At 43.5% G+C, this 118,967-nt stretch overlaps 2 protein-coding genes and 1 pseudogene across 2 annotated transcripts; 1 reads left to right on the plus strand and 2 right to left on the minus strand.

The window, feature by feature from the left end:
* The first annotated feature begins 48,951 nt into the window (after positions 1–48,951).
* LOC123487367 (B-cell receptor CD22-like) lies at positions 48,952–84,124 on the plus strand. The gene is made up of 6 exons (XM_045218591.1): positions 48,952–49,093; positions 81,668–81,913; positions 82,116–82,379; positions 83,547–83,637; positions 83,762–83,816; positions 83,927–84,124. The coding sequence occupies exons 1-6, from the start codon at positions 48,952–48,954 to the stop codon at positions 84,122–84,124; spliced, it is 996 nt and encodes a 331-aa protein (XP_045074526.1).
* Positions 84,125–101,302: 17,178 nt separating this feature from the next.
* On the minus strand, positions 101,303–110,705 carry LOC123487368 (annotated as a pseudogene).
* Positions 110,706–110,709: 4 nt separating this feature from the next.
* On the minus strand, positions 110,710–114,581 carry LOC123487369 (the record flags this gene model as incomplete). The annotated part of the gene is made up of 3 exons (XM_045218592.1): positions 114,500–114,581; positions 111,019–111,589; positions 110,710–110,773 (listed from the first exon to the last, which is right to left on the minus strand). Coding segments are annotated over exons 2-3 (615 nt in total), but the record flags the coding sequence as incomplete, so codon positions are not given.
* Positions 114,582–118,967: the final 4,386 nt, after the last annotated feature.

Here is a 118,967-nt window from a genome sequence, read left to right on the forward strand (position 1 = left end):
ATGGTGAAGAGATGGCAGGAGCAGTGGAATAGAGATCATAAGGGCAGGCATTTATTTCAAGTACAGAGGAAAGTCGGGAGGGGGAGGACGGCAGGGAAGGAAACAGAAGAGAGGAGGCTATTTTTAAAAGATTAAGGGTGGGACACAGCCAGTTGAATAAGACCTTAAATGTGATAGGAAAGCATCCAACAGGGAAAGTGTGATTATTGCCAGGATACAGAGACCATGGAGCATGTATTTCTACAGTGTGGGCAGTATCAGAGGGAAAGAGAGGATCGCGATCTTTTATGAGGGAGAAGGGGATACAGGAAATTAGTTTAAAGAGTATATTGAGTAGAACGTCATTAGATATAGTCTCAAATATTGTTATATTTTTAAGAGCAACGGGGCTGGCAGGTAGGATTTAGTTTCTCCCGGTCTCTGGCCCACACTCCAGTACTATAGGTGGCGGTAATGCACCACAACGTTGGATGACAACCGCCGATAAACCCCACCGAAGATAGAGACAACCGCACAGCACCCTAACTGTACTGTTGTAGCCGACAACATTTCATATCATACAAAGAAACAATAGCTTCCACAATGAATCGGGTAAGTCTGGTTTCAACATTGTAGGCCTGCAGTGCTGTATAAAATGTCTAGGCATAGTTTTCAATCATCTTTGACGGTAAAACTTGCTGGGATTTGTTTTCCTTCAGCAAAAGTAGCCTACTACTATTAATGTTTAGGAATCTGTGACTATGACCTAAACATCTTTCCCTTCCTCCCAAAGTGTGCACATGTTCACATCCCTTCACGGATTTCGAACACATTATCCATTATTTGACCAGATACTCAAGTGGCCTCTCTAACAAAGAATAGAAATGTATTCTAAAATGGAAGGCAATCAGAACGAGGCAAGATCAGGTGGGACCATTATAACCAATGAGAGGGCAGATAATCGAGTTTCCACTAGTTACCCCAGCCACAAAGTCAAACGTCTATATCGCATTTTTATTTATTTATGGTTAGGTATAAAGTTAGAAGTGTGGTTAAGGTTAGGGTTAAAGTCACATTTTAATAAGATCAATGGCATTAAATGGGCGTGGTTTATAACTTTGTTTGTGGTAACTAGTGACGACCAGGCACTACTCCCATATAAGTGTTTATTTTCTCAAAGTTGCCGGATGTCACGTGTCCTACATTTACCAATACACTCTAACAACCTAATCGTTACGAAATGTATATTCGATCAAATAGCCAGATTTTGGGCCCAGTTATCCCTCTCGTTTCTCCTCTTTCTCGCTGTTTGAAAGGAAATGACTGGTATAATAAATATAATATGCCATTTAGCAGACGCTTTTATCCAAGGCGACTTACAGTCATGCGTGCACACATTTTTTTGTGTATGGGTGTTCCCGGAATATGGTGGAAACTAGCCCATGCCTCCACCAATCCAATGCTTTTAGATTTGTGGGTTGTAGTGAACGATTGAACATTTCAGGTAAAAGGAGATATTCGAGGGATGCGCCCAAATCAATCAGAGGTTTAGACTGAATTAATAAAATCATTAGTTTAATATTAATCTATGTGAATACTTCTTGCCGCCAACAGGACAAAGCTAGCCTGTCCCCCTCCACCCTCCAGGGAGTCCCCAGGTCGAGTCGCCTCCCGCTACTTTTTACTGCTCGACTGCAGGAAAACACCCGGGGCAGAGTGGAAACTGAGAGAGGAGAAGTGGAACATGGAGATTTGATTTCATTAAGTAAGAACCATGGTGTGTGGATTAGACTACAGTCTTCTTCTGTAACAATAGTGGAGGTGCATAAAGATGGCGGCCCGCATGTACTTACCACAAATTCCTCGTTTTGCTAAAATTCACTGTATTGTACATTGCTCTCCTTTACTGTTTTTTGGTATGGTCATTAGCAGAGTAAACATGATCCCAATTTTCAATGACATCATATCAGAAGTCTGCCATCTTTATGCACTTTAGTCATTAATTGATGAATTATACATTGATGAGAAAATCTGGGTAGTTCGACCCCATTTTTAAAAGTGTAACATAGTAAAAAAATAAAATAATTTTCCACCTAATTATCATTTGGTCATAAAGAGCACATGTTCAACTTCATAAACATGTTTTCCAATCTCAAGACATTGAATAAAACTATTACTATACTAAGTGCTATGTGCCAAATAAAGTGACATGGTTGAACGTAACAGGGGACTGCTGAAAACAACAAAGCCGGTGCATTACATGGGTGAAATAGTCCTTTAAATCAGCCATAAAACTGCTTGTGACAGAGGGAATGGAAGGTTGGTTTTGAATGCAATCTTCACAAAAAATGTACTTGTTAAAACATTTCTAGATTGTCTATGTATGGGTGAAGGGGTTTACTTGCACAGTTTTCCACCACAAAACAGAATAACATTTACAAAGATTAGGACTAGCTCACCTGCTTTTACTCTATGATTTGACTGTTTCTTTTGCAAACATATTTTTTAAGGAATAGTTTCAACATATTAATACGAGAGTTCAGTTCATGTAACAGGGTTGACTTTAAAATGAGGGACGGACGTAAATGAATTACTAATCACATTCATAATAATCTTCAGAAATGACTTTGTCAAAGTAACAAAATAACTAGTGCTTTACAATGAGTATGTTTACATGCACACTCATAATTTTACATTAAACTAGTTATGGCAGTAGGCTGAGTATGGCATTAGTCATGTAAACACCTTACTCTGCTTATCTTAATTGGCTTAAGGTGACAATACAAGCAACGCTGTTAAAAACACCTGGTTTTCTGAGCAATCTTTTGAATGATTAGGACACGTAAACGCCTTAATTAGATTCATGTAGGCATATTCAATCTGTTCATGTGCTAGCACGAGCAGCGCAAAACGTCCCTTCTTTTGCACGAGTGCAGTGAGTTTGGAAAAAGTGAAAGTATGCATCTTATAAATAGTTTACTTGTCCGAATTCGGAAACAAATATGCTTCTAAAAAAAATAACGTTGTACGCTGTGGTATTATGTTTATTTTGATTGGCAATTTTCAGCATTTATCAAAGTCCCATCAAGTAGATTTCAGATGTCCATGCTATTCAATATCTTTGATTCACAGGGGACAGCCCTAACCATTGCTCTCAGTGGGAAGGGCTTATCATCTGGGGAGGCTCAACAACAACATGATTCTGACAAGACGTCTCTCCAGAAGAGTCACTCCAGATCAGAACCTCTCACTAAACACAAGCAGAGACGTATAGGAAGAAACCTCCCCACCGCTGCTCTGGCTGTGGGAAGAGTTTTTCTAAACAGACGGAGTTGATGATTCACGAGCGGATTCACACTGCAGAGAAGCCTTATAGCTGTGATCAGTGTGGGAAGAGCTTCAATCATTCAGGATCCCTGACTACACACCAACGCATACACACAGGAGAGAAGCCTTATAGCTGTGATGAGTGTGGGAAGAGCTTCAATCAATCAGGACACCTGACTACACACCAACGCATACACACAGGAGAGAAGCCGTACAGCTGTGATCAGTGTGGGAAGAGCTTCAATCATTCAGGATCCCTGATTACACACCAACGCATACACACAGGAGAGAAGCCTTATAGCTGTGATCAGTGTGGGAAGAGCTTCAATCATTCAGGACTTCTGACTACACACCAACGCATACACACAGGAGAGAAGAGTTATAGCTGTGATCAGTGTGGGAAGAGCTTCAATCATTCAGCACTCCTGACTAGACACCAGCGCATACACACAGGAGAGAAGCCTTATAGCTGTGATCAATGTGGGAAGAGCTTTGCTCGAGATTCCACCCTGACTGCACACCAACGCATACACCCAGGGGAGAGAAGCCTTATAGCTGTGATCAGTGTGGAAAGAGCTTCAGTCATTCAGGACACCTGACTACACACCGACGCAACACACAGGAGAAAAGCCTTATAGCTGTGATCAGTGTGGGAAGCGCTCAATCAATCAGGAGCCCTGACTACACACCAACGCATACATACAGGAGATAAGCCTTATAGCTGTGATCAGTGTGGGAAGAGCTTCAATCATTCAGGATCCCTAATTACACACCAACGCATACACACAGGAGAGAAGCCTTATAGCTGTGATCAGTGTGGGAAGAGCTTCAATCAATCAGTATACCTGACTACACACCAACGCATACACACGGGAGAGAAACCTTACTCCTGTCTATGTGGAAAGAGCTTTGCTCATTCAGGGTCACTGAAAAAACACCAGAAAGAACAAACATGTCATTTTTTATCTCCCTCCTCTCCTGCACCGGTTCCAGATCCCTAAATAAAGTTTCAATAGAAAACATATTGTGAAGAGTCATCCATCTCCCATTCTCTAACATTATACTAAGTCTGAATACCATGATAACCTATGTAGCATAATGTCAAGCTCTGGATCCATATCTATCATTCGTCTAGGAGTGCTGTGTGTGGTGGGGTGGGGGATGTTGAAGTGGGTGGGGGTTTTCATAGCTGTATCTTATTTCATTAACTCCTATTAGCCATTAAATACTTGTATCATGTATAATAATGTTTCAACAATACGAGATGTGTATTCTTGTTTTTAATAGATCAATAAATTCAATCCATTATCTGCTTAACAACATCTGCTTATCACATTACAGTGGCTTGCGAAAGTTTTCACCCCCCTTGGCATGCTTCCTATTTTGTTGCCTTACAACCTGGAATTAAAATGGATTTTTGGGGGGTTTGTATAATTTTATTTACACAAGATGCCTACCACTTTGAAGATGCAAAATATTTTTTGGGGTGAAACAAACAAGAAAAGTATTTAAAAAACGGAACTTGAGCGTGCATAACTTTTCTCTCCCCCAAAGTCAATACTTTATAGAGCCACCCTTGCAGCAATTACAGCTGCAAGTCTCTTGGGGTATGTCTCTATAAGCTTGGCACATCTAGCCACTGGGATTTTTGCCCATTCTTCAAGACAAAACTGCTCCAGCTCCTTCAAGTTGGATGGGTTCCGCTGGTGTACAGAAATCTTTAAGTCATACCACAGATTCTCAATTGGATTGAGGTCTGGGCTTTGACTAGGCCATTCCAAGACATTTAAATGTTTCCCCCTTAAACCACTCGAGTGTTGTTTTAGCTGTATGCTTAGGGACATTGTCCTGCTGGAAGGTGAACCTCCGTCCCAGTCTCAAATCTCTGGAAGACTGAAACAGGTTTCCCTCAAGAATTTCCCTGTATTTAGCGCCATCCATCATTCCTTCAATTCTGACCAGTTTCCCAGTCCCTGCCGATGGAAAAACATCCCCACAGCATGATGCTGCCACCATGCTTCACTGTGGGGATGGTGTTCTCAGGGTGATGATTTGTTGGGTTTGCGCCAGACACAGCGTCTTCCTTGATTGCCAAAAAGCTAAATTTTAGTCTCATCTGACCAGAGTACCTTCTTCCATATGTTTGGGGAGTCTCCCACATGCCTTTTGGCGAACACCAAACGTGTTTGCTTATTTTTTTCTTTAAGCAATGGCTATTTTCTGGCCACTCTTCTGTAAAGCCCAGCTCTGTGGCGTGTACGGCTTAAAGTGGTCCTATGGACAGATACTCCAATCTCCGCTATGGAGCTTTGCAGCTCCTTCAGGGTTATCTTTGGTCTCTTTGTTGCCCCTCTAATTATGTGACTTCTGAAGGTAATTGGTTGCACCAGATCTTATTTAGGGGCTTCATAGCAAAGTGGGTGAATACATATGCACGCACCACTTTTCCGTTATTTTTTTAAATATATATATTTTACTTCACCAATTTGGACTATTTTGTGTATGTCCATTACATTGAAATCCAAATAAAAATCCATTTAGATTACAGGTTGTAATGCAACAAAATAGGGAAAAACACTAAGGGGGATGAATACTTTTGCAAGTCACTGTAATTGTTTTTAAATCTTTAATAATAATCTATTTTCATAAGAAGTATAGGCCTCTTGTATAATTAGTTCGCTCCTAAAATATGTTCACATATTTATTGTAAAACCCAGGTTTTAGTGTAGCTGAATGGACATACAGAAGCCATAGGGCTATTAGTGTGGTCAAATTATGTTGTTGTATTTATTTTAAAGGATTTTAATTGGGATATCTTTCAACTTTCCTTATTGTATATTCAGTGTGCTCCAAAAAGATGTTCACACATTTTTATTGTGAAGCGAATTATGTGTTGGTTGTTAGGAAGAGGCATCATGGGGACAGGAAGCTAGCTCTGCCCATCAGTACTTATAGGTCATGTCAACCACAGACCTCACACTCTTCTGTTTTCTCATGGCCAGTAAGGTCTCCTACCAAACTTCTCTCTCTTCACTCTGGAAATACACTTGATAATATCTTATACCTTACCATTCTACTTTTTATTGGTGAATTGTTACTCAGAACGAATGCTTGCATGTAAATGTCATTGTAAAAGATACATCTGGAATGTGGTTTCATGTTTTCTTGTTTTGTTTTACATTGCCGATTGCATATTCATTTATTAAAATGTATTTTTTAAACGTTTAGTTGTATTATGTAGAAGAGACCAGGATATGTTGTTGCCCTGTGTCCCAACACTCAATATTATAGTCAATGTCCTGACAATAAAACGGGTTTAAAACAATCAACAGAGAAACACGTGTCTTACTGGACTCAAATAGAACTGTTCCAAGTTGCTGTCAGGTAAAAATAGAGACAGCAGACAACAGGATTCTTAGTGAAAGGGGTGTTGTTGTCACAATTCCAGTGGGTCAGAAGTTTACATACACTAAGTTGACTGTGCCTTTAATCAGCTTGGAAAATTCCAGAAAATGATGTCATGGCTTTAGAAGCTTCTGATAGGCTAATTGACATAATTTGAGTCAATTGGAGGTGTACCTGTGGATGTATTTCAAGGCCTACCTTCAAACTCGGTGCCTCTTTGCTTAACATCATGGGGTAATCAAAATAAATCAGCCAAGACTTAATTGTAGACCTCCACAAGTCTGGTTCATCCTTGGGAGCAATTTGCAAACGCCTGAAGGTACCACGTTCATCTGTACAAACAATAGTACGCAAGTATTAACATCATGGGACCACGCAGCCATCATACCGCTCAGGAAGGAGACGCGTTCTGTTTTCTAGAGATTAACGTACTTTGGTGCAAAAAGTGCAAATCAATCCCAGAACAACAGCAAAGGACCTTGTGAAGATGCTGGAGGAAACAGGTAAAAGTATCTATATCCACAGTAAAACGAGTCCTATATCGACATAACCTAAAAGGCCGCTCAGCAAGGAAGAAGCCACTGCTCTTCTTCTCTGTGTCACGGAGGCTCTCCGCACTGCTAAAGCTAACTCTCTCTCCTCTGCTCTTATCCTTCTAGACCTATCCGCTGCCTTTGATACTGTGAACCATCAGATCCTCCTCTCCACCCTCTCCGAGTTGGGCATCTCCGGCGCTGCTCACTCTTGGATTAGCGTCCTACCTGACAGGTCGCTCCTACCAGGTGGCGTGGCGAGAATCTGTCTCCGCACCACGTGCTCTCACCACTGGTGTCCCCAGGGCTCAGTTCTAGGCCCTCTCCTATTCTCTCTATACACCAAGTCCCTTGGCTCTGTCATATCCTCACATGGTCTCTCCTATCATTGCTACGCAGACGACACACCATTTTCTGATAACCAGGTTGCGAATCGCATCTCTGCATGTCTGGCAGACATATCAGTGTGGATGTCGGATCACCACCTCAAGCTGAACCTCGGCAAGACGGAGCTGCTCTTCCTCCCGTGGAAGGACTGCCCGCTCCATGATCTCGCCATCACGGTTGACAACTCCATTGTGTTCTCCTCCCAGAGTGCAAAGAACCTTGGCGTGACCCTGGACAACACCCTGTCGTTCTCCGCTAACATCAAAGCGGTGACCCGATCCTGCAGGTTCATGCTCTACAACATTCGCAGAGTACGACCCTACCTTACACAGAAAGCGGCACAGGTCCTAATCCAGGCACTTGTCATCTCCTGTCTGGATTACTGCAACTCTTTGTTGGCTAGGCTCCCTGCCTGTGCCATTAAACCCCTACAACTTATCCAGAACGCTGCAGCCCGTCTGGTGTTCAACCTTCCCAAGTTCTCTCATGTCACCCCGCTCCTCCGCACACTCCACTGGCTTCCAGTTGAGGCTCGCATTTACTACAAGACCATAGTGCTTGCCTCACGGAGCTGTGAGGGGAATGGCACCTCCTTACCTTCAGGCTCTGATCAGACCCTACACCCAAACGAGGGCACTACGCTCATCCACCTCTGGCCTGCTAGCCCCTACCTCTACGGAAGCACAGTTCCCGCTCAGCCCAGTCAAAGCTATTCGCTGCTCTGGCACCCCAATGGTGGAACAAGCTCCCCCACGACAGCGGAGTCACTGACCACCTTCCGGAGACACTTGAAACCCTACCTCTTTAAGGAATACCTGGAAGAGTATAAAAGTAATCCTTCTGTAACAAGATTTGTTCAAGCCTAAAATGTTAGTCCGTAATCGTAACATGGTGTTTGTATGTTCACAGATGAAATTTCACGGTTACGTTTCACGCATGGCTTTTCTTACGATCCTAACAATTTACGTATGGATTTTCGAACGATCCTAACAATATGTATGCGTTAAATCTTTTGGCAGCTATCTGGCTCCATAGTTTTGGATCAATCGAGATACCAAGGAGATCCGTTTGAAGTCTCGATGAAAGTCATAGATGTGTTAGATGAGGTGGCGTCAGTGAAAATATCAAGATGTATTATTTTTGTTTGTTTGTATGTCCAAGGAGCAGAAGGAGCGTGCTTTGCACCTGAAAAATATATATCGCATCGGAATGTGTCGTGTGGATCTGTGAAGCAGGGCACCTATCAAGGGGGTTATCTCTGGAGTGGCTCTAGACGTGAGTGTAAAGGATGTAACTGAAGAAGTAGATGTAGTGGTTGCTGCACGCTGACTGACCCGTATGGTGATGGAGTGAGGAAGCCCATTCCATCCATTATTTTGTTATTTGAAGAAGAGTCTCTCCCTTCGTACGTATATTTGGGTTATGTGAGATATCCTGTAAGAGCCTTCATGCCCAAACCCTTGCAGTGGGATGAATGTAAACTATTTGGACGTGTCAAGTGTATGTAGACGGGAGGCATATTGTATGCCAGTTGAGGCGAAATGCTGCAGTTGTGGTGGCGAGCATGAACCAGAATTCACGAAGTGCCCTGTTAGGGTGAAGGAGACCCAGGTGGCAAGAATAAGGGCTGTCCAGCATGTCTCCTATCCGGAGGAGGTGAGAAGAATGGAAGAAGGGAGTAAAGTTGAAGAAACCATGGTAGTTGGATTAGAGACATCAGTAAATGCAACTCTCCAACAGGATCCTGACAGGTTGCATGTTAAAAAGTTGGACTTTTGTTTAGTCTGCCATAAACCTTAAAGAAGAAGAAGACAACAGCAAAGCATTCTAACTGTACTGTTGTAGCCGACAACATTTCATGTCATACAAAGAAACAGTAGCTTCCACGATGGATCCGGTAAGTCTGGTTTCCTTTTAACAGTATAGGTCTACTGTGCTGTATAAAATGTCTAGGCCTAGTTTTCATCATCTTTGATCCTCCACATTCCTGTGTTCGGTTTAAACGGCTGGACAAAAAAACATGTTTTTTTTACTTCAAAGTAGCCTACTACTATTCATGTTTAGGAATCTGTGACTATGACCTAATTATCTCTCATTCCTTCACTGATTTCGAACACATTATCCATTATTTGACCAGCTACTCAAGTGGCCGCTCTAACAAATAACATAATTGTCTTCAAAAATGGAAGGCTATCAGGAAGAGGCAAGATCAGGTGGGACCATTATAGCCAATGAGAGGGCAGATATGCGTGTTTCCACTAGTTGCCACAAAGTCAAACGTCTATATCGCAGTGCTTAATTTGTATTTCGGGAGGTCCCGTAACACATAGTGAGCGCTAGAGTGGTGGTTATCCGAGGGGCTCTGAGGTACCGGAACACATTGAGAAAAAAAGTGTCAAACACAACGTAGCAGCAGACCGAGTAAACTGCTAAGTAGCCTACTATCTATGGTGGTGAAACGGACTGCACTCTCCAAGGTGCTGATTAATTCAAGGCATTTTAGATGTCACTGCAGTATGCCCACATAGTTGAGTATAGCTGCGCGGCTTACACAAGTCCGAATTTCTTATAGGCTAATTTTCTAGACATCAATGTACAGCAACATTTGTAGACTACACTGCAGAACACCTGCCATATGCATATGCACACGTACTCAGCTGTGGGGCTTACATACCCAAATTGCATATAATTTTCAAGACATCAATGTAGCAGTAGAACAAATATCACAATATAACTTCAAATACAATAAATCAATGTAGGCTACATTAGAACACACATCAGAATATATAGGCCTCCTGCCTATGTGATAATATGAAGCACATATTGTGGGGATCTATTTTCTCATAACTGGATGGGATGACTAGCTTAGAAGGAATGCATTAATGATAAGCATAGGTTTGTACTATACTGATATAAATTGTTTCACATAACAGGCTGTGATTCATGTGTGGAACGTTAGGGGAAGGGATGAGATAAGAACTTGTGTCTCAAAATACTAGACTACACTGCTTCTTTGTGATCTGTGAACCGTCCAAGGACATGGGTATTGCAAAAAAGTGCTGACTCCACAGGTTGTTATGATAAAAACTTATGCCTGGCAACAGTGTGCAACAAGTGGAGCGCCAAGAGGCTGGGACTAGCCTGTGCGCCAACGGATTGGCTGAGTAAGTCTAAACCACGCTCAGTCTCTACTCTGATTGGCCAGCAGGGAGTGGGAAATATCTCTGTCAGAGTATTTGAAGAAGAACCTGTAACAATGGATTAGTTCTCTGAGTGCCCTGCGTGGTATTTCCAGTGGACCCGTATATACGAACCTTCATACTTATCATACATACATTTTGCATATAATACATTTAGCTTGGATTGAAGATCTCTTGATTCTTATTCCAATACCAGATTTGAATTACGTATTTCCTTTGTTCCTATTTGCACCAATAGGGTGCAAATAGGAACATAAGTGAGATACTGCAAATTAGTAGAGAGTATAAACTATTGTCTTTGCACCAATAGGGTGCAAATAGGAACATAAGAGAACAGGGTAGACTAAGTGAAAGGGGTAAACGTGGCAACGTACCTATTGTTGGTACTATAAATAGTTAGACAGTGCGAGTGTTGTCGTATGCATGAGAGTGTGAATGATAAACCTGTATACCTTGATAGAAAACTAATTGGGAATTAAAGCTGTCCAAACTGTATAATTTGGGGATAACTGTTGGGTTTGTGGTTGCTTAAACCGTATAACCCGGTAATAACAATTGAGAACATAAAGCTAAAGTGATGAATGACTAGTGTGACTGAACTGAAACGTTTGAGCTGATATGATTGAACTGTGGCGTTTGGTGTTAGACATAGCATAATACTGGTTTTAGGGGCTTGGGTTGAGGCTTTTTGGTTGATTATTTTATGTAACGTTTGACGTTTGACCCTGCAAAATACTGGTTAAACAATTAGACTGAAATAATTCGGTTTATCGTTGAAATATAAACATGCACCAACTTTAACTAATTAGGTGGGAATGATTTGATTTAAATAAATAGACTAAAGTACCTTAATTAACGGCAGAATATTGAAAACACTAAAACAAAAAACAGCTCCTCAAAAGAGCCTACTCCCGCTGGAGAGGGAAGAGAGAGTTGCGAGGGGAGGGGCTGGAGACAGCGAAAGTGTGGCTTTTGGAGCCATGATAGACTGGGAGTTGGCTGGGAACACCACGGGGTGATTGTTTGAGAGGTACCTATACATTTGTAACGATATATACGTATGGGCTTGCTCACCCGAACGTAGACGTACATCATGGGTGAGAAAGTAGAGAATATTTACATTTGCGGTAATTTGGCAGACGCTCTTGTCCAGAGCGACTTGCAGGAGCGATTGGGGTTGAGTGCCTTGCTTGAGGGCACATCGGCAGATTTTTCGCCTGGTCGGCTCGGGGATTGGAACCGGCGACCTCTCGGTTGTTAAGAAAATACCATTAACTGAGGGAACATTTGATGTAACCGTGATTGTATTGGCTAAAAACTCAAATATGAAATTTACAGGGGGGACAGGAACAATAGAAGGGGAGACAGATTTTCCTAGGGGGTTCAACAAAGAATTGATAATGGATCATTTGAGTTGAGATCACATGTAGCAGAGTTAGGGTAATCAATTAAATAATCATTGTATACTCGAGGAATTTTGAGTGGTTTTATGGATTAGTTATGAGGAATTAGATTGATACAAACAATTATTGATGGGTTAAGACTGGGGATATCTGTATCATGTTTTGTGTGTACTACCATCTTTAGATTATATCCAGGAGAAAGAGATTAGCTCATCTCAGTTAAGCAGTATTTAGGTCATAAAAGTGAGCTACCAAATTAAGTGAGGCCTGGCTATTTGTGGTTGTTGTTTTTCAAATTGGGTTTTTCAAACAAAAAACAACACACTTAGTATGATGTTTATAAAGCCTTGTTTCAATTTTGGGGGGTTTTCAGCAGGTCAAGGGTGATAGGTCTTAGAGGAGCACATAGAGTGAATTTTATGGAGTGTTTTAGGTTTTGGCTGAGTTTGGGGTATATATGATTTCTTATGAGAATGAATGTCATGAGGACTTAATGAACACTTGGGATAACTAACATTTATGAAAAATTGTGAAGAAGATTATAATTTGGTAATAATATATATGATTTGAACCATTAAATAACAGAAGAGAGAGTGGAGGGATGGCAATTGGATAATGAATTACCAATATTACCTAAGTGATTGTTTAGGTAGGTGGTAATATTGACACATGGGCAAATCATGTGTCAAATGGGGGATGGATGGTATGGTAGGAGATGGTAGGATTAAATAATAAATATATACGAAGGAGAGGACAAAATACTTTTAAAAAAACAAACAAAAAAAAAGATTAGAAATTGAGAGCTGAACATGTATGTGTGAAGATAGTTTATTAACCACACCCGTATGTCAGAGGTTTTGTGCCCCACAGGTGAACTAAAGGAGAAGGTGACCCACTCTATCTAACCAGGAGACTGGGTGTGGATCCAGTCCCTAAAAGAAGAAAAACTGGAAGCAGGCCTGTTGGGAAGGGCCCTACCAAGTCCTATTAGATCCACCTGGGTGCATGTCACACACTGCAAAAAGGTAAACCCAGTTACACCTAACGAACAAACACAGAGTTAGGAGAAAGAACCGATCACCACTAGGGCTCGGGGTTGGCTCCTTAACGAAGATTCCCTTACCCTGTCTGATCATCCCTGTGTGAGTTCGATAGAAGGTAAAGCAATGGGTTGGCCTCTGGCGTCTGACATGTTCTCAGGGCGAGGGTGGGGATTCACAGGTCTCCCGACGGTAGGTAGCTGTCTGATTGTGGGGGCCATATTCCTAACACACTCAAACCCTCCTGATCAGCCAGAAGTAGTAGTTAACCTAACACAAGTTGATAAAATAATACCTGAGCACAGTCTACGAAGGCATAGGGAGACAGCTAGACGTAGGGAAAGGGGAAGTACTAGGGACTTTAGGGAAGGACATCACCATATGTATGTCACCATGTACATCCTGGGACCATGTAGTTGCTCATACCAAGCGGGGGGGGATATGTCAATCTCCATACACAGTTTAGGGACAGGTGTAGTATTGTGAAAGTAGGGAATTACCAGAAATGGCAGTGCGACCCATATAAGAGTAGGTACTGTCTGAAAGTCTGAATTATGCTAAAACAGGTTACAGACCTGACAAGTGAGAGATCCTCTTCAACTGGGGCACCCTATAGAGTAAACTCTCTGAGGGAGGTAGTGAGACCGGGGCTGTGGTGAAGATAGTGCAAACTATAGACCTGAAGAAAGTAGGACAGGTGGAGACGGGGTGTAGAAATCTTAACCTGTGGTTGGAATGGGTTCAGTATACGGCAAGAACTATGTCTAAAGAGGACTGTTATGCCTGTGGGACAGCCAAACCAGGGTTAACAACTACTCCGTTCCCCTTGACAGGCTTTAACTCTCTTTCAGGTTTATCCTCCATGATTAAATTGTTCAAGCCACCTGGGAATGTGGTGAAAGAGTCTTGTAGTAACTTGCACTATCTGTATCCCCCGATAACAAAGTCACCCCGACCTAGGTTGCCTCCGTTTGAAGTCTCAGGGGATTCTAATTGTTTTTCTAGGACTAGTAAGGGATAGGATACAGGGTAGGGCATCTTAGCTCCTGCTCCCACACAGAGAATGTCACAACTAAAGAGACCATGACTAATCTCTCCTCTTGTTGCAGCCAGAGGATTTTAGGAACCAAAACCAGGCCCGTGCTGACATCTGATGGTTGTGTGGTGATAACAGATTGTGAACTCACCTACATACGCAAACAATCAAACGTGTCAGAGACTGGTGAGTTGTCACGTAGAAAGTAGGAACTCCTCCCGGGATCCTTTGATGAAAGGATATATATATTGATGGGATAGGAGTACCTCGAGGGGTTCCAGAACAATTTAAAGCTAGGAATCAGATCGCAGCTGGGTTTGAATCAAGTCTTTTCTGGTGGTCAACAATTAATAAAAACGTAGATTGGATAAATTATATTTACTATAACCAGCAAAGATTTATAAACCACACTCGTGATGCAATAAAGGGATTAGCTGAGCAGACAGCGGCAACTAGCTTAATGACATGGCAGAATAGAATAGCTTTAGATATGCTTTTGGCTGAGCGGGGCGGAGTTTGTGTTCTGTTTGGATGTATGTGCTGTACTTTCATCCTCAAACAACACAGCACCGGACGGGTCCGTGACCAAAGCGCTTCAGGGACTCACCACGCTGACGAACGAACTGGCTGAGAACTCTGGTATTGATAGTTCCCTAAACGGTTGGTTTGATAACATATTTGGTAAATGGAAAACTATTGTTGTAACTATTCTGGGTGAAGTTATAGCTATGGGTATACTTGTTCTTTGTGGATGTTGTCTTATTTCCTGTGTCTGAGGGTTGGTGAGAAAAGGAGATGGAGAAGGTGGTTTCCCAACAGATGGTGAGATACGGCCCAATCCGGACTAAGACCTAAGGAATGAAGGATATGACCTACCAGGCTTGGTGGAGTGACACCCTAGAGCAGGGGTGTCAAACGTCCGGCTGCGGGCTGGATCAGGCCCGCAAACGGGTTTAATCCGGCCCGCGAGATGATACAAAATATATATATATATATATATATATATATTCATAATAATTTTGTAAAGTATAAAAATGCGCTGCATTTTTTCAATAAAATAAACTGCTGTTCCAATTGCGTCCACTGGATGGCGCAATAGCGATTGTGTTAAGCAAGCAAACTGTTTATACCGGGCAGAGCAAGTAGGTCAAGCACGTGCAGCCAATGAGCTACTTTGTTTTGCCCGCAATATTTATTACGGCTTCTACTTTTAACATTATGTGCTTTGGCACCCTCATTGCCCCAATATGTCTCTGTCAAAAAGAGAAAAGTGGACGAGAGTGCAGAGTGTTCCAAGAAAAATGGTCATCCTATTTCTTCACGGAATTGAATGGGAAAGCTGTATGTTTGGTGTGTTCAGAGCATGTTGCAGTGCTGAAAGAATATAACCTTCGCCGCCACTATGTGAGTCTTCATGCCGACAAATATGACAACTTTCAAGGACAGCGGAGATGAGAGAAGGTGAATGAACTGTTGGCGGGTCTGAAGAAACAGCAGTCTGTGTTTACTCACAGCCGAGACATCAGTGACGCTGCAGTGAAAGCTAGCTACCTCATTGCTAATGAAATCGCAGTGGCTTCAAAACCATTTAGTGAGGGTGAATTTGTAAAAACATGCATGATGAAGGCAGCGGAGATTGTGTGCCCTGAAAAGCGGCAGGCTTTTGCAAATATCAGCCTGACAAGAAACACAGTTGCAGACAGGATTTCCGATCTTTCAGTGGATTTGGACAGCCAGTTGAAGCAAAAAGTAAAGTCATTTATTGCGTTTTCGGTTGCAATTGATGAAAGCACGGACATTACAGATGTTGCACAACTGGCCATTTTCATCCGCGGAGTTGATGACACATTGACCGTCACCGAGGAGTTCGTGGAGTTGGTGCCGGTGACAGATACAACGACAGCAGCTGATATTTTTACCGCACTCGTCGGGCGCGCTGGACAGGGTCGGAGTGGACTGGTCCAGCTTTATGTTTATATGTTTTTATGTTGATGTGCTATTGTTTTTAATTGATTTTATTTTATTTGTATATTTTAACCTATTCTTGACTCTGTGGTTCTTGCACTTGTTTGGGGAACAGGATTTCATTATTTTTATCTACATTTCTGCCTGAGAAATGACACCCTGATATAGTTCTGTGATCTGTGAAAAAGTTCTGTTAATCACTGAGGCATTGTGTGTTTGTGTGTCCTTTTTCTTTAGAATTTTCAAATAAACTTGACGTGTTTTATGATTAATAGTGATGTTGTTGCTTGTACTATTTTGGACACACTGTCCTCAGGCTCCAGCTTTATGTTGTATGTTGATCGTATTAAAACAAAGAAAACAATCTGAAGTTGTTGTTTTTAAGTTATATATACCATGATTTTTCCGGTCCGGCCCACTTGGGAATAGATTTTCCTCCATGTGGCCCCTGAGCTAAAATGAGTTTGACACCCCTGCCCTAGAGGGGTGTCAAACTAAAGGGGGGCCAAAAATGTACTTCCCTGTTTGTGTTTTATGTTTTAATAATCTTGTGTTTTGTGTTCTATTAATCCTGTGTTTTATGCTTTATTAATCAAGTTAACCATTGTGATTGTTTATTCCTCCTGATGTGAAGGTAAAGGATTCCTGGGTGGCTGGTAGCCAACTCAGTACATGTTAGGTGTAGGGGAGGATGGAAGGTTTTTAACATTTATTTTATTTTATAATAAAATGTTAGTGTGAATCAATTGTTGTTATGCTGTTATCCTCATGCTTACTTATGTGTTGTTAAACTATGTTATTTGGAGTGACACCATAAATGGTGTCAAAAGAGGGAATCCTACATTTTCCCTTTAAAATTATTTTGTGTTCACACCCAGTGGGTGTGAAAAGGGGGATTGTGGGGGTCTATTTTCTCATAACTGGATGGGATGACTAGCTTAGAAGGAATGCATTAATGATAAGCATAGGTTTGTACTATACTGATATAAATTGTTTCACATAACAGGCTGTGATTCATGTGTGGAACGTTAGAGGAAAGGATGAGATAAGAACTTGTGTCTCAAAATACTAGACTACACTGCTTCTTTGTGATCTGTGAACCGTCCAAGGACATGGGTACTGCAAAAAAGTGCTGACTCCACAGGTTGTTATGATAAAAACTTATGCCTGGCAACAGTGTGCAACAAGTGGAGCGCCAAGAGGCTGGGACTAGCCTGTGCGCCAACGGATTGGCTGAGTAAGTCTAAACCACGCTCAGTCTCTACTCTGATTGGCCAGCAGGGAGTGGGAAATATCTCTGTCAGAGTATTTGAAGAAGAACCTGTAACAATGGATTAGTTCTCTGAGTGCCCTGCGTGGTATTTCAGTGGACCCGTATATACGAACCTTCATACTTATCATACATACATTTTGCATATAATAAATTTAGCTTGGATTGAAGATCTCTTGATTCTTATTCCAATACCAGATTTGAATTTCGCAATTTCTAACAATATTCAGATGACCTTCACAGCACAGAACAAGTTTGTAAAGAAAAAATAAACTCATACCTTAGTTTTCAAAACCTCCCACAATGACTCTCCCCATGTCAAGTCCATTTAACTCCTGAGAGTACATTTCTTGCTCAAAGCCATGAGCGGGCCTGTGGCTGTGACGTTTAGCCTCCTTCTAAGGCTGTTCTGAAGACTCTGGCTGTAGTGTCTATTTTTCATTTTGAGTGTTAACTATAACCTGGGTGTCCTCTTTAGCCTTGTCTACAAGGCTTTCTGCCACCAAATGTGCCTTGGTTGGGGCATGTTAAAAAAAAACTTTTTTCTGTGGTCTCTTTGTTGTTTTGTTGTTTTTACATCTGAGGCAGAGGATGTTACTGTACATTCCACCCACTATTTTGCTAGTTTAATCCCTCCAGTCGTTTCTAGACCCAAGCTCCCTGTCACGGTTTCAGCCGAGGCTGCTCCTCCTCCTTGTTCGGGCAGGCTTCGGCGGTCGTCGTCCCCGGAGTACTAGCTGCCACCGTTGTATGTTTTGATGTTTATTTGGTTTTGTCTGATTGGTTACACCTGTTTCTGTTTTGTGCTTATTATGTGTCCTATAAGTTCTCGTCGTTTGTGTCTTGTGTTGTGTGTAATTGTTTCACCGGTCAGCAGGAGCTGTGAGTTCTATTTCTCTCCATTCATTTTTTTTTTTTGAGAGAGTGTCCGCACTGTTGTGCGCATTTGCTTGTACTTTGTGGTTTACGCAGTGTGCGTAAAGTTCACTTGCCTCCGGCTCATTTGTAGCCGTTTGTTTGTTTTTTCGTGTCTTACTAAAGACTTTTGGACGAAGCCTCTGTTGTCCTGCGCTTGATTCCCACACCACATCCACGCTCGCACCTGACAGAATTACACACCACCTACATGGAATCAGCAGGAGCAGCAGCAGCCGCCGAGTTAATCGAGGAGCGCGTCTCGCGGACAGGAGGACAGGATCAACCGAATCGGGACCGCTCTAGATGGAGTAATAAATACCCTGCATAGATGGGAGACCAGCGGGGCACCCACGCCTCCACCTACCTCACCACCACCATCGGTCAGTCCGCCCCGTCCAAGCTCCGGAACCCAGTGGGATTCGGCTCTCGCTCCCGAGGGCGTATGATGGCACCGCTGCCGGGTGTCATGGTTTCCTCTTACAAGTAGAACTCTACCTAGCCACCGTACACCCGGCGCCCTCGGGACACGAGAGCGTTTCCGCCTCATCTCCTGTCTCACCCGGCAAGGCGTTGGAGTGGGCCAACGCCGAATGGAGGAGGATAGACGCCGCAACGATCACCTATGCGGAGTTCTCCCGCCGCTTCAGGGCTGTGTTCGACCATCCACCTGAGGGGAAAGCGGCGGGGGAGCGTCTATTCTACCTCCGGCAGGGGAGGAGGAGCGCCCAGGAGTTTGCACTGGAGTTCCGGACTCTAGCGGCAGATGCAGGGGTGGAATGAGCGTGCACTCATAGACCACTTCCGATGCAGCCTACGGGAGGACGTCCGTCGTGAGTTGGCTTGCAGGGACACCACCCTCACGTTCGACCAGTTGGTTGACATGGCCATTCGTCTCGACACCCTGCTGGCCACCCGCGGACGTTCTGAGTGGGGGGTTGTCCATTCCACCCTCCAGCACTCTCCGAGCCGAGTCCTATGGAGCTCGGGGTGCTGGCGCTAGAGAACGGAGGAGAAGGAGTCCCGAGGGGGCCGTTCCCTGCACCAGCTGTGGCCGTGGAGGACACACTGCGGCTAGGTGCTGGGGAGGGTCTCCAGGGGGGACGAGACTGCAGGCCACGCACTGGGGGAGTCCTTCCAGGTGAGTAGGCGCCCACTTACCCAGAGCTCTCTGTTGTGCACCTAACCATACCTGTTTGTTTTCCACAGGTTGCACCTCGTTCCCGGCATAAGGCGCTAGTAGATTCAGGCGCAGCTGGGAATTTTGTAGATCGGACATTTTGTATAGAGTTAGGGATTCCTCTCCTTCCTGTTAAAAATCCCTTTCCTGTACATGCCCTAGATAGCCGTCCGTTGGGATCGGGGTTGATTAGGGAGGTCACAGCGCCACTTAGGATGGGGACGGGGGTCATGAGGAGACTATTCAGCTATATCTGATCGACTCTCCTTCGTATCCGGTGGTGCTGGGGCTTCCCTGGTTGATTACCCATAATCCCACTATTTCGTGGCCACAGAGGGCTCTTAAGGAGTGGTCTGACCATGTGTGTGGGGCGATGTCTGGGTGTTTCCGTGGGGCGACCTCGGTGGAGAGTCCAAACCAAGTGCCCGCAATGCACGTTCCCCAGTATGAGGATTTAGCACTCGTGTTTAGCAAGGCGAGGGGCGGCGCGATTGCCACCTCATAGACAGGGGGATTGTGCGATAGACCTCCAGGCAGGAGCTGCGCTTCCGCGGAGCCATGTGTATCCTTTGTCTCAAGAGGAGAAGAGGGCTATGGAGACATACATAGCCGAGTCTCTGAGACAGGGATACATATGGCCCTCCACTTCCCCTGCGTCCTCGAGCTTCTTTTTTGTGAAGAAAAAGGATGGAGGTTTGCGCCCGTGTATTGATTACCGCGGTCTCAATCAGATTACTGTGAAATACAGTTATCCACTCCCTCTGATTGCGACTATGACGGAGTCATTACACGGAGCACGGTTCTTCACAAAATTGGACCTCAGGAGCGCCTACAACTTGGTGCGCATTAGGGAGGGCGATGAATGGAAGACAGCATTTAGTACCACCTCGGGTCATTACGAGTATCTCGTCATGCCATACGGGTTAATGAATGCTCCTTCAGTCTTCCAATCCTTTGTGGATGAGATTTTCCGGGACATGCAGGGGGCAAGGAGTGGTCGTGTACATAGACGATATTCTGGTGTACACTTCTACCCGAGCCGGGCATGTAGCCCTGGTGCGCCGAGTGTTGAGGAGGCTGTTGGAGCACGACCTGTATGTCAAGGCAGAGAAATGTATGTTCTTCCAGGAGTCTGTCTCCTTTTGGGTTATCAGTTGTCCGCGTCAGGGGTGAAGATGGAGGTTGACCGGTGTCAGCCGTGCGTAATTGGCAAACCCCAACCACGGTTAAAGAGGTGCAGCAGTTCTTGGGCTTTGCGAATTACTACCGGAGGTTTATCCGGGGTTTTGGACAGGTGGCAGCTCCAATAACGTCCCCTTTTGAAGGGGGTCCGGTGCGCTTGCAGTGGTCAGCTGAGGCGGACAGGGCTTTTGGGAAACTGAAGGACCTGTTTACTTCGGCCCGGTGCTGGCGCATCCGGATCCCGCTTTACCATTCCAGGTGGAGGTGGACGCGTCAGAAGCCGGTATAGGGGCCGTTTCTCGCAACGGTCCAGCACGCCACCAAACTCCGCCCCTGTGCTTTTTACTCTAAGAAGCTCAGCCCGGCAGAGCGAAATTATGACGTGGGGGACAGGGAGCTGTTAGCCGTGGTACATGCCCTAAAGGTGTGGAGGCATTGGCTTGAGGGGGCTCAACACCCTTTCCTCATTTTGACTGACCACCGTAACCTGGAATACATTCGGGGCAGCTAGGAGACTGAATCCTCGCCAGGCTCGGTGGACCATGTTTCTAGCCCAGTTCGTATTGAAGATCACGTACATCCCTGGGTCCCAGAACGGGAAAGGCAGACGCCCTGTCTCGGCGGTATGACACAGAGGAGAGGTCCGTTGAGCCCACTCCCATACTACCGAGGTCTTGTCTGGTGGCACCGGTGGTGTGGGAGGTCGATGCTGAAATCGAGCGGGCGTTACGTACCGACTCCTAGCCCTCCACAGTGTCCTGTGGGTCGGACGTACGTTCCGCCGAGGTTCGGGATCGACTTATTTATTGGGCTCACACGTCACCCTCCTCTGGGCATCCAGGTATTGGCCGGAAAGTGCTCTGCCTTAGCACGAAGTACTGGTGGCCAACGTTAGCCAGGGATGTGAGGGTTTATGTCTCCTCCTGCTCGGTGTGTGCCCAGTGTAAGGCGCCCAGACACTTGCCCAGGGGAAAGTTACAACCCCTGCCCGTTCCACAACGACCCTGGTCTCACCTCTCGGTGGACTTTGTTACAGACCTTCCCCCCTCACAGGGGAATACCACCATCCTGGTCGTTGTGGATCGGTTCTCAAAGGCCTGTCGTCTCCTTCCCATGCCGGGTCTCCCTACTGCCCTACAGACCGCTGAGGCACTATTCACCCACGTCTTCCGGCATTACGGGGTACCCGAGGATATAGTGTCTGATCGAGGTCCCCAGTTTACCTCCCGAGTCTGGAGAGCGTTCATGGTGCGTTTGGCGGTCTCGGTGAGCCTTACCTCGGGGTACCACCCGAGAGCAATGGGCAGGTCGAACGGTCAACCAGGATGTGGGTAGGTTTCTGAGGTCGATTGCCAGGGCCGGCCGGAGGAGTGGGCGAGGTATGTCCCTGGGCAGAGATGGCACAGAACTCTCTCCGCCACTCCTCCACCAACCCTAACCCCTTTCCAATGTGTGTTAGGTTACCAGCCGGCTCTGGCACCATGGCATCAGAGCCAGATCGAGGGCCCCTGCGGTGGATGGAGTGGGTGCGGGCGCTCTGAGGAGACGTGGGACACTGCACACGTCCATCTGCAGCGGGCCATCCGTCGCACACAAGGCGAGCGCCGATCTCCACCGCAGTGAGGGGCCGGTGTACGCACCTGGAGATCGAGTCTGGCTCTCGACCAGAAACCTACCCCTCCGCCTGCCCTGCCGGAAGCTGGGTCGGCGGTTTGTGGGGCCTTTTAAAGTCCTGAGAAGATTGAACGAGGTGTGTTACAGGTTACAACTGCCTATTGATTATAAGAATATTAACCCCCTCGTTCCATGTGTCTCTTCTCAGGCCGGTGGTAGCTGGTCCACTCCAGGACTGTGAGATAGGAGAGACTCCTCCGCCCCCACTGGACATCGAGGGGGCCCGGCGACACAGTTCGGGTCCATCTTGGATTCGAGACGCCGGATGGGGGGTCTCCAATATCTCGTGGAGTGGGAGGGGTACGGCCCGGAGGAACGGTGCTGGGTGCCGAGGAGGGACGTTTTAGACCTGTCTCTTCTGACTGAGTTCCACCGTGGTCACCCCACGCGCCCTGCTCCGCGTCCTCCTGGTCGTCCCCGAGCGCGCGTCAAGGGGGTACTGTCACGGTTTCGCCGAGGCTGCTCCTCCTCCTTGTTCGGGCAGGCTTCAGCGGTCGTCGTCCCCCGGAGTACTAGCTGCCACCGTTGTATGTTTGATGTTTGTTTGGTTTTGTCTGATTGGTTACACCTGTTTCTGTTTTGTGCTTATTATGTGTCCTATAAGTTCTCGCTGCTTGTGTCTTGTGTTGTGTGTAATTGTTTCACCGGTCAGCAGGAGCTGTGAGTTCTATTTCTCTCCATTTGTTTTTTTTTGAGAGAGTGTCCGCACTGTTGTGCGCATTTGCTTGTACTTTGTGGTTTACGCAGTGTGCGTAAAGTTCACTTGCCTCCGGCTCGTTGTAGCCGTTTGTTTGTTTTTTCGTGTCTTACTAAAGACTTTTGGACGAAGCCTCTGTTGTCCTGCGCTTGATTCCCACACCACATCCACGCTCGCACCTGACACTCCCTACCTTTTTGCATGTTGTACAGGCCAACTTTGAATTATAAATGACAAGCCAGGGGTTATACGTTTGCTTGTTCTTGACCTGCAAATTGCACCTGCTCTTACCCCCAGCTCCCCGTCTCCCTCTCCCGCTGAGTCTGACTCGATACTCTGCCTACTATCTACTGGAGGTGCCGGTGGTGATGCTGAACTGGCGGGATTAGCAGCGCTGCTAGCTAAGGCATCGCCACCAGGAACAGTTTGCCCCTCACTCCTCTCCTCAGGCACGGACAGTTCTCTGGCTCGTTCTGGGTTCGATTCACAATCTTTCTCTAGATTTTTGGACATGAGAAATTTCATCAAACTCAAATTAAGCACTGCTATATCGTATTTTTATTCATTTAGGGTTAAGCATAAAGTTAGAAGTTTGGTTAAGGCTAGAGTTAAGATCACATTTTAATAAGATGAATTCTAGAAATGGGCGTGGTTTATGACTTTGTGGTAACTAGTGACGACCAGGCACTACTCCCATATAAGTGACATCCGCCAAAGTTGCCGGGATGTCACGTGTCCTACTTTTACATATACATTCCTAACAACCTAATTCGATCAAATAAGGCAGAAGCCAGATTTTGGGCCCAGTTATCCCTCTCGCTTCGCCTCTTCCTCACTGTTTGATAGGAAATGACTGGTATAAGAAATATGGTGGAAACTAGCCCATGCCTCCACCAATCCAATGCTCTTAGATTTGTGGGTTGTAGTGAACGATTGAACATTTCAGGTAAAATGAGATATTCGAGGGATGCACCCAAATCAATCCGAGGTTTAGACTAAATTAATAAAATATTTGGTTTAATGTTAATCATGTAGAATACTTCTTGCCGCCTTCAGGACAAATCTAGCCCGTCCCCTCCACCCTCCCGGAGTCCCCAGGTCGACCGCCTCCCGGTACTTTACTGCTGGGTCTGGTCGACTGCAGGAAAACACCGGGGCAGAGTGGAACTGAGAGAGGAGAAGATTGTTAGAAATAGCGTTAGTTCAAATCTGGTATTGGAATAAGAGAAAACATGATCAAGAGTTATTCAATTCAAGCTACATTTATTATATGCAAATGTATATATGATAATTGTGATGGTTCGTATACGGGCTCACTGAAAAACCACGCAGGGCCGTCAGAGAACTAAGTTCCTTATTACAGGCTCTTCTTTAAATACCCTGACAGTGATAGTTCCCTCTCCTTGCTGGGCCTATCAGGGTAGAGGCTGAGTGTGGTTTAGACTTACTCAGCCTATCGTTGGCGCACAGGCTGGTCCCAGCCCCCTTGGCGCTTCACTGTTGCCAGGCATTAATTGTTATCTCCACAACTTGTCCCGAGTCAGCACCCATAGACACAGTTTGTAGCAGAACACATGTCCTTGAGCGCGGTTTAACAAAGAGGCTGTGTTTGTGTCTGTGTGAGACACACAAGTCTTATCTCCCCCTACTCCCTAACAGCTCCTCACATGAATCACAGCTTGTTATGTTAAACAGTCTATATCAGTACAGCACAAACCTATTATGTTTCATCATTAATGTGTTATTTCTAAGCTAGGCATCACATCTAGTTATAAGAAAATAGATCCCCACAAGAGGAACATGGATATTTGATTTCATTAAGTATGAAGCATGGTGTGTGGATTAGACTAGAGTCTGCTTCTGTAACAATTAATTTATTCATTATATATTGATGAAAATATCTGGTCGTTCCACACAATTTTGAGAAGTATAACTTGGTCAAAAAAACGTTGGATTTCACCTAATGTTAACATTCTGTCATAAAGAGCTCGTGTACAACTTCATAAAAAAAATGTTTTCCCATCTTGAGGTTAAATAAAAAAGAAATTATATAGTAAGTGCCTATGTGCCAAATAAAGTAACAGGGTTGACCTTAACAGCAGACGACTGAAAACAACAAAACCAGTACTTTACATTGGAAAAATAGTCCTTTAAATCAGCCACAAATTTGCTTATGACCGGGGTAATGGAAGCTAGTTTTGTGCAACAAGGACTGGCAATTGAATGCAAGCTTCACAAAAAATTTTTATTGTTAAAAAATGTCTACCATATCAATTTAAGGGTAAAAGGGTTTACTGCTCAGTTTTCCACCACAAAACACCAGAAAATTGGCAAAAGATTAGAACCAGCTCACCTGCTTTTACTCTATGATTTAACTATTTGATGTTCAATGTTACTTTTGCAAAAGAATGTAAGGAACAGTTTCACCATATTTAAACAAGGGTTGACCTTAAAATGCCCTCCTGTAGCTCAGTTGGTAGAGCATGGCGCTTGCAATGCCAGGGTTGTGGGTTCGATTCCCACGGGGGCCAGTATGAAAAAATGTATGCACTCACTAACTGTAAGTCGCTCTGGATAAGAGCGTCTGCTAAATGACTAAAATGTAATGTAAATGTAAAATGAGGGACAGACGTAAATGAATCACATGAAATAAATAATCTTCAGAAATGACTGTCAAAGTAACCAAATAACTAGGGCTTTACATGCACACACATAATTTAATATTAAACTGATTATGGCAGTAGGCCGAGTATGGCATTAGTCATGTAAACACCTCACTCTGGTTATCTTAATTGGTGCAAGCTCATAACCAAAGTAAGCAGACGCCTTTTAAAAAACACCTGGTTTTCTGCGCAATCTTTAGAATTATTAGGACATGTAAACACTTTAATCAGAGTTATAGTGGTGTATTTAATCTGTACATGTGCTAGCACAAGCGGTGCAAGCTAACTTCTTTTGCGCAAGTGCAGTGAATTCGGACAAACTGAAAGTCTGCAGCTTAGAAATAGTTTTCACATACAAACTTTATTTGTCCGAACTCTGAATTAAATATGCTTCTCAAAAATAACATGGTCGCTGTGGTAGAACATTTATTTTGATAGCCAATTTTCGGCATTCATCAAAGTCCCATCAGGTAGCCTGATTTTAGATGTGTCCATGTAAACAGGATTATTAGGAAAATTGTTCTTCTTTCAAAGCATGTTAATGTTTAAATCAAACTCTTATACTAATTGACTATTAACAATAATCATATTATTCTGCACATGTAACCGTACTAAATGTTGTTAAAACTTGGAGAAATTATTGTATAGGTGGGTTAAAATATTTCTAAAAGTTACACAGGGTTGTCGGAGGGGACTTGTCAAAATGCAGAATTATTTTTCACTTTAGCAAGTCTTTATTCATATTAAAATCTGATTAATCGAATTGTCAATGTGTTCTGTTTTAATGGCCACTTTATTTAAAATACAGAGATTTAAAATGTTATATTGGTGCACAATTTCTACTGAACAAATATAAAAAGGGACGTAAAAGGCATTCATTTCGTGGAACGACCCATCTGTTTATGGGCCCATGTTTGCAAAATCTAACAATTCAATGTCTTTGTTTCACAGGGGACAGCCCTAATCGTTGCTCTCTCAGTGGGAGGAGCTTATCATCTGGGGAGCCTCAGCAACATCATGATGCTGACAAGACAGAGAAAAGTCTATCCGGATCAGAACACCTCAAGAAACACCAGCAGAGAGCCTTATAGCTGTGGTCAGTGTGGGAAAAGCTTCCATCAATCAGGACACCTGACTACACACCAACGCATACACACAGAAGAGAAGTCTTATAGCTGTGATCAATGTGGGAAGAGCTTCCATCAATCAGGACACCTGACTACACACCAACACATACACACAGGAGAGAAGCCTTATAGCTGTGATCAGTGTGGGAAGAGCTTCAATCATTCAGTATCCTTGATTACACACCAACGCATACAGTGGGGAAAGAAAGTATTTAGTCAGCCACCAATTGTGCAAGTTCTCCCACTTAAAAAGATGAGAGAGGTCTGTAATTTTCATCATAGGTACACGTCAACTATGACAGACAAATTGAGAATTTGTAGGATTTTTTAATTAATTTTTTCGAATTTTTTGTAACATTGTTTTTTTAAATTTCATTTCACCAATTTTGACTATTTTGTGTATGTCCATTACATGAAATCCAAATAAAATGAATTTAAATTGCATGTTGTAATGCAACAAAATAGGAAAAACGGCAAGGGGGATGAACACTTTTGCAAGTCACTGTACTTTGTGTACAGTCGTGGTCAAACGTTTTGAGAATGACACAAATATTAATTTTCACAAAGTCTGCTGCCTAAGTTTTTATGATGGAAATTTGCATATACTCCAGAATGTCATGAAGAGTGATCAGATGAATTGCAATTAATTGCAAAGTCCCTCTTTGCCATGAAAATGGACTTCATCTCCCAAAAACATTTCCACTGCATTTAAGCCCTGCCACAAAAGGACCAGCTGACATGTCACTGATTCTCTCGTTAACACAGGTGAGAGTGTTGACGAGGACAAGGATGGAGATCACTCTGTCATGCTGATTGAGTTAGAATAACAGACTGGAAGCTTTAAAAGGAGGGTGGTGCTTGAAATCATTGTTCTTCCTCTGTTAACCATGGTTACCTGCAAGGAAACACGTGCCGTCATCATTGCTTTGCAGAAAACGGGCTTCACAGGCAAGGATATTGCTGCTAGTAAAATTGCACATAAATCAACCATTTATCGGCTCATCAAGAACTTCAAGGAGAGAGGTTCAATTGTTATGAAGAATGCTTCAGGGCGCTCAAGAAAGTCCAGCAAGCGCCAGGACCGTCTCCTAACGTTGATTCAGCTGCGGGATTGGGTTACCACCAGTGCAGAGCTTGCTCAGGAATGGCAGCAGGCAGGTGTGAGTGCATCTGCACGCACAGTGAGGCGAATACTTTTGGAGGATGGCCTGGTGTCAAGAAGGGCAGCGAGGGAAGCCACTTCTCTCCAGGAAAAACATCAGGGGCAGACTGATATTCTGCAAAAGGTACAGGGGATTGGACTGCTGAGGACTGGGGTAAAGTCATTTTCTCTGATGAATCCCCTTTCCGATTGTTTGGGGGCATCCCGAGAAAACACCTTGTCCGGAGAAGACAAGGTGAGCGCTACCATCAGTCCTGTGTCATGCCAACAGTAAAGCATCCTGAGACCATTCATGTGTGGGGTTGCTTCTCAGCCAAGGGAGTGGGCTCACTCACAATTTTGCCTAAGAACACAGCCATGAATAAAGAATGGACCAACACATCCTCCGAGAGCAACTTCTCCCAACCATCCAAGAACAGCTTGGTGACGAACAATGCCTTTTCCAGCATGATGGAGCACCTTGCCATAAGGCAAAAGTGATAACTAAGTAGCTCGGGGAACAAAACATCGAAATTCTGGGTCCATGGCCAGGAAACTCCCCAGACCTTAATCCCATTGAGAACTTGTGGTCGATCCTCAAGAGGCGGGTGGACAAACAAAAACCCACAAATTCTGACAAACTCCAAGCATTGATTATGCAAGAATGGGCTGCCATCAGTCAGGATGTGGCCCAGAAGTTAATTGACAGCATACCAGGGCAGATTGCAGAGGTCTTGAAAAAGAAGGGTCAACACTGCAAATATTGACTCTTTGCATAAACTTAATATAATTGTCAATAAAAGCCTTTGACACTTATGGAATGCTTGTAATTATACTTCAGTATACCATAGTAACATCTGACAAAAATATCTTATAACACTGAAGCAGCGAACTTTGTGAAGACCAATATTTGTGTCATTCTCAAAACTTTTGACTACGACTGTACAAAAAAGGTGTAGCCTACAATCGGTGTATAACTAGCCATAACTTCAAGTACTGAGGCCTACTCATGTCACCTTATCAGTAGCACATTTAGCATTTGATCAATGCTGCTGATAGGTCAACAGACCAAGGGTTCCACCTGTGAGGGACATAACCAACAACCCATTTGACCTATAATCAATAACACAATCAATAGGCCTAGACTAACTACTGATCAGCTCACTCATGAGATGACCCAAAATCAATAACACAATAGACTGACAGATTGCTCATGTTAGATGACCCAGTTTCTCTCAGCTGGCAAGTTGAGATCGAAGAAGAAGATGATGATGATGGGTGTGTGTTGTTATCTACTGCATGAGGACTTTGTCTGATCCTGAGGCACAGAGCTGCTGAGTGTGTGACTTCCTCCTCGTACACTGGCTGTATCCCCAATTGGCATACTATGGTGCACTACTTTTGACTAGGGCCCATAGGGCTGTGGTCAAAAGTAGTGCACTATGTAGAGAATAGGGTGACATTTGGGATGCACACTTGGTCCGAAATGTTACTTGCTGCCTGTCAAATCCTTTCTTCCTCTGTCCTTGTTTCCTCAGTTCCTCTCCAAAGCTCATTGGAGGAGAGGATCCAAGGTCCTTCCTTCGGACCTCTTCCTCCAATGAGCTTTGAGTGGAATTGAGGAAACGAGGACAGAGGAAGAAATGATTTGCACAAGATGACGTTTGCAGACGCAGCCATAGGCCTCCTTTGTTTGCACAAGCTGATAAGCAAACATGGAGGTTGGGTTATAAATCAGAACATCTGTCAGCACCATTGTGTACCATACACACATACGCATGCATGCATGCACACTGTAGTGAACGGAGTGGACACATAACATATAGTAGTAGTCTGAATACAATTATGTAGATTTAATTGTAGCACTGGATTGGTATTGTACCCCTGGTTGTGATGCTCTATCCATTCTAAGTGTTCTAATTTACCTTGTTGTGATGCTCTAGCCATTCTAAGTGTTCTAATCTACCTTGTTGTGATGCTCTAGCCATTCTAAGTGTTCTAATCTACCTTGTTGTGATGCTCTAGCCATTCTAAGTGTTCTAATCTACCTTGTTGTGATGCTCTAGCCATTCTAAGTGTTCTAATCTACCTTGTTGTGATGCTCTAGCCATTCTAAGTGTTCTAATCTACCTTGTTGTGATGCTCTAGCCATTCTAAGTGTTCTAATCTACCTTGTTGTGATGCCTCAGCCATTCTAAGTGTTCTAATCTACCTTGTCGTGACGCTCTAGCCATTCTAAGTGTCCTAATCTACCTTGTTGTGATGCTCTAGCCATTCTAAGTGTTCTAATCTACCTTGTTGTGACGCTCTAGCCATTCTAAGTGTTCTAATCTACCTTGTTGTGATGCTCTAGCCATTCTAAGTGTTCTAATCTACCTTGTTGTGATGCTCTAGCCATTCTAAGTGTTCTAATCTACCTTGTCGTGATGCTCTAGCCATTCTAAGTGTTCTAATCTACCTTGTCGTGATGCTCTAGCCATTCTAAGTGTTCTAATCTACCTTGTTGTGACCCTCTAGCCATTCTAAGTGTTCTAACCTCTGTGGAGATAAGGTCTTATGTGGCTGTACTTTCCTCTCAAGTTGTCCCACACACACACACACATTGTGTTCATCTGCCTTTAAGTGTCTCTGCGGCTGGGGACTTTGACCTCTTGAGTATTCTCTATTGGCATGGAGACGACACAGGAAGAGGGAGCCTTTTTAAACTGTGGAGATTCACCCACCAGCACTAACCCTTTCCTTCTGTTTGTCCTTCTTTTTTCACCCATTCACTCTCTTCCTCCTCTCTCTTTCAGATACTGAGCCAGGCCACATCCTCGGCTCCATCAGCATGCTCTTCTCCTCCTTCCTCTCTCTGTCCGGTCACCTCCATCCCCGTGAAGTCCTCCAGACCATGTTCACCCAGGCTGGTGTCGACCTCTCCCGCCCGCTCTGCGTGTCCTGTGGGTCGGGTGTGACTGCCTGCCATGTGGGGTTCGGGAAACACTCCTGTGTTTGGATGAGAGGGAGGAAGGGAGAGGAACGTGTGATTGGATGAGGAGTGGGGGGAGGAAGAGGGAGAGGGAATGTTGATTGGATGAGAGAGAGGAAGCTCGTTGTGATTGGATTGTTATTGGACAATAGTTAGAAACTGCCTCACCCCCGTAGGCACAGATCTAGGATCAGCGTAATCTCTCCAAATCCTAAAGGGGGAAATGTAAAAAACTGGCCTTAGGTCAGTGTCTTCGGGTAACAGTATCCTACTGTTTGGACAAGAGTGGGGTTGGTGACGATCACAAGGGAATGTTTGGATGCTGATGTCATAGAAGGTCAGTTGGAATTTGAATTCACGTCAGTTAGTCCTTCTTTCATTAGCCTTATCATTCACACACCAGACAATGACAATAATTTCCTCAAAACATGAGGGGAAGTGGGTGGCCCCACTGGACAATCCAGTAGTCTCCCGAGTGGCGCAGTGGTCTAAGTCTGTGCCACTAGAGATCCTGGTTCGAATCCAGGCTCTGTCGTAGCCGGCCGCGACCGGGAGACCATGGGGCGGCGCACAATTGGCCCAGGGTAGGGGAGGGAATGGCCGGCAAGGATGTAGCTCAGTTGGTAGAGCGTGTTGTTTGCAACGCCAGCGTTGTGGGTTCGATTCCCACGGGGGGCCAGTATGAAAAAATTAAAAAAATTAAAAAATGTATGCACTCACTAACTGTAAGTCGCTCTGGATAAGAGCGTCTGCTAAATGACTTAAATGTAAGTGTAAAATGTATCTCTGCTAAACAGTGTGTGGGTCTGGTCCTCACATACAGACAGATGGGGCTAAACCCCACATGCGTACACAAACCTTAAACCTTAAGACATTCTGTAGTCATATGAATGTAGTAAATATGGATATAAATATCAGTCAATGTTGTAATGTCACTGTGATCTTTAATTTGTTAAGAACATGGTTGAATTTTTGTACTCATCTGATATTAAAAATAAGTTATATAATAACTATTAAACCTCTTTCTCTTTTAGCTATATAGATAAAGCACCTGGATAGGGTTGAAATTGATGTTCATTACATGTTAAATAGTCTATTTTCGTAGTTGCTTGTGGAGGAGAAAAGAGCCTGTGAAAATAAACTACGTGTTACTCCAAGGCCATACTCTATTCATACTTTATCCACTTGAGGGCAGCAAAACATCTTATGTGGTCTCACTCTCACTTCACACGTCACTCCACACATGTCACTTTTAAAACTTTTTGCACCTGTTATTTTCAGAAAGGAATAAAAAAAAATACATCTTAAAATTTCACAATAACAGAAGTAATATCTGACGCTTACGAAAAAAGGAACAAGAACAGACACCGAAAGAAGACAACTAAAACTCCACCCCCTCTTCTGACAGGGAATCAAGTACAAGTAGCAGTGTTGATGACGTGTGTGGTTTCAGTTGAAACCAACTGAAGCCACAGAAATCCCCTTTCAGTCAGCAATTCTCCTTTTCTGTTCACTCATTTACTTTTCAGAGAAAGCAGGCAGATGTTTTTCTTGTCAATAACGGGATGAGAGTGTGACAGTCTTGTATGCCTGACTGGTTTGAATCATCCTGTGGTGACCAATTAAGAAACTGATTCATCCTCAAGCACTTGTCTTGTCCTTCAGTTCAGACTGAAAAGTAACTCAACTGTAGAGCATTGAGAAGCCTGCGTTTTTGAGACTACAAGAAGGTCCACTATACAAGGTAAGGCTCTCTTTTGACTGATGCTCTCTTTGAATATTTATACACAGATGTAGGATCTTCATTTAATCACTCTTTTGTTGCTGAGAATTTTCCTGCACAGTAGGAAATGCAAACTTGTAGTGTATTCAAGGTTCAATAAGGTTTCTAAGGTTTGTCATTTCCACCTTAAAATGTCAGACTTGATTTGCCCTAACGAAAAAAAATGTATCTAAATATGTCAGTTAATTGTAATCCACATAATAATTCACATTGTTTGTGTTTGAGTGATAATTTGGAAGACACATTATTGCACAGTTGAGATCATGATCCTGGTAGTGATGATGATGATGATGACTATTATCACTGAAGAGACACACAGAGAGCAGAGCTGTTACTAAATTACATACACCTCTCCCATCCCAGGCTTTGGGGGTCATTGAGACGTTTAGGCTATGAGGACAATATTCTTCGATCCTGGTCCCAGAGAACCCCAGGCTTTGGGGGTCATTGAGACGTTTAGGCTATGAGGACAGTATTCTTCGATCCTGGTCCCAGAGAACCCCAGGCTTTGGGGGTCACTGAGACGTTTAGGCTATGAGCTAGGACAGTATTCTTCGATCCTGGTCCCAGAGAACCCCAGGCTTTGAATCACTTTTTCAAGCTTTGTGCATATCTTTTTCTAAATATATATTCAATATTTTATATACACATGTACTATATGCAGGCCTTTTTGTTCTGTGTTAGTGCTGGGCTGCACCAAAACCCTGCACACCCTTTAGGGGTTGATTAGGGCCTCATTACGGAGATTGCTAGGGGTTGATTAAGGCTTCATTATGGAGGGTTCTATGGGCTGATTAGGGCCTCATTACGGAGGGGGCTAGGGGTTGATTAGGGCTTCATTATGGAGGGGGCTAGGGGCTGATTAGGGCCTCATTACGGAGGGGGCTAGGGGTTGATTAGGGCTTCATTATGGAGGGGCTAGGGGTTGATTAGGGCTTCATTATGTAGGGGGCTTGGAGGTTGATTAGGGCTTCATTGTGTAGGGGGCTAGGGGTTGATTAAGGCCTCATTATGGAGGGGGGCTAGGGGCTGATTAGGGCTTCATTGTGTAGGGGGCTAGGGGTTGATTAGGGCCTCATTACGAAGGGGGCTAGGAGCTGATTTGGGCCTGGGTTTAGTAGGACAGGATGTTCATATAGGGCTGGACCAAAACCCTGCACACCTTGTGGGCCTCCAGTGGAGTTGAACTTGAGACCACTGTCCTCATTGTGGAGGGGGTTAGGTTGCGTTCCAAATGGCACCCTATTCCCTATATTGTGTACTACTTTTAACCAGGGCCTATAGGGTATATAGTGCACTATATAGACCCTATTCCCTATATTGTGTACTACTTTTAACCAGGGCCTATAGGGTATATAGTGCACTATATAGACCCTATTCCCTATATTGTGTACTACTTTTAACCAGGGCCTATAGGGTATATAGTGCACTATATAGGGAATAGAGTGCCATTTAGGATGTAACCTAGGGGTTGATTTGGTCCAATGTTTAAGTAGGACAGGATGTACACACACAGCCACAGGTACAGAGGAAGTCAAAGACAGGAGGGGGAGGTAAGGGGGGAGGAGGGGAGAGTCAGGGAGTGAGCGTTGGTAGAAAGGAAGTCAGAGAGAAGATAGGGAGGGGGGAGGGTGAGGGTGGATGACGAGATGTGAGTGAGTGAGTGAGTGAGTGAGTGAGTGAGTGAGTGAGTGAGTGAGTGGCCGTGTCCTAACACCCCTAGTTGCATTCTAAATAGTAGGCATTTGGGGTATGTGAAAAAGTTTTATAGTATGTGAAATGTCAAAACTGTAGTATTCTTTGAATGCCAGCATGTCATGCTAATATCGGCTGTTCATCTAGTAAAATTCGCTGCACACTATTGAGCAACAGAATCGTGTTTGGAAAACCATGTGTGTCTGTGAGGAGAGGTACATGATAAGAAGAAGAAGGGAGGGGGGTGTTAGTATGAGGTTTGGGGAGAGGATGAGAAGAGAGGTAGAGAAGAGAGGTAGAGAAGAGAGGAGGAGGGGACGGGGGTGTTAGTGGTTTGCGGTTTGTTTTTGAAACAGCTTGTAAACATTCTGGGTAACGAGGACGTTGTGGTTTTCTTACCTGCAGCCCCTGTGTGTGTGTATGTGTGTGTATGTGTTTGTGTGTGTATGCATGTGTGCGTGAGTACTGTGTATGTGCATGCATGCAGAATGCGCTTGTGTGTGTGTGCATGAAGAATGACCTTGCTTTTGTGTTTGCTTTCTCTGCGATACTGACCTTTAAACTGATCTCTCAGAGGTTGATATTGTCTACTGTGCTGTTTCACTTCACTGAAGGGAACTTCCTGATGTCTGACCCAGAGACCAATGAGAGGGGACAAAGACCATCCGGGCCAGTATTCATAAAGAATCTCAGAGTAGGAATGCTGTTCTAGGATCAGATCCCCCCTGTTTATGTCACTGTGACCTAAAAGGCATAACTGATCCTAGATCAGCACTCCTACTCTGAGAGGCTTTATGAATACAGGCCCAGGACAGTAGCCTGAGTGCCAGGCTGTTTGTAATGTCATGCCTACTCACAGATCTGGGACCAGGCTATCAGGTTAAGGCAGGAAAGCCCTGATCTGGGACCAGGCTATTAGGTTAAAGGAGGACAACCCTGATCTGGGACCAGGCTACCAGGTTAAGGCAGGAAAGCCCTGAATTGGGACACACAGGACTATTGGTACATTTGACAGCGAACACGACATCACAAGGCTTCACAGCTAATAATGTACATAAACCAGTGCTGGCTGGTGGCGCTTTAAATTGAAGGACAGACTCATAGTAATGGCAGGAACAGAATTAATGGAAGGGTATCAAACACATCAAACACATTGATTCCATGTGTTTGACACCATTCCATTAACTCCATTCAAGGCATTATTATGAGCCATCCTCCCTCACCAGCCTCCTCTGATAGAAATATTTTGCTCTTGCAGCAACCTTCAACCACCTATCAATTTGTTACAAACAGTTCAAAGGAATGACCAATTTTACGCAGTACTGGTATTCCTTGTAGAATCATTATAGCCACACAGGGTGTGCACGTCTTCATTCCAGCCCTGCACTAACATATCATCCAGTTCATTAATTATCATCATCACATTCTTCTTCTTCTTCTTCTTCTTCTTCTTCTTCTTCTTCTTCTTCTTTGCCCTCTCAACACATCTTGTACCTATTAGGTGGTTGTTTATATAAAAGAGGAGTGGAGTCTCTCTAACATTTTACTAAAAACCACCACATGAGAGAATGGTAGCAAACAGAACACTGCCCATGTACAGCTATGGAAGCTATATATATACTGAACAAAAATGTAACTGCAACATGTAAAGTACTGCTCCCATGTTTCATGATCTGAAATAAAAGATCCCAGAAATGTTCCATATGCACAAAAAGCTGATTTCTCTCATATTTTGTGCACAAATTTGTTTACATCCCTGTTAAGGAGCATTTCTCCTTTGCCAAGATAATCCATCCACCTGACAGGTGGGCATATCAAGAAGCTGATTAAACAACATGATCACTACACAGGTGCACCTTGTGCTGGGGACAATAAAAGGCCACTCTAAAATGAGCATTTTTGTCACACAACACAATGCCACAGATGTCTCAAGTTTTAAGAGAGCGTGCAATTGGCATGCTGACTGCAGGAATGTCCACCAGATCTGTTGCCAGAGATTTGAATGTTCATTTCTCTACCATAAGCTGCCTCCAACATCGTTTTAGATAATTTGGCAGATCGTCCAACCACCCTTACAACCACAGACCACGTGTAACCACGCCAGCCCAGGACCTCCACATCCAGCTTCTTCACCTGCAGGATCATCTAAGACCAGCCACCCGGACAGCTGATGAAACTGTGGGTTTGCACAACCAAAGAATTTCTGCACAAACTGTCAGAAACTGTCTCAGGGAAGCTCATCTGCGTGCTCGTCGTCCTCACCAGGGTCTTGACCTGACTGCAGTTCCGCGTCATAACCGACTTCAGTGGGCAAATGCTCACATTTGATTGCCACTGGCACGCTGGAGAAGTGTGATCTTCACGGATGAATCCTGGTTTCAACTGTACCTGGCAGATGGAAGACAGCGTGTATGGCGTTGTGTGGGCAAGCAGTTTGCTGATGTCAACGTTGTGAACAGAGTGCCCCATGGTGGCGGATAACATGAATATGAATAATATGTTTAAGTTTGTGCTTGGCTTGTTACTGGCACACCAGTGTGTAAGAAAGGTTGGTTAAAACAAATGCAACTTTGTTAATAACATGTATTAAGCAAATAACATTAATGTCTACTGATATGCGTTACAGTGGCTTTCACGTGTGTGCATGGGACGTGGCGAACTGTCATTCAGGGCAGTTGGGGCAGAGCCCACCTGTTTTGAGCCCCACCTGTTTAACCAAAAATATATATGTATATACTTTTTTTGTCCTTTTTTTGTTGTTACCTGTTTTGCATGTTATTTGTGCATTAATTTGTATCACATATCAGTTTGCAAACAATGTAAAAATACATGTTTTCCTTGGTCTCTTTCTTGAGTAAGGCAGCTCTAAAATGCAGGTGTTTCAGCCTAGCTTAGTGCTTTCTGTGGTGTAGGGGCAGCCAGCGAAAGCACAGAGCATAGGCGTTGGTAATTTTCTCTAGTTGTGCCTTGATTGGCTCAGTGTTCTGTCACTCATGGAGACACTATGTCACCGCTGAATCTACAGGGAGAGCTAGGCAGTTCAAGCCCTCTTGGGTGCTGCCATAGATTTAAATTACAAGTGCCCCTCAAAGAAGGCTCAAGGTCATTGGCCACAGAAAAAATGTCAAATCATGTTATATCTACTGTAGCTTTGATTGGACTGATCATGTCAACATCATACTTTCACAATCTTAGCTAGCAAGCTAGACAAACAGTCATCATCATGAATCACCTTGACAATCTACTGGCAAGTCCTTTACAATCCTTGTCATATGAAGAGAAAATATAGATACAACTTATTGGTGCTCATTGGCCATTGGACATAAACATTACACAACAAGTCGGAAATTGCAAATTCAACATTGAGTGGTTTGGAAAGAGTCATTGGCTAACTGTAAGTGTTACAAAGCAATTACAAAGTTTGATGACAAAGTTTGCCCGCAAGAAGGACCGTATATATATGCATTATTAAATCCAAAGATATGTCTTGTATACTGCTGCATAAATGATGGAATATGCCAGGGAGATATGTATGCAGTAGCTAAGTGTCACACCCTGGCTCGGGGACTCATTATGTTGAGCCAGGGTGTGTTCATTCTATGTTTTCTGTTTCTTTGGTGGGTGTTCTAGGTTGTCTATTTTCTATGTTTGCGGTGTGACTCCCAATCAGAGGCAACGAGTGTCAGCTGTCGGCTGGTTGTCTCTGATTGGGAGCCATATTTAATCTGTCTGTTTTTCTTTCGGGTTGTGGGATTTTGTTCGTGTGTGTTCGTGTTGTACCATAGACGTCACGAATTCGTTGTTTATTGTTTTGTTCAGTGTGAGCATTTAATAAATAGAATATGTTCACTAGCAACGCTGCGCCTTGGTCTCCCTCATTAGACGATCGTGACAGAAAATCCCACCAGTACCAGACCAAGCAGCGTGAGGAGGAGAGAGGAAGGACCTGGGATCAGTGGAGTAGGAGTTTCGGCTGGGCCCCGCTAAGTGAAGAGAAGAGAGGCTGGTCTATGGAGCAATGGATCAAGAGCTTCGACTGGGTCAAGCCCATTGAGGAGCTGAGGACGAGGGTTGGAGACAGAGGAGCGAGAGGTGGGCGAGAACGATGGAGGCCTGGCCCACGGGGCGGAGAGACCCCCAGAAAATTTTTAGGGGGGCTCACGACGTGGACGGCGGGGCAGCAGGAGGCCGCGAGGAGGCGGTCCAGCGGGTGTGAAGAGGAGGCCGCCAGGTTAAGGGGGCCACTGGTCACAGAGGAGAGGGAAAGTGTGGAGGCACGGCGAGAGGTACTGGGGGTGTGTTACCAGTCCGGTCCGGCCCGTTCCTGATCCCTCGTAGGGCCAGTGGTGTGTGTCCCCAGTACGGTCCGGCCTGTTCCTGTTCCTCGCATCGAGCCTGTGGTGCGTGTCGTCAGCCCGGCCCGGCCTGTTCCTGCTTTCCGCACCGAGCCTGTGGTGCGCGTCGCCAGCCCGGCCCGGCCTGTTCCTGCTCTCTGCACCAAACCTGTGGTGCTGGTCGCCAGCCCGGTCCGGCCCGTTCCTGCTCTCCGCACCAAGTCTGTGGTGCGCGTCCGCCACCGGTCCGGCCCGTTCCTGCTCTCCGCACCAAGTCTGTGGTGCGCGTCGCCAGCCCGGCCCGGCCTGTTCCTGCTCCCCGCACCAAACCGGTGGTGCGCTCGCCAGCCCGGCCCCGGCCTGTTCCTGCTCCCCGCACCAAGTCTGTGGTGCGTTTGCGTCCAGCCCTGTCCGGCTCGTTCCTGCTCTCCGCACCAAGTCTGTGGTGCGCGTCGCCAGCCCATTCCGGTCCATTCCTGCTCCACGCACCAAGCCAGCGGTGTGTATCGTCAGCCCGGTCCGGTCCGTTCCTGTTCCACGCACCAAGCCAGGGCGCGTGTCGTCAGTCCGGCTCCGGCCAGCAGGGCTAGAGCAGGACCAGGGGTACTTTGGGGGGTTGGAGAGGAAGTGGGGGATCAAGCCCGAGCCGGAGCCGCCGCCGAGGAGGAATGCCCACCCAGCCCTCCCCTGTTTTTGCTTCGTATTTAGAGCGCGGTCGCAGTCCGCACCTTTAGGGGGTACTGTCACACCCTGGCTCGGGGACTCATTATGTTGAGCCAGGGTGTGTTCATTCTATGTTTTCTGTTTCTTTGGTGGGTGTTCTAGGTTGTCTATTTTCTATGTTTGCGGTGTGACTCCCAATCAGAGGCAACAAGTGTCAGCTGTCGGCTGGTTGTCTCTGATTGGGGAGCCATATTTAATCTGTCTGTTTTTCTTTCGGGTTGTGGGATTTTGTTCGTGTGTGTTCGTGTTGTACCATAGACGTCACGCATTCGTTGTTTATTGTTTTGTTCATGTGAGCATTTAATAAATAGAATATGTTCACTCGCAACGCTGCGCCTTGGTCTCCCTCATTAGACGATCGTGACACTAAGAAAGTAAAACTAAGTGTATGTTGTGTAGTAAGCTATTAGTAGCCCATGTGTCTCATCCTAAGAATTTCGTCCATCTCCCCCTCTTAACTTAGTTTACTGTTCTGACTTGGTGGTGCACATGTAGCCTATAGCCTGTTTTAGAGAAATGTCTGCATCGAATATTGTAAGAGCTTTCATTGTCTGTGTCACGATCGTCTGAAGAAGCGGACCAATACGCAGCGCGTGGAGTGAACATGATGACTTTATTTATTAAAGCAACCACGAAAAACAACAAATGACGATAGTGAAGTCCTCTGTAACACTGACAGAAACATGGAACAAAAACCCACAATACCCACGAGAAAACACACAGTATAAATATGGCTCCCAATCAGAGATAACGAGCCGACAGCTGTCACTCGTTACCTCCGATTGGGAGTCACCTGAATAAACACGAACAATCACCACACATAGAAATGAAACAACCAGAATACCCAACATAGAAATACACCCAAACAAGGAAAATGAACAACCCTGGCTCAATAATAAAGTCCATGGAGCCAGAGTGTCACAGTACCCCCTAAAGGTGCGCACTCCGGGCGCACCAGCATACAGTCTAGGGGAGGGTCTGGGTGGGCGTCTGTCCACGGTGGCGGTTCTGGCCCCTGGTCGTGGTCCCCCACCCCACCTTAGTCACCACCCGCTTCCCTAGCCTCCTCCACATGACCACCCCCCAACTAAACCCACCTGGATTAAGGGGCGGCACCGGACTAAGGGCAGCACCGGACTTAGAGGCAGCACCGGACTAAGGGGCAGCACCGGACTAGGGGCAGCACCGGGCTAAGGGACAGTACCTGACTAGCTGGCGGATCCTGGCTGGCTGGCTCAGGCGGATCCTGGCTGGACGGCTCTGGCGGATCCTGGCTGGCGGAAGGCTCTGGCTGATCCTGTCTGGCAGAAGGCTCTGGCTGATCCTGTCTGGCGGAAGGCTCTGGCTGATCCTGTCTGGCGGAAGGCTCTGGCTGATCCTGTCTGGCGGAAGGCTCTGGCTGATCCTGTCTGGCCGGAAGGCTCCTGGCTGATCCTGTCTGGCGGAAGGCTCTGGCTGATCCTGTCTGGCGGAAGGCTCTGGCTGATCCTGTCTGGCGGAAGGCTCTGGCTGATCCTGTCTGGCGGAAGGCTCTGGCTGATCCTGTCTGGCGGAGAGCTCTAGCGGCTCCGGTCTGGCGGACGGCTCTGACGGCTCATGGCAGACGGGCGGCTTAGACGGCGTTGGGCAGACGGACAGTTCAGGCGCCGTTGGGCAGACGGGCAGTTCAGACGGCGTTGGGCAGACGGACAGTTCAGGCGCCGTTGGGCAGACGGCAGACTCTGGCCGTCTGAGGCGCACCGTAGGCCTGGTGCGTGGTGCCGGAACTGGAGGTACCGGGCTGAGGACACGCATCTCAGGGCTAGTGCGGGGAGAAGCAACAGGGCATGCTTGGCCCTGGGGGACGCACCATAGGCCTGATGCGTGGTGCCGGAACTGGAGGTACCGGGCTGAGGACACGCATCTCAGGGCTAGTGCGGGGAGAAGCAACAGGGCATGCTTGGACCTGGGGACGCACCGTAGGCCTGATGCGTGGTGCCGGAACTGGAGGTACCGGGCTGAGGACACGCATCTCAGGGCTAGTGCGGGAAGCAGCAACAGGGCATGCTTGGCCCTGGGGACGCACATAAGGCCTAGTGCGGAGAGCAGCAACAGGGCATGCTTGGCCCTGGGGACGCACCGTAGGCCTAGTGCGGAGAGCAGGAACAGGCCGGGCTGGGCTGGCGACGCGCACCGTATCTCTGGTGCGTGGAGTAGGAACAGGCCGGGCTGGGCTGGCGACGCGCACCGTATCCCTGGTGCGAGTGGCCGGAACAGGCCGGGCCGGGCTGGCGAAGCGCACCGTATCCCTGGTGCGTGGAGTAGGAACAGGCCGGGCTGAGCTGGCGACGCGCACCGTATCCCTGGTGCGAGTGGCCGGAACAGGCCGGGCCGGGCTGGCGAAGCGCACCGTATCCCTGGTGCGAGTGGCCGGAACAGGCCGGGCTGGGCTGGCGACGCGCACCGTGAGGCTTCGTGATGAGGCTCAGGAACAGGCCGGGCTGGGCTGGCGACGCGCACCCGTACACTTAGTGCGAGGGGCCGGAACAGGCCGTACCGTACTGGGGACACACACTACTGGCTGTACTCGGGATTAGGAACGGGCCGGACCGGACTGGATACACACCTCAGTCTCTCACGTCGTGCCTCTACATCTCCTTTCCCTACTTTGGCCAGTGACCCCCTTAACCTGGTAGCCTCCTGAATCCGTCCCTTCTCTGCCTCCGTCAGCCCCCTTAACCTGGTAGCCTTCTGAATCTGCCTTGTGGCAGCCTCCTGCTGCTCAGTCGCCCAAGCCATGTGCCCCCCCCCAAAAAACTTTTTGGGGTTGCCTCTCGTCCTTCCGACGATGGCCCTGCCGATGCCGTTGCTCCTCTCGCCGTCGCCTCTCCACCGTCTCGTTCCATGGTCGGCGATCCATACCATCCAGGATCTCCTCCCAAGTCCAGGACCCTTTACCGTCCAACAGTTCCTTCCATGTCCAGACCCTTTGTTCCTGGACGCGCTGCTTGGTCCCTTTATGGTGGGTTTTTCTGTCACGATCGTCTGAAGAAGCGGACCAATACGCAGCGCGTGGAGTGAACATGATGACTTTATTTATTAAAGCAACCACGAAAAACAACAAATGACGATAGTGAAGTCCTCTGTAACACTGACAGAAACATGGAACAAAAACCCACAATACCCACGAGAAAACACACAGTATAAATATGGCTCCCAATCAGAGATAACGAGCCGACAGCTGTCACTCGTTACCTCCGATTGGGAGTCACCTGAATAAACACGAACAATCACCACACATAGAAATGAAACAACCAGAATACCCAACATAGAAATACACCCAAACAAGGAAAAATGAACAACCCTGGCTCAATAATAAAGTCCATGGAGCCAGAGTGTCACAGTCTGCTTATATGCCCCCATTATTTATCCTACGGTTCTGACTTGGTGTACAGGGAGAATACTGTAAGAACGGCCCATGTTCTGAATTCTGTCCCTATACATTTCAAAAGTGCTGAACAAATAGTTAAATAGACTACTGGCGCATTCATATTTTAATCGAAATTACGGCTTGCCTCTTATCCGCTCATCGTTCCCATATGCCATAGTTTGTATATCCCAATTGTTATATTGCTTATATAGGTCTATCTCATTAGTACAGTATCTTATTCATCATTTTAGACAATGTTGGAATGATTTCATTGTTTTGCTTACTTTGTGTATTATAATTAGCTCATGTGCTTTTCTTCACGAGGAGGGGATACTATATAATGTTGTTGGGTCTGTAACCATGTTTGCCAGTGACAGTCTCTTCTCATTCAAATAGTTGTTTTTTTCCAACAAAAAGTTCAGTAATAGACCCATGTAATTCCAGTTGATATTGCGAGGGTTGTTTTGTGTGCGCAATGCGCTGTCTGTGCGTCGGTATATGGTATATAAAAGTGGATGCTCGTGATTCTATTTTTCTTACTTTTTAGAACACATAGGCCTAATAAAATAATAAAATGTTGTGCAGTGGCTTTACTGGCATGTGTAAAGAAAAAATGGTTGAGTTTGCCCCACCAAGATTTACATGCTAAAATCGCCACTGGCGTGCGTGTGTCGCTATTGTAAAACTGATAACACTTAATCTACTTTCATGGAAAAAACACACCACGCAAACAGACGTAGAATTTCATTTACACTTTTTCTTCTCACTTATGCTTCAGTCTGTTATATATCCCAAATGGCACCTTATTCCCTACATAGTGACTACTTTTGACCAGAGACCAATTAGCCCTGGTCAAAAGTAGTGCCCTATATAAGAAATAGGGTATCATTTGGAACATTGACTAAGCCACTGTCATCTGTTGCTAAGGTTATGTCTCCTACTGTGTTCTAGAATGAGAAAAAGGACAAGGAGGAAGTCATAATGGTGGTTCTATGGTGTCTCCGCCTCCCTCTGCTCTCACTGTTTGTCATCCAGCTCCTCCCCCTACTAACCTGCTCCAGCCAACCACAGCCCTGTAAGTCATCAATACCCTCTTCATAATGCATTACAAGCACATTTATAATGGTTTGTATCCATAGCTGCATGAAGTAGGGGTGCTGAGGGTGCTGCAGCATCCCCTGAAAAATCAGAAGAAAAAATATATATAAAAAAAAAACATGTATAGCCGTCTGTAGCTCTGGCATTTGTTGTATTATTATTATTATTATTCTCTCTCTTTCTCTTTCTCTCTCTCTCTCTCTCTCTCTCTCTCTCTCTCTCTCTCTCTCTCTCTCTCTCTCTCTCTCTCTCTCTCTCTCTCACTTCTCTCTCTCTCGCTCTCTCTCGCTCTCTCTCACTTTCTCTCTCTCTCTTTCTCTCTCTCTCTCACTTTCTCTTTCTCTCTCTCTCACTCTCTCACTTTCTCTCTCTCTCTCTTTCTCTATCTGTCTCTCTTTCTCTCTCTCTCTCTCTCACACTCTCTCTCTTTCTCTCTCGCTCTCTTTCTCTCTCTCTCTCTCACTTTCTCTCTTGCTCTCTCTCTCTCTCACTCTCTCTCTCTCTTTCTCTCTCTCTCTCTCTCTCTCTCTCTCTCTCTCTCTCTCTCTCACTCTCTCTCTCTCTCTCTCTCTCTCTCTCTCTCTCTCTCTCTCTCTCTCTCTCTCTCTCTCTCTCTCTCTCTGTCTGTTTCTCATAGGTCTGCAGTGTGTCAATGACTTTGTCAGTAACATCACATGCATGTTGAACATCACATGAAGACTAAGGATGCACCCTAACTGCCATTTGAGACGCTAACTGAAACAATGGTTCACTGTTTTAACTACAGTGAATGTGAGATGAAGTCCTTGGGCGGTTCCAACACAGCTTTGAGAGGCGGCAGTCTGGTCTTTGAGGGCAATCCAGTGAGTTTTATAAAACTACATGAAGTAAAAATCAATGATTGGTTATATATATGCATTATTATAGATGCTAAGTCTTTTAATAACAGATGATACAAGTAATAACATGAATGTAACACATTAATCTGGATGAATAAATTATCCAGGAATTTGTTTATTTTTAATGTTTTTTTATTAAGTTTTTCCTAATAATAATAATAATAATAAAACAATGACAGCATATATACAGTGGGGAAAAAAAGTATTTAGTCAGCCACCAATTGTGCAAGTTCTCCCACTTAAAAAGATGAGAGAGGCCTGTAATTTTCATCATAGGTACACGTCAACTATGACAGACAAAATGAGAAAAAAAAATCCAGAAAATCACATTGTAGGATTTTTTAATGAATTTATTTGCAAATTATGGTGGAAAATAAGTATTTGGTCAATAACAAAAGTTTCTCAATACTTTGTTATATACCCTTTGTTGGCAATGACACAGGTCAAACGTTTTCTGTAAGTCTTCACAAGGTTTTCACACACTGTTGCTGGTATTTTGGCCCATTCCTCCATGCAGATCTCCTCTAGAGCAGTGATGTTTTGGGGCTGTCGCTGAGCAACACAGACTTTCAACTCCCTCCAAAGATTTTCTATGGGGTTGAGATCAGGAGACTGGCTAGAGCCACTCCAGGACCTTGAAATGCTTCTTACGAAGCCACTCCTTCATTGCCCGGGCGGTGTGTTTGGGATCATTGTCATGCTGAAAGACCCAGCCACGTTTCATCTTCAATGCCCTTGCTGATGGAAGGAGGTTTTCACTCAAAATCTCACGATACATGGCCCCATTCATTCGTTCCTTTACACGGATCAGTCGTCCTGGTCCCTTTGCAGAAAAAACAGCCCCAAAGCATGATGTTTCCACCCCCATACTTCACAGTAGGTATGGTGTTCTTTGGATGCAACTCAGCATTCTTTGTCCTCCAAACACGACGAGTTGAGTTTTTACCAAAAAGGTCTATTTTGGTTTCATCTGACCATATGACATTCTCCCAATCCTCTTCTGGATCATCCAAATGCACTCTAGCAAACTTCAGACAGGCCTGGACATGTACTGGCTTAAGCAGGCGGACACGTCTTGCACTGCAGGATTTGAGTCCCTGGCGGCGTAGTGTGTTACTGATGGTAGGCTTTGTTACTTTGGTCCCAACTCTCTGCAGGTCATTCACTAGGTCCCCCCGTGTGGTTCTGGGATTTTTGCTCACCGTTCTTGTGATCATTTTGACCCTACGGGGGTGAGATCTTGCGTGGAGCCCCAGATCGAGGGAGATTATCAGTGGTCTTGTATGTCTTCCATTTCCTAATAATTGCTCCCACAGTTGATTTCTTCAAACCAAGCTGCTTACCTATTGCAGATTCAGTCTTCCCAGCCTGGTGCAGGTCTACAATTTTGTTTCTGGTGTCCTTTGTCAGCTCTTTGGTCTTGGCCATAGTGGAGTTTGGAGTGTGACTGTTTGAGGTTGTGGACAGGTGTCTTTTATACTGATAACAAGTTCAAACAGATGCCATTAATACAGGTAACGAGTGGAGGACAGAGGAGCCTCTTAAAGAAGAAGTTACAGGTCTGTGAGAGCCAGAAATCTTGCTTGTTTGTAGGTGACCAAATACTTATTTTCCACCATAATTTGCAAATAAATTCATTAAAAATCCTACAATGTGGTTTTCTGGATTTTTTATTCTCAATTTGTCTTTCATAGTTGACGTGTACCTATGATGAAAATTACAGGCCTCTCTCATCTTTTTAAGTGGGAGAACTTGCACAAATAGTGGCTGACTAAATACTTTTTTTCCCCCACTGTATAGACCAATAGACAACCAACCCTGGATAACTGAACTTCTGCAAATTCTCTTTCAGTACTTTTGGGAAAATGATAAAATACCCATTGGTGTACGATGTGGACAAGGAGAAGATTATGTGATTCAGATTAACTACACGTATCAACCATTTAACCACAGTAAGTGTACAGTATTTGGAGGCCAAAGGTGGAAGTACTATTGTGTACGAAATGTCAGCTATGACTAACCTACTACTACACTAATAATTGTACACCAACTACAACGATACGATACAAGAACTTTATGAGGTTTTGTTAGCATACAAAATACACAAACTCAATACACTATAATACAGCATAATGCAATACAAGAATGCTGGAAAGTATATTAATTGATTCAATTTAATACTAATTCATACTTGATACTAACACTTCTAATTCAACTTAGTACTAGTAGTTCTGTTATAGTGATATTAGTGCTATATTAGTAATATGTTAGTACTACTACGACTACCTAACATCAAGGCGGTGACCCGATCCTGCAGGTTCATGCTCTACAACATTCGGAGAGTACGACCCTGCCTTACACAGGAAGCGGCACAGGTCCTAATCCAGGCACTTGTCATCTCCCGTCTGGATTACTGCAACTCGCTGTTGGCTGGGCTCCCTGCCTGTGCCATTAAACCCCTACAACTCATCCAGAATGCCGCAGCCCATCTGGTGTTCAACCTTCCCAAGTTCTCTCACGTCACCCCGCTCCTCTGCACACTCCACTGGCTTCCAGTTGAAGCTCGCATCTGTTACAAGACCATGGTGCTTGCCTATGGAGCTGTGAGGGGAACGGCACCTCCGTACCTTCAGGCTCTGATCAGTCCCTACACCCAAACGAGGGCATTGCGTTCATCCACCTCTGGCCTGCTGGCTCCCCTTCCTCTGCGGAAGCATAGTTCCCGCTCAGCCCAGTCAAAACTGTTCGCTGCTCTGGCACCCCAATGGTGGAACAAGCTCCCTCACGACGCCAGGACAGCGGAGTCACTCACCACCTTCCGGAGACATTTGAAACCCCACCTCTTTAAGGAATACCTGGGATAGGATAAAGTAATCCTTCTACCCCCCCCTCTTAAAAAAAAATAATAAAAAATATATATATTGTAAAGTGGTTATCCCACTGGTTATAGGGTGAATGCACCAATTTGTAAGTCGCTCTGGATAAGAGCGTCTTCTAAATGACGTAAATGTAAATGTACATTAACTGTGTTGTTTTTTATTTTGGCAGTTAAGATGCACCCCCCTGGCAAGCCAAACATCACTAATTCCTCAATCGCATGGACACCAAGAGCTCCCATTTCAGATATGATCTTACATTTACATTTACATTTTAGTCATTTAGCAGACGCTCTTATCCAGAGCGACTTACATCAGCAATTAGGGTTAAGTGCCTTGCTTAAGGGCACATCGACAGATTTTTCACCTAGTCGGCTCGGGGATTAGAACCAGCGACCTTTCGGTTACTGGCACAACGCTCTTAACCACTAAGCTACCTGCCGCCCTATACTGTAACTTCCAGCTACAGTGGAAACAGGAACTACATCACTGGGAGGTGAGAGAGAGAAAGGGGGGAGGAAAGGGAGACAGAGGACAGATAATGACAAGAAGGAAAGGGGAGAGATTAGAGAGAATACAGTGAAAGAGAGAATACCGTGAAAGAGAGAATACAATGAAAGAGAGAATACAGTGAAAGTGAGAATACAGTGAAAGAGAGAATACAGTGAAAGAGAGAATACCGTGAAAGAGAGAATACAATGATAGAGAGAATACAGTGAAAGTGAGAATACAGTGAAAGAGAGAATACAGTGAAAGAGAGAATACAGTGAAAGAGAGAATACAGTGAAAGAGAGAATACCGTGAAAGAGAGAATACAATGAAAAAGAGAAAACAGTGAAAGAGAGAATACAGTGAAAGAGAGAATACAGTGAAAGAGAGAATACCGTGAAAGAGAGAATACAATGAAAGAGAGAATACAGTGAAAGAGAGAATACAGTGAAAGAGTGCACATCGCTTTGTACAATATCTAAAAGTACACCTACTGTATGTTGTACTACTGCAGGATGCTGTGGAGGTGAACAGAATAAACAAACAGACGGATTTGGACCTGGACCCTGAGATGCTGGAGAGAGGAAGGAGGTACCAGGTCAGAGTCAGGGTCCGAGCCGACCCAGACAAGTACCCTAACTCTCAGTGGAGCAACTGGAGCCCCAGTGCATCATGGGTCTCCGCTATGGGCCAGACAAAGCCACAGCCAACAGGTAAATACAGCATCAGTGATGTCATTCGTATACATTTCAATGAGGGAAAGGGGAAACTTAGTCAGTTGCACCACTAAATGTATTCAACCGAAATGTGTCTTCTGCATTTAACCCAACCCCTCTGAATCAGATGGTGTGGGGGACCAGCCAACTTTCGGTTACTGGCCCAACGCTCTTAACCGTTAGGTTACCTGCCGCCTATGTATACTTGGCCTATATATACTATATATACTTCAACTGCGTCCCAAATGGCCTCTTATCCCTACAAAGTGCACTAAAATTGCACCCTATTCCCTACGCTGTAACAAATTGCTGTAAATGTACAGCAAAACTTTCAGTTAGCTACTGTAATTCTATATTACAGTACTGTAAAAGCAATGCATTATGTGGTCTCAATGGCGTTCCGCTACACTGCAGAGCGTAACTATGATGTGGGGGACCGGGAGCTGTTAGCTGTTGTTAAGGCTCTGAAGGCGTGGAGACATTTGCTTGAGGGGGCAAAACACCCTTTCCTCATTTGGACTGACCACCGCAATCTGGAGTACATCCGGGCGGCGAGGAGACTGAACCCTCGTCAGGCAAGGTGGGCCATGTTTTTCACATGTTTTGTTTTCACCCTCTCGTACAGACCAGGTTCCCAGAATGCTAAGGCAGACGCTCTGTCCCAGCTGTATGACACAGAGGAGCGGTCCAGGGAGCCCACTCCCATACTTCCGGCTTCTTGTCTGGTGGCACCGGTGGTATGGGAGGTTGACACGGACATCAAGCTGGCGTTACGCACAGAGCCCACTCACCCCCAGTGGTCACACTTGAGAGAATGGTAGCAAACAGCACAATGCCTATGTATAGCAATGGAAACTATTCAGTGCCTTCAGACAGTATTTACACCCCTTGACTCTTTCTACATTTTGTGTTACAAAGTTGGATTAAAATGGATGTAATTGTCATTTTTGTCAACAATCTACACAAAGTACTCTGTAATGTCAAAGTGGAAGAACATTTTTAATATTTGTCAAACATTTCAGAAAGTAAAATACTAATATATCTTGATTAGATAAGTATTAATCCCCCTGAGTCAATACATGTTAGAATCACCTTTGGCAGCGATTACAGCTGTGAGTCTTTCTGGGTCTCTAAGAGCTTTACAGACAACATTTGCCCCTTATATTTTTTTCATGATCATGTTGTATTATCATGGCACCGACAGACATGGCAGCTCTGCTTCTAGCGCCTAAGCAACTTTGCAGTATTTTGTTTTTTTGTGTGTTATTTCTTACGTTTTTAGCCCAGAACGCTTTTTGTGTTATTACATACAGCCGGAAATAACTTTTGGATATCAGAGCGACGGTAACTCACCAGCATTACGGCCAGAAATTTGACTTTCCCGAATTGGATCCTTTGTTTGTACCCGCCAGGGCAATTGAACTTATCCCAGAGGCTGCTCTAAGACGGCGGAAAACATATTTCCACTTTGACATTTAAGAGTATGGTGTGTAGGCCAGTGACCAAAAAATCTCAATTTAATCAATTTTAAATTCAGGCTGTAACAGAACGGAATGTGGAAAAAGTGAAGGGGTGTGAATATTTTCAGACATAGGCCTATATCTAAACATTCTGTTTATTAGAAAAAAAAGTTCAGAAGATGTGGTCAGGTGACCTCCGCAATAAGGACCGACAAAAAGCATCTCAGAGTTTGAGTACTGATCTAGGATCAGGTCCCCCTTGTCCATGTAATCTAATTCATAATGATCTAAAAGGCAGAACTGATGCCAGATGAGCATTCCTACTCTGAGATTCTTTATGAATACTGGCCCTGATGGTCTTTGTCCCCTCTCATTGGTTTCTGGGTCAGACATCGGGAAGTTCCCTTCAGTGAAGTGAAACAGCACAGTCCTGGGGGCACACAGGATGTGCAGGCTTTTGTTCCAGCCCTGCACTAACACATCATCCTCATTAACAATCATCATCACAATGCATTATGGGGGCTCAATGGCGTTCTGCTACACTGCTGTAAAATTACAATTTTACAGTAAAGTACGGTATTACCTGTTTTGCTGTATAATTACAGCAGCAAACTGTGAATGATGGTGGATTGTGGGAAAATGTGTGGGCGGCCAAATAATCTCTGTCTCGTTAACATATTTTGAAACGTGCCTTGTAAGAGGCTATATTTGTTGCACTCCTTAGTGAAAATGCTGTACACCACAGAATACTGTACATACCGTTTTTTTGGAATCTAAAATCCTTTTCCTGTAAATCTAGACTAATTACAGGAAATATTTTACAGTGTACATAGTGCACTACTTTTGACCAGATCCCTATGGGCCAAAAGTAGTGCACTAAATAGGGATATGTTGCCATTTGGAATACAGGCAGTATTGTGTTTCCATATTTGTCTAGAAAAAAATATTCTTCTTCTTCTTGTTAGGTGTTTGTTTGTCTGAGAGAGGAGTGGAAACTTCACACCTTCACACCTCAGGCTGAATATACATCAGTCTCTCTAACCACAATGACCTTTTACTAAAAACCACCACATGAGAGAATGGTAGCAAACAGCACAATGCCTATGTATAGCAATGGAAACTATTCAGTGCCTTCAGAAAGTATTTACACCCCTTGACTCTTTCTACATTTTGTGTTACAAAGTTGGATTAAAATGGATGTAATTGTCATTTTTTGTCAACAATCTACACAAAGTACTCTGTAATGTCAAAGTGGAAGAACATTTTTAATATTTGTCAAACATTTCAGAAAGTAAAATACTAATATATCTTGATTAGATGAGTATTAATCCCCCTGAGTCAATACATGTTAGAATCACCTTTGGCAGCGATTACAGCTGTGAGTCTTTCTGGGTCTCTAAGAGCTTTACAGACAACATTTGCCCCTTATATTTTTTTCATGATCATGTTGTATTATCATGGCACCGACAGACATGGCAGCTCTGCTTCTAGCGCCTAAGCAACTTTGCAGTATTTTGTTTTTTTTGTGTGTTATTTCTTACGTTTTTAGCCCAGAACGCTTTTTGTGTTATTACATACAGCCGGAAATAACTTTTGGATATCAGAGCGACGGTAACTCACCAGCATTACGGCCAGAAATTTGACTTTCCCGAATTGGATCCTTTGTTTGTACCCGCCAGGGGCAATTGAACTTATCCCAGAGGCTGCTCTAAGACGGCGGAAAACATATTTCCACTTTGACATTTAAGAGTATGGTGTGTAGGCCAGTGACCAAAAATCTCAATTTAATCAATTTTAAATTCAGGCTGTAACAGAACGGAATGTGGAAAAAGTGAAGGGGGTGTGAATATTTTCAGACATAGGCCTATATCTAAACATTCTGTTTATTAGAAAAAAAAAGTTCAGAAGATGTGGTCAGGTGACCTCCGCAATAAGGACCGACATAAAACATCTCAGAGTTTGAGTACTGATCTAGTATCAGGTCCCCCTTGTCCATGTAATCTAATTCATAATGATCTAAAAGGCAGAACTGATGCCAGATGAGCATTCCTACTCTGAGATTCTTTATGAATACTGGCCCTGATGGTCTTTGTCCCCTCTCATTGGTTTCTGGGTCAGACATCAGGAAGTTCCCTTCAGTGAAGTGAAACAGCACAGTCCTGGGGGCACACAGGATGTGCAGGCTTTTGTTCCAGCCCTGCACTAACACATCATCCTCATTAACAATCATCATCACAATGCATTATGGGGGCTCAATGGCGTTCTGCTACACTGCTGTAAAATTACAATTTTACAGTAAAGTACGGTATTACCTGTTTTGCTGTATAATTACAGCAGCAAACTGTGAATGATGGTGCATTGTGGGAAAATGTGTGGGCGGCCAAATAATCTCTGTCTCGTTAACATATTTTGAAACGTGCCTTGTAAGAGGCTATATTTGTTGCACTCCTTAGTGAAAATGCTGTACCCCACAGAATACTGTACATACCGTTTTTTTGGAATCTAAAATCCTTTTCCTGTAAATCTAGACTAATTACAGGAAATATTTTACAGTGTACATAGTGCACTACTTTTGACCAGATCCCTATGGGCCAAAAGTAGTGCACTAAATAGGGATATGTTGCCATTTGGAATACAGGCAGTATTGTGTTTCCATATTTGTCTAGAAAAAAATATTCTTCTTCTTCTTGTTAGGTGTTTGTTTGTCTGAGAGAGGAGTGGAAACTTCACACCTTCACACCTCAGGCTGAATATACATCAGTCTCTCTAACCACAATGACCTTTTACTAAAAACCACCACATGAGAGAATGGTAGCAAACAGCACAATGCCTATGTATAGCAATGGAAACTATTCAGTGCCTTCAGAAAGTATTTACACCCCTTGACTCTTTCTACATTTTGTGTTACAGAGTTGGATTAAAATGGATGTAATTGTCATTTTTTGTCAACAATCTACACAAAGTACTCTGTAATGTCAAAGTGGAAGAACATTTTTAATATTTGTCAAACATTTCAGAAAGTAAAATACTAATATATCTTGATTAGATGAGTATTAATCCCCCTGAGTCAATACATGTTAGAATCACCTTTGGCAGCGATTACAGCTGTGAGTCTTTCTGGGTCTCTAAGAGCTTTACAGACAACATTTGCCCCTTATATTTTTTTCATGATCATGTTGTATTATCATGGCACCGACAGACATGGCAGCTCTGCTTCTAGCGCCTAAGCAACTTTGCAGTATTTTGTTTTTTTGTGTGTTATTTCTTACGTTTTTAGCCCAGAACGCTTTTTGTGTTATTACATACAGCCGGAAATAACTCTTGGATATCAGAGCGACGGTAACTCACCAGCATTACGGCCAGAAATTTGACTTTCCCGAATTGGATCCTTTGTTTGTACCCGCCAGGGCAATTGAACTTATCCCAGAGGCTGCTCTAAGACGAAGCGGAAAACATATTTCCACTTTGACATTTAAGAGTATGGTGTGTAGGCCAGTGACCAAACAATCTCAATTTAATCAATTTTAAATTCAGGCTGTAACAGAACGGAATGTGGAAAAAGTGAAGGGGTGTGAATATTTTCAGACATAGGCCTATATCTAAACATTCTGTTTATTAGAAAAAAAAAGTTCAGAAGATGTGGTCAGGTGACCTCCGCAATAAGGACCGACATAAAGCATCTCAGAGTTTGAGCACTGATCTAGGATAAGGTCCCCCTTGTCCATGTAATCTAATTCATAATGATCTAAAAAGGCAGAACTGATGCCAGATGAGCATTCCTACTCTGAGATTCTTTATGAATACTGGCCCTGATGGTCTTTGTCCCCTCTCATTGGTTTCTGGGTCAGACATCAGGAAGTTCCCTTCAGTGAAGTGAAACAGCACAGTCCTGGGGGGCACACAGGATGTGCAGGCTTTGTTCCAGCCCTGCACTAACACATCATCCTCATTAACAATCATCATCACAATGCATTATGGGGGCTCAATGGCGTTCTGCTACACTGCTGTAAAATTACAATTTTACAGTAAAGTACTGGTATTACCTGTTTTGCTGTATAATTACAGCAGCAAACTGTGAATGATGGTGCATTGTGGGAAAATGTGTGGGCGACCAAATAATCTCTGTCTCGTTAACATATTTTGAAACGTGCCTTGTAAGAGGCTATATTTGTTGCACTCCTTAGTGAAAATGCTGTACCCCACAGAATACTGTACATACCGTTTTTTGGAATCTAAAATCCTTTTCCTGTAAATCTAGACTAATTACAGGAAATATTTTACAGTGTACATAGTGCACTACTTTTGACCAGATCCCTATGGGCCAAAAGTAGTGCACTAAATAGGGATATGTTGCCATTTGGAATACAGGCAGTATTGTGTTTCCATATTTGTCTAGAAAAAAATCTTCTTCTTCTTCTTGTTAGGTGTTTGTTTGTCTGAGAGAGGAGTGGAAACTTCACACCTTCACACCTCAGGCTGAATATACATCAGTCTCTCTAACCACAATGACCTTTTACTAAAAACCACCACATGAGAGAATGGTAGCAAACAGCACAATGCCTATGTATAGCAATGGAAACTATTCAGTGCCTTCAGAAAGTATTTACACTCCTTGACTCTTTCTACATTTTGTGTTACAAAGTTGGATTAAAATGGATGTAATTGTCATTTTTGTCAACAATCTACACAAAGTACTCTGTAATGTCAAAGTGGAAGAACATTTTTAATATTTGTCAAACATTTCAGAAAGTAAAATACTAATATATCTTGATTAGATGAGTATTAATCCCCCTGAGTCAATACATGTTAGAATCACCTTTGGCAGCGATTACAGCTGTGAGTCTTTTTGGGTCTCTAAGAGCTTTACAGACAACATTTGCCCCTTATATTTTTTTTCATGATCATGTTGTATTATCATGGCACCGACAGACATGGCAGCTCTGCTTCTAGCGCCTAAGCAACTTTGCAGTATTTTGTTTTTTTTGTGTGTTATTTCTTAAGTTTTTAGCCCAGAACGCTTTTTGTGTTATTACATACAGCCGGAAATAACTCTTGGATATCAGAGCGACGGTAACTCACCAGCATTACGGCCAGAAATTTGACTTTCCCGAATTGGATCCTTTGTTTGTACCCGCCAGGGTGCAATTGAACTTATCCCAGAGGCTGCTCTAAGACGGCGGAAAACATATTTCCACTTTGACATTTAAGAGTATGGTGTGTAGGCCAGTGACCAAAAAATCTCAATTTAATCAATTTTAAATTCAGGCTGTAACAGAACAGAATGTGGAAAAAGTCAAGGGGTGTGAATATTTTCAGACATAGGCCTATATCTAAACATTCTGTTCATTAGAAAAAAAAAGTTCAGAGGATGTGGTCAGGTGACCTCCGCAATAAGGACCGACATAAAGCATCTCAGAGTTTAAGTACTGATCTAGGATCAGGTCCCCCTTGTCCATGTAATCTAATTCATAATGATCTAAAAGGCAAAACCGATCCTAGATCAGCACTTCTACTCTGAGATGCTTCATGAATACAGGCCCTGACAATAATGTATTCTCTTTGCACAGCACGATTTCAGGTACAGAGAGATCAATAACAGCAGTAGAAACTGTCAAAGGGCAACAATATCTCAGATGATTAGCATGGTTAAACTGTTGCATCTCTGGTCATGATTCTGGAAATGTCTCCAGATAATAGTTGATAGTATAGTGTGTAAGTCACAGGAGGCTGCTGAGGGGAGGATGGAATGGAGTAAATGGAATCGTATCAAAACGTGTTCGATGCCATTCCATTGATTCTGATCCAGCCATTACTATGAACCCATCCTCCCCAATTAAGGTGTATGTTTCTGAAACCTGAGTGTGTCAGAACATGTCTGTCACGAATTCAGCCGAGGCACACAAGTAATTTTTCCAACAATTGTTTACAGACAGATTTTTTCACTTATAATTCACTGTATCACAATTCCAGTGGGTCAGACGTTTACATACACTAAGTTGACTGTGCCTTTAAACAGCTTGGAAAATTCCAAAAAATGATGTCATGGCTTTAGAAGCTTCTGATAAGCTAATTGACATCATTTGAGTCAATTGGAGGTGTACCTGTGGATGTATTTCAAGGCCTACCTTCAAATTCAGTGCCTCTTTGCTTGACATCATGGGAAAATCAAAATAAATCAGCCAAGTCCTCAGAAAAAAAACTGTAGACCTCCACAAGTCTGGTTCATCCTTGGGAGCAATTTCCAAATGCCTGAAGGTACCACATTCATCTGTACAAACAATAGTATGCAAGTATAAACACCATGGGACCACGCAGCCGTCCATACTGCTCAGGAAGGAGACGCGTTCTGTCTCCTAGAGATGAACGTACTTTGGTGCGAAAAGTGCAAATCAATCCCAGAACAACAGCAAAGGACCTTGTGAAGATGATAGAGGAAACAGGTACAAAAGTATCTATATCCACAGTAAAACGAGTCCTATATCGACATAACCTGAAAAGCCGCTCAGCAAGGAAGAAGCCACTGCTCCAAACCACCATAAAAAAGACAGACTACGGTTTGCAATTGCACATGGGGACAAAGATCGTACTTTTTGAAGAAATGTCCTCTGGTCTGATGAAACAAAAATATAACTGTTTGGCCATAATGACCATCGTTATGTTTGAAGGGAAAAGGGGGTGGCTTGCAAGCCGAAGAACACCATCCCAACACTGAAGCACGGGGGTGGCAGCATCATGCTGTGGGGGTGCTTTGCTGCAGGAGGGACTGGTGCACTTCACAAAATAGATGGCATCATGAGGAAAGAAAATTATGTGGATATATTGAAGCAACATCTCAAGACATCAGTCAGGAAGTTAAAGCTTGGTCGCTAATGGGTCTTCCAAATGGACAATGACCCCAAGCATACTTCCAAAGTTGTGGCAAAATGGCTTAAGGACAACAAAGTCAAGGTATTGGAGTGGCCATCACAAAGCCCTGACCTCAATCCTATAGAAAATGTGTGGGCAGAACTGAAAAAGCATGTGCGAGCAAGGAGCCCTACAAACCTGACTCAGTTACACCAGCTCTGTCAGGAGGAATTGTCACGAATTCAGCCGAGGCTGCTCCTCCTCCTTGCTCAGGTAGGCTTCGGCGTTCGGCGTCACCAGAGTACTAGCTGCCACCGATCTATGTTTCTGTGTTCTACTTGTTTTGTCTATATTGCACACACAGTGTTCCAATTACGATAATTTGTTTCCCTATTTTACACTCTGGTTCCCTCAAGGTGTTGTGCGTGATTGTTCATTGTTTTGTTGTCATTGATATTGTGAGTCGGGATTTTCTTCCCTGGGTGGAAGATATGTTTATTTACTTGTGACAAGTAAAGTACGTCGTTGACTAAGTTCTGTGTCCTGCGCCTGACTCCGTCCTACCACTACACACTGACACATGACAGAATCACGCACCCTTATGGAGTCAGCAGGTACATCCATTCCTCCAGGATCAGTGGAGGAACGCATCCAGCAGCACTCGACCATGCTACAGACTCTTGGAACAGCCATGGATCGAGTGGTACAGACTATGGAGCGATGGGAGAGGGGGGTTTTCTACACCTCCTTCCACTACTATTCACTCCACACCGCTGTCCACCCCTTCACCACCTGGATCCAGTGGGATTCGGCTCTCGCTCCCGAGGGCATATGATGGAACAGCTTCCGGGTGTCAGGGGTTTCTGCTCCAGGTGGAGCTCTACCTGGCAACCATCCACCCGGCTCCCTCGGGATACGAGAGTGTGTCCACCCTCATCTCCTGTCTGTCGGGAAAGCGCTCGAGTGGGCCAACGCTGAGTGGGGAGGAATAGACACGGCATCGGTGCGCTATGAAGATTTCACCCGCCGTTTCCGGGCGGTATTTGATCATCCACCGGAGGGGAGAGCGGCGGGGGAACGGTTGTTCCACCTCAGACACAGGGGAAGAGGAGCGCACAGGACTTCGCACTGGACTTTAGGACCTTGGCAGCCAGCGCAGGATGGAATGAGAGGGCCCTGATCGACCATTACCGATGCAGCCTCCGGGAAGACGTTCGTCGGGAGCTGGCCTGCAGGGACACCACCCTTAACCTGGACCAGCTGGTGGATTTATCGATACGACTGGATAACCTGTTGGCCACCCGCGGACGTCTGGATCAGGGTCCGTCAAGTCCATTCCCCAGAACTTCCGACCCTACACCGATGGAGCTCAGAGGTGCTGATCTAAGGGTGACCGGAAGGGGGGCTGTTTCCTGCACCAACTGTGGCGCAGAGGACACACTGCTGGTCGGTGCTGGAAAGGGTCCTCAGGGAGTCGAGGCAGCAGGCAGGACACTGGTGGACCATCCCAGGTGAGTAGGCACTCGACTCACCCAGAGCTCCCCTGTTGCGCACATGTGTGTTCATGTAGAATTTCCTGAGTTTCCCCGCATTCCCAGCATAAGGCGCTCATAGATTCAGGCGCAGCTGGGAATTTTATGGACTGTCTATTTGCACATAGATTAGGGATCCCTATTGTGCCTGTTGATGTGCCCTTCCCTATACATGCCTTAGATAGTCACCCTTTAGGGTCAGGCCTGATTAGGGAGGTCACAGCTCCACTCTGGATGGAAACGCAGGAGGGTCATGAGGAGAGAATTAGTCTCTTCCTGATCGATTCTCCTGCGTTTCCAGTGGTGTTGGGGCTTCCCTGGTTAGCCTCTCATGACCCCAATATTTCGTGGCAACAGAGGGCTCTCAAGGGATGGTCCCGTCAGTGCTCGGGGAGGTGTATAGGTGCAACTACGGTGGAGAGTCCAAACCAGGTCTCCACTATGCACATTCCTCCCGAATATGCCGATTTGGCTCTCGCCTTCTGTAAAAGGAAGGCGACTCAATTACCACCCCATCGACAGGGGGATTGTGCGATAAATCTCAGGGAGGGCGCTGCACTTCCTCAGAGTCACGTGTATCCTCTGTCACAGGAAGAGACGGCGGCTATGGAAACATATGTCTCCGAATCTCTGGGACAGGGATACATTCGGCCTTCCACTTCCCCTGCCTCCTCAAGTTTCTTTTTTGTGAAGAAGAAGGCTGGAGGTTTACACCCGTGCATTGACTATCGTGGTCTCAATCAGATAACGGTGAAGTACAGTTATCCACTACCTCTCATTGCTAATATGACGGAGTCATTGCACGGGGAGCACTTCTTCACCAAATTGGATCTCAGGAGCGCGTACAACCTGGTGCGTATCCGGGAAGGGGATGAGTGGAAGACGGCATTTAGTACCACCTCTGGGCACTATGAGTACCTCGTCATGCCGTACGGGTTGATGAATGCTCCCTCAGTCTTCCAATCCTTTGTCGATGGATATTCAGGGACATGCACGGAAAGGGTGTAGTGGTGTATATAGATGATATTCTCAAATACTCAGCTACATGAGCCGAGCATGTGTCCCTGGTGCACAAGGTGCTTGGTCGACTGTTGGAACATGACCTGTACGTCAAGGCTGAGAAATGTCTGTTCTTTCAACAGTCCGTCTCCTTCTTAGGCTACCGCCTGTCCGCGTCAGGGGTGGAGATGGAAAATGACTGCATTTCAGCCGTGCGTAATTGGACTCCAACCACGGTTAAGGAAGTGCAGCGATTCTTAGGGTTTGCCAACTACTACCGGAGGTTTATCCGGGGCTTTGGTCAGGTAGCGGCTCCCATTACCTCCTTGCTGAAGGGGGGACCGGTGCGCCTGCAGTGGTCAGCTGAGGCGGACAGGGCTTTTGGTCACCTGAAGGCTCTGTACACCTCGGCTCCCGTGCTGACTCATCTGGATCCCTCCTTGGCATTCATAGTCGAGGTGGACGCGTACGAGGCTGGGATAGGAGCTGTACTGTCTCAGCGCTCGGGTACACCACCAAAGCTCCGCCCCTGTGCTTTCTTTTCGAAGAAGCTCAGTCCGGCGGAGCGTAACTATGATGTGGGGGACCGGGAGCTGTTAGCTGTTGTTAAGGCTCTGAAGGTGTGGAGACATTGGCTTGAGGGGGCAAAACACCCTTTCCTCATTTGGACTGACCACCGCAATCTGGAGTACATCCGTGTGGCGAGGAGACTGAACCCTCGCCAGGCAAGGTGGGCCATGTTTTTTACACGTTTTGTTTTCACCCTCTCGTACAGACCAGGTTCCCAGAATGCTAAGGCAGACGCTCTGTCCCGGCTGTATGACACAGAGGAGCAGTCCAGGGAGCCCACTTGACACGGACATCGAGCTGGCGTTATGCACAGAGCCCACTCCCCCCCAGTGTCCAGTGGGTCGTGTGTACGTTCCGTCTGATGTTCGCGATCGATTGATCTATTGGGCTCATACTTCACCCTCTTCTGGTCATCCTGGCATCGGTCGGACAGTGTGCTGTCTTAGTGGAAAGTACTGGTGGCCTACTTTAGCTAAGGACGCGAGGGTTTATGTTTTCTCCTGCTCGGTGTGCGCCCAGTGCAATGCACCTAGACACCTGCCCAGAGGGAAATTACATGATCGGGAATCCCATAGGGCGACACACAATTTTCCCAGCGTCGTCCGGGTTAGGGGAGGGTTTGGCTGGGGGGCTTTACAAGTAGGCCGTCATTGTAAATAAGAATTTGTTCTTAACTCACTTGCCTAGTTAAATAAAGGTTAAATTATATAAAATATTACTACTGCTGCTACCTACTACTACTGCTGCTACTACTACCTATGCTGCTATTGCTACTACTACTACTAATACTACTACTACTACTACTATTACTGCTACTACTACTACTACTACTACTACTACTACTACTACTACTACTACTACTACTACTACTACTACTACTACTGCTACTGTTACTACTACTATTACTTATTCTACTACTACTACTATTACTGCTACTATTACTACTACTATTACTTATTCTACTTCTACTATTAATACTACTACTATTACTGCTACTACTATTAATACTGCTGCTGCTACTACTACTACTATTACTGATACTACTACTACTACTGCTGTTGCTACTACTACATCTACTACTACTATTACTGATACTACATCTACTACTACTACTACTACTACTACTACTACTACTACTACTACTACTACTACTACTACTACTACTACTACTACTACTACTACTACTACTACTACTACTACTACTACTACTACTACTACGTGCAGTGGTCTAAGGCACTGCATCGCAGTGCTAGTAGGTGTCACGACAGACCCGGGTTCGATCCTGGGCTGTATCACAACCGGCCATGATCGGGAGTCCCATAGGGCGACACACAATTGGCCCAGCGTTGTCCGGGTTAGGGGAGGGTTTGGCTGGGGGGCTTTACAAGTACATTTACATTTTAGTCATTTAGCAGACGCTCTTATCCAGAGCGACTTACAGTTAGTGAGTGCATACATTATTTTATTTTTCATACTGGCCCCCTGTGGGAATTGAACCCACAACCCTGGCGTTGCAAACGCCATGCTCTACCAACTGAGCTACATCCCTGCCGGCCATTCCCCTCCCCTACCCTGGACGACGCTGGGCCAATTGTGCGCCGCCTCATGGGTCTCCCAGTCGCGGCCCGGCTATAACAGAGCCTGGATTCGAACCAGGATCTCTAGTGGCACAGCCTTAGACCACTGCGCCACTCGGGAGAAGTAGGCCATCATTGTAAATAAGAATTTGTTCTTAACTGACTTGCCTAGTTAAATAAAGGTTAAATTATATAAAATATTACTACTGCTACTACTACTACTACTGCTGCAATTACTACTTCTGCTGCTATTGCTACTACTACTACTAATACTACTACTACTAATACTAATACTACTACTACTACTACTACCAGTGGTGATTTTAGCATGTAAATCTTGGTGGGGCAAACTTTTTTTTATGCATGCAAGCAAAGCCAATACACTACACAACACAACACTAAACAATACATGATTTGCACTATAACGGTGAAAAACGGTGCCTCCAATTGTTAGGGCCTACATAAAGCTGTCCCAACAGCAGAGCTTTCTTTTCAGCACCATGGAGTGAATCCTCATCACCGCTACACCTGGCTATCAGTGGAACCTTGTCCGGCAGCGAAACCGTTCATTCAGCTGTGTTTACTGCCTCTTTAAAAACCATAGCTGATATGGTTGACTTGCTTAAACAAAATGTGGTTTCTACTGACATTTGAGATTTACAAACTATGGCATAAGCGAACAATTAATGGATAAGAGGCAATCCATAATTTCAATTAAGACATTAATGAGCGAGCTAAGACGGACGTAGTCAATATAACTATCTGTTCAGCACTTTTGAAATGTAAAGTGACAGAATTCAGAACATGGGCCGTTCTTACAGTATTCTCCCTGTGCACCAAGTCAATGTATTCAACCTTTTCTGGCCCATGTTCATCCTTTTAAACTTGGAAAAGAGACCGTTTTTATTTTATTTTTGTATTTTTTGTCATTTAGCAGACGCTCTTATCCAGAGCGACTTACAGTTAGTGATTGCATACATTATTATTATTATTATTATATTTTTTATTAGTTAATTTTTTTCTTACTGGCCCCCCGTGGGAATCAAACCCACAACACTGGCATTGCAAAACGCCATGCTCTACCAGCTGAGCTACATCCCTGCCGGCCATTCCCTCCCCTACACTGGGCCAATTGAATCGCTTGCAATTAGCCACTGATTCCTTCCAAACCACTCATTGTTGAATTTGCGATTTCCAACTTGTTGTGTAATGTTGATGTCCAATGGCCGATGAGCACCGATACGTTTTATCTTTAATTTTTCTTCATATGACAAGGATTGAAAAAGGATTTGCCAGACCGATTGTCGACTTGATTCATGATGATGACTGCTAGCTAAGATTTTGAAAGTATGATGTTGACATGATCAGTCCAATCAAAGCCACTGTAGATATAACGTGATTTGACGTCATTTTATCTGTGGCCAATGACCTTGAGCGTTCTTGGATGGGCACTTCTAATGTAAATCTATGGCAGCACCCAAGGGGGGCTTGCACTTTCTAGCTCTCCCTGTAGATTTTGTGGTGATGTAGTGTACATTGTTTGCAAACTGATATGTGACACGTATTAATGGCCAAATAACATGCAACAACAGGCAACAACAACAACAACAAAATCTGCCCCACCTGCCCTGAATGACAGGTCGCCACTGACTACTACTACAAATCGTACTAACACCAGCTTCATATACAAGTTAATACTACCTATACTTATTTATGACAGATATGAATAACACTGCTACACCTCTACTATTACACTACTAATCATACTAATACCACAACTACTCACAACTTAGTAAAATTAGAAGTAATAGTAGTAATTGTATTAGCAGTACTTTTATTATCGACGTCGAACGTTCAAGCTGCTGCAGACAGAAACTCGAGTTAAAATGTGTTTGAGAGCATTTTTTAAACTCTCGAAATGGTTCAATTAGTAAGAAATGTGTGTAATTGTTGCAATAGCTTGTGAGTGGGCAACATATACTACAGTATCATCCTAAATTAAACATGTTTAATTATTTTGTTAGATACAATTATTTTATATTGCACAAATTTCCCTAATGGACAGTTTTTGTTACTACCTTACACAAGCTTGCCTTTTCACCACATAAATTGAGTGGAATTACATATCTCTTTTACCTCAGATAAGTGATGTTAATATAAAAGTTATAGACATCAAGATGACACAGAATTGATTGTATTAAACATATTAATATGTTTTTTTTATTATATGCCCCTGTCCGTCGCAGGACTTAGAAGCATGATTGATCATTTTCAAACTCAAATGGCAAGGAATAATGTGATTAATTTGTGCGTGCTATTATTTACATTAGAACAAGCCAATCAATTCCAGCTTAGAGTGGCCGATTGGTAAATGTTGGTGTGTGAGCAGTTTAAAAGGTACTTAATTTAGCAAAATATAACTAATATGAAAACAAGTGTGACATATACAGTATGTATGGGGAGTAATTATTATGTTTGGTCCTATTTCAGCATATTGATTATGATTTTGGACATTTAAATGTTTTGACAGTGGCACATAGAAACTAGTCAATGAGCCCCAAAACGTGCTTTGACTTATTGATTTTGATGATACAGCTGAAATCGTCCAAATAGGTTTGTCTTGCCCAATATTATAGTGATACTAGTAGTACCACTACTACGACTACACTCTTAGAAATAAAGGTACTATCGAGAACCTTAAAGGGTTCTGCGGCTGTCCCCATAGGGCAACCCTTTGAATAAGCCTTTTTGGTTCCAGGTAGAAACATTTTGGGTTCCATGTACAATCCATTCCACAGAGGGTTCTACATGGAACCAAAAGGGTTCTACCTGGAACCAAAAAGGTTCCTCCTATGGGGACAGCCAAATAACCGTTTTGGAACGTTTTGGAGGTGTGTACATTAACTGTGTTGTTTTGTCAGTTAAAATTCATCCCCCACCCCGGGGAGCCGACCGTCACCAATGTCTCGATCGCCTGGACACCAGGAGCTCCCATTTCTGGAATGATCTTCTACTATGACTTCCAACTACAGTGGAAACAGGAACTACGTCACTAGGAGGTGAGAGAGAAAGAGGGGGAGGAGGGAGGGAGAGAGAGAGACAGATTCACAGACAAACAGGCAGACAGGCAGACAGAGGACAGATAGTGAGAAGACAGAATGAACAGGGGGAGATTAGAGAATGAGAGAAAACAGTGAAAGAGAGAATACAGTGTGAGAGAGAATACAGTGAAAGAGAGAATTCAGTGAAGGAGAGAATGCAGTGAATGAGTGCACATTTCTTTGTACACTATCTAAAAGTACACCTACTGTATGTTGAACTACTGCAGGATGCTGTGGAGGTGAACAGAATAAACAAACAGACGTATTTTGACCTGGACCCTGAGATGCTGGAGAGAGGAAGGAGGTACCAGGTCAGAGTCAGGGTCCGAGCCAACCCAGACAAGTAACCAGACTCTCAGTGGGAGCGATTGGAGCCCCAGTGCATTATGGGTCTCCGCTATGGGCCAGACAAAGCCACAGCCAACAGGTAAATACAGCATCAGTGGTTTACATTTGAATGTGACACCTAGTCAGTTGCACCACTGAATGCATTCAACTGAACTGGCCTCCTATTCCCTTGAGCAAGGCAGCTAACCCCCAACAACAACAACTGGTCCCAGGGTGATGACATGGACTTTGATTAAGGCAGCCTCCCACACCTCTCTGATTCAGAGGGGTTGGGTTAAATGCAGAAGACACATTTCAGTTGAATACATTCAGTGGTGCAACTGACTTAAGATTCCACTTTCCCACATTCAAACGTGTACCAATTACATCACTCTTTTCCACCTTGGGGATTCGAACCAGCGACCTTTTGGTTACTGGCCTAACGCTCTTAACTGCTAGGCTATCTGCCAACTATATATACTTGGCCTATATATACTACTGTATATACTTGGGCTGCATCCCAAATGTCCCTATTCCTACATAGTTCACAAAAATTGTGCCCTATTCCCTTCGCTGTCAGAAATGTCTGTAAATTTACAGCAAAAATGTCACAGTTAGCTACTGTAATTCTATATTACAGTAGAGCAATGCATTATGAGGGCTCAATGGCGTTCCGCTACACTGCTATTAAATTACCGCAATTGCTGTGCTTTTACAATACAATTTTACAGTAAAGTACGGTAATACCTGTTTTGCTGTATAATTACAGCAGCATACTGTGAATTATGGTGCATTGTGGGAAAATGTGTGGCCAAATAATCTCTGTCTCGTTAACATATTTTGAGGCGTGCCTTGTAAGTGGCTATATTTGTTGCACTCCTTAGTGAAAATGCTGTACCCCACAGAATACAGTACATACCGTTTTTTGGGGAATCTAAAAACCTTTTCCTGTAAATCTAAACAGTCATTTACTGAAACAATTACAGGAAATGTTTTACAGTGTACATAGTGCACTTCTTTTTGACCATAGTGCACTACTTTTGACAAGATCCCTATGGGCCAAAAGTAGTGCACTAAATAGGGGATACTTTGCCATTTTGAAAACAGGCATAGTAGTGTGTTTCCATATTAGTCTTGAAAAATAGCTTCTTCTTCTTCTTCTTCTTCTTCTTCTTCTTCCTTCCCTATTTCTTTCTTTCATTCTTAAATAGGCAGACACACATTTAAAACAAAACAAACTTTCAGACAGAAATGACAATGAATGTTTTTCTATGCCAATCTTTTAGTCAAATAGTGGTGTTCTTGTTTATGTTCTAAGTATATTCTAAGTACACCACATGACCAAAAGAATGTGGACACCTGCTCGTCGAACATCTCATTCCAATATAATGGCCATTAATGTGGAGTTGGTCCCCCCTTTGCTGCTTTAACAGCCTCCACTCTTCTGGGAAGGCTTTCCACTAGATGTTGCATTAGTGAGGTCGGGCACTGATGTTGGGCGATTAGGCCTGGCACGCAGTCGGTGTTCCAATTCATTCAAAAGGTGTTTGATGGGGTTGAGGTCAGGGCTCTGTGCAGGCCAGTCAAGTTCTTCCACACCGATCTCAACAAACCATTTCTGTATGGACCTCGCTTTGTGCATGGGGGCATTGTTATGCTGAAACAGGAAAGGGCCTTCCCCAAACTGTTGCCACAAAGTTGGAAGCACAGAATCATCTAGAATGTCATTGTATTCTGTAGCGTTAAGATTTCCCTTCACTAGCACTAAGGGGCCTAGTCCGAACCATGAAAAACAGCCCCAGACCATTATTCCTCCGCCATCAAACATTACAGTTGGCACTGACTTGTTGAAAAGGTGGTATCCTATGACTGTCACTGAGCTCTTCAGTAAGGCCATTCTACTGCCAATGTTTGTCTATGGAGATTGCATGGCGGTGTGCTCAATTTATACACCTGTCAGTAGCAGGGTGTGGCTGAAATGTCGAATCCACTAATTGTATAAATAGTGTAGCTGTGAGGCCCCAATTTTTATAAATATATTTTTGGGGAGTACCTACACCCCCCCCCACCGCTTAGACAGGGCTTAGACTCTTCTGGGTTAACTATGTCTCAAACACAGAACTCACACTTACTTCTGGTTTACACTCACTACCAGTCAGTTGACTCACTGTACAAGACCTCTCCCCTTCACTTCACTCTGTAAGTACACTTGACTTGTATATCTTGTAATATTGTGCTTGATGGTATGTTTTTAGTGATAAACCACATATTCTGATAATAATAGGGCCCTTGGTAACCATGCTATAGTCAGGATTACTAGAATAAAACAGATTTGAAGTAATAAATGAATAGTTATGTATATACAGTGATATTGACAGATCTGTTAAATAAGTGATTGTTCAGCTTTAATTTGATGTATAAGGTATAGTTATTCACCAGCTATAGTTAGTTATGTTTATAAGCAGGGGTGAAAGAAGGCGGTATGGTCTGCGCCACTTGCTCCTGAGTGGCGCAGTGGTCTAAGGCACTGCATCGCAGTGCTAGCTGTGCCACTAGAGATCCTGGTTCGAATCCAGGCTCTGTCGTAGCCGGCCGTGACCGGGAGACCCATGGGGCGGCGCGCAATTGGCCCAGCGTCGTCCAGGGTAGGGGAGGGAATGGCCGGCTGGGATGTAGCTCAGTTGATAGAGCATGGCGTTTGCAACGCCAGGGTTGTGGGTTCGATTCCCACAGGGGGTATAAAAAATAAAATAATAATAATAATAATAATGTAAGTCGCTCTGGATAAGAGCGTCTGCTAAATGACGTAAATGTAAAAAATGTAAATGGTCTGGTATGGCATCCCGGCAAAAATAAATAGTGGGGGTACCCCGAACCAGGAAAACGTGAGCCTATCACAATTAATGCAACATTCACAAAACACTATAGGCTACTACACCATTATTTAACATTACTGCATGTCAGACGCATGAAAAAATTATCCAATTGAAGGGAAACCGGGTGGTATACGCTCCAAATTGCCTTGTGGTTTCAGGAGAACACTTACATTTTATCAAGGCAGAGATGCCGAGACGCTCGTGTCTATACATAAATAAATACAATAATTTAAAATAGGCTACTACACCTTAAAGCATGATTTGGCCACACAGGGTCTTTTTTTTTTTTGAAAAGCTGTGGATTGTTTTAAATCGCATAGCCAATGTCAAGGCGGAGATTAGTAGCCGAAAGGCTTCCAGACAAGGCGGAGATGAGTGGCGGAGACCAAGGCGCGCGTGGACAACAGTGGACGCATCAATTTAGGCTACAGCTACAAGTGTTAACCTAATGACAATCGCAGAATGTAATCCGTAGGTGTTTTGTAACAGATGTCTCTTTCCATTCATCAAATTGCGAGTGTACAGTGCATTGTTGGGGTTTTGGATGCTGAAATTATTTTGTGAGTGGACGAATGTGCGCAGGTAGCCTACAGAAGCGCCTTTGTTAAGTGATTGTTTGACAATCAGATGAAAACATAATGACTGGTTGTGTTTATGCCACATTAAAAGGCATAGGCCCCGTGTCCATAAGGCTAGGGGAAGCTAAGCTTTCCCTAAAGTAAATTGAATTAAATTGCCAAAAAGATATAGCCTAATTAGCTTACTCATGTCTATACATAAATAAATACAATCCAAAAAAATTGGCTACTACACCAGAAGGCATGATTTGCACACAGAGGATCATTAGCTTCTTTTTTTTTTTTTAAAGCTGTGGATTGTTTTTAATCGCATAGCCTACATTCAGAAAGGCCCGCAATTTGAGCATCGTGCGCTGCAAATATCAAATAGATGATTATTGAGTAGCGATTGTCAGTGAAAAACAAGAGACCCAGCCAGACGTATGGCAATATTTAGCCTACAGGAGCGGCTTTTAATTATTATAATATATATTTTTAGGGGGTAGATTAGCTTTATTTTTGCAGATAGACTGTGGCTTCCATCAATACAATTGTCTGCATAATTTCCAATCACCCATATATATTTTTTGTAAAAACGATATATATGTAGGCCTATATATATATATATTTAGTTGATATATTTGATATATTTTCCTTTATTACTTTCCCCTAACCCTACCAACCCTCCCCTAATTGGAGTAAACTAATGGACAACAACACTTAGGCTTCTACTTTCAGCTTATACATACTATATACATTTTACGTCCAAGTATATTTTAAAATAGTTATCTTTTGTTTGTTTTAGTCCCATCCTTCAGCTACCCTCAACCCCTAACATTTATCGCTGAAGACCATGCAGTTTTGATTTATATTTGCCATATATTTTCCATCTGTGCTGTTTCACAAAAGTTCTGAACCTATATACATTTTACGGACACAGTATGTATTACATAAGTTATCTTGTTATTTTTAGTCCCACCCTTCAGCTCCACTCAACCCCTCCAATCTATCTCTAAACACCATCTTTTGTTTGTTTTATCCAGTTTTGAATTCTATTTGGCATATATTTTTCAACTGTGCTGTGATGGCCCGGTGTAGCTCAGTTGGTAGAGCATGGCGCTTGCAACGCCAGGGTTGTGGGTTCGATTCCTACGGGGGGCCAGTATGAAAATAAATAAAATAATAATAAATGTATGCACTCACTAACTGTAAGTCGCTCTGGATAAGAGCGTCTGCTAAATGACTGAAATGTGAATGTTTCACAAACGATCTGAACCTTTCTATTCTCATAGTTCCTAAAGATTGTAAATTACAGATAAACATTTTTGCTATTAGTATAAAAAATAGGCTACTACACAAGAACGCATGATTTGGCCACAGAGGGTCATTAGCTTCTTTTAAAAAAAGCTGTGGATTGTTTTAAAAGTAGCATAGCCTACAGTCGGAAGGGGCCCGCAATTTGGGCAGCGTGCGCTGCAAATACTAAAAATATTATTGTTGAGTTGGGCGACTGTCATTGAAAAGAGAGAGACCCAGCCAGACATATCGCAATATTTAAAAATACAATCACGGAAAAACTGTTTGGAAAGGAGATGGTTATTGCTGTAAACAGATGACAATGAAACGACTCCAATCAGTCTTTTCGTTTTCAAAATTCTTAACTTAATTGAGTGAAAAGTAGCCTATCTTTTTGGATGCTGAAATGGACGAATGTGCGCGGTTAGTCTACAGGAGCGGCTTTTGAATGTTTTATATTTTGTTAGGGGGTAGATCAGCTTTAATATTACAAATAGACTGTAGCTTCCATCAATGTAATTGTCTGCATAATTTCAAATCACCCATATACTTATTTTGTATATACACTACCGGTCAAAAGTTTTAGAACGCCTACTCATTAATATATAATATATGCCATTTAGCAGACGCTTTTATCCAAAGCGACTTACAGTCATTTGCGCATACATTTTTACGTATGGGTGGTCCGGGGGATCGAACCCACTACCCTGGCGTTACAAGCGCCATGCTCTACCAATTGAGCTACAGAGGACCGCCATTCAAGGGGTTTTCTTTATTTTTACTATTTTCTACATTGTAGAATAATAGTGAAGACATCAAAACTATGAAATAACTGAAACTTCGACCTAAAACAAGCTACATATGGACACTACCAAAACAAATGATCTAATGATTCTGTCTCTTTGCAGCAAAATCTGCAGAACTGGGATGGTTGTATGCCCCATATATATATATATATATATTTTTAGTCATTTAGCAGACGCTCTTATCCAGAGCGACTTACAGTTAGTGAATACATATATTATTATTTTTTATACTGCCCCCGTGGGAATCGAACCCACAACCCTGGCGTTGCAAACGCCATGCTCTATCAACTGAGCTCACATCCCTGCCGGCCATTCCCTCCCCTACCCTGGACGACGCTGGGCCAATTGTGCGCCGCCCATGAGTCTCCCGGTCGCGGCCGGCTGCGACAGAGCCTGGATTCTTAACTTAATTGAGTGAAAAGTAGCCTATCTTTTATATATATATAACATTCTATTGATTGCAAGAAGGTGTATAATAATTTATATTGAAAAGCTCTACGTTTTGAATCCTGCGTCGTTTTGTATATCAGTTCATAAACTATGTTTCATGGAATCGGTACATCGAACATTTCTTCCCAACTATTTTACAATCTATATGGCACAGCTGTCATTTTTTGGGTCCTGAAATGAAACTGGTATACTTTTTTATTTATCACAATTGTCTTTAACCAATTTTGGTATTTAATGCAGGGCCGACACACAAGTTCCTTACTTTCTCTCCCTTCCACTTGTCTCCTCCATTTTTGTGATAATGCTTCAATTAGCTGGTTGAAATCTTGAGTAGAGCAGACATTTCCGTATATTTTTGTTAGCTACATGTGTGACTTGTTATTTGTCCCACCCTTCAGCTCCACTCAACCCCTCCCATCTATCTCTGAACACCATCCAGTTTTGATTTCTATTTGCCATAAACTTTTCAACTGTGCTGTGATGTTTCGCAAAAGTTATGAACATTTCAATTCTCATAGATTCTACATATTGTAAATTAAAATTAAAACATTTTTGCTAAGAGTATTATTATATTATTGATCGATTGACTATGCCTTTTGAATCACCCAGCAGTGCATTTCTACACAATCTAATATGACCCATGGCCCTTCTAGCCATCTCTATTTAGAACAACAAAAAGTAAGAAAAATGCCCACAGTCATCAAGCTAGGTAAGAGATTATTAAATATGTTTAAGTGATTGATAAGACTGAACTAGATCCATGATAATTCAATAATCAATATTGTGTTGCACCTTTAACCAATAGCCTAACAAATGAACAACTCTTACAAATAAAGTACAAAGACAACTTTTGATTGTCTTTAAGACATCCTCTGTATCAAATTTCAGCCAGAGTGCCCAGCCAACCTGAGCCACCTACACACCCGACCCCCACCAGTCTAGTCAATAACTGAACTCTCTCCCCAACACTTCCTTCCCATCTTTTTTTTGTCTCAAGGGAAAGGTTTGGAAAACAACAGTTGCATGAAAACACACATACACCTACACATTAACACACAGAAACAATACACCCTCCATATAATTAATATCATATCATAGGCCTAATAGTACTGTAGAGCTCTTTTTACTTGCACACAATATAGATGGGTTACCCGGTCCTGCCCCTAGGGGTCCACGGCCCTATAGCGCCCCAACCAAACACACCCCACTCAGCTTTAGGATCTTAGTGAAACATTCATTATGGGTTTCAGGTGTGTTAGGCCAAGGCCAGAGTGACAACAGTACAGCAGAATATGCTAAATGGCATATTATTATTATTATTATTATAGCAGAACCCCAGGGCCAGGACTGAGTAGCCCAGCAGTTAGGGATTGCCTAAATCTCCCCTGACGTGGGCATGTTTTCAATACAGACTCCTTTTGTCATACAGTATTCCATATAAGGCATCCAGACCTTATGAAAGTTGCACAGTATACCCTTAATCTTAAAACAAATCTAGTGATACTGTACATAACTTGACATTTCTTCCATACATTGTGGGAGGATAACCAACCTTCCAATTAATGGCAATGCATTTATTAGCCACTATAGATGCTAGGTTACACAGTTTCTTCTGATAACAGTCTCCAGTATCAACATTTCCAAGCAAACAAAAACAGAGAGAAGGGAGAATCTGTAGACATGCTGAGATAAAAGAACATACTCTTTGCCAGAATTCAACCAGCCTTCACACGACCACAACATATGCAAATATGTCCCCTTTTGTGCTTTACACCTCCAGCAGAATAATACAATTTCCGAGTGCATGATATTCAGTTTCACTGGCATATAGTACGTTCTATGGATGGTCTTAAACTGCAGTAATTTATGTGTGAGATTATATGAACATGACTGGGCATTCTAACATTTCTGTATCCATTCATCATCATCAATAGCGTCTCCCAGGTCTTTCTCACATTTTAGTTTAACATATTTTGCGATACAGTTTGGAAATCAACTTTGGAGGTTTGTCAGACTGCCTTAGAATAGCATCTGACTTGTCCAGTTTGCTGGACAGAGAGAATAAAATGTTGTCTCTGCAAACATTCCCCTCACGCAGTCACAGACTGGTCTTCCCTGGCTGCCTGACTCTGCTGAGACCCCTGTCACCATCTGATCCTCCTAAAATGAGGCATGACAAAGAATTAACTTGGTTTACATTTATACATTATAATATCCAAGAATAGAATCAATGGTTCAATAATTGAAATGACCATTATTCCCAGATCCCAGACTCTAGCTTTAAGCTTAAGCTGCTGTCCTGTAGCTACTGTACGTCTACCCATCAATTCAAGATGGAACTTTGTATCGTTCACTAAATATACTGCAAAATTCACCTGAGCTCCGTAGACTGGTCTTCCCTGGCAGTCTGACCCTACTGAAACTCCTGTCACCATCTGATCCTGCTAAGACATGATGAGCATAGTGTTTTGCACTAGAGGGCTGCATTCCCGCGGGATGACTTCGGGACCTGTGGGTCCCGACACAGATCATTGCGGCACAGTCTGCATTTTTCATGCTACAGGCGGGAGCGGATAGATGACTTTGGGATGAAAATATTTTTGTTGTCCCACAGATTATTTTGAAACGCTCCTCTTTCTGCTTTGTATGCGTTAGCCTTCCTATTGTATTAAAAACATAGTTTTCGCATTATTCACACACTCAGAATTCTCTGCTTCAACTTCAGTAGCCTACCTCTCCTAGTTAAGCGTGAGAGTTCAAGTACGCCTAGTATGTGTGGTCTCATTGAAATAGAGTAGGCTGCCTACATAGGCGGAGAATCACGTGGCAATTAATTTGAATATGATATTAACTTAAATATGATTAGACTGCAGTTTACAACAGTGTCTGTAAATAAATATTGATAATGAAAAGAAGTGGAGGGCGCTCAACTGACGTGAGTCGAATTGCAATCAAAAAATGTAATCATCATTGAAAAGGAAAAGGCACAACCTACACATAGGTTAGGGCTACTATGGTGAGCGAGCATTGCACCTTCTCATTATCAATAAGTATTGATTACCCATCTATTTGTCTCTGCCTGCAAATCGTCCTCCTAAAAGGTAGGCTATATCCTATAGGACTATGCAAAACATGTTGCTGTCATCATTCTTGCTGCTTCCAGTTCAGTAGCCATACCTGCGAGATCAGGTGCGCATGTGGTCTCAATTAAATAGAGTAGACTATAGCCTATGTATGGGCAGAGAAGCACGGGGCAGTTACCTTTCCAATGAAATGTACTTCCTAAATAGGCCTATGATTAGGCTATAGCTTAGTACATTGCCTAGAAATAGGCCTAAATATTGATCACCCATATTTCTCTGTTTGAAAATCTTCCCACTCCTATCCTAAAAGGCAGGCTGTAAAAATAGCTCAAGATAAAGTGCAAGTCTCTCCAACTCTGCTCTCTTCAAACTACATCTAGCATATTGGCTGATATAGCCCTGTAAAAACATATAAGGGCCGTGTGATAATCTATGGTAATTTAACCTATTTCTTAAGTTATTTTTGCGCATTTGATGTTGCCTATAGGGTGCAAAATTGCTGGGACCATGGCTGGCAAGTGAGCTGCATCACATACGCCTAAAATAACATTGCGGGGACTGAGATTGGGTTTGGGACCAGTTCTTGCTCTAGCGGGTGGGAGTCGGACAGAAAGACAGCGGGTGTGTGTGGGAGCAGGATGAAGAAATCGGCCCCATGCAGACCTCTACTGTGAACCATGACAGTGAAGCCTGTAACGTTAGAGCTGTTAATTACTATGTCAGTGTAAAAAGTAGGGAATTAGCTAGGGAAACTGACAGATCAATAACGTTACATTGACATAGACTAATACAACTCACATTGCACTGAAAAAACATCAGAATCAATCGTTTGGCCGATGGTTTCATCGTTTGATTAAGGTCTAGTTTGATTGAGGCAAAAATAATAGCTAATCTTAGCCAACTTTTGGCCAGCTCTCTCTCTAACAATGCATCAATTGGCGAAAGCTTGTCAAGTTCTTTTACTTTTGAAACAGGACAAAACAAAGGCTACAAAACATTTCCATACAAACAACAGCTGTTAGATAGTAATAATAGCCACCTCATATCGCTATCTGACATAACTAGAGGCTAGAGCTGACCTGGCTGTGGTAGCTACTCACTAGCGTAGCTTATTCATTCACCTCAGTCGAGAGGGGATGAAACATTAGCAAACGTTACATGTCAGGTACAATACTAGCTCAGCACTGCGAATAAACACTAGTTTTGTATTTTTTCTGTTAAGTTAAACAGTAGTTACCTTGCCAGCTACATCAGTCAACTAAACAGTAGCCAGTTTCTGTTCCTTTTACAACTCGGTGAAAGAAGCGCACGCGTTGTCGTGGAAATTCTAATCAAGTGAGAGAGACTTTGTCATTTCTTCAAACAATCAATCTTTATTTTATATTGATTAATTATTGCAATAATGGAGCTGGTCAACGACCACCCAGTAGGTGATCGTTGAGAGCCTCCAATACAGGAAATGCTGAGGTCTTATTTAGTGGTCCTAAAAATGCTTAGTCATGGCTGGTTCCACCCCTCCCATGCGGATCGGGGCATCATAATCCACCTTGAGTTCATCTTGTGGTTATGTGCACTAGGTGTTGTTTACCCCTCCTGGCTTAGTTTCTCAGAAGCAAAGATGATTAGGACAAATAGGGGTTTGTTCTACTCCTCCAGGCTATCTCTATCTCAGGTCACACCATGTCTTTGATTATATTCACAGACACAGCCTGTCAGCCCGCTCTGTGGTGTCTGCATGGTCCTAAATCCAGTCCGTTAAGCACGCCAAACAGCCTACCCGACCACTCGGAGGCGTCCGCATGGTCCTAAAGCACACCCTGCCCTGTTTTGTATCATTTTACATTTTAGTCATTTAGCAGACGCTCTTATCCAGAGCGACTTACAATTAGTGAGTGCATTATTTTTTAAAAATATTTTTCATACTGGCCCCCGTAGGAATCGAACCCACAACCCTGGCGTTGCAAACGCCATGCTCTACCAACTGAGCTACATCCCTGCCGGCCATTCCCTCCCCTCCCCTGGTATCACATTCCAATGATTAAACTGGGTGGACGAAAATCAAATTTCAGTCCCCAGTGAAAGTTGGGCCCTTGTATTTTGTGTCTCCCCTTTTGGTAGGGCAATTATATGGATCAGACAACATCGTTTTTATTGATCTGTTTGTCAGTATCTGCAGAGTAGGCTACCCTGTAAGTTTTGTACTGTTAAAAGAAATGCGCGCACTTGGGTATCCCGTACTGGTAAGAAATTAAATCTACTTTCACCCATGTTTATAAGACTGGGATGGGAGATGGTTTGAGTCACATTGATGGCTGTTTTGTTGTTGAGATACCAGTAGAGAGTGCTTTGGTACTGTACACTGGAAACACCAGGTTTTAGGGCAGCTGGTGGGATCTTTATGTTTCTAAGACTGCAGGGTGGGTGATGCAACGATGGCCTTGAGAACAGCAGGAAGTGTGTTGGTGGTCTTTCTCTGGTCTGTGGCAGGTATGGGCTCATTCATTGGTTACCCTCTTTCTCTGGATTGTTCAATCTACATACAATTCAAAAATGTCATAAAACAATTCAGAAAAACATGCTTAAAGGGATAGTTCAACCAAATTACAAAATTAGGTAAGGCTTTACTTGACATGCAGTGTCATAACACGTTACGACACAGTCATAAGCTGTCATATGTCATTACACTGTGACATACACTACCGGTCCAAAGTTTGGACACACCTACTCATTCAAGGGTTTTTCTTTATTTTTACTATTTTCTACATTGTAGAATAAAAAGTGAAGACATCAAAACTATGAAATAACACATATGGAATCATGTAGTAACCCAAAAAAGTATTTGAGATTCTTCAAATAGCCACCCTTTGCCTTGATGACAGCTTTGCACACTCTTGGCATTCTCTCAACCAGCTTCATGAGGTAGTCACCTGGAATGCATTTCAATTAACAGGTGTGCCTTCTTAAAAGTTAATTAGTGGAATTTATTTCCTTCTTAATGCGTTTGAGCCAATCAGTTGTGTTGTGACAAGGTAGGGTAAGGTAAGTCTCCCGAGTGGCGCAGTGGTCTAAGGCTGTGCCACTAGAGATCCTGGTTCGAATCCAGGCTCTGACGTGACCGGGAGACCCATGGGGCAGCGCACAATTGGCCCAGGGTAGGGGAGGGAATGGCCGGCAGGGATGTAGCTCAGTTGGTAGAGCATGGCATTTGTAATGCCAGGGTTGTGGGTTCGATTCCCAGGGGGGGGCAGTATGAAAAATGAAATTAAAATAATGTATGCACTCACTAACTGTAAGTTGCTCTGGATAAGAGCGTCTGCTAAATGTCAATGTAAAATGCAGGGGGTGTTTACATAAGGTAGCCCTATTTGGTAAAAGACTAAGTCCTTATTATGGCAAGAACAGCTCAAATAAGCAAAGAGAAACGACAGTCCATCATTACTTTAAGACATGAAGGTCAGTCAATACGGAACATTTCAAGAACTTTGAACGTTTCTTGCGCTATGATGGAACTGGCTTTCATGAGGTACCGCCACAGGAATGTAAGACCCAGAGTTACCTCTGGAGTCCAAATTTGATATTTTTGGGTGAACGGATGATCTCCGCATGTGTATTTCCCACCGTAAAGTTATGGTGTGGGGGTGCTTTGCTGGTAACACTGTCTGTGATTTATTTAGAATTCAAGGCACACTGAACCAGCATGGCTACCACAGCATTCTGCAGCGATATGCCATCCCATCTGGTTTGGGCTTAGTGGGACTATCATATGTTTTTCAACTGGACAATGACCCAACACACTTCCAGGCTGTGGAAGGGCTATTTTACCAAGAAGGAGAGTGACTGAGTGCTGCATCAGATGACCTGGCCTCCACAATCCCCCGACCTCAACCAAATTGAGATGGTTTGGGATGAGTCGGATGGCAGAGTGAAGGAAAAGCAACCAACAAGTGCTCAGCATATACGGGAACTCCTTCAAGACTGTTGGAAAAGCATTCCAGGTGAAGCTGGTTGAGAGAATGCCAAGAGTGTGCAAAGTTGTCATCAAGGCAAAGGGTGGCTATTTGAAGAATCTCAAATATAAAATATATTTTGATTTGTTTAACACTTTTTTGGTTACTACTTGATTCCATATGTGTTATTTCATAGTTTTGATGTCTTTACTATTATTCTACAATGTAAAAGATAGGAAAAATAAAGAAAAACCCTTGAATGAGTAAGTTATCTAAAACTTTTGACTGGTAGTGTATATTGCATTATTTTATGGCTGGTTATGACATCTACATAAGAGTGTCAAAACCCACTTTTATTCAAATGAGTTTTTTTACCTGCCAAGAAGTTTCGTTTGTTGTTTGTTGGAATGAATTCTTTACAGTCATGTTTTTTAAAATCATATTTTATTAAATAACTTGTAGAAAATACACTTTATGTCACTGTCATGAGGCATTATGACCATCCTGGGTCACTTCACTTGGAGTACCAGAGCATTGTGTTAGGTGCATGTCTGACATCAATGTGTGCACAATTACAATGAGAATTTAATATGGTCAATAAAAAAAAAAGTCTAACATAAACATACTGTTGACACGTAAGCTATGTTGTAACGGAATGTTTGCCTTTTGTGGTAGGTTTTGTGGGTTTTCACACTCTTATGTAGGTGTCATAACCAGCCATAAAATAACACAATATATGTCATAACAGGTCTAAACATATGTGTCAAGACAGTCTTATGACCATATTATAGCAAGTTATAACAAGTAATGTCAGCTGTTATGACATATTATGACATGGTTATGTCAAGTAATGTGTTACCCAAAATTACATATTGGTTCCTTACTCTGTAAGCAGTTTATGGACAAGGTATGACAGTAATCCATACTTTGGTTTTGTTTACCTGGCCACTGTTTCAAATGCTAACATCGCGCTTCATGTCCAAATCATCCTAAAATATTTTGAATTGATTGTTTAACTCAATGAAATTATTTATAGATGAGGAAACCAATAGGTCATTTTGTATTTTAGGTGTTCTGGGTAAGACCTGTTTCAACGTGACTTGCACCCATCAAAGTGTTTGTGCCTTGAAGGGCTCAACAGTGGAACTGCCCTGCACATATCAACATCCAAATTATCATACAGTCTCAGAATCAAACTGGTATATCCAAGAGAAACTTGATGAGGAGCCTAAAATTCTGAGCTCGGTGCCAGAGTATGCAGGTCGTGCGGAGTTCGGTGGGGATAAAGAGAATGTCTGCACCCTGAGAATCACAGACCTGAGGGGAGAGCGACTCAGCTGAGTACTGGTTCACATTCAAAACTCAGACACAACGCTATTGGTATCATTTCCTTCAAAGAGAGACACATGTCAGGCTGTCTGTCACAGGTACACTAGTTTGTGATGCTTTATCAGTTACATTCAATTCTATGGACCTTAATAGGAATGACAGTCTACAGTGCATTCGGAAAGTATTCAGACCCCTTCCCTTTTTCCACATTTTGTTACGTTACAGCCTTATTCTAAAATGGATTAAATAAAACATTTTCCTCATCAATCTACACACAATACCCCATAATGACAAACGCGAAAACAGGTTTTTAGATTTTTAAGTAATTTATAAAAAATAAATAAAAATGAAATACCTTTTTTACTTCAGTATTCAGACCCTTTGCTATGAGACTCGAAATTGAGCTCAGGTGCATCGTGTTTACATTGATCAACCTTGAGATGTTTCTTTAACTTGACTGGAGTCCAAATGTGGTAAATTCTATTGATTGGACATGATTTGGAAAGGCAAACACCTGTCTATATAACATCCCACATGTTGACAGTGCATGTCAGAGCAAAAACCAAGCCATGAGGTCAAAGGAATTGTCCGTAGAGCTCCGAGACAGGATTTTGTAGAGGCAAAGATCTGGGGAAGGGTACCAAAACATTTCTGCAGCATTGAAGGTCCCCAAGAACACAGTGGCCTCCGTCATTCTTAAATGGAAGAAGTTCGGAACCACCAAGACTTCCTAGAGCTGGTCGCCCGGCCAAACTGAGCAACCGGGGGAGAAGGGCCTTGGTCAGGGAGATGACCATGAACCCGATGGTAACTCTGACAGAGAACCTTCCAGAAGGACATCCATCTCTGCAGCAGTCCACCAATCAGGCCTTTACGGTAGAGTGGCCAGACGGAAGCCACTCCTCAGTAAAAGGCACATGACAGCCTGTTTGGAGTTTGCCAAAAGGCACCTAAAGGGCTCTCAGACCATGAGGAACAAGATTCTCTGGTCTGATGAAACCAAGATTGAACTCTTTGGCCTGAATGCCAAGCGTCACATCTGGAGGAAACCTGCCACCATCCCTACAGTGAAGCAGGGTGGTGGCAGCATCATGCTGTGGGGGTGTTTTTCAGCGGCAGGGACTGGGAGACTAGTCAGGATCGAGGGAAAGATGAACGGAGAAAAGTACAGCGAGATCCTTGATGAAAACCTGCTCCAGAGCGCTCAGGACCTCAAACTGGGGCGAAGGTTCACTTTCCAACAGGAAAACAACCCTAAGCACACAGCCAAGACAAGTCTCTGAATGTCCTTGAGTGGCCCAGCCAGAGCCCGGACTTGAACCTGATCGAACATCTCTGGAGAGACCTGAAAATAGCTGTGCAGCGACGCTCCCCATCCAACCTGACAGAGCTTGAGAGGATCTGTAGAGAAGAAAGGGAGAAACTCCCCAAATACAGGTGTGCCAAGCTTATAGCGTCTTCCCTAAGAAGATGTGAGGCTGTAATCGCTGCCAAAGGTGCTTCAACAAAGTACTGAGTTAAAAAGGTCAGAATACTTACGTAAATGTAATATTTCAGTTTTTTCTCTTTTCTTTACATTTGCAAAAATGTCTAAAAATATGTTTTTGCTTTGTCATTATGGGTTATTGTGTGTAGATTGATTGGGGGGGGGGACTATTTAATCAATTTTGGAATAAGGCTGTAACGTAATAAAATGTGGAAAAAGTCAAGGGGTCTGAATACTTCCCGAATGCGCCAGCACATAATATGAATGTTTTGCTTCATATGATTAGAATTGTTGTCAAGTAATGTAATACGGTATGTTTTTAATCCCAGGTCTGCAGGTGAAGGCGTCTTCCGCCATGGTGACAGAAGGAAAGGCAGTGTTACTGACCTGTAGAACCACCTGTACTCTGACTGACAACCCCACCTACATCTGGTACAAGAACGGACAACTCGTAAACAACCAAAATAACTACCTGTTCCTAGACCCAGTCAGCGGAGAGGATGCAGGCAGATATTCCTGTAATACAAAAGGGTATGAGACTCTCTACTCTCCTGAAGAGACTCTCACTGTCATTTGTGAGTATTTGTAAATAAATGACAGTTTTAAACTTCATTTGTACTGTGCGTGCTCTCGTATTTAGTTGAGTTTTTTAAACTTCTGAAGGATGTCACGTGTTTCCAAGACAGAGGACCAGAGATCTAGTCTCAGAACATATTGTTGAAGTGGCAGCATGATGTCGGCTGTGTACTCTTACCCCTCTGTCTTCCTCAACACCAGATGCTCCAAAGAACACCTCAGTGTCAGTCAGTCCCTCTGGTGAAATAGTGGAGCGAAGTTCAGTGACTCTGACCTGCAACAGTGATGCCAACCCACCTGTGGACAAATACACCTGGTACAAGAAGAACGTAACCTCACCAAAAGCATCAGGACAGAGTTACAGCATCACTAACATCAGCTCTGAGGACAGTGGAGAATACTACTGTGAGGCAGTGAATGAAGTTGGAGCGAAGAATTCTACATCTCAATGGATCATTATAGCAGGTCAAATATGATTTAATCATTAGCATATTTTAATCTACAGTCGTGGTCAAAAGTTTTGAGAATGACACAAGTATTGGTCTTCACAAAGTTCGCTGCTTCAGTGTTATGAGATATTGTTGTCAGATGTTACTATGGTATACTGAAGTATAATTACAAGCATTCCATAAGTGTCAAAGGCTTTTATTGACAATTACATTAAGTTTATGCAAAGAGTCAATATTTGCAGTGTTGACCCTTCTTTTTCAAGACCTCTGCAATCTGCCCTGGCATGCTGTCAATTAACTTCTGGGCCACATCCTGACTGATGGCAGCCCATTCTTGCATAATCAATACTTGAAGTTTGTCAGAATTTTTGCAGAATATCAGTCTGTCCCTGATGTTTTTCCTGGAGAGAAGTGGCTTCTTGGCTGCCCTTCTTGACACCAGGCCATCCTCCAAAAGTATTCGCCTCACTGTGCGTGCAGATGCACTCACAACTGCCTGCTGCCATTCCTGAGCAAGCTCTGCACTGGTGGTGCCCCGATCCCGCAGCTGAAACAACTTTAGGAGATGGTCCTGGCGCTTGCTGGACTTTCTTGGGTGCCCTGATGCCTTCTTCACAACAATTGAACCTCTCTCCTTGAAGTTTTTGATGATCCAATAAATGGTTGATTTAGGTACAATCTTACTAGCAGCAATATCCTTGCCTGTGAAGCCCTTTTTGTGCAAAGCAATGATGATGGCACGTGTTTCCTTGCAGGTAACCATGGTTAACAGAGGAAGAACAATGATTTCAAGCACCACCCTCCTTTTAAAGCTTCCAGTCTGTTATTCTAACTCAATTAGCAAGGCAGAGTGATCTCCAGCATTGTCCTCGTCAACCCTCTCACCTGTGTTAACGAGAGAATCACTGACATGATGGCAGCTGGTCCTTTTATGGCAGGGCTGAAATGCAGTGGAAATGTTTTTTGGGGATTAAGTTCATTTTCATGGCAAAAGGGACTTTGCAATTAATTGCAATTCATCTGATCACTCTTCATGACATTCTGGAGTATATGCAAATTGCCATCATCAAAACTGAGGCAGCAGACTTTGTGAAAATTAGTATTTGTGTCATTCTCAAAACTTTTGACCACGACTGTACACTATATGATAACACATGAATTCATGTTGTCCATGTTGGTTTAGGGAAACAAACATCTGTGAAGAATGCAGCTATAGGTATCACAGTGGTTGTTCTGGTTCTCATCCTCTGTCTCTCTGGCTTCATGTGGTTCAGGTGAGCATCCTGTCCTTTCACTTTATCGTTCTGATCTGTTACTAACTTAATTGTCATTGATTGATTGATTGATTGATTAATTCATTCATTCTTTAAATTATTCCCACATTCATGTGCAAAACAGGAAGAAGGCCACCACATCCACCTCTGTCACGAGGGACACAGCAGACAATGGACAGGTGAGTTAAGTTCATAGTATTTGCTTGTTTTCTTTCAGATAATGCACTTCATTAGGCTTGCCTGGCACAATGGAACAATTTGAATTTAGTCTGTCTTCTTTCCCCATCAGGTAAACTCAAGCCTTGTTCATGACAACATCTCAGGCATGGCCATGACCCCTGCTGCAGCACAAAGAGCAGACACAGATGACCAGGATGACGTTCACTACGCCAGCGTCCATTTCTGTAACCAGGAAGTGCCTCTGTACTCTACTGTCCAACTGCCTCGACCCCAGAAAGAGGATGATGATGTCAGTACGCTGCTGTGAAATTCAACCGCCCCAGTGCTGCCACCTGGTGAGCAAGTCTAGCCATTAGAACATCTCAGATTATCTCATAATTAAATGGTACTTGTGCTTGACAATTGGGAATGCATACAACACTTGTATGTCATGCAGACCAGCAGTTGTTTGGTTTAAATGTATTAAGATATAGAATGACTTAAAAGTTGTTTGGTTTAAATGTTTTAACATCTATACGGTGCCTGAGGGAAGACCCCCAGCATCATCAAGGACCCCATAAACCCCAGCCCCGAGCTGTTCACACCTTACCGTCGGGCAGACGGTACTGGAGCATGAGGTCTGATACCTACAGGCTCAGAGACAGTTTCTATCTACAATCCATCAGACTGCTGAACACTTGAACTGGACTGACCACCTCACTGTTTCTTCGCACACTGAGAATAATGGCACCGGAAGGAATGGCTGCCATTTTACGGGCTCCTAACAAATTGTGCTCATTTTTTCACATTGTTTGTAACTTCTTTTGTACATAATGTTTCTGCCACCGTCTCTTATGACCGAAAAGTGAAGCGAGTGGAAAACCCACCTCTACCATCCATCCTATTGGCCAACGTGCAAACACTGGTGAACAAACTGGATAAGCTCTGTTCGAGACTATCCTACCAACAGGACATAAAAAACGGTAATATCTTATGTTTTACTGATAGTGGCTGAACGATGACATGGATAATATACAGTTGGCTGGGTTTTCCGTGCATCGGCAGAGAGAACAGCTACCTCCGGTAAGACGAGGGGTGGTGGTCTGTGTCTATTTGTCAATAACAGCTGGTGCGGGATATCTAATATTAAAGAAGTCTCAAGGTTTTGCTTGCCTGAGGTAGAGTACCTTATGATAAGCTGTAGACCACAGTGCCTTGCAAAAGTATTCATCCCTTTTGGCGTTTTTCCTATTTTGTTGCATTACAACCTGTAATTTAAATTGATTTTTATTTGGATTTTATGTAATGGACATACACAAAATAGTCCAAATTGGTGAAGTGAAATGAAAAAAAATTACTTGTTTCAAGAAATTCTAAAAAATAAATAAGTGGTGCGTGCATATGTATTCACCCCCTTTGCTATGAAGCACCTAAATAAGATCTGGTGCAACCAATTACCTTCAGAAGTCGAATAATTAGTTAAATAAAGTTAACCTGTGTGCAATCTAAGTGTCACATGATCTGTCACATGATCTCAGTGTATATATACACCTGTTCTGAAAGGCCCCATAGTCTGCAACACCACTAAGCAAGGGGCACCACCAAGCAAGCAGCACCATGAAGACCAAGGAGCTCACCAAACAGGTCAGGGACAAAGTTGTGGAGGAGTACAGATCAGGGTTGGGTTATAAAAAAAATATCTGAAACTTTGAACATCCCACGGAGCACCATTAAATCCATTATTAAAAAATTGAAAGAATATGGAACCACAACAAACCTGCCAGAGAGGGCCACCCACCAAAACTCACGGACCAGGCAAGGAGGGCATTAATCAGAGAGGCAACAAAGAGACCAAAGATAACCCTGAAGAGGCTACAAAGCTTCACTGTGGAGATTGGAGTATATGTCCATAGGAACACTTTAAGCCGTACACTCCACAGAGCTGGGCTTTACGGAAGAGTGGCCAGAAAAAAGACATTGCTTAAAGAAAAAAGAAGCAAACACGTTTGGTGTTTGCCAAAAGGAATGTGGGAGACTCCCCAAACATTTGGAAGAAGGTACTCTGGTCTGATGAGACTAAAATTGAGCTTTTTGGCCATCAAGGAAAACGCTATGTCTGGTGCAAACCCAACACCTCTCATCACCCCGAGAATACCATCCCCAAAGTGAAGCATGGTAGTGGCAGCATCATGCTGTGGGCATGTTTTTCATCGGCAGGGACTGGGAAACTGGTCAGAATTGAAGGAATGATGGATGGCGCTAAATACAGGGAAATTCTTGAGGGAAACCTGTTTCAGACTTCCAGAGATTTGAGACAGCAGGACAATGACCCTAAGCATACTGCTAAAGCAACACTCAAGTGGTTTAAGGGGAAACAATTAAATGTTTTGGAATGGCCTAGTCAAAGCCCAGACGTCAATCCAATTGAGAATCTGTGGTATGACTTAAAGATTGCTGTACACCAGCGGAACCCATCCAACTTGAAGGAGCTGGAGCAGTTTTGCCTTGAAGAATGGACAAATATCCCAGTGGCTAGATGTGCCAAGCTTATAGAGACATACCCCAAGAGACATGCAGCTGTAATTGCTGCAAAAGGTGGCTCTACAAAGTATTGACTTTATGGGGTTGAATAGTTATGCACACTCAAGTTTTCTGTTTTGTTGTCTTATTTCTTGTTTGTTTAACAAAAAAATTATTGCATCTTCAAAGTGGTAGGCATGTTGTGTCAATCAAATGATACAAACCCCCAGGTTGTAAGGCAACAAAATAGGAAAAATGCTAAGGGGGGTGAATACTTTCGCAAGCCACTGTATCTACCAAGCGAGTCTTCATTTATATTTATCATAGCTGTCTATTTACCACCACTAATCGATGCTGGCACACTCAACAACGAGCTGTATAAGGCCATGAGCAAAAAAGAAAATGCTCATCCAGAAGTGGCACTCCTAGTGGCCGGGGACTTTAATGCAGGGAAACTTAAATCCGTTTTTATCTCATTTCTACAAGCATGTCACATATGCAACCAGAAGGGGAAAAAATGTAGACCACCTTTACTCCACACACAGAGATGCTTACAAAGCTCTCTCTCGCCCTCCATTTGGCAAATCTGACCATAATTCTATGCTCCTGATTCCTGCTTACAAGCAAAAACTAAAGCAGCAAGTACCTGTAACTCGCTCAATACGGAAGTGGTCAGATGACGTGGATGCTAAGCTACAGGACTGTTTTGCTAGCACAGACTGGAATATGTTCCCGGATTCATCCGATGGCATTGAGGAGTATACCACCTCAGCCAACGGCTTCATCAATAAGTGCATTGATGACGTCGTCCCCGTACGTACATATCCCAACCAGAAGCCATGGATTACAGGCAACATCCGCACAGAGCTAAAGGCTAGAGCTGCTGCTTTCAAGGAGCAGGAAACTAATCCGGACGCTTATAAGAAATCCCGCTATGCCCTTGAACCATCAAACAGGCAAAGCATCAATACATGACTAAGATTAAATCCTACTACGCCGGCTCTGACGCTCGTTGGATGTGGCAGGGCTTGCAAACTATTACAGACTACAAAGGGGAAACCCAGCCGCGAGCTGCCCAGTGGCGCGAGCCTACCAGGCAGGCTAAAGGCCTTTTATGCTCGTTTCGAGGAAAGCAACACTGAAGCATGCATGAAAGTACCAGCTGTTCTGGACGAATGTGAGATCACGCTCTCCGTAGCCAATATGAGCAAGACCTTTCAACAGGTCAACATTCACAAGACCGCGGGGCCAGACGGATTACCAGAACGTGTACTCAGAGCATGCACGGACCAACTGGCAAGTGCCTTTACTGACATTTTCAACCTCTCTGTAATACCTACATGTTTCAATCAGACCACCATACTCCCTGTGCCCAAGAAAGCCAAGGTAATCTGCCTAAATGACTACCGCTCCGTAGCACTCACCTCTGTAGCCATGAAGTGCTTTGAAAGGCTGGTCATGGCTCACATCAACACCATCATCCCGGATACCCTAGACCCACTCCAATTTGCATACCCCCCAACAGATCCACAGATGACGCAATCTCAATTGCACTCCACACTGCCCTTTCCCACCTGGACAAAATGAACACCTATGTGGGAAAACAGCTCAGAGTTCAACACCATAGTGCCCACAAAGCTCATCACTAAGCTAAGGACCCTGGGACAAAACACCTCCCTCTGCAACTGGATCCTGGACTTCCTGACGGGCTGCTCCCAGGAGGTAAGGGTAGGCAACAACACATCTGCCACATTGATCTTCAACACAGGGGCCCCTCAGGGGTGAGTGCTTAGTCCCCTCATGTACTCCCTGTTCACCCACGACTGCGTGGCCAAGCATGCATGACTCAACACCATCATTAAGTTTGCTGACGACACAACGGTGGTAGGCCTGATCACCGACAACGATGAGACAGACTATGGGGAGGAGGTCAGAGACCTGGCAGTGTGGTGCCAGGACAACAACCTCACCCTCAATGTGAGCAAGACAAAGGATCTGATCGTGGACTACAGGAAAAGGAGGGCCGAACACGCCCCCATTCACATCGATGGGGCTGTAGTGGAGCGGGTCAAGAGCTTCAAGTTCCTTGGTGTCCACATCACCAACAAACTATCATGGTCCAAACACACCAAGACAGTCATGAAGAGGGCACGACAATGCCTATTCCCCCTCAGATCCTCAAAAAGTTCTACAGCTGCACTATTGAGAGCATCCTGACCAGTTGCATCACTGCCTGGTGTGGCAACTGGTCTGCATCTGACCGTAACGATCTACAGAGGGTAGTGCGTACGGCCCAATACATCACTGGGGCAAATCTTCCTGCCATCCAGGACTATACTAGGCGGTGTCAGAGGAAGTCCCAAAAAATGGTCTAAGACTCCAACCACCCAAGTCATAGACTGTTCTCTCTGCTACCGCATGGCAAATCTAGGTCCAAAAGGCTCCTTAACAGCTTCTGCCCCCAAGCCATAAGACTGCTGAACAATTAAACAAACAAACAAACTCGAACTATTTGCACTTTACCCTACAGTACAGTACATGTACCATATTACCTGTACTGTATAGTCTTGTTATTTTACTTTAGTTTATTTAGTAAATATTTTCTTAACTCTTATTTTCTTACAACTGCATTGTTGTTTAAGGGCTTGTAAGTAATCATTTCATGGTAAGGTCTATATATAAACCTGTTGTGTTCGGCGCATGTGACAAATAACATTTTATTTGATTCGACCCTAGCACACATGGACACAGACACGTTCATGCTACACATCACAGCTGCTGCTACCAGATTCTTATTGTGATTGCTAAATAGTGCACAATTGAAACACTTGCCCCCCAACCCCCCCTTCCCCAAAACACGTGTAAATATTAGACTATACATTGTGCCTTCCTGTATTATACTTATGCTAAAATGTTTATTATCTTTTACTGAGCCATTTACTTTATGTTCGTATTCTTATATTGTATTATGTCTTATTGTTGATGCATTGTTGAGAAGGAACCTGCAAGTAAGCATTTAGTTGGACGGTGTATACAGTCACAGAAACATTTATATTCAGAACTATGGGGGCGGGGCACGCGTAGACAAGATGGCGTATTGAATAGAAAGCGGTACAAAACACCTCAAGATAAAAACTTAATATTCAAAATCAGTAAGTTAGACTAAATATTAGCATTTCATATATTCGCAGTTAATATAATTCAATCTGGAAAATAACACAAAACAGATCATAAGGCTAGAGAAATATATCAACAAATATTACAACAACACGCAACACCCAAACATGACTGAAGACAAGCGTGGAGAGCCGATCCCCAAAAGGAAACGCGACTCATCGACTGATACAGATAATATATGCTTTTCACCACTGGGTATGGTAAGTGTGGAAAGCGACCTGTTGAAGTCGATAAATGACAAATTGGGCATACTAGAATTGGTCAGTAAAGACGTAAAAGAGTTGAAAGCGAGTCTTCAAATGAGTGACGAAAAAGCATTTATAATGGAGAAAGAAACCAAAAAATTAAAACTGACAGTCTCTAAGATGGAAACGGACGTTAGGGAACTTAAAAAGGAGAACAACCTTCTGAGAGAAGCCTTACTAGACATCCAAACTAGATCGATTAGGGAAAATCTAGTACTTACGGGTATTCAGGAAAAGGAGGGAGAAATAACAGAGAATATTATGAAGGACTTCCTGCATACAGCGCTACAAATCCCACTCGAGGCTGTCGATAAAATCCAACTCGAACGTGTACACCGTTTCGGAAAAGAGGACAGAAATATGAGCACCCAATCGTTGCCAAATTTGCTTTTTTTAAGGATAAAGCTATGGTGAAAAGCCTAGGGAAAAAGACTTGCTGGCACGAAAATAGGCATGAATGATCAGTTCCCGAGGGAGATTGTAGAAAGGCGCAAAGTTCTGTATCCAATCTTCAAGGAAAACAGATTAAAAGGGAAACGTGTTGCACTCGTGGTGGATAAACTATATATTGACAACCAAATGTTCAGAGACACAAAGACTACTCCATGGCTATTCTAAAAGTTGTAATAGAGGAGTCGAATATTGGAGCACCTGATACTAGCAATGATAGGGATTGTAATATTAAATAACATTTATAGTAAGTATAGTATTTTATAAAAGGATAAAACGACATAACAAGCAGAATAATACATCTTTAAATACAAATAATTAGAACATGGCTTTTTTGGCGGGGAGGTTGTTGTTTTGGCGGATGGTTGTTGTGGTTGGTCCTGTGTTCTCTCTGGCGTCCTTTCCCCCTTGCGGCAGATGCGGGTGCGTTTGCACGCTCGGCCCATTTCTTCCCATGGTCAACCATGTGGTGTGCATTTTTGTGTTTGAAAAGGTGCGGCGTTAAGTGAGTGATAGGGGGAAATGGTTGCATATCCCCAGAGGCCGACCGGGGGTCTATGAGCAGGGGTAGTGAGAGAGAGCTTTCAATTTTGTGTAGATGAGGGATATACATTTTTAAATATAGTATACATCTAATCTAATTTTTCATTGTCCTATCATGATGGAAAGAAAGATCCCTAACCCTATAACCTGGACACCCACCTGAGCGACCCATACACCAAAGAGAAGTTCCCATCTCTTTTATGGACCTGCTGTGAGTATGCAGCCTAAACAGAGAAATAAATGCGGTCAGAGACCTACTTGAGCAGCACCGCCCCCTCAAGATTCTGAGCCTTCCTGGCAGGGTTGGTCCTACAAAGCCAGAGCCCCCTGATGGGAGAGCATAATATACAAGGAAATTCTCAAAGCTGCTAATGAGAACCTTGACGACCTTGTACCTAGCCGGTGGGGATTCCGGTGGGGTACGCCCCACCCAGGTAGTGGCAGTGCTGGCAACACTGGCTGCAGTAACCCATGGGGAGGGGGTCACACTCGGACAATCAGAGAGGGGGTTTATCATTGTGGCCCAGTGTCACGCCCTGGCTCTGGGACTCCGTTATGTTGAGCCAGGGTGTGTTGTTTCATTGTGTTTTGGGTTCTAGGCTGATTATCTAGCTCATGTGTTTCTGTGTTGGCCGGGGTGGTTCTCAATCAGAGGCAACGAGTATCAGCTGTTGCTTGTTGTCTCTGATTGCGAACCATACGTAGGCAGCCTGTTTTCCACAGTGTGTTGTGGGATCTTGTTCCGTGTATGGTTAGTGTCTGTTACCAAGGACGTCACGTATCGTTTTGTTGTTTTGTTCAGTGCGGTACTCTAATAAATAAGTATGTTCGCAAATCACGCTGCGCATTGGTCCACTGTGTATGACGATCGTGACAGAAGATCCCACCAAAACTGGACCAAGCAGCATGTCCAGGAGCCAACGCCAGAGGTAACTCTAGCGGATATCCACTTCGACTGGGTCAAGCAGTGTGTCCAGGAGCCAACGCCAGAGGTAACTCTAGCGGATATCCACCTCGAATGGGTCAAGCCGCGTGAGGAGGAGAGAGGTTGGACTTGGGAGCAGAGGCTGGAGAGTCTGGCGAGAGCCATGGAGGCCATAGCCAAAATATGGGAAACCAGGCCTGCTATTCATAGCAGACTTCGAAAAGGCATTTGATAAAGTTCGACTGGGGTTTATATATAAATGCCTGGAGCATTTCAATTTTGGAGAATATCTTATAAAATGGGTCAAAATCATGTATAGTAACCCTAGGTGTAAAATAGTAAATAATGGCTATTTCTCAGAAAGTTTTAAACTGTCAAGAGGAGTGAAACAAGGATGTCCACTATCGGCATATCTATTTATTGTGGCCATCGAGATGTTAGCTATTAAAATCAGATCCAATAATAATATCAGAGGATTAGAAATCCAGGGCTTAAAAACAAAGGTGTCATTGTACGCTGATGATTCATGTTTTCTTTTAAATCCACAACTAGAATCCCTCCACAGCCTCATAGAGGATCTAGATACATTTTCTAACCTCTCTGGATTACAACCAAATTATGACAAATGTACTATATTACGTATTGGATCACTAAAAAATACCATTTTTACATTACCATGTAGTTTACCAATAAAATGGTCTGATGGTGATGTGGATATACTCGGAATACATATCCCAAAGGAAATAAATGATCTCACTTTAATAAATTTTAATAGAAAGTTAGCAAAAATAGATAAGATCTTACTACCATGGAAAGGAAAATACCTGTCAATTTGTGGAAAAATCACCCTGATTAACTCTTTAGTATTATCCCAGTTTACCTATTTGCTTATGGTCTTGCCTACGCCTAGCGAACAGTTTTTTAAATTATATGAGAAAAAAATGTTCAATTTTATTTGGAACGATAAGCCAGACAAAATTAAAAAGGCATATTTATATAATGAATATGAATTCAGAGGACAGAAATTATTAAATATTAAAGCATTAGACCTATCACTAAAAGCTTCAGTCATACAAAAGTTATACTTAAATCCGAACTGGTTCTCAAGCAAATTAGTAAGATTGTCTCACCCAATGTTCAAGAAAGGCCTTTTTCCCTTTATTCAGATTACAACAACTCATTTGCAGTTATTTGAAAAGGAAATCATCTCCCAAATATCACTATTTCTAAAACAAGCCATAGAAAGTTGGTTGCAATTTCAATTGAATCCTCCAGAAACGACAGAACAAATAATGCAACAAATATTGTGGTTAAATTCAAATATACTAATTGACAAAAAACCTTTATTTTTTGACAGAATATTTAAAACATTTATAATCTTCGTAAATGATATCATCGGTAGGACTGGTGGAGTTATGTCGCACATGCAGCTAACAAAAACATATGGAAATGTCTGCTCTACCCAAAATTACAACCAAATACTTGCAGCCTTACCGCAAAAGTGGAAGAGGAAAGTGGAAGGGGGAGAAAGTAAGGAACTTGTCTGTCGGCCTTGCATTAAAGAACATAATTGGTTAAGGAAAACTGTGATAAATAAAAAAGTTTATCAGTTTCACTTAAGGACCAAAGGATTGACAGCCGTCCCATATAGATTGCAAAATAGTTGGGAAGAGATCTTTGACGACCGATCCCATGGCATAGTGTTTATGAACTGACACGCGAAAGCGACACCGGATTAAAAAAATTAGAATCTTTCAATTTAAATTATTATATCAAATTCTTGCTACCAATAGAATGTTATTTATATGGGGGATACAATCTTCCCAGCTCTGCAGATATTGCTGTGAAGAGACAGAATCATTAGATCATTTGTTTTGGTTCTGTCCATTTGTAGCTTGTTTTTGGACACAGGTCCAGGAATGGTTAAAGGATTGCAATATTTACCTGGAGCTAACCTTGCAGATAGCATTACTGGGTGATCTGAAAAGTCATAGTCAATCAATCAATAATATAATAATACTTTTAGCAAAAATGTTTATTTTTAATTCACAATCTGTAGAAGCAATGAGAATAGAAAGGTTCAGAACTTTTGTAAAACATCACAGTACGTTTGAAATATATATGGCAAATATAAATCCTATATGGATGGTGTTAAGAGATAGATGGGAGGTATTGAATAGAGTTGAAGGATGGGACTAATAACAAATAACAACAAATAATAACAAAGATAGCTAATAATGTAAGCATACTGTGTCCATAATAAGTATATAGGTTGTATGTTGGGAGCTTTTTGGGAAAGAGCACAGTTAGAAAGATATGGCATATAGAAGCAAACCGGATGGACATCATGAAAATGATCGGAGAGGTTGAGAGTAGAAGAAGTTCAGGAGCCAAAAAAATTATAATATACAGTGGGGAGAACAAGTATTTGATACACTGCCGATTTTGCAGGTTTTCCTACTTACAAAGCATGTAGAGGTCTGTAATTGTTATCATAGGTACACTTCAACTGTGAGAGACGGAATCTAAAACAAAAATCCAGAAAAACAAATTGTATGATTTTTAAGTAATGAATTTACATTTTATTGCATGACATAAGTATTTGATCACCTACCAACCAGTAAGAATTCCAGCTCTCACAGACCTGTTAGTTTTTCTGTAAGAAGCCCTCCTGTTCTCCACTCATTACCTGTATTAACTGCACCTGTTTGAACTCGTTACCTGTATAAAAGACACCTGTCCACACACTCAATCAAACAGACTCCAAACTCTTCACAATGGCCAAGACCAGAGAGCTGTGTAAGGACATCAGGGATAAAATTGTAGACCTGCACAAGGCTGGGATGGGCTACAGGACAATAGGCAAGCAGCTTGGTGAGAAGGCAACAACTGTTGGTGCAATTATTAGAAAATGGAAGAAGTTCAAGATGACGGTCAATCACCTTCGGTCTGGGGCTCCATGCAAGATCTCACCTCGTGGGGCATCAATGATCATGAGGAAGGTGAGGGATCAGCCCAGAACTACACAGCAGGACCTGGTCAATGACCTGAAGAGAGCTGGGACCACAGTCTCAAAGAAAACCATTAGTAACACACTACACCGTCATGGATTAAAATCCTGCAGCGCACGCAAAGGTCCCCCTGCTCAAGCCAGCGCATGTCCAGGCCCATCTGAAGTTTGCCAATGACCATCTGGATGATCCAGAGGGGGAATGGGAGAAGGTCATGTGGTCTGATGAGACAAAAATATAGCTTTTGGTCTAAACTCCACTCGCCGTGTTTGGAGGAAGAAGAAGGATGAGTACAACGCCAAGAACACCATCCCAACCGTGAAGCATGGAGGTGGAAACATCATTCTTTGGGGATGCTTTTCTGCAAAGGGGACAGGACGACTGCACCGTATTGAGGGGGAGGATGGATGGGGCCATGTATCGCGAGATCTTGGCCAACAACCTCCTTCCCTCAGTAAGAGCATTGAAGATGGGTCGTGGCTGGGTCTTCCAGCATGACAACGACCTGAAACACACAGCCAGGGCAACTAAGGAGTGGCTCCGTAAGAAGCATCTCAAGGTCCTGGAGTGGCCTAGCCAGTCTCCAGACCTGAACCCAATAGAAAATCTTTGGAGGGGAGCTGAAAGTCCGAATTGCCAGCGACAGCCCCGAAACCTGAAGGATCTGGAGAAGGTCTGTATGGAGGAGTGGGCCAAAATCCCTGCTGCAGTGTGTGCAAACCTGGTCAAGACCTACAGGAAACGTATGATCTCTGTAATTGCAAACAAAGGTTTCTGTACCAAATATTAAGTTCTGCTTTTCTGATGTATCAAATACTTATGTCATGCAATAAAATGCAAATTAATTACTTAAAAATCATACAATATGATTTTCTGGATTTTTGTTTTAGATTCCGTCTCTCACAGTTGAAGTGTACCTATGATAACAATTACAGACCTCTACATGCTTTGTAAGTAGGGAAACCTGCAAAATCAGCAGTGTATCAAATACTTGTTCTCCCCACTGTATATATATATATATATATATATATATATATATATATATATATATATATATATATATATATATATATATATATAATAGAATTATTGTAAAATTAACTCTGTCCATAAGGTGTAGATAGTAAGTATAGACCGGAAGTAGAGGCCTGGGCATTGTTGTTCACTAATTTACCAAAGGATGGCGGGGTTGAAAAGTAATAAAGGGGAGTATATATAAAAAAACATGGGGGATTGGAAGTGATGCAGACAATTACATTGATAGAAGATACAATCTATCTGCAATATTAAGCTTTCCCCCCAAAAAAAAAGTAAGCATTTAGTTGGACGGTGTATACAGTGAGGGGAAAAGGTATTTGATACCCTGCTGATTTTGTACGTTTGCCCACTGACAAAGACATGATCAGTCTATAATTTTAATGGTAGGTTTATTTGAACAGTGAGAGACAAAATAACAAATCAAAAAATACAGAAAAACGCATGTCAAAAATGTTATAAATTTATTTGCATTTTAATGAGGGAAATAAGTATTTGACCCCTCTGCAAAACATTACTTATTACTTGGTGGCAAAACCCTTGTTGGCATTCACAGAGGTCAGATGTGTCTTGTAGTTGGCCACCAGGTTTGCACACATCTCAGGAGGGATTTTGTCCCACTCCTCTTTGCAGATCTTCTCCAAGTCATTAAGGTTTCGAGGCTGACGTTTGGCAACTCGAACGTTCAGCTCCCCTCCACAGATTTTCTATGGGATTAAGGTCTGGAGACTGGCTAGGCCACTCCAGGACCTTAATGTGCATCTTCTTGAGCCACTCCTTTGTTGCCTTGGCCGTGTGTTTTGGGTCATTGTCATGCTGGAATACCCATCCACGACCCATTTTCAATGCCCTGGCTTAGGAAAGGAGGTTTTCACCCAAGATTTGACGGTACATGGCCCCATCCGTCGTCCCTTTGATGCGGTGAAGTTGTCCTGTCCCCTTAGCAGAAAAACACCCCCAAAGCATAATGTTTCCACCTCCATGTTTGACGGTGGGGATGGTGTTCTTGGGGTCATAGGCAGCATTCCTCCTCCTCCAAACACGGCGAGTTGAGTTGATGCCAAAGAGCTCGATTTTGGTCTCATCTGACCACAACACTTTCACCCAGTTCTCCTCTGAATCATTCAGATGTTCATTGGCAAACTTCAGACGGCCCTGTATATGTGCTCCCTTTAAGAGTGTGCTCCTAAACTCAGCTCGTTACCTGTATAAAATAAACCTGGGAGCCAGAAATCTTTCTGATTGAGAGGGGTTCAAATACTTATTTCCCTCATTAAAAAAAAAGGTGTTTTTCTGGATTTATTTTTTTGTTATTCTGTCTCTCACTGTTCAAATAAACCTACCATTAAAATTATAGACTGATCATTTCTTTGTCAGTGGGCAAAAGTACAAAATCAGCCAGGGATCAAATACTTTTTACATACGACTAATAAAACTTGAAACGATAACTTTAAATGAGACCCCAAAAGTGAGTATTGATGATGACATGTTGCATCTCATTTCTCATCAGACCTCTGGCACAGGCAGCTGAGGAGGACTCCTCCGTGGTTCATAGCACAGTCAACAATCCCAGGACCAAGATGACCAGAACAAAAGAAGTCCTGAACACAAGTAGAAGACCTGAACACAAGACGACCTGAATAAAATAAGACCTGAACACAACAAGAAGACCTGAACACAAGATGACTCTGCTTGGGATTCAATCGAAGCGCATAGTTGACAAGCATACAGCACTTGAATTCTGAAGGTGATTTAAGCCAACATCTGCAGCATTTACCGCTAATGTGATCTCTGCAAACATCAGGAAAATTGTCTTTAAAATCTGCATTGTCGGCAGAACACTCTTTTTACAATTGATTCTTTATTACTAAAAACATAGTATACTATAGGGTTTAATCTAGTATACTATAGGGTCTACTATAGGGTTTAATCTAGTATACTATAGGGTCTACTATAGGGTTTAATATAGTATACTATAGGGTCTACTATAGGGTTTAATATAGTATACTATAGGGTCTACTATAGGGTTTAATATAGTATACTATAGGGTCTACTATAGGGTTTAATATAGTATACTATAGGGTTTAATATAGTATACTATAGGGTTTAATCTAGTATATTATAGGGTTTAATATAGTATACTATAGGGTTTAATATAGTATACTATAGGGTCTACTATAGGGTTTAATATAGTATACTATATGGTCTACTATAGGGTTTAATATAGTATACTATAGGGTCTACTATAGGGTTTAATATAGTATACTATAGGGTTTAATATAGTATAGTATAGTATAGGGTCTACTATAGGGTTTAATATAGTATACTATAGGGTCTACTATAGGGTTTAATATAGTATACTATAGGGTCTACTATAGGGTTTAATATAGTATACTATAGGGTCTACTATAGGGTTTAATATAGTATACTATAGGGTCTACTATAGGGTTTAATATAGTATACTATATGGTTTAATATAGTATACTATAGGGTCTACTATAGGGTTTAATATAGTATACTATAGGGTTTAATATAGTATACTATAGGGTTTAATCTAGTATATTATAGGGTTTAATATAGTATACTATAGGGTCTACTATAGGGTTTAATCTAGTATACTATAGGGTCTACTATAGGGTTTAATATAGTATATTATAGGGTTTAATATAGTATACTATAGGGTCTACTATAGGGTTTAATATAGTATACTATAGGGTCTACTATAGGGTTTAATATAGTATACTATAGGGTCTACTATAGGGTTTAATATAGTATACTATAGGGTCTACTATAGGGTTTAATATAGTATACTATAGGGTCTACTATAGGGTTTAATATAGTATACTATAGGGTCTACTATAGGGTTTAATATAGTATACTATAGGGTCTACTATAGGGTTTAATATAGTATACTATAGGGTCTACTATAGGGTTTAATATGGTATACTATAGGGTCTACTATAGGGTTTAATATAGTATACTATAGGGTCTACTATAGGGTTTAATATAGTATACTATAGGGTCTACTAAAGGGTTTAATATAGTATACTATAGGGTCTACTATAGGGTTTAATATAGTATACTATATGGTTTAATATAGGGTTTAATATAGTATGCTGGTGGTGTTGGCCTATTTCTACATGGGGCTCATGGCACTGAGCTGTGGCTAAAAGCTTTGCTTTGTATATCTGAAAGGGAACAAGACAATACCAAACTTGTCATTAAGCAGTATTTCTTTAGCTCTTTGCGTTTTAGCGAGAGGAAAATGTTACCCATAATGTAGCTTCAGAACTGTTAACGACTGACTATACATTAATGTACAAGACTATACAGCAACACTGTTATTCACTTCGGGCCCTATTCAGACTGGACATAAGTTGACTTCACATGGACTTAAGTCACAAAATGTTGAGTCAACTCATCTCAAGTCTGAATCGGGCCCTTCATACACATCTTGCTATTAATATTATATATTTTTTCTTTCTTGTAAAATGCTTTTGTAAAATGCAATTTAATTACTCAATTAGAATTGCTTTTATTTTGGGTTGAACTACCCTTTTAAATAAAAGTACACTACCAGTCACAAGTTTGGACACACCTACTCATTTTTCTATTGTTTACATTGTAGAATAATAGTGAAGAAATCAAAAATATGAAATAACATATGGAATAATGTATTAACCAAAAAAGTGTTAAACAAATCAAAATAGTTGTTATATTTGAGATTCTTCAAATAGCCACCCTTTGCCTTGATGACAGCTTTGCACACTCTTGGCATTCTCTCAACCAGCTTCATGAGGTAGTCACCTGGAATGCATTTCAATTAACAGGTGTGCCTTCTTAAAAGTTCATTTGTGGAATTTCTTTCCTTCTTAATGCGTTTGAGCCAATCAGTTGTGATGTGACAAGGTAGGGGGGTATACAGAAGATAGCCCTATTTGGTCCATATTATGGTAAGAACAGCTTAAATAATCAAGAGAAATGACAGTCCATCATTACTTTAAGACATGAAGGTCAGTCAATACAGAACATTTCCAAGAACTTTGAAAGTTTCTTCAAGTGCAGTCGCAAAAACCATCAAGCGCTATGATGTAACTGGCTCTCTTGAGGACTACCACAGGAATGGAAGACCCAGAGTCACCTCTGCTGCAGAGGATAAGTTAATTAGAGTTACCAGCTTCAGAAATTGCAGCCCAAATAAAGTTCAAGTCACAGACACATCTCAACATCAACTGTTCAGAGGGGACTGTGTAAATCAGGCCTTCATGGTCGAATTGCTACAAAGAAACCACTACTAAAGGACACCAATAAGAAGAGGAGACCTGCTTGGGCCAAGAAACAAGAGCAATGGACATTAGACCGTTGGAGTCCAAATTGGAGATTTTTGGTTCCAACTGCCGTGTCTTTGTGAGATGCAGAGTAGGTGAACGGATGATCTCCGCATGTGTATTTCCCAGCATGGAGGAGGAGGTGTTATGGTGTGGGGGTGCTTTAATTGTGACAGTGTCTGTGATTTATTTAGAATTCAAGGCACACCTAACCAGCATGGCTACCACAGCATTCTGCAGCAATACGCCATCCCATCTGGTTTGAGCTTAGTGGGACTATCATTTGTTTTTCAACAGGACAATGACCCAACACACCTCCAGGCTTTGTAAGGGCTATTTTACCAAGAAGGAGAGTGATGCAGTGCTGCATCAGATGACCTGGCATACAAAATCCCCCGACCTCAACCCAATTGAGATGGTTTGGGATGAGTCGGACGGCAGAGTGAAGGAACAGCAGCCAACAAGTGCTCAGCATATGTGGGAACTCCTTCAAGACTGTTGGAAAAGCATTCCAGGTGAAGTCTGGTTGAAAGAATGCCAAGAGTATGCAAAGCTGTCATCAAGGCAGGGTGGCTACTTTGAAGAATCTCAAATATAAAATATATTTTGATTTGTTTAACACTTTTTTGGTTACTACATGATTCCATATGCGTTATTTCATAGTTTCGATGTCTTCACTATTATTCTACAATGTAGAAAATAGTAAAAATAAAGAAAAACCCTTGAATGAGTATGTCCAAACTTTTGACTGGTATTGTATATACTAAAACTGAGATTTATTTCACTAAGTACGCTCCATGTATTAAATAACAATAAATAACACAATATAATCAACTTGATTTAATGAGGCCTAACAATACATGTACACAGTGATTTAAACATCCCATCCATACACCAGACTAGAATAGACCTACAAATAGTCTGTCTGAAATGGCATCCTACTCTCTATATAATGTCGGGTGACACTTCGGACACAGCCATCCTCTCTCTCTAACAGTTAGAAGCCAAACGAATGATACCAGGAACTCCAAGTGTAAATATGTCACTCTTGTGACTTGCCGTGCAATGACGTCACACATAAATCATCATCGCCATGGTGATGCGCCATGACAATTTCTTCTGACGGTTGAAGTGCTGTTGTCGAGGGGCGTGGCCACACTACCCTGTAGGTGTCACAGGTGTAACCAAAGTCTTATAATCAGTGACATCATCATAGACGACCTCATCATCGCCTTCTCCATGGCGACCTACGCTGTCGCTCCTGGCAACGGCTCACGGTTCGGGCACGGTCGCTAGGCGGCGGTCAGGGCGGAGGTGCAGCTCCGAGAGGAGAGGGGCCGCGGAGAATAGAGGATCATGGGAAAGAGAGTCCTCATGACGTCACTGAGATGGTACTGGGGCGGGAGAGGAGACGAGACGCAGGAGGGTGGAGCGACGGATCCTAGAGAGAGCGAGAGAGATGGAGAGAAAGTTATGAGAAAGAAGAGGAATAAATGATGATGGTGGGGTGGGGTGGTGGTGGTTCTACTAAGTTAACATACTGAATTGTTTTAAGATGGTCATACCAAGGATAATTTAGATATTAGATTATTCATTTTACATATAAACAAATCTATCTAAAACAATTATTCGATGAAACATTGAATTTGGCCTTACTGCTATTAGCCTTAGAAACACATTGAATAACAGACTCATACATAGAAAAACAGATAGTCAAAAATACATCAAAAGGAAGTTTAATTTGAAGTGTTTTTGCTATATCTGAGAGTTATAAGAAAGATAAAGGAAATTATTGTTGTTTTTTTTTTACACATATTTAACCACTTTTTTTAACACCATCGTGTTCGTGAGAGTGGTCATATTAGTTTGTACGCCAAACCGTTCGGACGCTATAGATGCTTTTGTGAAAAGACAGATTTTCGGGATGTCTACTGGTCTGACAAACACCGCTGTAGTTCTGCCACCTTCCTCCGTAGATGAGGAAGAAGCGACATCGGCAGACATGGTGGAATGAGATGCAGCCCATGCAAAAGAACAGATCTCTCTAAACTTAAACTGATGGATTTGTATGGAGAGTTTTTTTATTATGCTAATTAGATTCCCACGAGGGGCACAGACATCAACTCTTGGGGGTGCTAATAATGCATCCCATGTTTTACCTGCAGCACTGCTCCAGAGGTGTCAGGATAGAGGGCTCATCTTTAGAGTGACGTCCAAACCTGTAGTCAGCACACAGACATTGTGTCAATGTTACAATCAACTAACGTTAGTTAAACCCATAGTCAGCACACAGACAGTGCCAATGTTACAATCAACTAACGTTAGTTAAACCTGTAGTCCGCACACAGACAGTGTCAATGTTACAATCAACTAATGTTAGTTAAACCCATAGTCAGCACACAGACAGTGCCAATGTTACAATCAACTAACGTTAGTTAAACCTGTAGTCAGCACACAGACAGTGTCAATGTCACATGCACACACACATCTTTTTGGGTGGGGGGGATACTCACGCCCTCCCATTGTCTAAGTGCAGAAGGAAAGTGTTGTTGCCAAACTTCTCAAACGTCTCATAGTGGTGTCGGTCCATATTACCTGGAACAAAATAATGAGTGTTGAATGTGTTTGATTGTGTTTTTATTTTTCAGGTTTTTCCTCTTTCTACTAATTGAAAAAGACTTTGGTCTCCATAAACAGCGCTATATGAAGGTATTATTATTACAGTATCATTACTATTATATTATGTTGTCCTGACCCGAGACCTACCCAATGAGGAAGTCTAGTATGGTCATGTCTATCAGGTCTACCAGTCTGGTTCCCTTGTTGTATGGTGGGGTCTTCTTCACTGTGTCACAGTAGTCTGGGTCTTTCTCCCATCTGCAACGTGACAACAGGGTTAGAGTTAAGGCTAGGGTTATTGTTGAGGCTAGGGTTAGAGTTAGGGTTGAGGGTTATTGTTGAGACTAGGGTTAGAGTTAGGGTTGAGGGTTAGAGTTGAGCCTAGGGTTAGGGTTAAGGGCTAGAGTTGAGACTAGGGTTAGTGTTAGGTTTGAGGTTAGGGTTAGAGTTGAGGCTAGTGTTAACGTTAAGGCTAGGGTTAGAGTAAGGGCTAGAGTTGAGGCTAGGGTTAGGGTTGAGGTTAGGGTTAGGGTTATTATCTATATATAGGTATAGGTATAGACTCTATACCCACACTGCAAGTTTGCTGCGGCTGTAGGAGCGTCTCCAGGGAGACCTCCAGGATCGTCTGGTGGCCAGGGAGGGGTCGGGCAGCATCATGGCCAGGGAGGCCTCGAGGTTCTGGGGTCGACCACACACAGCATGCTCCGTACTGCAGTAGTAGGAACACTGGCCGTAGAAACACACATTATTCACTACGGGAGATGAAGAGGGGGATGGGGGATTGAAAACAAAATATTTCATTTAGCAAATATTGACTTTCCGCAGCATCTATTTTCATAGAAAACAGAGATGTGAAACATGTAATGTAAGGAGTGTTAACAAAGAAAGAGAGAAGTGAGAGAGAGGGAGATGGGGTGAGTGTGAGAGTGATGGGGTGATGGAGTGAGGGAAGGAAGGAGTGATATAATGATAGACAGACCAGGAGAGGTGAAGAAGGTCCTGGCCAGTTTGTGGTCTGTGGTGATGTCTTTGATCTCTGTTACCGCGTCCACCAGCCTCCCTACGGCTGGGGGGATCCGCCTGTAACCCAACACCCTGAGAGAGAGGAGGGGAGAGGAGAGGAGGGACAGGGGAGAGCGGGAGGGGGATGAGAGATTGGAGAGGGAGCGGTGGGGTGGGAAAGATAGAGAGAGAGGAGAGAGAGGCAGAGAGAGATGGGAGAGAAAGGAGAAGGGGGGAGGGGAGAGGGAGGAAGAGAGAGATAGATGAGATGAGAGGGGTCCATATTTAATGCTACTCAATGTCTGCTCATCATTCTCAGCCATTTCAGTCAGTGCTGTGGCATGCAGTATACTCCCCTGGTTATCAATATCAAGGTGAGAAACAGACTCATTGTTTACCTGTCCAGGTGAAAAGCAGCGATCTCTGCGTTGTGTCTCTCAAAGTCAGAGAAGTAGTAGAGGTTGAAGTTGGTCTCCTCATCACGCTCCTGTCTGACAGAGATGCAGTCAAAACAGGAACACAGCTATACAGACTAGACACAGTCAACACAGGAACACTTCTATACAGACAATATATAGTCAACACAGGAACACTGCTATACAGACTATTCACAGTCAACAAAGGACCACAGATATACAGACTATACACAGTCAACACAGGAACACAGACTATAATAATAATATGCCACTTAGCAGACGCTTTTATCTAAAGCGACTTACAGTCATGCGTGCATACATTTTTGTGTATGGGTGGTCCCGGGGATCGAACCGACTACCTTGGCGTTACAAGCACCGTGCTCTACCAGCTGAGCTACAGAGGACTATACACAGTCAACACAGGAAAACAGATATACAGACTATACACAGTCAACTCAGGAAACAGTTAACACAGGAACACAGATATACAGACTATACACAGTCAACTCAGGAAACAGGAAAACAGGTATACAGACTATAAACAGTCAACTCAGGAAACAGTTAACACAGGAACACAGATATACATCGGGGTCTATTCTCCTCTTTTCTGCAGTATTTAGCAATCATGGTAAGAGTCTGGTAAAAGCAGTTGTGATGTGTAGCGTGTGTGTGTGTGTGTGTGTGTGTGTGTGTGTGTGTGTGTGTGTGTGTGTGTGTGTGTGTGTGTGTGTGTGTGTGTGTGTGTGTGTGTGTGCGTGCGTGCGTGCGTGCGTGTGTGCGTGTGCGTGTGTGCATGTGTGTGTGTGCATGTGTAAGTCTCTCACTTCATTGGTTTGAGAATGGCCTGTCCATAGTTAGGAAATGACATCACCAGCTTGAGCTGTGTCCCTCCAGACTTCTGCACTGAGAGGGAGAGGGAGAGAGAGAGGGGGAGAGAGAGATATACAGTGGGGAAAAAAAGTATTTAGTCAGCCACCAATTGTGCAAGTTCTCCCACTTAAAAAGATGAGAGAGGCCTGTAATTTTCATCATAGGTACACGTCAACTATGACAGACAAATTGAGAAAAACAAATCCAGAAAATCACATTGTAGGATTTTTTATGAATTTATTTGCAAATTATGGTGGAAAATAAGTATTTGGTCACCTACAAACAAGCAAGATTTCTGGCTCTCACAGACCTGTAACTTCTTCTTTAAGAGGCTCCTCTGTCCTCCACTCGTTACCTGTATTAATGGCACCTGTTTGAACTTGTTATCGGTATAAAAGACACCTGTCCACAACCTCAAACAGTCACACTCCAAACTCCACTATGGCCAAGACCAAAGAGCTGTCAAAGGACACCAGAAACAAAATTGTAGACCTGTACCAGGCTGGGAAGACTGAATCTGCAATAGGTAAGCAGCTTGGTTTGAAGAAATCAACTGTGGAAGAAATTATTAGGAAATGGAAGACATACAAGACCACTGATAATCTCCCTCGATCTGGGGCTCCACGCAGATCTCACCCTGTGGGGTCAAAATGATCACAAGAACGGTGAGCAAAAATCCCAGAACCACACGGGGGACCTAGTGAATTTTTATTTTATTTTTTATTTCACCTTTATTTAACCAGGTAAGCTGAGTTGAGAACAGGTTCTCATTTACAACTGCGAACTGGCCAAGATAAAGCAAAGTAGTGCAATAAAAACAACACAGAGTTACATATGGGGTAAAAAACATAAAGTCAGAAATACAACAGAAAATATATATACAGTGTGTGCAAATGTAGCAAGTTATGGAGGTAAGGCAATAAATAGGCTATAGTGCAGAATAATTACAATAGTATTAACACTGGAATGCTAGATGCAAGAGATTATGTGCAAATAGAGATACTGGGGTGCAAAAGAGCAAAATAAATAACAATATAGGGATGAGGTAGTTGGGTGGGCTAATTTCAGATGGGCTGTGTACAGGTGCAGTGATCGGTAAGGTGCTCTGACAACTGATGCTTAAAGTTATTGAGGGGAGATAAGAGTCTCCAGCTTCAGAGATTTTTGCAATTCGTTCCAGTCATTGGCAGCAGAGAACTGGAAGGAATGGCGGCCAAAGGAGGTGTTGGCTTTGGGAATGACCAGTGAGATATACCTGCTGGAGCGCAGACTACGGGTGGGTGCTGCTATGGTGACCAATGAGCTAAGATAAGGCGGGATTTGCCTAGCAGTGATTTATAGATGGCCTGGAGCCAGTGGGTTTGACGACGAACATGTAGTGAGGACCAGCCAACAAGAGCGTACAGGTCACAGTGGTGGGTAGTGTATGGGGCTTTGGAGACAAAACGGATGGCACTGTGATAGACTACATCCAATTTGCTGAGTAGAGTGTTGGAGGCTATTTTGTAAATGACATCGCGAAGTCAAGGATCGGTAGGATAGTCAGTTTTACGAGGGCATGTTTGGCAGCATGAGTGAAGGAGGCTTTGTTGCGAAATAGGAAACGATTCTAGATTTAACTTTGGATTGGAGATTCTTTATGTGAGTCTGGAAGTTGAGTTTACAGTCTAACCAGACACCTAGGTATTTGTAGTTGTCCACATACTCTAGGTCAGACCCGTCGGAGAGTGGTGATTCTAGTCGGGTGGGCGGGTGCCAGCAGCGTTCGATTGAAAAGCATGCATTTAGTTTTACTAGTGTTTAAGAGCAGTTGAAGGCTACTGAAGGATTGTTGTATGGCATTGAAGCTCGTTTGGAGGTTTGTTAACACAGTGTCCAATGAAAGGGCCAGATGTATACAAAATGGTGTCGTCTGCATAGAGGTGGATCTGAGAGTCACCAGCAGCAAGAGCGACATCATTGATATACACGGAGAAAAGTGTCGGCCCAAGAATTGAACCCTGTGGCACCCCCATAGAGACTGCCATAGGTCCAGACAACAGGCCCTCCGATTTGACACACTGAACTCTATCTGAGAAGTAGTTGGTGAACCAGGCGAGGCAGTCATTTGAGAAACCAAGGCTATTTAGTCTGCCAATAAGAATGCGGTGGTTGACAGAGTCGAAAGCCTTGGCCAGGTCGATGAAGACGGCTGCACAGTACTGTCTATTATCAATCGCGGTTATAATATCGTTTAGGACCTTGAGCGTGGCTGAAGTGCACCCGTGACCAGCTCGGAAACCGGATTGCATAGCGGAGAAGGTACGGTGGTATTCGGAATGGTCGATGATCTGTTTGTTAACTTGGCTTTCGAATACTTTAAGGCAGGGGCAGGATGGATATAGGTCTGTAGCAGTTTGGATCTAGAGTGTCACCCCCTTTGAAGAGGGGGATGACCGCGGCAGCTTTCCAATCTCTGGGGATCTCAGACGTTATGAAAGAGAGGTTGAACAGACTAGTAATAGGGGTTGCGACAATTTCGGCGGCTAGTTTTAGAAAGAAAGGGTCCAGATTGTCTAGCCCAGCTGATTTGTAGGGGTCCAGATTTTGCAGCGCTTTCAAAACATCCGCTGTCTGAATTTGTGTGAAGGAGAAGCGGGGGGAATGGGCAAGTTGCAGCAGAGGGTGCAGAGTTGGTGGCGGGTTAGTGGTAGCCAGATGGAAAGCATGGCCAGCTGTAGCAAAATGCTTGTTGAAATTCTCGATTATTGTAGATTTATCGGGTGGTGATAGTGTTTCCTAGCCTCAGTGCAGTGGGCAGCTGGGAGGAAGTGCTCTTATTCTCCATGGACTTTACAGTGTCCCAAAACTTTTTTGGAGTTAGTGCTACAGGATGCAAATTTCTGTTTGAAAAAGTTAGCCTTTGCTTTCCTGACTGCTTGTGTATATTGGTTCCTAACTTCCCTGAAAAGTTGCATATCGCAGGGGGCTATTTGATGCTAATGCTGTACGCCACAGGATGTTTTTGTGCTGGTCAAGGGCAGTCAAGTCTGAGGAGAACCAGGGGCTATATCGGTTCTTAGTTCTGTATTTTTTGAATGGGGCATGTTTATTTAAGATTGAGAGGAAATTACTTTTAAGGAACAACCAGGCATCCTCTACTGACGGAATGAGATCTATATCCATCCAGGATACCTGGGCCAGGTCAATTAGGAAGGCCTCCTTGCTAAAGTGTTTTAGGGAGCGTTTGACAGTGATGAAGGGTGGTCGTTTGACCGCGGACCCGGCACGGACGCAGGCAATAAGGCAGTGATCGCTGAGATCCTGGTTGAAGACAGCTGAGGTGTATTTAGAGGGTATGTTAGTCAGGATGATATCTATGAGGGTACCCATGTTTACGGATTTAGGGTTGTACCTGGTTGGTTCGTTGATAATTTGCGTGAGGTTGAGGGCATCTAGCTTGGATTGTAGGATGGCTGGGGTATTAAGCATATCCCAATTTAGGTCACCAAGCAGTACAAACTCTGAGGATAAATGGGGGGCAATCAATTCACATATGGTGTCCAGGGCACAGCTGGGGGCTGAGGGAGCTGAGGGGGTCTGTAGCAAGCGGCAACAGTGAGAGACTTATTTCTGGAAAGGTGGATTTTTAGAAGTAGAAGCTCAAACTGTTTGGGCACAGACCTGGATAGTATGATAGAGCTCTGCAGGCTATCTCTACAGTAGATTGCAACTCCACCCCCTTTGGCAGTTCTATCTAGACGGAAAATGTTATAGTTGGGGATGGAAATTTCAGAATTTTTGAATGACCTGCAGAGAGCTGGGACCAAAGTAACAAAGCCTACCATCAGTAACACACTACGCCGCCAGGGACTCAAATCCTGCAGTGCCAGACGTGTCCCCCTGCTTAAGCCAGTACATGTCCAGGCCCGTCTGAAGTTTGCTATAGTGCATTTGGATGATCTAGAAGAGGATTGTGAGAATGTAATATGGTCAGATGAAACCAAAATAGAACTTTTTTGGTAAAAACTCAACTCGTCGTGTTTGGAGGACAAAGAATGCTGAGTTGCATCCAAAGAACACCATACCTACTGTGAAGCATGGGGTGGAAACATCATGCTTTGGGGGCAGTTTTTTTCTGCAAAGGGACCAGGACGACTGATCCGTGTAAAGTAAAGAAATGAATGGGGCCATGTATCGTGAGATTTTGAGTGAAAACCTCCTTCCATCAGCAAGGGCATTGAAGATGAAACGTGGCTGGGTCTTTCAGCATGACAATGATCCCAAACACACTGCCCGGGCAATGAAGGAGTGGCTTCGTAAGAAGCATTTCAAGGTCCTGGAGTGATCCAGATCTCAACCCCATAGAAAATCTTTTGAGGGAGTTGAAAGTCCGTGTTGCCCAGCGACAGCCCCCAAAACATCACTGCTCTAGAGGAGATCTGCATGGAGGAATGGGCCAAAATACCAGCAACAGTGTGTGAAAACCTTGTGAAGACTTACAGAAAACGTTTGACCTGTGTCATTGCCAACAAAGGGTATATAACAAAGTATTGAGAAACTTTTGTTATTGACCAAATACTTATTTTCCACCATAATTTACAAATAAATTCATTAAAAATCCTACAATGTGATTTTCTGGATTTTTTTTCTTCTCATTTTGTCTGTCATAGTTGACGTGTACCTATGATGAAAATTACAGGCCTCTCTCATCTTTTTAAGTGGGAGAACTTGCACAATTGGTGGCTGACTAAATACTTTTTTCCCCCCCACTGTATATAGAGAGAGACGGGTTACCATAGCAACACTTTACATTCACATACTGAGTACATACTGAGCTCTCTCTCTCACACTCTATCACACACACACACACACACACACACACACACACACACACACACACACACAAAGGGTTACCCTGTTTGAAACTAAATAAGGTCATCCGGTTTGTTTGTTTTCATCCTGCAGTTCTACATTAATCCACTAGTGGTCTCCCTATACCTGACTCAAAACATCACAACAGAGACTACCTCCCAGCTATGGGACAATCTCTATTGCATTTCCTTGATTCCTCACGTCCTCTCTCCTTGCCTCTTTCTCAAAACCCATTGGATGAGAAGAGGGGAGGGATCAAGGAAATGCAATTGTAATTCTCCTAATCTGTCCTTCCTCCCAAAGTGTGCACTTGTTCACTTCCCTTCACTGATTTGAAAGGAAATGACTGGTATATGAAATATGGTGGAAACTCCCACTAGCCCATGCCTCCACCAACCCAATGCTATTAGATTTGGGGGTGATAGTGAAGGAGAGTACACTACAGGAGATATTATTGAAACTCAAGCGGTGACTATAACAGTAGAACAGCACTGGTGTAGCGAACCACATGATGTTCCAGGGTGCTACTTCATTCTCTGTGTGTACAGGGCATAATGCTCACCATATCTCCCACCCACACCCCCCAACAATCAGGCCCCCCAAGACCCCTCCCCCAACATAACACACCACCCACACACTCTAGGGTGAAGTTTCCCTTTGACACATATCCAGGATCAGCTTCTCCTCCCCCAATTCTAACCTTAACCCCTTAGCGGGGAAAATGCTAAACTGATCCAAGATCAGCGTCAAAGGGGAACTTCCCCTATTCCCCAAACAAACACCACACGCCACACACACACACCTGCGCTGACGATACGGTGTGTGTGCTGAGCTGCTGGGCGAGAGGTACCATGTTGGGGTCCAGGTGGGGGTAGAGCTGCCAACGGGAGATACCAAGATGGAACTTCAGCCAGGGGGGTGGCTCTCACTGCTCCTGTTCCAATGGGCCGGGTCATAGCCGATGTCACTGTCACTCACCCTGGGGAGGTGGGGGAGGGAGGGAGGGGGAGGGTGGGGAAAGAGTGAGGGAGGGGAAAAGAGAGGGAGAGGGTTGGAGATGAGGAGAGGACAAGAGAGAAGTGGTTCAGAGAAGGAGGAGAAGAGAGGAGGAGTAGGAGGGATATTTGCCAAAAATGAAATGAATTATGCAGCATGTGTCCTTGGTGCACTTCAAAAGCTTGTCAGTTTTTTCAGAACAATTAACCCTACTTCATTAAAACTCACCACATCTGTGTGCTCCTCTCGCGCGCCTTCACTTTGGGCTTCACCTTCAGCAGCCAATCATCTTCAGGGATGGGCGGGGTTGGCATGTTGTATAGCGGGTGGCTGAAAAGAGCCTCTAATTTTGACATCCCGGACCCCATAGACTTCATCGCCATCGAGCCAAACTTTCCTACCCTTACCGCCATGTTGACTGAGTCTACAGGCCCTTCCTTCTTATGTCCATGAACTGCCTTGACGGCCATTTTGGTCGTGACAGCGTCCATTTCTGCCATTTTGTGAGGGCCATTGCTGTCCATATTGGAAGAGTCCACTTTTCTTGTGTCCGGGGGTGTCTTGGCATAGCTGGAGTGGTTGTCGGACATCGTGGAGGTGTAGTTGGTATCCACCAGGGCTCTGAGGTTGTGGGGGTGTGTCTGACGAGGGGAGGGGGCGTCACAGAGGTTCTGGTCGACGGAGAGGGAGAGGACGGCGAGGAGGAGATGGAGAGAGAGGGAGGCAATGGCCAGCAATAGACAGATCATCCGAGAGCGACGGCGCGTATACCACCTCATCGTCCTGAGGGAGAGAAGGACTAGGAGGAAGACAGAGAGATAAACATATGGAATGGAGGAGAAAGAAGGGAGACTGGACCATTCCAAAGTCAGAGCAGCCATCTTATCTGACATAGATACCCCCCCCACCCAATACAACTACCCCTTTCTTTATCTAGATACTCCCCAATACAACTACCCCTTTCTTTACCTAGATACCTCCCAATACAACTACTCCTTTCTTTACCTGGATACCTCCCAATACAACTACCCCTTTCTTTACCTAGATACCTCCCATAACAACTACCCCTTTCTTTACCTAGATACCTCCCAATACAACTACCCCTTTCTACCCCTTTCTTTACCTACAGTGAGGGAAAAAAGTATTTGATCCCCTGCTGATTTTGTACGTTTGCCCACTGACAAAGACATGATCAGTCTATAATTTTAATGGTAGGTTTATTTGAACAGTGAGAGACAGAATAACAACAAAAAAATCCAGAAAACGCATGTCAAAAAAGTTATAAATTGATTTGCATTTTTAATGAGGAAAATAAGTATTTGACCCCTCTGCAAAACATGACTTAGTACTTGGTGGCAAAACCCTTGTTGGCAATCACAGAGGTCAGACCTTTCTTGTAGTTGGCCACCAGGTTCGCACACATCTCAGGAGGTGTTTTGTTCCACTCCTCTTTGCAGATCTTCTTCCAAGTCATTAAGGTTTCGAGGCTGACGTTTGGCAACTCGAACCTTCAGCTCCCCTCCACAGATTTTCTATGGGATTAAGGTCTGGAGACTGGCTAGGCCTCCAGGACCTTAATGTCCTTCTTATTCAGCCACTCCTTTGTTGCCTTGGCCGTGTGTTTTGGGTCATTGTCATGCTGGAATACCCATCCACGACCCATTTTCAATGCCCTGGCTGAGGGAAGGGAGGTTCTCACCCAAGATTTGACTACATGGCCCCGTCCATCGTCCCTTTGATGCGGTGAAGTTGTCCTGTCCCCTTAGCAGAAAAAACACCCCCCAAAGCATAATGTTTCCACCTCCATGTTTGATGGTGGGGATGGTGTTCTTGGGGTCATAGGCAGCATTCCTCCTCCTCCAAATACGGCGAGTTGAGTTAATGCCAAAGAGCTCGATTTTGGTCTCATCTGACCACAGCACTTTCACCCAGTTCTCCTCTGAATCATTCAGATGTTCATTGGCAAATTTCAGACGGCCCTGTATATGTGCTTTCTTGAGCAGGGGGACCTTGCGGGGCGCTGCAGGATTTCAGGCCTTCACGGGCGTAGTGTGTTACCAATTGTTTTCTTGGTGACTATGGTCCCAGCTGCCTTGAGATCATTGACAAGATCCTCCCGTGTAGTTCTGGGCTGATTCCTCACCGTTCTCATGATCATTGCAACTCCACGAGGTGAGATTTTGCATGGAGCTGTCACGATCGCTGAAGGAAGTGGACCAATGCGCAGCGTGATGAGTGAACATACTTATTTATTAATTCACCACGAACGAACAAAACAACAAAACGATACGTGAAGTCCTTAGTAACAGACACAAACCATACACGGAACAAGATCCCACAACACACTGTGGAAAACAGGCTGCCTAAGTATGGTTCCCAATCAGAGACAACAAGCAACAGCTGATACACGTTGCCTCTGATTGAGAACCACACCGGCCAACATAGAAACAAATGAACTAGATAATCACCCTAGCACACAAAACACATAGAAACCACACACCCTGGCTCAACATAACAGAGTCCCAGAGCCAGGGCGTGACAGGAGCCCCAGGCCGAGGGAGATTGACAGGTCTTTTGTGTTTCTTCCACTTGCGAATAATCGCACCAACTGTTGTCACCTTCTCACCAAGCTGCTTGGCGATGGTCTTGTAGCCCATTCCAGCCTTGTGTAGGTCTACAATCTTGTCCCTGACATCCTTGGAGAGCTCTTTGGTCTTGGCCATGGTGGAGAGTTTGGAATCTGATTGATTGATTGCTTCTGTGGACAGGTGTCCTTTTATACAGGTAACAAACTGAGATTAGGAGCACTCCCTTTAAGAGTGTGCTCCTAATCTCAGCTCTTTAACTGTATAAAAGACACCTGGGAGCCAGACATTTTTCTGATTGAGAGGGGGTCAAATACTTAATTCCCTCATTAAAATGCAAATCAATTTATAACATTTTTGACATGCGTTTTCTGGATTTTGTTGTTGTTATTCTGTCTCTCACTGTTCAAATAAACCTACCATTAAAATTATAGACTGATCATGTCTTTGTCAGTGGGCAAACGTACAAAATCAGCAGGGGATCAAATACTTTTTCCCTCACTTTAGATACCTCCCAATACAACTACCCATTTCTTTACCTAGATACCCCCAATACAACTACCCATTTCTTTACCTAGATACCTCCCAATACAACTACCCATTTCTTTATCTAGATACCTCCCAATATAACTACCCCTTTCTTTACAGTTCTCATCTGGAACCCAACTCTCTTTTACAAGACTGTCTCAAATGACACCCTATTCCCTACATAGTGCACATTCATTTACAGGGTCATTTAGCAGACGCTCTTATCCAGAGCGACTTACAATAGTGAGTGCATACATTTTCATACTGGTCCCTTGTGGGAATCGAACCCCACAACTCTGGCATTGCAAGCGCCATGCTCTACCAACTTAGCTACACGGGACCATCCACGCACACACACAGAAGGGCCCTGGTGTCTGGTCAAAAGTAACACACTATGTAGGGAACAGGGTGCCATTTGGGATGCAGCAATAGACAACGGTCCACTCAGTCCTAAGGACAAAGCACAAAGCACAGACTCCCCCAGGCACGACCACATCACCCTTCCCATAGAGGGTCACTGAAACTAATGAGGGCAGTAGGTATCGTTTTACCACCTCTCTTTCTCCTCCATCCTTTCTCCTTCCCTCATTCCTCACCTTTATGTCTTTAAAGGTTACCCCCCAATGTTCTCCTTCTTCTTTCTTGTCTCCTCGCTCCCCGGAATGAGACAGAGCTGTGATCTCTGGTCAACCTCTATTCTTCTGTTTCTCTCTTCTCTCTATCTATCTCTCTGTTCCCTGGCGTAGGCAGGGAGGTGTGCCAGGTCAGGGTGATCTGAATGGCATGCTGTTAGAGAGATAAAGTTGTTTACTCATCCCTCTTTCTCTCTATCCCTTATTTATAAATATCCTGTCTGTCTGTCTGTCTGTCTGTCTGTCTGTCTGTCTGTCTGTCTGTCTGTCTGTCTGTCTGTCTGTCTGTCTGTCTGTCTGTCTGTCTGTCTGTCTGTCTGTCTGTCTGTTGGGACATTGCTGCGGGGACTTGCTTCCATTCAGCCACAAGAGCATTAGTGAGGTTGGGTACTGATGTTGGGCGATTAGGCCTGGCTCGCAGTCGGCGTTCCAATTCATCCCAAAGGTGTTCGATGGGGTTGAGGTTCAGGGCTCTGTGCAGGCCAATCAAGTTCGTCTACACCGATCTCGACAAACCATTTCTGTATGGACCTCGCTTTGTGTACGAGGTTATTGTCATGCTGAAACAGGAAAGGGCCTTCCCAGAACTGTTGCCACAAAGTTGGAAGCACAGAATCATCTAGAATGGCATTGTATGCTGTAGCGTTAAGATTTGTCTTCACTGGAACTAAGGGGCCTAGCCCGAACCATGAAAAACAGCCCCAGACCATTATTCCTCTTCCACCAAACTTTACAGTTGGCACTATGCATTGGGGCAGGTAGCGTTCTCCTGGCATCTGCCAAACCCAGATTCATCCGTAGAACTGGCAGATGGTGAAGTGATTCATCACTCCAGACAATGCGTTGCTACTGCTTTAGAGTCCAATGGCGGCGAGCTTTACACCACTCCAGCCGACGCTTGGCGTTGCGCATTGTGGTCTTAGGGTTGTGTGTGGCTGATCAGCCATGGAAACCCATTTCATGAAGCTCCCAACAAACAGTTTTTGTGCTGACGTTGCTTCCAGAGGCAGTTTGGAACTCGGTAGTGAGTGTTGCAACCGAGGACAGACGATTTTTACACGCTCCAGCACTCTGCGGTCCCGATCTGTGAGCTTGTGTGGCCTACCACTTCGCGGCTGAGCCGTTGTTGCACCTAGACATTTCCACGTCACAATAACAGCAATTACAGTCGACCGGGGCAGCTCTAGCAGAGCAGAAATTTGACGAACTAACTTGTTGGAAAGGTGGCATCCTATAACGGTGCCCACGTTGAAAGTCACTGAGCTCTTCAGTAAGGCCATTCTACTGTCAATGTTTGTCCATGGAGATTGCATGGCTTGGCTGTGTGCTCGATTTTATACACGTCAGCAACAGGTGTGGCTGAAATAGCCAAATCCACTCATTTGAAGGGGTGTCCACATACTTTTGTATATACAGTTGAAGTTGGAAGTTTACATACACTTAGGTTGGAGTCATTAAAACTCATTTTTCAACCACTCCACAAATGTCTTGTTAACAAACTATAGTTTTGGCAAGTCAGATAGGACATCAACTTTGTGCATGACACAAGTAATTTTTCCAACAATTGTTTACAGACAGATTATTTCACTTATAATTCACTGTATCACAATTCCAGTGGGTCAGAAATTTACATACACTAAGTTGACTGTGCCTTTAAACAGCTTGGAAAATTCCAGAAAATAATGTCATGGCTTTAGAAGCTTCTGATAGGTTAATTGACATAATTTGAGTCAATTTGAGGTGTACCTGTGGATGTATTTCAAGGCCTACCTTCAAACTCAGTGCCTCTTTGCTTGACATCATGGGAAAATCAAAAGAAATCAGCCAAGAGCTCAGAAAAAAACTTGTAGACAAGTTTGGTTCATCCTTGGGAGCAATTTCCAAATGCCTGAAGGTACCAAGTTCATCTGTACAAACAATAGTATGCAAGTATAAACACCATAGGACCACGCAGCCGTCATACAGCTCAGGAAGGAGACGCGTTCACAAAATAGATGGCATCATGAGGAAGGACAATTATGTGGATATATTGAAGCAACATCTCAAGACATCAGTCAGGAAGTTAAAGCTTGGTTGCAAATGGGTCTTCCAAGTGGACAATGACCCCAAGCATACTTCTAAAGTTGTGGCAAAATGTCTTAAGGACAAGAAAGTCAAGGTATTGGAGTGGCCATGGCAAAGCCCTGACCTCAATCCTATAGAAAATGTGTGGGCAGAACTGAAAAAGCATGTGCGAGCAAGGAGGCCTACAAACCTGACTGTTACATCAGCTCTGTCAGGAGGAATGGGCCAAAATTCACCCAACTTATTGTGGGAAGCTTGTGGAAGGCTAATCGAAATGTTTGACCCAAGTTAAACAATTTAAAGGCAATGCTACCAAATACTAATGGAGTGTATGTAAACTTCTGACCCACTGGGAATGTGATGAAAGAAATAAAAGGTGAACATAAATAATTCTCTCTACTATTATTCTGACATTTCACATTCTTAAAATAAAGTGGTGATCCTAACTGACCTAAGACAGGGAATTTTTACTAGGATTAAATGTCAGGAATTGTGAAAAACTGAGTTTAAATGTATTTGGCTAAGGTGTATGTAACCTTCCGACTTTAACTGTATATTGTAGATAGATACAGTGAGCTCCATAATTCATTGGACAGTGACAATTTTTTTGTTATTTTGGTTCTGTACTCTAGCACTTTGAGTTTGAAAGGATACAATGACAATGAGGGTGAAGTGCAGACTGTCAGCTTTAATTTGAGGGTATATTCATACATATCGGATGAACCGTTTAGAAATTATAGAAGCTTTTGTACATGGTCCCCCCTTTTTCGGGCATCAAAAACATTGGACAGTTTAACATAATGTAGAATAAAGTAATCATTGTTAATATTTGGTCGCATATCCTTTGCATGCAATGACTGCTTGAAGTCTGCGATGCATTGACATCACCAGACGCTGGGTATCTTCCCTGGTGATGCTCTGCCAGGCCTGTACTGCAGCCATCTTCAGTTCCTGCTTATTTTGGGGACTTATTGCCTTCAGTCTCCTCTTCAGCATGTAAATGCATGTTCAATTGGATTCAGATCCGGTGATTGACTCGGCCAGTCAAGGATTTTCCACTTTTTGGCCATCAAAAACCCCCTTTGTTGCTCTAGCAGTATGTTTAGGATCATTGTCTTGTTGCATGATGAAGTGCCGTCCAATGAGTTTGGAGGCATTTGGTTTTATCTGAGCAGATAAAATATTTCTATAGACTTCAGAATTCATTGTTCTACTTCTGTCTGCAGTCACATCATCGATGAAGACAAGTGAGCCTGTTCCACTGGCAGCCATACAGGCCCAAGCCATAACACCCCCTCCACCATGTTTCACGGATGAGGTGGTATGCTTTGGATCATGGGCATTTCTTTTTTTTTCTCAACACTTTCCTCTTTCCATCACTCTGGCACATGTTAATCTTTGTCTCATCTGTCCACAATACTTTTTTCCAGAACTCTTGGGGCTCTTTTAGGTGCTTTTTAGCAAACTGTAATCTCGCCTTTCTGTTCTTCAGGCTTATCAGTGGTTTGCATCTTGTAGTGTACCCTCTGTAGTCCTGCTGGTGTAGTCTTCTACGTATGGTAGACTTTGACACATCTACACCTGCATCCAGGAGAGTGTTTTTGATCTGTTGGGCTGTTGTCAGGGGTTTTCTTCACCATGAGAGTATTCTCCGGTCATCCACTACAGTGGTCTTCCTCGGTCTACGGGTCTTTTGACATAATTGAGTTCACCGGTTGTTTTTTTCTTGTTAATGATGAACCAAACTGTTGACTTGGGCATGGCCAGGGGTTTTTGCAATGTTCCTGATTGATTGATTTTCATTTCTGAGCCTTATGACGGCCAGCTTCATTTTGCATCGACACTTCTGTCTTCCCTCATGTTGTCACACCACAACAACAACCTCCAAAGGCAATAGCAAAGTCTAGAATCAATGCTATTCATCAACAGCTCTCCTGCATTCACTAACCACACAAATGAATACACCTGCCCTAACGACACACATCTGTGAAGCCAATTTAACAAATACTTGTAGTACCTTAAAATGGGGGACCATGTATAAAAGGTGCTATCATTTTCTAAACAGTTCATCCGATATATATGAAAATACCCTCAAATTAAAGCTGACAGTCTGCACTTCACCCTCATTGTCATTGTATCCTTTCAAACTCAAAGTGCTAGAGTACAGAACCAAAATAACAAAAAAATTGTCACTGTCCAATGAATTATGGAGCTCACTGTATATACTATAGATAGATAGATAGACAGACAGAACAGACAGACAGACAGACAGACAGACAGACAGACAGCAGACAGACAGACAGACAGACAGACAGACAGACAGATAGATAGATAGATAGATAGATAGATAGATAGATAGATAGATAGA

This window comes from Coregonus clupeaformis, unplaced genomic scaffold (assembly GCF_020615455.1).
Source record: "Coregonus clupeaformis isolate EN_2021a unplaced genomic scaffold, ASM2061545v1 scaf1678, whole genome shotgun sequence".
Classification (NCBI taxonomy): domain Eukaryota; kingdom Metazoa; phylum Chordata; class Actinopteri; order Salmoniformes; family Salmonidae; genus Coregonus; species Coregonus clupeaformis.

Coding starts and splice junctions, on each gene's coding strand:
- LOC123487367 (XM_045218591.1), top strand. CDS start 48,952: ATGCTGGAGAGAGGAAGGAGGTACCAGGTCAGAGTCAGGGTCCGAGCC. Junction 81,914..82,115: donor AGAGACTCTCACTGTCATTT/GTGAGTATTTGT, acceptor CCTCAACACCAG/ATGCTCCAAAGAACACCTCA. Junction 83,638..83,761: donor TCTGGCTTCATGTGGTTCAG/GTGAGCATCCTG, acceptor TGTGCAAAACAG/GAAGAAGGCCACCACATCCA.